This window comes from Dermacentor variabilis, chromosome 9 (assembly GCF_050947875.1).
Source record: "Dermacentor variabilis isolate Ectoservices chromosome 9, ASM5094787v1, whole genome shotgun sequence".
NCBI classification, from domain to species: Eukaryota; Metazoa; Arthropoda; class Arachnida; order Ixodida; family Ixodidae; genus Dermacentor; species Dermacentor variabilis.
Genome location: NC_134576.1, coordinates 143,831,112 through 143,975,290, shown reverse-complemented (window position 1 = coordinate 143,975,290; position 144,179 = coordinate 143,831,112). Strand labels below are relative to the sequence as shown.

The 144,179-nt window shown below is 46.5% G+C and overlaps 5 protein-coding genes, 1 long non-coding RNA gene and 5 other non-coding genes across 11 annotated transcripts in view; 1 reads left to right on the top strand and 10 right to left on the bottom strand.

The window, feature by feature from the left end:
* Nucleotides 1-27,519: 27,519 nt before the first annotated feature.
* LOC142558579 (uncharacterized) lies at nt 27,520-53,383 on the bottom strand. The gene is made up of 3 exons (XM_075670712.1): nt 53,316-53,383; nt 29,680-29,738; nt 27,520-27,791 (listed from the first exon to the last, which is right to left on the bottom strand). Exons 1-3 carry the CDS (start codon nt 53,381-53,383, stop codon nt 27,520-27,522), a joined length of 399 nt encoding a protein of 132 aa, XP_075526827.1.
* Nucleotides 29,918-29,990, bottom strand: TRNAP-CGG (transfer RNA proline (anticodon CGG)). Its single transcript has one exon. It is a non-coding gene; the product is annotated as a tRNA-Pro (tRNA).
* Nucleotides 53,384-54,341: 958 nt separating the features above from the next.
* Nucleotides 54,342-58,014, bottom strand: LOC142558227 (uncharacterized). Its single transcript, XM_075670384.1, has 3 exons — nt 57,979-58,014; nt 56,537-56,595; nt 54,342-54,631 (listed from the first exon to the last, which is right to left on the bottom strand). The coding sequence occupies exons 2-3, from the start codon at nt 56,583-56,585 to the stop codon at nt 54,360-54,362; spliced, it is 321 nt and encodes a 106-aa protein (XP_075526499.1). The 5' UTR covers nt 56,586-56,595; nt 57,979-58,014; the 3' UTR covers nt 54,342-54,359.
* On the bottom strand, nt 56,774-56,846 carry TRNAP-CGG (transfer RNA proline (anticodon CGG)). The gene has a single exon. It is a non-coding gene; the product is annotated as a tRNA-Pro (tRNA).
* Nucleotides 58,015-75,892: 17,878 nt separating the features above from the next.
* LOC142557718 (uncharacterized) lies at nt 75,893-76,876 on the top strand. Its single transcript, XR_012822817.1, has 2 exons — nt 75,893-76,426; nt 76,495-76,876. It is a non-coding gene; the product is annotated as an uncharacterized LOC142557718 (long non-coding RNA).
* Nucleotides 76,877-85,484: 8,608 nt separating this feature from the next.
* Nucleotides 85,485-89,152, bottom strand: LOC142558226 (uncharacterized). The gene is made up of 3 exons (XM_075670383.1): nt 89,117-89,152; nt 87,669-87,727; nt 85,485-85,761 (listed from the first exon to the last, which is right to left on the bottom strand). Exons 2-3 carry the CDS (start codon nt 87,715-87,717, stop codon nt 85,490-85,492), a joined length of 321 nt encoding a protein of 106 aa, XP_075526498.1. The 5' UTR covers nt 87,718-87,727; nt 89,117-89,152; the 3' UTR covers nt 85,485-85,489.
* Nucleotides 87,906-87,978, bottom strand: TRNAP-CGG (transfer RNA proline (anticodon CGG)). Its single transcript has one exon. It is a non-coding gene; the product is annotated as a tRNA-Pro (tRNA).
* Nucleotides 89,153-114,292: 25,140 nt separating the features above from the next.
* On the bottom strand, nt 114,293-117,994 carry LOC142558225 (uncharacterized). Its single transcript, XM_075670382.1, has 3 exons — nt 117,930-117,994; nt 116,487-116,545; nt 114,293-114,579 (listed from the first exon to the last, which is right to left on the bottom strand). The coding sequence occupies exons 2-3, from the start codon at nt 116,533-116,535 to the stop codon at nt 114,308-114,310; spliced, it is 321 nt and encodes a 106-aa protein (XP_075526497.1). The 5' UTR covers nt 116,536-116,545; nt 117,930-117,994; the 3' UTR covers nt 114,293-114,307.
* TRNAP-CGG (transfer RNA proline (anticodon CGG)) lies at nt 116,724-116,796 on the bottom strand. Its single transcript has one exon. It is a non-coding gene; the product is annotated as a tRNA-Pro (tRNA).
* A 22,740-nt stretch (nt 117,995-140,734) lies between the features above and the next one.
* The window catches only part of LOC142558224 (uncharacterized), a 3,693-nt gene continuing 248 nt past the window's right edge, over nt 140,735-144,179 (bottom strand). The window contains exons 2-3 of the mRNA XM_075670380.1: nt 142,930-142,988; nt 140,735-141,024 (exon numbers count right to left, since the gene is read on the bottom strand). Coding sequence (XP_075526495.1) covers nt 140,753-141,024; nt 142,930-142,978 — 321 coding nt within the window. The 5' untranslated portion in view covers nt 142,979-142,988 and the 3' untranslated portion in view covers nt 140,735-140,752. The remainder of the gene's footprint in view (nt 141,025-142,929; nt 142,989-144,179) is intronic.
* TRNAP-CGG (transfer RNA proline (anticodon CGG)) lies at nt 143,167-143,239 on the bottom strand. The gene has a single exon. It is a non-coding gene; the product is annotated as a tRNA-Pro (tRNA).

Here is a 144,179-nt window from a genome sequence, read left to right as displayed (position 1 = left end):
CATTTCCTCTTTTAGTTTAGCTATTTCCTTAGCCATACCTTATCAACACAAAATATGCACTCCACAAAGCAAAGAACAAAGCAAAGAACAAAGCAAAGAAAAGCAAATAAAACAAAACAATGAAACCCGGCAGCAGCGACGGTAAATTGTATGCAATAGTATTAGTACAATAGTACCTTAAAACACCAACCTGCGGTAAAAATGCAGACAGGCGTTCAGCGTTGTAGTAGATGTGTCGTCGCTGCTGCCAAGTGAATCGAACTCCCGCGAAGCACTCGTTTATGAAGCTTTGGCGCTGTGACGTCGCCGCCGATGCCGCAGTTGATTGGCTCAGCTAACAGTCGTGCTTTACCAGGAAAATCGCTGCCTTGTCCGCCACGTCACGTCACGCCACGCTCCGGACACGCTTGCAGAACGAACTGGTGGGGGGCACAACTTGCAGCTTCTGGGACAGGGGAATCTGCGGTAAAAATGCAGACAGGCGTTCAGCGTTGTAGTAGATGTGTCGTCGCTGCTGCCAAGTCACTTCTGGCGTACCGCAGGGAAGTGTGCTGGGACCATTACTCTCCTTAATCTACATAAATGACATTGTTGATATGATTAGAGAACCAGTGCAGATTAGGCTTTTTGCCGACAACTGTTTATTGTTTAATGATATTAGATCTTCTGAAGATGAAGTCATTCTTAATTCTAACCTTCGGAACATTCATTTTTGGTGCAGACGAGGGGGCATGAAGCTTAACAATGATAAAACAGTCTTCATGAATGTTTCGAACAAAAAGAGTAGACTATCATTTTCATATAACCTTCCATCTCACCCGCTAGAACAAGTTAATGAATGCACTTACCTAGGTGTTACTATAACGAATAATCTTAGTTGGAATAAGCATATATCAAACATATGCACGTCAGATTATAAGAAACTTTGCCTCCTCAGGCACAAATTAAAAGCTGCCCCTACTAGCGCAAAGCTCTTAGCCTACACCTCAATCATCAGACCTAAACTCGAATATGCATGCACCGTCTGGAAGCCTTACACAAAACAAAACATATAGGTGTTGGAAATGATCCAGCGTAAATCTGTTCGATTTAGCTTTAGCAAATACCGCTCTACTGACTCCCCCACCACTCTCATGGCACAATATAACATACAGACACTGGAAATACGAAGAAAAATTAAAAGATTGAAGTTACTGTTCTTATTAAAAAATAACAAACTCTCCATGAGTCCTGCTCCATTTTTTAAGTCCACCACAACACGCCTAACAAGAAATCATCACGCGGAATCCCTAGCACCGTACAACGCTAGAGTCAATGTTTTTAAGTATTCTTTCTTTCGGCGCACAATCACTCAATGGCATTCACTCCCGACTGATCTACTAACCAGTATTGATGCCTTGGACAAAATTACTTATTGACAGTTGCAGTTATTGCTTTCTGTTCCTGCTATATGTAATTGTTTATATATTCTCACTACTGCAATGTATTTTGCTGTGCTTTTTGCAGTTGTTATTGTCGTTCTTTTTGTATTGCCCCTCCTGCTAGGACCCGTAGGGTCTGCAGTATGCTGTAAATAAAATAAATAAAGCCTACGTGCAACACGATGCACATAGCGCAACCGAGCCCCGTCTATCTCTGGCGCGCACACCGTACCGGCGAGTGGAGGAAGAAGTCGCCATACCCGTAGCGGCCAGCGAGGGGCACACGGGTGGTGAGCGTGCGTCGGCGACAAACTCTTTGACCTTAGGCGGCCTCGCGTTCAAGGTCTTGGCTCCGACTAGGTAGAATGCTTCGAATTAGAAAAAAAGATGGTTACCTGACTTTTCTCAATATGAGTAGAATATGAGTATGAACTAGGTGGAGCGGTCGTGGTAGATCACCCTATGGTTCGAGAAAACATCGATGTGAATTTTGTGCAGCATAGTAAAATACACGTAATTATTCTCGCATGTGACAAATATGCTTACAAGTATTTGCATATGGTCACAGGTATTTGTATAGATACCCGCATCGATATATGTAAATTATTGCTACGAGAGCATACTATGTGAAAAGCAGACCAATGCTTGATATTATGCATGGACGTAGCACCGCTGCATGTTTAGTGTTTAGCGAGCCCATGTTTAGTCATGGGATTGCAGAGATTCCATCGCATTTATCATGAAATACATCATTCACTCCTTTCCGAAGGAAGTAAGATACTAAAATTTGCAATGTCTAGTGAATATCCTTGACCGGCTTCTTTGCCAGCGTCAGTCACAGGCTCAATGAGTTGCGCCGTGTGCATTCAGCGATGGGCGCCACAGAAGATGCAACAATTTTACCTCACACGCTTGGCAATGTGTGTAATAAAGAGAAGTACGTACATACGTGGAATATTGCTGATGGCTGTAGAGTGTTGCGTTTCGCCTGCGACACGTGGTTTTGCCGGCGCGACTGCGGCGGGGCGGCAGACATTTTGGCCCGATCGTCGTCGCCGCAACACTCATCGCCAGGTGTTTCCAGGCGCGACTGCGGCGATGCGACCGCCTAGGGATCATCCTCGCATTCCAGTCATTGTGCCCGAAACAGGCGATGCCAAAGCAGGGATCTCATTCCAGTCATTGTGCCCGAAACAGGCGATGCCAAAGCAGGGATCTCGTTCCAGTCATTGTGCCCGAAACAGGCGATGCCAAAGCAGGGACCATCCTCTCATTACAGTCATTGTGTCCGACCGGCAGCGCCACGACAGGGTGCTACGAGATCGTGCTCGACATGGTGCTACGGCATCGCTACGACAGTGTGCGTCACCATTAGCCCATTGTACATTCACGTGCTCGTCTTTTGAGGGGTTCCTTCTTGCCCTCAACTGCGAGAGTATAAAGACAGCTGCCCCCGGACGCCAAAAGGAGGGCTCCGATTTCTTCTGTTGAGTGAAGTGCTCTCCCGTCTCTCTACTACGGTCAAACCTGACCGCCAACTCTTTGCGATGTTAAAATAAACAAGTTGTTTCGTTGTTACCAGTCGACTCATGCTTTGCCGGGACCTTCGGATGCTTCCAGTTGTACCCCAGGCCGCCAGGCCAACGCTACCCTTGGGGCTTGCGACCCAGGTACAACCACGGGCGTCAGCGCCGAGTTCCCAACAGATCGTACCAGCGGACCGGATCCCAAAACATCTGGTTGGCAGCGGTGAGATCGCCTCCGACTTCAAACAACTGTCTGCCAGCGGTGAGATCGCGACAACGGAGGCCAGCAGCAAAGAGATGCAGTTGACAGTATGCTGAGCAGCTCAACGACGATCCGGGAGCAGTGCAACGAGCCCTGTGTGACGACTGGTTGCCTGCAGCGGAACGACTGCGCGGAATTCCTGCCTGCGAGGTTTGGTGAGTGCGGGACTTTCTTCTTCTGAGCTTTGCCAGGCTTTTGTTAGTGTCAGAAACAGAGCTGGTAATTGTGGTTGTCGTTGCTGCCGGGTTAGTTTGCGGCAAGACAATAGTAAGCAGTAGAGAAAGCAGCATTCAGAGCAGCCATGGATTTGAAGTCGTTGCGCAAACCGAAATTGTTGGAGCTTGCAAGAGAGTTGGGTCTGGATGTCTCAGACAAACTAAGAAAACCTGAACTGCTAAAGGCTATTCTTGAGTTAGAGGCTGAGGATGACGAGCTGTCGGAATGCCTTGAGACTATTGAGGAGAGGTCAAAAAGACAGGAGCGCGAACTTAAAGAACAGAAAGAAAAAGAAGAGCGTGAACTTAAAGAACAGAAAGAAAAAGAAGAGCGCGAACACGCTTTGGAAATGAAGCGTCTCGAGGTAGAGATGGAACGCGCTCGTAATGGAAGTCAGGCACACGGTGCAGGAGAACGAGTATTGTTCAAAATGACTGACCTGATGCGGCCGTTTAAGCTTGGAGAGGACATTGGTTTGTTCCTGGTTAACTTTGAGCGAACGTGCGAGAAGCAGGGGTTCTCTCGGGAAACGTGGCCACAGCGCTTGCTCACTTTGTTACCCGGCGAGGCGGCCGACGTAGTCGCTCGCTTGGATAGAGAGGAGGCAGAGGATTTCGACAAAGTAAAATCGAGTCTGCTAAAAAAGTACCGGCTGTCTGCGGAGGCGTTCCGTCGGAAGTTTCGGGAAAATGAGAAAGGCAGAAGTGAGTCATATACAGAGTTTGCGTATAGGCTTATGTCGAACATGCAGGAGTGGCTCAAAGAAGAGAAAGCGTTTGGTGACCACGATAAAGTTCTGCAGTGTTTCGGGCTAGAACAGTTTTATAGTCGGTTACCGGAGAACGTGCGATACTGGGTCTTGGATAGGCCAGACGTTTGTACGGTGGCTAAAGCCGCTGAGCTAGCCGAGGAGTTTGTGACGCGTCGGGCTCGCGGAGCTAAGGACGGTCAAAAGGGTGAATTTGGCTCGAAGTTTGAGAGGCCGAAGTTCACGCCCATGAGATTAAAAGGGGACACGCGTAGGGAGGATGCGAGTGAAAGCAGTCCGACCAAACGTAAAGAGACGGCGGCAGCCAAACGCAGGAAGCGGTTCGAGATGAGGCGAGCGCGCGTTTGTTATACGTGCCAGAAGCCGGGTCACTTTTCGGCGCAGTGTCCGGAAACAACACCAAAAGTTGTGTTTTTTTCAATAGGCAGCACTGACGAGAACATGAAGCTTCTCGAGCCTTACATGCGAGACCTCCTCGTAAACGGGAAAGAGTGCCGAGTGCTTCGCGATTCCGCAGCTACGATGGATGTAGTTCACCCGTCTTACGTAGAACCCCATATGTTCACGGGCGAGTGCGCATGGATCAAGCAAGCCGTGGAAGCTCATAGCGTGTGTCTGCCGGTAGCAAAAGTGCTTATTGAAGGACCTTTCGGAGCGCTTGAGACAGAGGCGGCAGTGTCATCTATGCTGCCACCCCAGTACCCGTACCTATTTTCAAACAGGTCCGATCACCTCCTGCGCGAGAAGGGGCTTTTGTTTGGTGAAGCTAGTGTTCAGGCCTTAACCAGATCGAAGGTTCGGGAGCTCGCTGCAAAGGCGGTAGTTGCGGGGCCGACGTTATCAAACAACGAAAAAGGGTCAGAGGCGCAGCAAGCTGATATTCCGAGCACGCCCGAACTGAATAAACTTGAGTCTGTAACGTTAAAGGCGCCAGATTCTGGAGAGGAAACGCCCGACGCGGGAAAGTTAGAAGAGCTATCTACTGATTTGCTCATCGCGCCTACGTCAGACGGACTTGATAGGTTGCTAAAAGTCAGCCGGTCGGCTTTGATAGCCGAGCAAAAAAAGGATGGCAGCCTGGAAAACGTGCGCTGCAATGTCAAAGAAGGTATCGCCAGGAAAACTGCGCGTTTTGTGGAAAGGGGTGGAGTCCTGTACCGGAAGTATCTAGACCGCCGAGGAGTGGAGTTCGATCAGCTGGTCGTGCCTCAATGCTATCGTCAGGATCTGTTGCGCTTGTCACACGGGGGTTCGTGGTCCGGACACCTAGGAGTTAAGAAAACTAAGGACCGTCTCTTGCAAGAGTACTATTGGCCAGGGTGTTTTCGGGACGCAGACCATTTCGTGAGGACATGTGACACTTGTCAGCGGGTGGGCAAACCAGGGGACAAATCAAGGGCGCCGTTGAAATTGGTACCTATCATAACGGAGCCTTTTAGACGGCTCGTTATTGATACAGTGGGACCTCTGCCGGTAACAGCCACGGGGTACAGACACATTTTGACTGTGATCTGCCCAGCGACAAAGTTCCCTGAAGCAGTGCCGCTTAAAGAACTCAGCTCAGTTGAGATAGTTAATGCACTACTGTCCATATTTGCGCGAGTTGGTTTTCCTGCAGAAATTCAATCAGATCAGGGCACAATGTTTACTAGCGCTTTGACGACAACTTTTCTCGAAAGGTGTGGGGTAAAGCTGCTACACAGCTCAGTGTACCACCCACAGTCGAATTCCGTTGAGAAGCTCCACTCCGTCATGAAGCGCGTGTTGAGAGCGTTGTGTTTTGAACATCGAACTGACTGGGAGCTGTGTTTGCCTGGGGTGATGTTTGCGTTAAGAACCGCGCCGCATGCGGCTACGGGGTTTTCGCCAGCTGAACTGGTGTACGGTCGCTCGCTTCGATCTCCGCTTCGCATGCTTCGAGAATCATGGGAAGGTAGGGGCGACGACCCAGTCGTGGTGGAGTACGTGCTTAAGCTCCTCGAACGCTTAAGAAGGGCACAGGAGTTGTCAGGTGAAGCAATGACAAAGGCCCAGCAGAGGGCCAAGGTTTATTATGATCGGACAGCCAGGGCCCGTCGTTTTGAGGTTGGCGATGAGGTCATGATATTGCGCACATCGCTAAACAACAAACTAGACGTGCAGTGGGAGGGCCCAGCACGAATTGTTCAGAAACTGTCGGACGTTAACTACGTGGTAAGTCTGCCAGGAAAGCGGAAAGCACAGCAAGTTTACCACTGTAATCTGCTCAAACCTTATAGACAAAGGGAAGCAGTGGTGTGCATGATGATAAACGTTCCTGAAGAGCTTCCAGTCGAGCTTCCGGGACTAGGCTCAGTGACGAACAGGGAAGACACCGGTCAAGTCATTAGTGACCTTATCAGTAAAGCACCGCTGTCGCCCGAGCAGAAAACCGAACTACACCAGCTATTACAAGAGTTTCAAGGTCTGTTCTCTGAGAGGCCTGGTAGGACTTCTGTACTTACTCATGATATAGAACTGACCTCCACAGAGCCAGTACGATCCAAGGCGTATCGGGTGTCACCCCGCCAGAGCGATATTATGGAGGCTGAGGTAAAGAAAATGCTACAGCTCGGTGTTATTGAGGCAGGTGAGAGTGATTATACCTCCCCTTTGATTTTAGTTGAGGTACCGGGCAAGGAACCTCGTCTTTGCGTCGACTACCGCAGGCTTAATTCCATCACTAAGGATCAAATTTATCCGATCCCTAACATCGAGGAGCGCCTTGAGAAAGTTAGTAGCGCTCAGTTTATTTCCACCCTAGATCTTGTCAGGGGTTATTGGCAGGTTCCACTTACAGAAGAGGCTAGTAGGTATGCGGCGTTCATTTCACCAATGGGAACATTCCGTCCTAAAGTGTTGAGTTTTGGTTTGAAGAACGCGCCATACTGTTTTTCAAGTCTCATGGATAAAGTGTTGCGGGGACAGCAAGAATTCGCTTTACCGTATCTAGACGACGTAGCGATATTCTCCGCATCCTGGTCTGAGCATATGGCACACTTGCGGGCAGTGCTAACCCGCCTGCGCGAAGCGGGCTTGACAGTCAAGGCTCCTAAGTGCCAGATAGCACAGGCCGAGGTTGTCTACCTCGGTCACGTGATTGGTCAGGGTCGTCGCCGCCCCTCTGAAATAAAAGTGGCCGCTGTGCGAGACTTTCCGCAACCGCGCACCAAGACCGATATTCGGTCGTTCTTGGGTGTCGCCGGCTACTATCAGAGGTACATCCCTAGGTACTCTGATATCGCGGCTCCCCTGACGGATGCTCTAAGAAAGACAGAGCCTCAAACAGTCGTCTGGGACGAGACAAAGGAAAGAGCTTTTAGCGCCCTAAAGAGTGCCCTAATAAGCCAGCCTGTGCTACGATCGCCAGACTATACAAAAGGGTTCATTGTTCAGTGCGATGCTAGTGAGCGAGGCATGGGCGTTGTACTGTGCCAACGGGAAAATGGAGAAGTAGAACACCCCGTCCTGTATGCTAGTCGTAAGCTGACCAGTCGTGAGCAGGCGTATAGCGCCACCGAGAAAGAGTGTGCGTGTCTCGTGTGGGCCGTTCAGAAATTGTCATGCTATCTAGCCGGCTCGAGGTTTATCATTGAGACGGATCACTGCCCTCTCCAATGGCTGCAGACCATCTCTCCCAAAAATGGCCGCCTCCTGCGCTGGAGCCTCGCTTTACAACAATATTCCTTTGAGGTGCGTTACAAAAAGGGGAGTCTCAACGGTAACGCCGATGGCTTAAGTCGAAGCCCCTAACGTAGGAATCAGCCTCAAAATTGTTTGTTACTGATGTTTTTCTTCCTGAGGCAGGATTTTTTTTAACATATTGCTTTTGTTTAGTGTTTCAAAGTGATGATATGCTTTCTAGTGCAATTTTTCAATTTGTGGACGCGTTCTGAGTGATGCTAGACTACTGTAAGGAACTAGGCAGTGGTATAAAAAGGGGAAAGAGCCTGGCAGGGCTTAGTGAGGGTTGTGCCGTGCTTGCTGACTGAGCGGTTGAGTTTCAGCGTAGTTCTAACGCTTGCCGGGAACGAGAACAAAAATGTGAACTCTCCCGAAGTCACTTTGCAGTGTCCCGTGCGAACCTGAACAAGAGAACGAGGCCTTCTCTGTGCGCTGCGCTCAAGAAACGTCGAGGGACGCCCGACTTCGGTTATGAGCATCATCGAGCGACATCCCTCCGGACAGCGGATGCAGTCCCCTGTCCATCGGGATCTCCTTCCCCCGGCGGGGCGGTCTGTTGCGTTTCGCCTGCGACACGTGGTTTTGCCGGCGCGACTGCGGCGGGGCGGCAGACATTTTGGCCCGATCGTCGTCGCCGCAACACTCATCGCCAGGTGTTTCCAGGCGCGACTGCGGCGATGCGACCGCCTAGGGATCATCCTCGCATTCCAGTCATTGTGCCCGAAACAGGCGATGCCAAAGCAGGGATCTCATTCCAGTCATTGTGCCCGAAACAGGCGATGCCAAAGCAGGGATCTCGTTCCAGTCATTGTGCCCGAAACAGGCGATGCCAAAGCAGGGACCATCCTCTCATTACAGTCATTGTGTCCGACCGGCAGCGCCACGACAGGGTGCTACGAGATCGTGCTCGACATGGTGCTACGGCATCGCTACGACAGTGTGCGTCACCATTAGCCCATTGTACATTCACGTGCTCGTCTTTTGAGGGGTTCCTTCTTGCCCTCAACTGCGAGAGTATAAAGACAGCTGCCCCCGGACGCCAAAAGGAGGGCTCCGATTTCTTCTGTTGAGTGAAGTGCTCTCCCGTCTCTCTACTACGGTCAAACCTGACCGCCAACTCTTTGCGATGTTAAAATAAACAAGTTGTTTCGTTGTTACCAGTCGACTCATGCTTTGCCGGGACCTTCGGATGCTTCCAGTTGTACCCCAGGCCGCCAGGCCAACGCTACCCTTGGGGCTTGCGACCCAGGTACAACCACGGGCGTCAGCGCCGAGTTCCCAACAGATCGTACCAGCGGACCGGATCCCAAACAAGAGGTACCGAAGGCGTACGATTGTTCATCTTCTTTCTACCGATTCATTGTGAACCGGCCTGGGAGCTTGGACTAATAAGGGTTTTCAGGTAACATAGATGTGATGTCAACGAATTGCAGAGCAGAATATTCGTCTCGGAGATAGTGTATGTTGACTACAGTGATGTAGCCAGAAATTTCGTTCGGGGGGGGGGGGGAGCGGATGGGGCTCACTTTGCGTCTCGGCCTCCTCCTTATAGAATTTGTCGAGGGACCCAATACATGAATAATAACTACATTGTCATTGCAAAAGATGCTGCAAACGAATTCTTGCACGCTACGCACCGTCAAGACAAGTAAAATATGTATTTTTTCATAAAAGCATACAAATCTATGTCTCAAAAATTGTGCTCGAAATAACTTATATCAATGCTTCCATGTTTTCTGTCTATTTATTATGCAAAGAAAATATCACACGAACTTTAGGACTACATCAGTTTGAAATCAGCAAAGCAGTACAGGCCGCTTATATGAACAATGTAAAGGCCATGACATGAACAATTTGAGGGCAAATAATTTAAAGAAATTTTATTAACCTCCCTGCCTTTCTCTCATCTACATCTCTCTCTCTCTCTCTCTCTGTCATTCAAGAAACTTGTTTACATTTTTGTACATATGCAATGACCAGGGGAAATTTCAATGACGCTGTCTTTGTTAGAATGTATTGCGTAGGAGCAGCTGTCATCGGCCGTGTATTGTGAGTAATTGCACCGAAATTATAACCGCATCAGGGAGCACATATAAAAAGCAGAGGTTCTGCAAGATAAGCGAGGGCGAGTGAAATGAAAGTCAGCCAATGCGAATATATGACTAACGGCGTACATTATTTAAAAGCAGTATCCATGAGCATTTAGACATTTGTCCCACTGACTAACGAGTCGCGTGATTCCAGTCTCATAAAACTCCTTGGGTTGCTGCTTCAAAAAGTCTAACTGACTCTTTCACATCATTGTCCGGCACGAATCTGGTTCTCTTGAGCAGTTTTTTTTCTTCTAATGCTCCAAAAAGTGGAAGTCACAAGGTGACAGGTCTGGGCTGTATGATGGATGTTGCAGCGTTTCCCACTTGAACTTTGCCAGTTTTGTGTTAACCACATCAGCGACGTGGGGACGGGCATTGTCGTGGAGCAGGATGACCCCATTCCTCAATTTTCCACATCGTTTGTTCTTGATTGGGATCCGACATTTTACAATATAATAAACGATTGATAGTCTCCCCAGGTTTAGCAAATTCGATCAACAATGGCCGCTAATAACCGGGAAAAAAAGTCAGCAACCCTCTCCGGCGGAAATGACGGCTTTTGCTTTCCTTGGGGGTGGTGAATTCAGATGTTTCCACTGTAAGCTTTGCCGTCGTGTTTCAGGCTCGTAGTAGTGGCACAATCATTCGTCCCCGGTCACAATTGTAGACAAAAAGTCGTCAGCCTCGTTGTGGTACCAGATTAGATGAGTCAAGGTAGCGCCGAACCTCCCCGTCTTCTAGAGATGGTTCAAAATCGTGGGCAACCATTGCGCACACAAGAGCCGATAACCAAGTTGTTTATGAATTACGGTGTGACCCGAACCGTGGCTGATGTTCACACGCCCTGCCAATTCATCTATGCTTATCCTCCGTTCTTGTCTAATTAGCCTTTGCAATTGTGTTAGGGTGATTGCACGATGGCTTTGGCGCGGTCTTGGATTGTATTCGCAACTTTCACGTCCTTCACGGAACCGCTTTCTCCAACGTTTCACAGAGGCTAATGAAATGCGGTGTTCGACGTATATGGCAGTCATACGTCGACTAATTTCTTTTTGGGAAACATCTTCAGCTGTCAAAAAACTCATGATACCACGCTGTTGTACTTTTGGAGTGTCCATTATGCCGTGAAATCAAGTTCAATCTTGTGTATACATATGAGGGCATTATTGAACCCTTATCCTCGCACCTGCGTGTCACTTTTTTAAATAAGAGATGACTCTGTGCCACGAGCATGCCTCGCACATAATGAACCGAACCATTATTGCGCGGGGTGGGTTGGCTCACTTTCATTTGGCTCGCCCTCGTGCATTAGATATGCGAAGATACAATGGAATATACAAATGTGTAGTTACAGCTTGATAAAGGGTAAAAAAGTGTTACTGGCAATAAAGTTCACTGCACGTATACACAAAACATCACAACAAGATATTTAAATATACGTATAAGTCTCCAATAAATCTACCTATCTAAGAAAAAGTCCATATATATGATGCGTCAAACAAGGCAAATAAACATCTTGCGCAACAACAGATTCACAGATCACAGCCCTCCCTCCCTCCACTCCCCCTGATGTATCGTGAAAGAAAAAAAAATGAACAGGCCCAATGTGTCCTCGCGAATAAAAGTCAAAGTAGAAAAATAAGTAGGACCGTAGTTAGCTATGCTGGCTTTAGTGTCTTGACATGGATGCTTTGGCACAAGTGAAAAAAAAAAAGTTTATATTTTTTCTGTGACAGAGGCACAAATGAACCACCACAACACTTCGGCTCATCGGACCTTGCTGCGTGCTTTGTCAACTTGTCTGATAGTGTGTTGATTTGGCTTGTCTCTTTGTATGGTCCGATGTACGACTTCTGAAAAGTCAGTGCGCCTTTGGCGTCAAATGTTTATAACAACATTAAACCCAAAAAATTCCGGAGTTGAAAATATGAAGCACGACTTTGGAAGTGTCAATTCACCTTTCGCATCAAAAGTTTATGAGAACTTTATACCCACAAAGTTTCAGAATTGAAATCCACGCATTCTGTAGATTCCGCGGCCTTCGCGAGATGCCGCGACGAGCCCGCTCGCCATCAAAACGCCCTTCACACTTTATGCTCGGATGGGGCTTCTTGCGCTATGTTACTCGCGGTGAATGGGCGTTCTCGCAAAATCTAGCCCGATTTCGCAATGTTCGCGCTGAAATGCCTTTTCGAGCGTGGACAGGACACTCTAGACAAAATCCAGCATAATTTCCGGCGCCTGGGGTTATTTTGGTCGGCAGCGCACGACAGCAGGAAAAAATTTCGGAAGTGGACGGGGGGGGGGGGGGGGTAGGCTCAAGCCCCATAAGCCCCCTCCCCCGTGGCTACGCCCCTGATTGACTATGTAGAGCAGGAATTATTGATATTGTTACCGGTGAAGCACACAACTCATTGCGGCGCAATTGGCCGCTCCAGGCACGTGGCGTGTATTCGTGTGCTTTTTTCCCGCTCGGAAAAACACTTTTATGTAGCACGTATATATATATATATATATATATATATATATATATATATATATATATATATATAACCCGCCGTGGTGGCTCAGTGGCTATGGTGTTGGGCTGCTGAGCACGAGGTCGCGGGATCGAATCCCGGCCACGGCGGCCGCATTTCGATGGGGGCGAAATGCGAAAACACCCGTGTGCTTAGATTTAGGTGCACGTTAAAGAACCCCAGGTGGTCAAAATTTCCGGAGTCCTCCACTACGGCGTGCCTCATAATCAGAAAGTGGTTTTGGCACGTAAAACCCCAAATATTATTATATATATATATATATATATATATATATATATATACATATATATATATATATATATATATATATATATATATATACATAGCACGCTTATTCATGTCAGTCTGAATACAGTAATAACCAGGCATACCAAACCCTCAAAGGGCCTGAGCCGCAGCGCCTGGCAGACAGCGAACAATGCCAGAAATATACAAGAAAGAAAATACAGACTTTGTAGAGAACATGGCAAAATGACTTAAACAGCACAGAAAGCAACAGCAACAGCAACACACACACACACACACACAAACACACACGCACACACACACACACACACACATACATACATACATACATACATACATACATACGTATATATATATATATATATATATATATATATATATATATATATATATATATATATATATATATATATATATATATATATATATAGATAGCACGCTTATTCATGTCAGTCTGAATACAGTAATAACCAGGCATACCAAACCCTCAAAGGGCCTGAGCCGCAGCGCCTGGCAGACAGCGAACAATGCCAGAAATATACAAGAAAGAAAATACAGACTTTGTAGAGAACGTGGCAAAATGACTTAAACAGCACAGAAAGCAACAGCAACAGCAACACACACACACACACACACACACACAAACACACACGCACACACACACACACACACACACACACATACATACATACATACATACATACATACATACATACATACATACATACATACATACATACATACATACATACGTGTATATATATATATATATGTATATATAATGCACAGCGACGGAAAAGCTACACCCTCAAAAGGAATGACATCGTTTTGGAATGAGGTCAAGAACAGCAGGTGAAAACAGTTATGGGACAGGAAGCGATGTGCAGATGGATCCCAAGATTTTTTTTCAGACTGCATTTAGATTTAATGCAGAACACACTTGGTGGTAGGCAATAGAAACAAAAAGGTGCATGGTAGTTGCGTGTGCGTTTTGCATAACGGGTTGAGGAGCTAGTAGTCTATGGAGTAGTGAACTGACTGTGCCAAAAATATTTTAATATAACAGTTTCTATTAATAAAGCGTTAAAGTTTGGAAGCATTAGTGTTCTAACGAGAATAGTGTTATAAAAATAATGTTTTAAAGTGTTCCAGAAAGTGTTCTAAAAAGAATATAGTGTTCTAAAAATATCACTTATATTGGCAATGGACAGGTTGTAGACGATATGCTTTATAATGGAACGCAGAAGTGAAATAACCCTTTGTTGCAACGAAACGTACAGAGACCGCAAACAGTGATACCATATCTAACCACATTGTACGTTAGGGCATGTGTGACCCATTTGCGGTTGAAAAAAGGCGTAAAATATGTAATGTTATATAGCACACAAGATACGGCACAAAGTTTTTGACATACAAAAGAAAGGTGCGAATTCCAATAAAGATCACAGTCAAAGATTAGGTCAAGATATTTAACCGATTGCGCATCATTCACTGGTTCACTGTTGCATTGAAAACAAGTGGAAGTATGGAAATAAAGAGGGTAACTCAATTCGCTCTAAAGGGTTATGAAAGCATATAAGCTGCGCTTTAGACGTATTCACATTAATAAGGTTAGAATAAAACAAGTCCATGGCTTTAATATCTGCCTTCTGTAATGCTGTAATGCACCTATGTATTTTGTTGCGCGTGAAGCGATAACAGTGTCGTCAGCATATTGGAATAATGAAACAGGCAGAATGTTAGGAAGATCATTAACGTATAAGTTAAATAACAGAGGACTCAATATAGAACCTTGCGGGGCACCATATTTAGTGACTGTGAAATCGCTATGAAATCCTGAAATAAACCCTATATACTGACGCCTATCATGTACAAAGTTACTAAGCAACTGCAAAAATAAACCCCGACACCCCAGTGCTGCAAGTTTATCAAGCAAAAGAATGTTGCAGATGCTATTGAAGGCCTTGCTTACTTCAAGGAAACGTGACCACACGACTTAGTTGTTATCAAAAGCTGAATTTAGCATAATGGAGAATTCTTCAAGAAGGTCTGTTGTTCCTTTTCCTGGTATGAAGCCGTACTGACAAGGTGATAGTACGCTGTGAACATTGAAAAATTTGTCATAGTAAGCAGTAAAGGCTTTTCAAAAATTTCACCAATGCATGACAGAATTGAGATTGGTCTATAATTTAGTCATAACGTTTCTGGAACCTCCCTTGTACAAAGGTATAACTTTAGCTCTTTCTTTTTATGTCGGTATTACAACGCTAGAGATTATACTGTTCAAAATAGCTAGTGCACTTTTAATCGATTCATATTTTCTGCACAGGTCTAAAACCATGACACATCATTACTGGGAGATGTGCTACGTTTAAGATTAAAAGGAAAACCTTTAGATCACTTTCGGTTACACCAGAAAGGAAAGCGGATTGCGTCACACTGGGAGGCATAGGACAGTCGGAAGGCGGAATCCGAGCTACACCAGACACAAGAGAAAACACGTTGTTAAAATACTTTTCTATGCTCTGTCAATCTTTACGAAAATGTGAGGTAAAATAGGTAACATTAAAATGGCAGTACTCATTCCTTTCAGAATATTAAGCAATCATGTTTTCTTGCTGTTAAAATGTGTACAATTAAATTTAGCCCGAAAATGGTTGCGCTTATAGTCAGACGAATCATGGCATTCACCCTATTTTGTTCGTGTTTAAATTTCACTCGTAGTGCAGAACAGTTTGGGGCACGTCTTGATCGAGCTCAAAGCAGACCTTTCTCTTTAATGGCTTCTAGTAATACAGGTGACATCTACTTATTACCTAAATATCGTTGCTTAACTAATACTATGCGTGAAGGCTCAGTTTTGTGTGAACGAAAAACATCGACGCAGCTATCATATAAGTCAGCAAAAGACACATCTTCAACTCAAGAATTCCAATCATGCTTTGCTATTCGCTCATCGAGACGCTTATGATCAAGTACTGATATCTTTTGTTGACTGAGCATAGATGATAAGTAGTTAGATCCGTCCGTTATCGAGCAGCAAACAAAATAGTGATCTGTAAGCTTAACCTCAACCACAGCACAGGAACCGCACAGACAGGTTTTTCTGAATGCACGTTTATGCGATCAATGCAAGGCGCGACTAGATAAGAATTCCTCACGTGTTGGGCAGTGGATTTTGGTCTCTAATCCTCATTTTGATAAAGTATCCAGATAATCTGTGACCATGGCCGCTGTGGGGTGTAGAATATCAATATTCATATCTCCGATTATGCACACATGTTTTTCGCGGTAGAATTATGATATTGTGGAGTCAAGCTCAGCTAAAAAAATTCCTTTGTTACGACACGGAGGGTGGTAAATTGTGAGAACGACAACCAAGGTGAGATCAAGTGCAACTCCGCTACTTCAGCTTGAGTAAAAGGAATACTTATTTCAGAAGTGGTCCAAGTATTTTCATCAAGTGAGATCCCTCTTTTTCTTGTGCACGAGTGTAAAAACTTTGGTAACCAGGTAACAAGAAATGAGATAACGCATCTGATGAAACGTTCACTTCCGTGAGAGCAAATAGTTCAAGAATTAAGTGAAAAGGGAGAGTTAGCGCTAAAGAGTGGTCCCAGTGTTTCCGTATACTGCAAATATTAACAAGAGTAAACTGAACGGAATTGAATTGGTGCTGTTGGAAGTACGTTACGTGTATAGTGCTGCAAGTGCTACTGTGCTGTGCTGTGCTGTGACAGTATGCGGCGACAGTGACAGTCTGTGATTGTATGTCTGTATGTCTGGTCTTCCTTTATCTCTCCTTTGTTATCCCTTTACCTCCCCCTCCCCTCTCTCCCCAGCGTAGGGTAGCAAACCGGACCTTCCCCTTTGGTTAACCTCCCTACCTTCCCCCTTTCGTCTGTCTCTCTCTCTATCTTTTGGGCTACCGACAATCCGAGCATTTTATGAGGTTAGTATCAGACATTATTATGTTAGTTATTTAAAGTCCGAAAACATACTGATGCGAGTGCATCATCAACTTCGCATCGCATACTGATGCGAAGTTGAATCTGGTGCCAATAGAAGGTGCGCTTTCGGAATTCTTTGCTAAGATTTTCCCATTTTTGGTCCAGGCGAACTTGAATCCTTTTTCTTTCCATGAGACCTTGCCAATGGCGATTAACTAGAGAAAGGTTGTCGTTAAAATTAGCCCAAGATCTTTTCATCTTGCACTAAATCAGGAAGCCCTTTCCGAGTCCCGAGCCATTTCTTCTTAACTGCAAGTGTCTGAGTTTGCACTACAATAGGTGCAAATAGCCACCTCTGGATGGTAGTCGATGTGCTGCCGAGATATCTGCCGATTCAAAATCTCTTAGGGTTAGTTTGCCGGCTTGCTCACACAGGAAGGAGGGCAAGTTTACATCAAATCTGAAGGGAAGGTCGTGATTCTCGATGTTGCATCGTCTGCTATATTGTTCGAGATCATTTATTTCCCCGGTCATCCTGTTAATCGCTTGTATCTGCGAAATGGCTGTTGAAGAGAGCTATTCAACCCGCGAACGTAGGTCCGCAAGCTCAGCCTTATTGAAAATCACTGCAGAAAGAACCGAGTCATACCGTGACGCAAGATAGTCAATAGAGGGCTGCATATCCTTGACAACTAAAGCAACCTTTTCACTAGTTTGATAGACCGAAAATAGTTCCTCCGTTTCCACCATCAATGCCGAAACAGTTGTCCTCGGAGAATCCAGTCTGACGTCCGGGGCAGACAGTTGCTGCGAGAGCAAATCTCCAACTGGGCTGGATGCTGCGTCAGATTGCTTAACCGAATGAACCTTGCATGAAGGACACTTCCACGTTTCGCGTTTAACTGTACTCATCTTTTTAAAGGCGCCATCCGTAACTGATAGGCAGTTTGGCCCCATATAAAATCCGCCTCCGCAGGTACAACAAGTCATAAAAATCGCATTTAATGGCACGGATTTTGAGCAAGTAGTACAAAGAGAAGACATGGTGCAGTCAGAGGCAAACCCCGAATAGTATGTTTACAGCCGCGCAGCCTACATTAACCTGCCAAATGCAAAGCGAAGGTTTAGTCCGGGACAAAAGTTTGCCGCTGACTGCAACAGTCCATGAAGTTGACGGCCATTAATTACCCCTGACCGGCGCCTGGGGGAAACTTGTGGCAGGTCCAGAGCCAGTGAAGTCAGAGATGGCTTGATATGACGAAACTGCAGCTCACCCGCGGTCTACATGCGTAGACGAGTCCTCAGAATACTTCCGAAGGTGATAGCCGATGGAGATACGAGCGGCCTCTCCTGTTTAAACTGTCGCACGGCATGCAGGACCTGCCAAATGCGAGGCAAAGGTTTGGTCCGGGATAAAAGGTTGCTGCTGACTGCCAAAAGTGACAGAAAGCTGTATCGGGAGAGATATGAGAGAGAGAGAGAGAGAGACAGAGAGACAGACAGAGAGAGAGAGAGAGAGAGAGAGAGAGAGAGAGATGAAAGGCAAGGAGGTTAACCAGATATTAGTCTCCTGTTTGCTACCCTACACTGGGGTTGGGAGATAGAAGTTAGAAAGAGGACAGAGAGGTAAGGGTTAAATACACGATAAAGCGGAATCTACTATTTGACGTCGTACACAGGTATGGAATAAAAGCCCTTATTATGGGCTGCACCATATCTCTTGCCTCTGGCATCACCATAGGCCCAACAAATGTTCATTAAGTGAAACAGTGCCAGAACATCAGTTGCCTCGCATGGTGTATTTTCTCGTCGGCTCGACGAGACCACTAGCATTGGAGAATCCTGTGTACTTAGCGGCCGTAAGAAGCAGTCCAAAGGAGAGATACGCACATGCAAAGCGCTGTTGTAGTGGAATATACATGTTCAGATTTGTTCTCCTACTAGGATAATTAGGCAATGCGAAAGTCTTAAAAACGCGATGAGGACTCCACTTAATGATTTATTCTTCATTGATTTTCGCTGTTACATAAGGGTTTAAACAGCCAACATTTTAACCTTGGTTCTCTGCTGCAATACGTAGTTCCAAGAGCCAACGAGGGCCGTCCTCGTTAACAATGATACCGGTAGTCTCTCTTGGCCACGAGTATACTGGAACCTAGAAAACCGGTAGAGGAAAAGAGGAGCTCTCCTCATCTGCTCTTCATATGTTGCGTGGCCGGGATGTTGATCTATATGATAAATACCTAATTACGAACAGTTACATCGCTGTTAGAGAATTCGCTGTTCTCGCTTTCTGAAAATTTTTTCCTGTGAAAAAAAAACAAGCGCATTTCCTGATACGACATGTGATGCGTTTTATTGTGCTGAGAACAACGAGTCGTCTCTGAGGAAGCATTCAGCCTTTGTTCATTGCCGCCGCGCCAGCACCAACAGCGCCTGATACAGCGCCGTTTCCAACGGTCGCCACGATAGCCAGAACTATGCCGGCATGGCCTGCTCATCGGTTTCATCTCCCAAGCTGTTAACCGAGCTTTCGAGTGCCTTGAAAGCTTCGACCAAGTCTCCACAATGTTCCATCAGCGAATGGGAAATATTTGCGGTGAGCTGTTTTGTCGCGTCTTTCGGGATTTTTGCCGGCTTGCTTAGTGTGGTAGCTGAAATTTCTGTAATGTTCAGAGACAGACAAAACGTCATGAAACATGCCACGCACACTGGCATTCAAAGTAAGTACATGTGGTTAAACAAGCGAACGAATTTTGCCCGATGAAAAAGCAGGGCAAAGAGATTATTTTGTCATACACTCGCTTTCGTCATCAATATTATACGGTGACGACAATGCGCAAACAGAAATAGTGCACAGTAAAAAAAAAATGCTGTAAGATGTAAATGACAGCATTTTCAGTGCTTTTGAGAGCGAGAGTTAGGTCACTTTGACGTAGGTGTTCATTCAGCGCTCAAACCATTCACTGTGATTATGACGTTGTTCTCGTAAAATCGAGGCGAGATTAATACGGGATACACATCCGTTCTCGCATGTTCTCCAAAGCCTCCCAGCGTACTCGTGTTTTTCCGTACCACACACAGCCGGAATGTTCTTTTAAAGATTGAACTTCACAAGTGTACGCGGCGGAAGTAGATTATATTGTAACGTAGATTGAAGACGGAATCTTTCAAAATAGACGCTTCTCTTTAAGTGGCAGGCGAGAAGCAGAGCGTGCAGCTTATGCGCCTCGTCATCTTTCATGGCGCCGACCTTAGCGCGCGCCGTGCCGCAGTGCGGGAGCCCTACATCATTGTGTCAATAGGCCGACAGGTAAATAACAATTTTTACGCTTCAAGTAATTACAAGTTGCTCAATACACACCCGCGATTCCCGCGCTACATTGAGGCATTTTATAGAGAATCTTCTACACAGGCTCTGCCTTAGCACAATGTGAGAACAAGCGCCTCTAGAGGCTCACCCCGTTACAAACCGCGAATATTTTTGCGAATTGCAGACATAAATGATTTGAAGTAAGGCTCGCATCTGCACCCGGGTGGAGTGCTCCCACTCAAATAGAATAGGGGGATACAGAAAACTTAAGTCGGAGACGACGAGAGTCTCTGTAACACGCATTCTGAACACTTTTGGTACTTAAGGCATTGATGTCCCATGATGATGAGAGCCAAGATTATGTAAACCTTCATGGCGAATGGTCTACGGCAAAGAGCAGTAGGCGAGTTTCTATTGACATTCTTCATGCAAGCGATCTCTGTGGCTAGCCATGAATGAACCATTTATTTTGCGCAACAACGGAGGTTCGTAGACATTCAAATAATACTTAAGCTGTCAAGGTGTTTATTGACAGGGTACGCAAGGAGTGAGAGGTCGAACTCGGTGCGGTAGTCAAAAACACTGGGAGCAGTCAGAACCGGCCCCGTGCGTAAAGCGCTAGTGATGCGCTTGCTTGCCTGGCGCTTCGTTACATTTCATACGCTGGAGATGCGCCGGGCTAACCGGCGCTTCTTCTTCGTTACATTTGTCCCCCGGAAAAATAGGTGCCATCCTGGCGATCGAAGCGTACGGTAGCATAGAGGGATTGTAGAAGGGCTTGAGCTGATCTACGTGAACAGTTTTGCGACCGCGACGGCGCTGATCAGAACATGGCGACACAGGCTCGACTACATAGTTCACGGGGCAAGTATGTGCAGTAACACGGTAAGATCCATGATATCGTGGGAGCAGCTTAGAAAAAAGGCCGGGAGCTAAAGGTGGAACCCACAACCAAAGCAATGATTCGGAAGGGGAGCTTGGGGGGTCAGAGCCACCACGACGAAGCTTCTGGTGTGTCTGATCTGCGGTGGTATAAGACAGTGGGCGAGTTGTCTGCATTCTTCGGCATGCTGCGCAGCTTGAGAGACCAGAACACATTCTGATGAATCAGGCTGGTAGGGTAGAGTGGTATCGATGGTGCAGGAAGGTTCGCGGCCGTACAGTAAAAAAAAGGGAGAAAAACCACTGGTGCCTTGAGTGGCAGGCGAACGTGACGAACGGAAGCACTTGAAATACTCGGACGCGACGTACATGGCGAGCATGTCGCCAAGAGTACGGTTGAAACGATAAGTCAACCCGTTCCTTTGCGGATGATATGCGCTAGTGAACCTGTGAATGATGTGACACTCCTTCAGAAGCGACGTCACGACGTCAGATAGAAAAGCGCGGCCTCAATCACTAAGAAGTGCCCGAGCGGCTCCGTGACGAAGAACAAAATGCCGCAGTATGAATCTTAGGCAGTGGCATCTTGGGCAGTGGCAGATGAAAGTGCAGCGGTTTCTGCATAGCGTGTAAGATGATCCACGCTGCAGTGACCATAGGATGGTAAGAACTCGAATTAACCTAGACCTGGGGAGGGAACCGAAGAAACTGGCACATAACAAGCCGATCAATGAGTTAGCGGTAAGAGGGAAAATAGAGGAGTTCCAGATCAAGCTACAGAACAGGTATTCGGCTTTAACTCAGGAAGAGGACCGTAGTGTTGAAGCAATGAACGACAATCCTGTGGGCATCATTAAGGAGTGCGTGCAATGGAAGTCGGTGGAAACTCCGTTAGGCAGGATACCAGTAAACTAGCGCAGGAGACGAAAGATCTGATCAAGAAACGCCAATGTATGAAAGCCTCTAACCCTACAGCTAGAATAGAACTGGAAGAAATTTCGAAGTTAATCAACAAGCGTAAGACAGCTGACGTAAGGAAGTATAATATGGATAGAATCGAACGTGCTCTCAGGAACGGAGGAAGCCTAAAAGCAGTGAAGAAGAGACTAGGAATTGGCAAGAATCAGATGTATGCATTAAGAGACAAAGCCGGCAATATCATTACTAATATGGATGAGATAGTTCAAGTGGCTGAGGAGTTCTATAGAGATCTATACAGTACCAGTGGGAGCCACGACGATAATAGAAGAGAGAATAGTCTAGAGGAATTCGAAATCCCACAGGTAACGCCGGAAGAAGTAAAGAAAGCCTTGGAAGATATGCAAAGGGGGAAGGCAGCTGGGGAGGATCAGGTAACAGCAGATTTGTTGAAGGATGGTGGGCAGATTGTTCTAGAGAAACTGGCCACACTGTATACGCAATGCCTCATGACCTCGAGCGTACCGGAATCTTGGAAGAACGCTAACATAATCCTAATCCATAAGAAAGGGGACGCCAAGGACTTGAAAAATTATAGACCGATCAGCTTACTGTCAGTTGCCTGCAAACTATTTACTAAGGTAATCGCAAATAGAATCAGAACACCTTAGACTTCTGTCAAGAAAAGGACCAGGCAGGATTACGTAAAGGCTACTCAACAATAGATCATATTCACACTATCAATCAGGTGATAGAGAAATGTGCGGAATATAACCAACCCTTATATCTAGCTTTCATTGATTACGAGAAAGCGTTTGATTCTGTCGAAACCTCAGCAGTCATGGAGGCATTACGGAATCAGGGTGTAGACGAGCCGTATGCAAAAATACTGAAAGATATCTATAGCGGCTCCACAGCCACCATAGTCCTCCATAAGCAAAGCAACAAAATCCCAATAAAGAAAGGCGTCAGGCAGGGAGATACGATCTCTCCAATGCTCCAATGCTATTCACAGCGTGTTTACAGGAGGCATTCAGAGACCTGGATTGGGAAGAATTGGGGATAAAAGTTAATGGAGAATACCTTAGTAACTTGCGATTCGCTGATAATATTGCCTTGCTTAGTAACTCAGGGGACCAATTGCAATGCATGCTCACTGACCTGGAGAGGCAAAGCAGAAGAGTGGGTCTAAAAATTAATCTGCAGAAAACTAAAGTAATGTTTAACAGTCTCGGAAGGGAACATCAATTTACAATAGGTAGCGAGGTACTGGAAGGGGTAAGGGAATACATCTACCTAGGGCAGGTAGTAACGGCAGATCCGGATCATGAGATGGAAATAATGAGAAGAATAAGAATGGGCTGGGGTGCGTTTGGCAAGCATTCTCAGATCATGAACAGCAGGATGCCATTATCCCTCAATAGAAAAGTGTATAATAGCTGTGTCTTACCAGTACTCACCTACGGGGCAGAAACCTGGGGGCTTATGAAAAGGGTTCTACTCAAATTGAGGACGACGCAACGAGCTATGGAAAGAAGAATGGTGGGTGTAACGTTAAGGGATAAGAAAAGAGCAGATTGGGTGAGGGAACAAACGCGAGTTAATGACATCTTAGTTGAAATCAAGAAAAAGAAATGGCGCGGGGGGGGGGGGGGGGGCATGGGCAGGACATGTAATGAGGAGGGAAGATAACCGATGGTCATTAAGAGTTACGGACTGGATTCCAAGGGAAGGGAAGCGTAGCAGGGGGCGGCAGAAAGTTAGGTGGGCGGATGAGATTAGGAAGTTTGCAGGGACGACATGGCAACAATTAGTACATGACCGGGGTTGTTGGAGAAGTATGGGAGAGGCCTTTGCCCTGCAGTGGGCGTAACCAGGATGATGATGATGATGATGGTGGTGATGATGATGATGAACGATAATCCAACGGTTGACAGCTCCGGTACAAGAAAGTGGACCGTAAAGGTCTATTCTGACGCGATCAAAAGGACGGCACGGACAAGGAAGCGGCTGCAAAGGTGCGGCAGTGGTAGTAGGGAATGACTTTCGGCGCAGGCAGTCGAGACAGCAGTGGACGTACTTGCGAACGAACTTGTATGTGCCAGGCCAGTAATACCGGAGCCTAAGGCGCGTGTAGGTCTTGAACACGCCACCGTGTGAACATCGGGGTTCAGTGTGGAACGATGAGCATAAATCAGCCCGAAGATGAATTAGCGGTATTACGAGGAGCCATTGCCGACCTTCGGGGAGATAGTTGCGATGGTAGATGAGTTAATCGCGAACAACAAAGTGATGCGCCTGCCGCCGCAGCGTCCTAGATGCTGTAACAATTGCAGGATCAGCGAGAAACTCCAAAAAGCGAAGAAATCTACGGGTATTTGCTCTGCTCAGAGTGCAGGCCATCGATGGCAAGTACTGACAGGACAAAGTTGAGTGGGCAAAGACTGTGCGCGTCAGGTGAAAAGGACGAGCGGGAGAGAGCGTCGGCATCGGTATGTTTGCGTCCAGAACGGTACACGACTCAGATGTCGTGCTCTTGCAAAGGGAGCGTCCAGCGTGCGAGGCGGCCAAAGGGGTCTTTCGATGAGGAGAGCCATCACACCGCATGGTGGTCCGTTACTACATCAAATTGGCGGCCGTATAAGTAAGGTCGAAATTTCGTAAGGGCCCAGAGTATGGCTAAACACTCCTTTTCTGTTACATAGAAGTTTAGCTCATACTTTGTCAGCGTACGGCTAGCATACGCAACGACGTATTCCTCAAGACCACGTTTGCGTTGGGCAAGAACCGCCCCAAGGCCGACTCCACTAGCATTTGTATGGACCTCAATTGGGGCAGCGGGGTCAAAATGTCGCAAAACAAGGGAAAGGTGAGCAGATGGCGATAGGTCGTGAATGCGTCATCGCATGCTTTCGACCAGGCGGATAGGGCGTTGTCTCCAGGCAGCAGTTGGTTCAAAGGGGCGATTATCATAGCGAAGTTCTTCACAAAGCGGCGAAAATAGGAGCAGAGGCCGTCGAAACTGCGTAGCGTCTTCAGCCTGGTGGGATTGGGGAACTCCGCAACTGCACGTAGTTTTGCAGTATCCGGAAGCACGCCTTCGTTGGATACGACGTCGCCTAAGATGGTAAGCTTATGGGCAGCAAAGCGTTAGCGGCAACTGAAATTTACTCAGCACAAGGTTACACAAGAAAAAAACTATAAAACTTAGCCATTGTTATTGCGCATACAAGCAACTTCTAGTCTGACTCAGCTAATCTATTTCATTTTGTGTGGTAACAGCAATAACGGTGATACTACAGTTATCACATTCATTGTTGAGGCAGGAAACTTGAAAGGTTGATAAGTTAGGTTGGGATTCAAATCTGCGTGAGGATACGTGTGCAAAGTGGTTGACACTGACACTTCACCAGTAATTAGCAAGGTTTCCTTGTCCTGTTGCCGCCACAAGCGCGCGGAGCGAATACAGGATTTGTCACATGAGAGTGTAGCTTTGTAAAACATTTCAGTTTTATGCGTGGCATACAGAAGGCTTTTCTGATCGTACCATTGACGACCGGGCCCATGCGCGTTAGTTCGTCCGGAGCTGAGAATAAAACCTGGACGCCGCATTTGAATGCCACTTTCTTTAGTCAGTGGGAAAGGTTGTGCTTTTACGGCACCACCAACGGTCGTGCACCTGGGTGGTTCTGACAGCTGGATTGTGCTTTACTGTACCTCTTTTCACAGGCATTCTACAACTTCAACAACGAGTTTTAAAGCGACACCTGCTTAATTTAAGGCACTCAACTTATCGTTTTACGTTAGAGGTCACCTGGTGGTCACACAATTTGCTGAGAGCCGCGCGCGTGCCGTGTCCAGCATTGACAAGGTTCACTGTTTTAGAGGGTCAAATCATATAATAGAATTTCTGCATTAGGCTTCAGCTGGCACAGTTTAAACACGTCTCTTAAATCAAAATATAAGTTCACATCGAGAAACTCCAGGCACCCATTCTCTGACATCTCATGCGCGAACTTAAAAGTTGCCGCACAAGACAAATTCATAAAGCGGTTCACATCGCGTCTGTTGTCCACTGAGACATTATGATAAAGAATTCATGCGCCATTCCACTCTGTGACGGCGGATGACCAGCGAAGCTGATCCGATCGGCGTTGAGCTTCGGACGATGCGCCGGCACGTGCGGCTACACCTAACCGTTCGTCTTCAACAAATGTGGAACCGCACTCTTTAGCGCAGCCTGTGTACACGCGTTGTACTGAACCGAGGCACGGTACCCTTTATCAGTGCCTCCTCACACGTGCCGCAGGCTCGAAACTCCCCAAGGTTCTCTCCAGGAAAACACCGCGTCAGCACACCCGTAGGCGATCACATACTCGGCAGCCGAAGTTGTGATCGAGAAAGTCTATTTGGAACCTTGCGTAGGCGCCGTCGAATCCCGGCACCGTGCCCACGTGGCGTCGACGTCTCTTTGCCGCATTCTCGGCGTCGCGATATGCGTCGTTTGCTCTTGCTCGTTGCTTACGTACCACATCGCGGGCACGCTCTTGTTCTGGGGCCGCCGGGTTGCCGCGACGTCGACGGTCTCTCTCCCGCCGCTACTCTCGCTGTCGCTCCTCGTAGGTACGCTGCTCTTCAGGCGTACGGATCACGCGTGACCTTCCCATAGGGATGGTGGAGCCAAATGGTACCAAAAATCCTCCTTGGTCGCCTTACCAGGCGCCCACTACGTGACGCACTACGTCATACATTCACAGAGAGACAGCTACGACAGAGCGCCGTTTTAGACGCAAGTGGCCGTTAAGCGGAGCTCCGACGCGAGCGGCGATATGCGTTGGCATTTGATGTTGGCTCTTTGACGCACAATTTTTAGTGCAGAGTTTTCCCGCGCGTACGCCATAAAATCCCGGATTCTAGCCATAGACAGCTTCGCTGTAGAAGTGCAAGATAGTCATTGACGTTCCTAAGCATCTTGGTCCCTTTGACCGCGTCAACGTTCTCTTCCGTCTGTTTGTCACGTTGGGACAAGGAAATGTCACTAAAAAGTTCTGCTAAACAAGATCCGTTGCTTTTCTCGTCCCTTTGCACAATATCTCCGTAATTACTAATAATGATCATACATGACAGATAAACTCGATATTTGTAAAGAATAGGCAACATGTAAACTTGCACCATTTAGGAAGATGACAAGACAAGAGTCTTCAATAAAAACCCTGAAAGCGCAGAGAAGTTCAGTTTGTGGAATAGTCTCAAACAACTCGACAACGGCCACGAAAATGCAATACTGGATACCTTTTAGCATTGCTCTCGGAAAAAAAAAAATTTATGCCGATCCCAACCACTGTGGGAATCGATGTAAGCTAAGCTTCCTATGCTGTGTACTTTGATTGACGACATTGAGCTGCGATATCGGCGATACTTCGCGAATGACTGCTTCACTATGTACGCTACCAGTCTCCAGTGAAACCCGGTTTCTTTCACGCATCTTTCCGACGCAGAGGGACATGTTTACGTGTCTATACGTTGTCGATGTATGATAACTAGGTGGAGCCGTAAATAATATTTTTCACTGCGTATCACGAGTGGTTGAGTCTAGAAAAACGTTTCATATAAGTTACAGTACATTTCACTGGGAAATAATCAGGTATACGTTCTGATAGAGAAGATGCAATTTATTGTATTCAGCCTTTGTTAACCAAGCTCGCGACGGCAGCCCCGACAGCGCCGGATATGGCGCCGTTTGCGATGGCCCCCGCGACAGCCACAAGTACGGCCGGAATGGCCTGCTCGTCGGTTTCGTCGCCGAAGCTGTCCACAGACTTTTCGAGTGTCTCGAAGGCACCGATGATGTCCTCGCGGTGCTCCATGAGGGAACGGGAAATCCTTTCCGTGAGTTCTTTTGTTGCCTCGTCTACGTTCCTTGCCGGCTTGCTCAGCGTGGCAGCGTGAATTTCTGTAACGTCGAGCGAGTGAAAGACGTGAAGCATGTCACGCAAGCTTGCATTCGAATACATTCAGTGAGGACTGTGAAAAAAATAATGAAGGAGGAAAGAGTTCGGCAGAAAGTATATCGTGATAGATACGTGTTTGAAGCGGTCACGACAGTGCACAAATGGAAGGAATGCACAACACCACGGCAATATTGCTGTAAAACGACGGCATTCTTACGGTACGTGAGAGCCGGGTGAAATGCCTTGGACGTAGTGTTCCGAGATAGTAAAATATTCCCTTCGCGTCGCAACCACCCAGTGTGCTTACGGCGTCCTTCGCGCGATATCGAGGGCAAGTCAAATAGCGGGCACGCATTCTTTTCGCTTATTCACTACAGTCGCCCTGTGGAGTCGTGCACTGCGTGTATTAAATAAACCGAAATGGTGCATGAAAAGTAAGCTTAGGGAATGAAAGGGAGAGAAGTACTTACGTATGCATGAAGGTAAATAAATCTTTCATCCCTTCGATTAACGGCAACATACTTAATTAGACAGCCATTGTCGCCTTTCTAGTAATGTTGTTGTATACTAGGGCCCCTTTAACGTAAAACTATTCCAATGTGTTTTATTCCAATCTCCTGACGTCAAATTTACGTAACCGCCGACGCAAGCAACGGGCGGTCACCCGCCAGGTTCTCTGAACAGACCAATCAAACGCTCTCCTCGTTCATAGGAGGCCACTTTTGTTTGCTTGAAAAACGAATAACATTGCCTACACTGAGCGGCTTGTCTTATCTAACTGGCTCACAAGAGGCGAGGAGCACGCTCAAGTGGAGAGGGATTCGATAGGGCGTAGCCACTACACTGAAAATCGATAACCGGATGAAGAGGGTGGCGGCGGCGCATGCGATTGGTCTGCTTTCCCTGACTAAGCTTGCGGTGGCTCGTCGACGGTTGCGGCGGCATGCAACGGAAGCTTAAGAATGACGCTAAAACGAATCCTCAGCAAAGGAGAGTGGCAGAACGAGGTCGTAAACGGGCCGAAAGTGCTCGAAAATGTTACACGGCCACGTAGAAACTTTTATTACACGCAAATAAACCTATGCTCTTTGACAGGTGCGAGTAGCCAGTGCCTAAGCGATCGGCGGCAGCCAACTTTTATTCCTTTCGGAACGGGGCAGCCTGCGGCTATTCAGAAGAAAATTCAGTTTTGTTCGGCATAATAATGCATCTTTATCGCGTACAAGTCACTTTGACGCGGTGAGTCCTTGCTGTTTTGTGACGTCGCGTGAGAGGCAGGTGAAGTGGGCGGAGCCCGAAATCTTTTAACCAATGGCCGAAGGTAATGGCGAAGAGGCGTCGAATCAGAAATAACGATTTTTCTTTTGTTCGGTCGAATCATGCATAATCCGTATGTACACGTTATATCAGATGGGGAGCTATCGCGGTTTTCGTGACGTCGCCTGACAGACAGGTGAAAGGAGGGTGGCCCAAAAATGTTTGACCAATCGCGAAAGGCTGATTGCAAAATTGGAATAGAAAACTTTGGAATAGTTTTGCGCTATAGCGCCCTAGGCCTTTGCTAAGATGAATATAAAGGAATAATATTTAATCACATGGTATGTGCGACTATTCCTTTTTATGTAATAGTAATAATAAAGAGAGAAATATTGTAAACAAAGAAGCAGTCACAGGCACGAAAACTTTTGTAGAACATGAGAGGAATCACTAGCGGTGTCTAACCGGCTGAGAAATTGCGAATATTATTATGCTTGTAAACATTAAGAAAAAATTTGAACTCAGGTTTTCTATGTCTCCAGGAAGAGAAAATCTAGAGGGAACACTGAATGTATGCATTTGAACGAAGAAGAAAGCACAGATGCGTGCGAGTTGCACAGTGTTGGTACTTACGACACAGGTGCCCCAGAATAACGAGTGCCAAGATAACGTAGGAGTTCATGGCAAATGGCCTGCGGCAAAGAACGAGAAGAGAGGGGGTTAACCGAGGGTCCCGTTTTTTATTAGTCATAACATGAGAAGCCAACAAACACTGACACCAAGGACAACATAGGGGAAATTACTTGTGCTTAATAAATGAGATAAAGAAACGACAAATTAATGGAAATTAAAGTGGATGAAAAAAACAACTTGCCGCAGGTGGGAACCGAACCCACAACCTTCGCATTCCGCGTGCGATGCTGTACCAATTGAGCTACCGCGGCGCTGTTTCCCCATCCACTTTCTTGGGTACTTATGTGTACTAGTAGAACCCTGGGAGTGTTAACCAGCGCCACCACTCACATACCTTGGCTACTAGGTCACATACCTTAGTTCTACTAGGTCACATAAATACCCAAGAAAGTGGATGGGGAAACGCCGCCGGGGTAGCTCAATTGGTAGAGCGTCGCACGCGAAATGCGAAGGTTGTGGGTTCGGTTCCCACGTGCGGCAAGTTGTTATTTCATCCACTTTAATTTCCATTAATTTATCGTTTCTTTATCTCATTTATTAAGCACAATTTATTCTATGTTGTCCTTGGTTTCAGTGTTTGTTGGCTTCTCATGAGGCGGCAAAGAAAAGCACGCAAGTTGATAGAAATTCCTGAGGCCATACCACCTCTAGGAGGCACTGCAAAAAAATGCACTCATGAATGAAGATTTTGGTTGCACCTCAGGAAGCCTATGTGGGCTAACCCTGGAACTCTATTAAAGATAAGGAAGTTGCTTTTGTTGTTTTCTGACGCGCAGCTGACACACACTAACGACAATTGCTACGTAAGCCGTACGCCATGTATCGCGGTACAGCGACCGTTCTTGTGACGGCAGAATTTTTGATTTTCTCTGCTAGTCTCTTTATCTGGTACATTACAGTGGATTGGCGATTGATTTCTCCAACTGAACGACCCCCACCACAAACTATTTTTTCCTTTTTGTTTTAGTCGCTAGACGACAAGTGCGTTTTCTTTTAAATTATCCATCTGTATTCCATATAGTAATATTTTATTCAGTAAGTACCGTCCTTTAAATATTACGTTCGACGGACTTAAAGAGTCCGTATAACACGCGACAAGTTCTTTGAAAAGATAAAATATTTAGGCAAATAATATTACTGATATTGTGCTACGAATGAAGCAGTATTTTACAGAACGACATTAGCAGAGTAAATTGTAGCGCGTTTTAGTGTTGTAAAAAATTTCCTGGGAAAACGAAGTATCTTTCTGCCTTCAGTCTCTTCAGCGACAGTTTGTGTGTCTGAAAAGCATACAGTGCTGAAATTTAAATAGAACAACGATTTGCTAGAACCTGAGGTCAACTTACGATGAATATGCAGGCTTGATTTGGTCTCCGTTTCTGCCTTGATGGCCACTGTGTAAAGCTCTGGAACTGTTCTGAGTTTTTATACTTGGAAGCAAGCTGCAAGTTTCTTGCCATCTGTAATGTTTTAGCGGATGTTACGATAAAAAAGTAGCTTACCTTGTTTTTTATCCGCGAGTACACATTTGTCATGATTGTGAGAGGTCAATCGATATATGAAATAGCACTGATGTAAGCAGATACTTGAAATAGTGTACGCGAGTGTTTCTACTATGCTAGTAGCAGCACAATGAGGCCACACAATGTAATCATCGCGGCGCCGTGACAATGAACTTGATGGACATTGACGCGTGGCCTTGTGATAAGCATGCATACAAGTAAGTGCACCGGTTTCCAACGAATCCTTTGCTGAATAGTATTTAACTAAGTAAGTTAGTTCATAGCTAAGACGAGTTTGAACAGCTGGACTGAAAACGAAATTAAAAAGCTAAGGAAGATAGAAAAGGACGTCGCTGGGTCTGAAACTTGTAACCGCTGCGAGAACTGCAATGAATTATTGCAGATAACTGCAAATAATTCATCTCTTTAGAATATGTTTGTCAGCAGCAGGGACGTACCTAGGATTTTTTTCGAGGGGGGGGGGGGGAGGGGCACCCAAAGTAACTTTTCTACGGAAATGAGGGAGGGGGGTACCTTTACTACTACAACTGTAAATAATGTCCACCATTCGCCATTAAAACGCATCAACCGCAAAAGATAAATCAAATAAGGTGTATCTCACAGGTAAGCCTGTGAGATACACCTCTCATTTACTTGGCAAACAACGAACTACATCAAATGGCCTCAGGAATGGAAGATGCGCAGGAAGAACACTGCCAAGAACAAATACAGAAGCGAAAGTGTAAAATAAAGATTTCTAGTAGCGTTTTATTTTCATTAGCTCTGAAGGAACCATAGAGAAATATTGCGGAAAGATCAGAGTTCTTTTGGATCCCTCGTTTACTGCTCTACCAAGTTCAGTGCCAAAACCGACTCGTGCTGCTATATGGGAAGCTGCGTCACAGTTGCGACGCCCTGAGGCCCGTACAACCGCGTAGAGCGCAGGACTCTGCGGTTCTAGACGTAGTGCGGCCACCGTGAAAACAACAACATTAGCACAACAGAGAAGTGGCTACATCAGACGACTCGACTGATAACTGCAGAAGCGTCATTCAAAACACACGGTATTATTCTGCCCTTCCGGTGGCGTCTTCTCTGGTTCCCTTCTAACTAAAACATCATCATCATCATCATCATCATCATCATCATCATCATCATCATCATCATCATCATCATCATCATCGTCATCATCATTATCATCATATTTTTGTGATCACTGCATGACAAAGGCCTCTCCCTGCGATCTCCAATTACCCCTGTCCTGCGGCAACCGATTCCAACAAGCGCCCGCGAATATCCTAATTTCATCGCCACACCTAGTCTACTGCCGTCTTCTTCTGCGCTTCCCTTCTCTTGGTACCCATTCTGTCACCCTAATGGTCCAACGTTTATCTGGCCTGCGCATTACATCAGCTGCCCAGCTCCATTTTTTCTCTCAATGTGAATTAGAATATCGGCTATACCCGTTTACTTACCGATCCAGACCGCTATTTTCGTCTCAACGTTATGCCTAGCATTCTTCGTTTCATCGCTCTTTGCGCGGTCTTTAACTTGTTCTCGAGCTTCTTTGTCAGTGTCGAAATCTCTGCCCCATATGTTAGCACCGGTAAAATGCACTGATTGCACATCTTCCTTTTCCAAGATAATGGTAAGCTTCCAGTCAGGAGCTGACAATGTCTGCCTTGTGCGATCCAACCCAATTTTATTCTATGTATTTCCTTCTCATGGTCACGGTTGCCTGTGATTAATTGACCTAGGTAAGCGTACTCCATCACAGACTATAGAGGTTGACTGGCCATCCTGAATTCTTCTCTTGCCGGGTGTCAGGATTGGGGGCTCAATCCCATCGCTCGTAACCCGTTGTCAAGATTGGAGTCCGGCATGAATTAGAAGGTAGCTGGACCATGCCGTCGTCCAACTTATCCACGCTGAGGACGTTGATGAAGGGAAGGACTGCTTCTCATCGAGAACGAGGAATATGGGTTTATTTACACTATCTACATGCAGGTCATCAGTCTAACATGATTGCTCAAGAAAGTACATCAGTATAACATGACAGCTTGAGAGAGTACATCAGTCTAACATGACTGCTTGAGATAGTGTACTGAGCAGCCGCACAACAGCGGTTTATAAACACACGGTCCTCCCTTGATACCCAGGTGACGGAAAGGGCCGACCAGCCATCGTAAACAAGCCGCCTCTCTGCGGGACGGTTTACGTACACACACACCCACACACACACTTCCTTGCGTGACGTTCGCGGTCCGGAGCCGACGTCAGACGGACTTTGTAGAACTCTGGACTTGTGTCAGGAAAGGTGCCTTTTCTTCCCCGAGCTGACCCCTGCAGCGCGACCGGGTGCCCATTGTCTTTCGTCTTGGACGGCGCGTGGGAAGAGCCTCTAACTCGGTTCCCGCGAGCACTCCCCCGCTCGCGGCAGACCAGGGCGGCGGTCGCGGCTCAGTAACAATAGTTGGTCCGCTGATCGCATTCAGTCACAACGGCGACGAGGCTAGAGCGTAACGGTGGCGTTCCAACAAAAGGTCCGCCGCCGTCGCAACTGGCTGGCAAAACTTGCACATCAGCTAGGCCGTTCTTAACAGCGCATCCATGGCCGGAAAAATTTCGATTGTCCAGCGCTTATAACCGCTGGGCAGGAAGAGAACGACTGGTCGCCAGGGGGTGATGCCTTGGACCGCCACAACCACTTGTTTAATGATGCCACCGCCCCAAAACATCCAAGGACAGGCAACTTCAAAACGAAGCCCACAACACGGCTCTGCGCCGAGATGACGTACCTTGGCTCCCACTTCAGACCCGCTAGGCTTCAAAGAAAATATAAGTGCAAAAACAAAAATGCTGCATTTCGCTATGCCAATTTTTGAAGCACTTTCGTGCTGACAAATTCAGCAATCTCGGATGGAATCCCGCTAAATGAGAGGGATCTTCTTGGCTTAACAAAATTAACAATAATAATCCTAAAATTTAGGCGGCACCCTTAAACGCAGAATTCAAATTAGCCTGCTCAACCCATCCGCATTGCTATGCAACTTTCCCTTCTTATATTTAACGGACAAGTTGTACTCTTGGAGAGTGCGCCTCCATCGGAGCATGCGGCCATTCTTGTGTGACATTTGATTGAGCCACGTCAGAGGACAGTGGTCGGTCTCGAAGATGAACGTCGCTCCGTACATGCAACACGACAACTTCTGGGCCGCCCAAACTAAACAAGCGCATTCCTTCTCTGAAGCGCTGTGGGCTTCCTCTCTTACATTTAGTTTACGGCTGGTATAGAGGATAGGATGCTCCTCGTTATCGTCGCCGACCTGACTAAACACCAAGCCCGTACCTCTGTTGCTTGCGTCGCATTGAACTATGAATTCCTTTATGTAGTCTGGCGCGCGAAGCACAGGACGAGATACCAATAGCGTTTTCCAACTTTAAGAAGCGTTCTCTTTGTCTTTATCCCAGTGTACGCTACTCGGTGCTCCCTTTCGGAGGGCGTCCGTTAAAGTACTTGCCATTTGCGAGTAATTCGGAATGTACCGTTGATAGTACCCCATAAGTCCCAAAAATGAACGAATGTCTGTTTTCGTGCGCGGCAGAGAAAATTCTCCAATCGTAGCTATTTTCAGCATGGCCGTCCGTCTCGTGTCCTGGCCGACAGCATAGCCCAGATAAGTAACCTGCGAACAACCAAATCTACACTTTTCCGCTTTCATCGTTATGCCGGCTTCCCTCAACCGTGAGAACACCTGTTTGAGGTGCGATACGTGTTGTTCCCAGCTGTCCGAAAAAATTGCTACATCATCAAGATATGGCAAGGCGAACTCCTGCAAGTCTTTTAGGACAATATTCATTAACTTAGAGAAGCGAAACGGCGCGTTCTTCAGCCCAAAACTGAGTGCGAGAGGGCGAAAAGGGCCTACAGGTGAGATGAATGCGGCATATCGGCTGGCACTTTCTGACAGGGGAACTGGCCATTACCCCCGCACGAGATCTATTGTTGAAATGTATTTAGCAGCGCTAACTCTTTCACTTCGTTCCTCAATATTGGGTATCGGGTACAGCTGATCCCTAGTGATGGCATTTAACTTCCTGTAGTCAACACAACGACGAGGGTCTTTGTTAGGGGTTTCTACCAGTATTAGCGGTGACATGTGGTCCCTCTAAGCGGGCTCAATAAATCCCAACTCTAGCATGGGGTGTAACTCTGCCTCCAGAATTTCTCTTTGTCTTGGGGACACCCTGCATGTAAGGTTTTGATCTTACGGGTTCGATTGATGTCAGCTCTATTTCATGCGTTATTAGTTCGGTTCTTCCCTGCCGATCGCTGAATCTGTCGAGATATTCCCCTAACACCTCTTTTAGCTCATCTAGCTGGTCGGGTCTTAGAGCGTGCGAGCTTACCGAATGTTTTACTACTTCTTCTAGGCCGATTTCAGAGTTGGAGGTCGCCCTATGCTCCTCAAACTTGGTACTAGTGCCATCCTGCTCTTTGATGGTATAGTTAACGACTCCGCTCCGCTCTACATACGGCTTCATCAAATTGCAGTGATATATCCCCACCTCATTCCTGCGACCGGGCATTTTCAGAGCATAGTTAATATCTGAAAGTTTGTGCAACGCTTTAACAGGCCCGTGCCAGTGAACTTCAAGCTTGTTCTTTCCTGAAGGTTTGAGGATCATTACCTGGTCTCCGGCGTTAAACGTACGAAGCCTCGCATTCTTGTCGTATTAGAATTCGGCGTTCTTTTGAGCTACTCCCATGTTCTTTCCCACTAGTTCTTGGGTTGCACTTAGCCGTTCCAGCAAATTTAGCGCGTATTCAACCAATGTAGGACTCTCTGCTCTTTCCTCCCACATCTCTCTTAACATCCATATTGGAGAACGGAGTGTCCTCCCATACACTAGTTATGATGGCGAGAACACTGTCGCTTCATGTGGAACCGTTCGCAAAGCAAGCAAAGTTGCCAGCCGACAGTTCTCCCAGACATCCTTGTGCTCGTAACAGAGCGCACGCGAAACTCGCTTAAGCACTGAATGCCACCTCTCTACACTGTTTGACTGAGGGTGATAGACGAAACTGTGTATTAACATTACCCCGCACTTTTGCAAGAATGTGGAAGTCAGTGAGCTGGTGAATACTGATCCTTGATCCGCCTGAATTTCGGCTGGAAACCCAACCCGTGCAAATACTGTCAAAAGCGCGTCTACTACTTTGGTGGGCTGAGATCTTTCAGAGAGATTGCTTCTGGAAACTTTGCAGCCGGAAACAGCATGGTAAACAAGTACCTGTAACCTGATTTTGTTTTCTGTAGAGGCCCTACCGTGTCTATTACAAGTCGTCTGAAAGGCTCGGTTATTAAGGGCACTGTCTTTAGTGGAGGTTCCCATGTCTCTCGTGGTTTACTCGAGCGCTGGCAGGCGTCGCATGATCTTACAAAGTTTTCTACGCCTTTGAAACAGCCAGGTCAGTTGTATTCCATAATCGATCTTTCTTTTGATTTGTTTGTGCCTAGGTGGCCGGACCACCGATTTCCATGACAGAGACTCAAAAGGTCCTCCCTGTACTTAGTAGGTACGACTAACTTATCTAAAATCCTACCATTTTGATCTCTGTAGTGCCGATACAACAATCCTCCTCTCTCATGTATCGTCACGTTGCGCCTAGCAATGCCTTCTTTAGCTGTGTGATGTAATTTGGCTAAGCTCTCATCATTCTTTTGCTCGGCTGCCAGTGACTCTCTATCCGGGCTTTTCCTCCACGTCTACAGGCTCCGGTCGTATAGCCTGCGAACCCTTTTTGAACCGAAATGGTTTCCGCGGTCCATTTCGACCGTCTCAGTTTCCCTCATCGGCGTTCAACTTTCTACGCGTTGCGTACTCTTCGGCTAATTCAGCCGCCCTTTCCATAGTGTTTACATTCCCTCTGTCTAGCACCCACAGTTTCACAGCTTGGGGGATGCTTTTGTAAAACTGCTCTAGACACATGCATTCAATGATCATGTCCCTGCTGTCGTACGCTTCCGCGCTTTTCAGCCACTCGACTAGGTTGGCATTTAAGCCGTACGCAAACTCCGGATACCCCTGGCTATGTTTCTTGCCTGTGCTCCTAAACCTTTGCCGAAAAGCTTCGGCTGAAAGGCGGTACTTCTTGAGGAGACTAGCCTTGCTGTGGGCATGTACTCGGGCCGAAGTTCATCTTCTCGCAAGTCCTTTCAAAATTGCTTAGGAACAAGCCTATGTCGGTCCAGACGTCAAATGGCTTCAATAGCCTGTCCATGAGGTATGATTCTGCCTCACTTGATCGTCCCAGAGCCCCTTCCCTTCCTTGAGACAACTCCAAACGTTTGCTTTCAAGTTCCAGTTGCATTTTTCTTAACTTGCGATCTTTATAGCGTTCCTCTCTCGCTCGTTTTTCTCTTTCCCGTTCTTCTCTTTCCCGTTTCTATGTTTTTTTTAGAAGTTACAATCCCATTTCAATTTCTTCCTCACTGGCTTGTTTGGAAATTAGCTCCAATAATTCCGATTTTAGTATTTCCTTGCGTACATCTAGACCCAGTTCCTCACCAACAATCAACAATTCGTCTCTCAGCAGTGCTCGTAACTCCATGATTGCTGCTTTACTGCCTTGGTCCTGCTCGCTAAATCTAGCTAGGAAAACACAACCTAGCTAACACTCAACAATCTAGCTTCCCTACTGTTCTAAACAGAACAACCACAAAATGAAGCCTAGAGAGTCGAAGCAAGAACCAAGCACTCACCGCAGACACAGCACCACGTCGCAAAGTCTATCTCACCGCTGTCAGCAAGTTTTCAGGATTGGGGGCTCAATCCCATCGCTCGTATTGGAGTCCGGGATGAATTGGACGACGGCATGGGCCAGCTATCTTCTAACTTATTCACGCCGAGGACGTTGATGAAGGGAAGGACTGCTTCACATCGAGAACGAGGAATATGGGTTTATTTACAGTATCTACATGCGGGTCATCAGTCTAACATGGTTGCTTGAAAAAGTACATCAGTCTAACATGACTGCCTGAGAGAGTACAACAGTCTAACATGACAGCTTGGTAGAGTACATCAGTCTAACATGACTGCTTGAGAGAGTGTACTGAGCAGCCGCACAACAGCGGTTTATAAACATGTGGTCCTCCCTTGATACCCAGGTGACGGAAACGGCCAACCAGTTATCGTAAACAAGCCGCCTCTCTGAGGGACGGTTTACACACACACACACCCCCACACACACACTTCCTTGCGCGACGTTCGCGGTCCGGAGCCGACGTCAGACGGACTTCGTAGAACTCGGGGCTTGTGTCAGGAAAGGTGCCTTTCATTCCCCGAGCTGACCCATGCAGCGCGGCCGGGTGCCCATTGTCTTGCGTCTTGGACGGCGCGTGGGAAGGAGCCTTTAACTCGGTTCCCGCGAGCACTCCCCCGCTCGCGGCAGACCAGGGCGGCTGTGGCGGCTCAGTAACAATACTTGGTCCGCTGATCGCATTGAGTCAAAACGGCGACGAGGCTAGAGCTTAACGGTGGCGTTCCAACAAAAGTTGCCGCCGCCGTCGCAACTGGCTGGCAAAACTTGCACCTCAGCTAGGCCGTTCTTAACACGGGCTATTCATTGTTATCTTTGTCTTGTGCATATTAATCTTCAACCCGACTCTTACACACCCTTTGTTAAGGTCCTCAATAATTTGTTGCAACTCGTCTCCAGTGTTGTTGAACGGGACAATGTCATCGGCAAACCGAAGGTTGCTGAGGTATTCGCCGTCGATCCTTACTCCTAAGCCTTCTCAGTTTAATAGCTTGAATACTTCTTCCAAGCACGCAGCGAATAGCATTGGAGAGATGGTGTCTCTTTGTCTGACCCCTTTCTTTATTGGTATCTTCCTATTTTTCTTTTGTAGAATTAAGGTGGCCGTGGAATCTCTGTAGATATTTTCCAAGATGGTTACGTAACCGGTCTGTACTCCTTGATTACTTAATGCCTCAATGACAGCTGGTATCTCTACAGAATCAAATGCCTTTTCGTAATCTATGAAAGCCATATAGAGAGGCTGATTGTACTCTGCTGCTTTCTCGATTACCTGCTTAATGACCTGGATGTGATCCATTGTAGAGTATCCCTTCGTGAAGCCAGCCTGTTCGCTTGGTTAGCTGAAGTCAAGTGTTGCCCTTATTCTAATGCAAATTATCTTGGTGAATATTTTATATAATACTGGGAGTGAGCTAATGGACCTATAATTTTTCAATTCTTGATCCATAAATATTTTCACAAACAACGGTTAAACTTGTTAATTTTCGCTTTTCCTTCCAGTTTGGCTGTTGCCCTGGCTCTCTCCCTCAGTACATTGCTTAATTTCTCATCTTGCGAGTCTTGTTTCCAGTTGCCAATGTTGCAGGAAAAGTGCTGTACAATTAAAGAAAAACCAGACGTAACGGGTGACAGTCATATTGGTTATGGGTTTAACCATTATTGCAGAGTTTTATGATAGATGCTGTTTCGCATTATATTATTTCCCACCTTATCTAACCCATATCAAATCAAATCAGTTTATTATTATCACATCATATGTTAATTACAGCATATAAGATGTACAGATGGGGGTATATGGTTCCAGGGGATCTGCAACCATCGCGGCGAGCCGTTACTCAAGTAAATGATGAAGCAAAATAAAAAATTAAACGCAGTTGGCGTTTTCTCCGGCCGCAACACGTTCTAGAAGCATACAGACCAGCTGACTACGAACCAAATCGCTTTCTTCATCCCTGGATCAGTCTAAACAAAAAAAGTTGAACTTATGAAGCAAGAGCGATGCTCATGATCGTTGAATAGATGGGGACAATTCAACGCATCGAGAATTAATCGCGCGGGCACCGTATCGGTGAGAAAACTGCCCTTCACACCCCAGGAGATGCCGATAACTACCGCCCTCCTAAAGGATTGAAAAAGGCAGCAAAATCTTGACCACCGAATACCTGCCAAGCCTCAAGATTGATTTGGCGGCGCTTTAGGAATGTGTGTGATAATTAGTGGCATGAGCGGAGACGGGGGAGGGGGGGAGGTACGCCGCTGTATTTCGAGGGGGGCCCGGGCCCCCCCGGGCCCCCCCTTGGGTACGTGCCTGGTCCGCAGTCAAGATCAAGTAAGCGTGCCAAATCGAGTTTTAAATTGCATAACCATTAACGACTGTCAAGGGAATCCCCGTTATCGCGTATATGATTTCTATCTGAAGACTAAACGTTTCAAGCGAATTTGCAAAGTTTAACATGACTTGCCATGGATGGATACACGACAGTATCAACTTGCCCCTTAATGCGCACGACGGTGCCTCTATATTGAACGGCCACCTCACTGGCACTGTCACGTGAACAGAGCGAGAATGCTGTCTCGGCTATTTATGTTTCGAACGCGAGCCCCCTGGGCATCGTCAGAATTCCGTCTGGGCTGCTGTAATTACGCATGAAATGCCCAGAACATCACCACAGAAGCTGGAGCGCGTGCCTTTCTGCTCGCGCGTTCAGAGAAGACCTCTGATCTATACAGTATGGACTTTTCCCGATGGAAAGGTCTACATAGCCGTGACCTCATTTGAGGTTTACCGACAACAGTTACCTTGCCCTCGCGCTACCAGCGATCACCACGTAGCCATGATACCAGAATAATTACTCTTAAACTTTTTCTGTTCCCGAAAACTGGATACACAGGATTATTTAAGGAAGTTTATGAACTTTCGCCTAGCTTAGGTTGGCCGCTTTACAGAAATGTTGGGAGCTGAATGTAGCGCATACAATAATATTTGTAATATTTAGCAGCCTAAAACGCTGCTAAATATTTTTTTCTGCCAGTCGTGATGACCGAGTGTTCGTTGCTTGATTTTCTTTCATTTCTTTATTATTCTTTTTCACTACTGTAGCTGTAATGGCTGCCTTCGGCTCTCGATGCGGCTGTCTATCAAATAAGGGATGCCAAAAGGCTATCGTTATTATCTCGTAACGACAATAACGTCGTGGCAAGAAGAAAATAAAGTGAATATCAAATGAAGATAAGATGCCTCATAGATTCAGGGGAATTCTCACTGAAATAGTCGCTGCCTTCCGGTCAACTGAAGTGTTTCTGGTGGCAGTGCAGTGGCCATCAGCTGTTTTTTCACTTACACATTGTCCACACAAAGCACGTTAACGGGAACATTCGAATGGACCACAACCGGAGACCCAAGTAGATCCAATAGGGACGATTTGGAGTCGTTTGAAAATAAAGTGTATATTTATTTCCTTGAGAATTGGGCTGTATATTGCTTTTTTTTCTTGCCAAATAATATTCTCGAGAATTGGCATACAACTTATTTGTCTGAGCTGGAGTAAATGCCAGATTGCAAAGCTTCTGTGCTGTCGGTAACATCAAAGGGCTGACTTCGTTGTATGGCAGACGTTGCTATAAACCTCCCAGTAATTCAGCACGAGTCAGCGACGTCTGAGCCTTCAAAGCCATCGTCACCGTTGTCTTTTTTTTTTTTCTCTCTCAAGTACCGACTCCGCGAGACAACTTCGCATTCTAGCACGTATGGTCTCCTAAGCAGAGTGGAATACAGCACATACAAGGCGCACGAGACTGCCCAGACTAAACCCGTCACTGCAACTCAGACCTCCGGCCGGTCTGCACCGACGCGAGGCGTCTCTTCTGTGCCGGTTGTGGCTTGGAGTTGCCTTCACGAAAGCCTACTTAGCACTAATTGGAATGGCTGATAGTCCTGCATGTGATATTTGCGGATGCGAGGAGAACATTGACCACTTATTGTGCCATTGTCCTCAATTTCAAGCACAGATGCAATCTTTGTCCAACACATTGAGGAAATTCGATGATCGTCCTCTGAATGAACAGATAGTACTAGGGCCCCGTCCCCACCGATCATCGGCTCAGAAGGCAGTGAAGGCACTTTCGTGCTTTCTCAGAACACCTGGTTTATGCGAGCGACTTTAACTCAAGTACTGTCACCGTTGTCATCGTTGCGGTGCCGTCATCGTCGTCATAATCGTCACCTTGTCGTCGGCCATCATTTGTCGACGTCGTGTCGTCGTTGTTATCGTCGCGGTGCCGACGTCGTTGTCGGAATAACGTCGTCCCTGTTGCCAGGTGCTGTTCTGGGTAGCACTAAAGCAATTCCTCATGAAGTGGCCCTTCGCATTTTTTTTTCTTGTAGTCAATATTCCTTTCCTCATTTGCCTCTACGCCGCTCGCCTGCAGCCTCGTTAGGATGACTTGCGTATGAGGCTTCCAGCAGAGCTTAGGCACTAATGATGGGCCGCAAAGGTTCGTGTTGAGGAGCTGGAAATACGGCAAACGAACCGCATTTCGATACCTACAAGAAGCTTCGAAGAAAAGTCAGCGGCCTCGGGCTTGCAGCCCTCGTTAAGGTGAGAGCCTCCACAACCGTCTTTTGATCCGTTCTTTCACTGCGCTATCTGCAGCCTTGCGAGAGCCGTACTTTCTCTTCGTGTGCCTTTACTTGCGCTAGGGCCCACTTTTACCGTGCGTCTAAAGGAGGTCTGTATGATGTCGCTTCCGTGCGGCTTTTCGCACTCGCCTTAATGCACTCGGTGGGCTACCAAAGTAAAACGTGCACATGAAGGGGAACGGTACTACAACAATTAACACTGTGCTTAAGTTTTTTTTTAATTCTCAGCCTGGACACTTCGTCCCAGTAGCTACGCTTGCCGTCACACCTTATGTATAGATCCGACTATGAGCTGTGAGAAGTTTGTATGTGCATATTGATGAGGCGGCTGTGATCTTTCGGTGAAGCAGATGGTGGTTTATGTAAGAATGAGCACGGGTTAGCGTGCGTGTTTTTTTTCTTTTTGCATTTTGCTGGGAGGGATAGCAGGTAAACCCATCGTCACACGATGAACGAAAGAAATCAGCTTAACACTGACGTCATTTCACTGTCAGGCGAGAAGCCTGCGAAAGAAAACCAGCCAGGAAACCACGAAACTAACGCTGAGTTGCAGACGACGCGGTGGGTCTGTAGCAAAGGCATTCTGCTGATGAGCACTCGATCGAGTGCTCGACTCCCGGCTTCAGCCCTCGTTCAAATTGGCGCGCGATGAAACATTACCGCATATCGGGAACTTGATGCATGTCACACAACCATAGAAGGCAAGCCCTTAAAGTAAAGTGAAAGCCATAAGTCATTGCAGAAACCGCGCTTGGAACTCGTCCTCAGAGCTCCTGTATGGCTGCCAAATGTCGCTGGCGTTGGTGGACGTGTCAAATACTTGGCATTTAAGAGGATCGGACGCCAGCGGTATGATTCAAAATTTCCCTTGCACAAAGTTGTGCAATCGTGGGTGAGCTGAACCGTTTCACCAGGACACCTCTGGCGACTCCTCGTACTCTTTCAAAGCATCCGGGTAAATGTTTAACTCTAATGCAACAGAGGACCTGTCAACAGCGACGGCGGCTCGGGCAAGGAGTTGTTTGTAAAATAAGCTTAACCCCTATCTGCTAAGAGACGCACCTTCTTATCCAATGGCGTAGCCATATATTTCGTTCGGGAGATGGGGGGGGGGGGGGGCTCACACTGCAACTCGGTCTCCTCCTTAAGAGGAAGCTTTAGCTCAGGTGCTCGTATCTAAATACATGTAGAACGAGAATTCGGTTTTCTCCTCAACCAATGCACCAAATTTGACGAGATTTGTTGCATTTAAAAGAAAAAACTTAAATTCTAGTCACTGTTGGTTTCGAATTTTCCATTTAGGTTGTCAATTCTTCATAAAAAATTCACCATAACCGCAAATTTTCAGAAATCTAAACTGTCGAGTTTAAAACTATACAACTTAGCAATGAACAATGATATCACAATTCTGTGAATTTCACCTAATAGTACATCTACAGCGGACAGAATTTCTATGTTACACGTGAATCTCAAGAAATTTAGTATTATGGAAATACGGCTTTCGCAGAATCCTTGTACACAACGTAACCAATTCACGTAAGATACGAATTGACACACCAAATTTGTCCGCTTTGACTGTTATAATAGATGCCGTTTACTGAACAGCGACATGTGTGTTTGGTGCAGAGCTATTAGATTGTAGACGTCGTGCTTCTATATTCTTTTTCAACTTTCGAGGTTTTCAAAATATTTAAACAATGTTCAGGCCCTAAATCAAAATTTCGCTTCCAACAGACACTAGAATTTAACTTCCTCTCTCAAATGCAACAAATTTCATTAAAAGCGATCCGGGGGTTATCACAGAAAAGCGTTTCTGCGTTTTACATGTATTTGAATAGGCCGCGTAGGAGTTGGGCGCGAGCTAAAGCTTCCTCTCAAACAATTTGTCTGGCGATCAAATGCATGAATAATAACTGCATTGTCATTGCTGAAGATGCTGCAAACGAATTCTTGAACGCTACGCACTGTCAAAACAAGTAAAATATGTATTTTTTTCATAAAAGAATATACTTATATGTGCCAAAAATTGTGCCCAAAATAAACGATATGAATGCTTCCATGTTTTTTCTCTATTTAATAAGTAAATAAAATATCACAGGAACTTTAGAACTATATCAGTTCGAAACCAGCAAGGCAGTGCATGCCGCCGATATGAAAAATGTAAAGGCCATGAAATTAACAAGCTGAGGTCAAATATTGTGATGAAACTTTGTCATTCAAGAACCTTGTTTAGATTCTTGTACATAAGCAACGGCCAGTGAAATATCTCAATAACGCTGTCATTTGCTCCAATGTATTACGGAGGAGCAGCTGTCACCGGTCGTGTATCGTGAGTAATTGCACCGAAATTATATCCGCAACCAACAGAGAGCACGTGTAAAGAGCAGGAGTTCTGCAAAATAAACGAGGGCGAGTCAAATGAAAGTCAGCCAATGCGGATATACGACAAACTGGGTGCCTTATTTAGAAGTAGTCTCCATGAGCATTTAGACATTTGTCCCGTTGTCTAACGAGTCGCGTGACTGCCGTCTCATTAAATTCCTTGGGTTGCTGCTTCAGAAAGTCTGAAACTGCCTCTTTCACGCCATCGTCCGACACGAATCTGGTTCGCTTGACCTGTTTTTTTTCAAATGCTCCAAAACGTAGAAGTCGCAAGGCGACAGGTCTGGGCTGTATGGCGGATGTTGCAGCGTCTTCCACTTGAACATTTCCAGTTCTGTATTAAACACATCAGCGACATGGGGACGGCATTGTCGTGGAACAAGATGACCCAATTCGTAAATTCTCCACGTAGTTTGTTCTTGATTGCGACACGCAGCCGATCTGGCGTTTTACAATAACAAAACAAATTGATAGTCTCTCAAGATTTAGCAAATTCTATCAGTAATGGCCCCTGAAGACCGAAAAAAAATAAAGTGATCAACACCTTTCCGGCGAAAATGACGGCCTTTTCTTTCTTAGGGGTGGTGAATTCGAATGTTTCCACTGTAAGCTTTGCTGTGGTGTTTCAGGCTCGTAGAAGTGGCGCCATGGTTCGACCCCGATCACAATCGGAGAGAAGAAGTCGTCACCCTTAATGTGATACCGGATCAGATGAGTCAAGGCAGCGCTGAACTTCTTAGTCTTCTGGTAATAGTTCAAAATCTTGGGCAACCATTGCGCATACAAGAGCGCATAACCGAGATGTTCTTGAATTATGGCGTGAACCGAACCGTGACTGATGTTCACACGCTCTGCCACTTCATCGATGCTTATCCTCCGTTCTTGTCTCATCAGCTCATCAACCTTTGCAATTTTGTTAGGGGTGATTGCACGATGGCTTTGGCCCGGCCTTGGATCATCTTTGCAACTTTCACGTCATTCTTTTAATAGCTGGCTCGAACGCTTCACAGTGGCCAATAAAATAAAATTTTCAACGTACAAGGCGGCCATATGGCGACTAATTTCTTTTTGGGAAAAAACCTTCAGCCGTCACAAACCTCAGGGCACCACGCTGCTCAACTTCTAGAGCGTCCACTGTGTCGCGCAACCATGTTCAACCCAGTGTATGAGAGCATTAAACAACCTTGATACTCACACCTCCGTGTCACTTTGCCTCTGTGTCACGTGCAAGCCTCGCAGATAATGGACCTAAAAATTATGGCGCGGGGTGGGTTGGCTCACTTTCATTTTACTCGCCTCGTACATTAGAAATGCGAAGATACAATGAAATATACAAATGCGAAGATACAGCTTGATAAAAGGCAAAAAAGTGTCACTGGATACACAGGTCACTGCACGTATGCACGAAACCCCGCAACAAGATATTTAAGTATACATATAAGTCTCCAATAAATCTACGTATCTAAAGAAAGTCATTGTATACAATGCGTCAAACAAGGCAAATAAACATGTTGCGCAATAAGAGATTCACAGAATCGTAGATACCATCCCCATTCCATCTACTCCCTCCGATGTATCGCGCGCGACGGGAGGCGGCGCGCTTGCTCCCCGCTTTTCTCTTTTGCACACACAAGACTGAGCCACCATCGTCGTCTCACCCATTCCAGCCCCCCATCCCCCTCTCTACGCTTTCACTCGAACATACAGCATGCGGTGTGCGGTCAGGGTGTTATCACCCTTGGACTTTATACGAAACATGAGCGCAACGGCAACGGCCGGAATGCGCCTGGAGTGTCCATATAATTGCTATCGCAATACTATATAATTAGACTATCCGGCAACTGAAGCCTCCCGTGGCCCATTACTGTCCGCAAAAGAAGTCACAAAATTGAACTTTCACCATACGACAATTCGCTGCGGCACAGCAACGTCTATTCTTTTCCTTTGTGGGGCCGGAGAACCGGAATGAAAAATCGCAAAGTATGTTGGCCACAATCGAATGCCTACTTTGGGCAACTAATCTACCTACCGAAAGAATATGGAAGAAAACGTGAGATGCTTGGTCCACCGAGAACCATGGGCGTCTTTCGCTGGAGTTTGAGGTATAGTAGCGGCGCCTGGGGCGACGCGCGAAACGTTATCTGGGTAGTACCGGCTTGGGTAGTATTGAGCCCTGGCTGTGGCGAAGCACGTTTTTAGCCCGAGTTCTGCGTCGATTCGCGCTTTTTTTGCCCTGTTGCAAGTGCGAAAAAGCTCGTTACTTCTCACAGACCCCGCCGACCACGTTGCGAGCTCGCCGCAGGCTTTAGTTTAACGAAAACGGACTCTCCGTGAGACGTAATGCTGGAAGCAGTAGGAATCGGCGACGCCGATGCGGAGAGACCTAGCTCAGCCTCGAAAAACCGTCACCGTCGTTACTTCTGCGTTGTGGGCTGCCATAAACAAGAAGGCCTGGATCCCAACACCAGATTCTACCGTTTTCCTTCAAGGCCTCACGAAGCGAAGCGTCAGGCGCGCTGGATAGCTGCAGTTTGTCGCGCTGGGTAACCGAAACCTTGCACCATGCTGACTGCTGCACCTGTCTTGAAGCTTGCTTGACTATCTGCATTCTAAAATTCGGTCTTTTGCACCCACACTCCCGACGGCAGACCGACATAGCAGCAGGCATGGCTGGTGATTCACGATTCGAGACCCGGCTACAGCGACAATTAACAATTCGACCGGTGCGAAGTGGTGAAGTGACCAGGTGTGTGCAAATGAGCACAAATGGTCGGGCTCATTCGATGACAATTCACTAGTCCACTACGAGCAGCACAGGTTAAGATAGTTAAATGCGCTCATCCTTGATCTCAAGCGAGCACGTTGAGGCAGCGCAGCAAGGCAGTATTGATTGCAGCACATCGATGTTCGAGCGCTGTCATTAAAAGCTACATCAAGCGAGCAGCGCTCGAGCTCGCGCTGCAGCGCGATTCGCACGTACGTTACTGGAAGCTCATATGCATAACACCACTTAATTCTCAGTTGCTAAAGGGACAGATGGCCGCTACTACAGTGCAGGCATAACTACTTGTCTAGCGGCATGCAGTCAACAAAGATTGCAGGAGGCCCGTCGTTTCGCGGCATGTCGAAAGACCGCTCGAGCAGTTCCGTACACATGATGTCTGCTTATCGCTGCTGTGAATTCATTTATAGCAAGTATTTCCTCGCGTTTGTGCGCCTGAATCTAGCAGCGTGCAAACCTTACCTGAAGTTCAACTTCGTACGCGACTCGCTTCACTTGCGATTGACACCACGCTAAAACTTCGCCGCTTATTTCTTGAATGGCATACACGTATTCGGCGTTGCATAATTTATTGCCTTTACGCAGCGGGCCACTCCTGAAAAAATCTTCTGCGCCCGAAGTTCTCTGCAAACCGTGGTACAACAAAACCGAAAGCGGCGGCGCCATGTTGTAGACGTGCTTTCCGAAGCAGACGACCGAGCTTGGTACTACTCAGTGCAGGACAGGGGCCGCTTTTTAGCACCATTTTCGCAGCGCCTCCTGAGCAATGCAAGAGCGCCATACGCATACTGCTCGGTATCCTACTCTGGCGAGACAAGACTTTCCGGAGAGGTTGCGCTCAAGCAAACGCGGTGCAATTCGTCGAGTCCCCACAGTGATGGCGGCGAGCGACGATAGTTTCTGTTTCTCGTCTGCTAGCCAGAAAGCGCCCAAAACTTTGCCAGGCGAAAATCCACTCGGCCAGAGAAAAGCGGACGCACACCGAAGTGCGCCGCGCGGTGGTCGGAGCAACACGAGAAAAACGCATGGGCTCTGGCTGCCTCTGGCAGCCCGCGGGTAGGGTAGCGAGGACAAAAAAATTGAAGAGGCTCAATGTGTCCTCGCCAATAAGAGTCGAAGCAGAAAAAATAAATGAGAACGTAGTTACCTTGGCTGACTTTAGTGTCTTGACATGGATGCTTTTACGTAGGTGAAAAAAAAGTGTTCATATTTTTTTATGTGTCATGACGGCACAAATGAACCACCAGAACGCTTCATCTGATCGGACCTCGCTACTGGCTTTGTCAACTTGTCTGATAGTGTGTTGATTTGGCTTGTCTCGTTGTATGGTCCGATGTAAGACTTTAGAAAAGTCAATGCACCTTTGGCGTGCAGTATTCATAATAACACCAAACCGACATAGTTCCACAATTGAAAATCTAAAGCACGACTTTGGAAATGTGCAATGCACCTTTCACATCAAAATTTTATGAGAACTTTATGCCCATAAATTTCGGAATTGACATCCATGTGCTGCGTAGATTCCACGGCCTCCGCAAGATGCCGTGGCGAGCCCGTTCGCCATCAAAACGCCCTTGAAACTGTGCTCGGATGGGGCTGCTTGGCGTTACGTGACTCCCGGTGCATGGGCGCTGCCGGAAAATCCAGCCCGAGTTCGCAAGGTTCGCGCTGAAACGTCTTTTCGGGCGTGAAAAAGACATTATAGAGAAAATTCAGAATGATTTCCGGCACCGGGGATTGCTTGGGTGGGCGGTGCATGGACAGCACAAAAAAATTTCGGGGAGGGGGCTGTAGCCCATAAGCCCCCCCCCTCCCCCTGGCTACGCCCCTGTTCTTAGCATTAATGCGCTTACAGCAGGTTACGCGGCGAATGAGTGCGTGTTGTACGACTTCGTTAAATGAAAGTGAAACACTAATTTAATTTAGACTGGTTCGCAAAAGCAGGAAACCTTGGAAGTTACTTCTGTGGAAACTACATCTAGTTGGTCTTTCAAGAAGGATCGGTGAATAATAGCAAAAACAAATAAATAGTAATGAACAGAACATACTCAGTTTTTGAATCTTTTTGTCGATGTAAAAATACATATCAGGAGTTCTCCGAAGTTGCCGGCCTGAGTGTCTTGAATACTTGAGAACAAAGTGTACGCAATTTATTTATAACCAACCAACTAGCGCCGAGCACCCGCTGCGAACACATATGATGTCACGGGAAGATGGTGTGCGCTAGTTGGTGTCGCCACGCACCTGTCGCCTTTGCGCATTTCCTGGCTCAGGAACCCTCGGAACACGATAACACCGTCATATTAGCGGCTTCAGTGCAATCTATCAAAACTAGTTAGTTAGTTAATTCGGGTTTAATGGCGCAAAAGCGACCAAGGCTATGCTGCGCCATATCAAAACTAGCTGCATTTTCCTCTTTGTGTCCTTTTAAATGACATTCGCGTGAAGTGCTATATCAATAACTTCTGATGCATGAAATGCGTAGAGGAAACGCTCAAGCTTTGTGTTGACAAATGCATTTAAAATGCTAAATGAAGAACGACCACATGACTATTGATTGTGGGAGTTCCCGAAGGAAAGGCAAGAAAGCGCAATCAGCGTGTCTGGCACTTCTTTGCGGTGCGCCAACAGCTAACCGAAAACGCTGTTTGCACTGACGTCCACCTTAGAAACCTTAATGAACCGACTTAGACTATTCAATGATGTTGGGTGCTGGGGGGGTTGATGCAAGCCCGATGCGACAGCTGGCGTTTGCATGAGTCCGACACGCTGAATGCAGGCCAACAGCTTGGCTCGGCCTGCTTTCGTCGGATAGATGTAAACGTCGTGTACATAGGGTTACCAATATAAAGCCACCGCGCGCCTTTATATGATTTCAGAGTGTTGTTTTCATAGCAGCCAAATTGTGGTAGGCAATCAATGACGGCATGCTATAGCCCATGTACTCTGATTTCTGTTTGTCTTGAAAAAAAAAAAAAGAATCGTTTGTTTATTTCGCAAAAGTGTTTTTCGAGGGAGAGATGGCGCTCGGGAAAATTGGATTCCGTGTCGCCAATTTTCACGTACCGCTTCTGCACGAAGGCAACTTTATTTCGAGCTGAGGCTCCAGCAGAAGCAATACATGAAGCGGCAATTGAGTGTATTATGTATTATTCACCATTCTGTGCACGGTTATTGGGAGTTTATCCCACTGCTTGCATGTTACTTCAGTCATCGCAGTCGAAAACAAGCTAGAATTGACGCATGGAGGATGAAGTTCCACCTGTTTATTGGGAGTTTATCCCACTGCTTGCATGTTACTTCAGTCATCGCAGTCGAAAACAAGCTAGAATTGACGCATGGACGATGAAGTTCCACCTGTGATTTTATGTTTCCTCAATCTTCACGCATGATTGAATGAATATGGCCTGGTTGCCCACACCTATTCCGTTTTTGGGGCCCGAGAAAGCGAAGAGCGGTCCTGTTCACGGAACTACCGTTCGAAATCTCGTTCTTTCTTGCTTACATCTGGCGCAGGAAGGGATCGCGTCATCGTAGAAGCATGAAAACATCACTGGGTTGGCAGAAGTTGTTTTCTAAATGCATAATATAGTAAAGAACTCAGGAAATAAAAGAACATACGTGGTTCTCTCTGCTGAGCGAAGTTGCGCTTGACAAAGTATGTCTGTCAATGTAAATGACACGAACAAAATTCGATGGGATCCATCTTACGATTGCTATCGACAGAAATGCGTTTAGCATTGAATCACTATAACCACACAAGAAATTTCTGCCGTCCTTTATCGCGGACCGACGCATCCCAACACCTAAGCAAGGTAGCACACCGTATGACTTTAGAGAAGTGGCACACAGGAATTCACCCAAGAACGATTGCATTCCCTCGACCCCTCTATGCAACTGCGGATGTTACCAGGGCTTCTGCGAAATGAGGAAACAATGCTGTGCCGCTTACGCCTGGGCGTCGCATTCACCAATGCATATACGTTTTTGGTTGGAATGACTGATAGCGCCAACTATAATGTCTGCGGTGTCGAGGAAACTATAGAACATCTAGTGTGCTACTGCCCATCTTTTCAAAACGAAAGACATAACCACTGCAGAGCTCTCAATGAGCTAGATAGAACACCGTTCACCTTGAAGAAGATCTTGGGACCATGGCCTCGTATATTGCAGCTACAAAAGGCCACCAAAGCTCTGCTGCGATATTTGAAAGCTACTGGATTGAGTGAGCGTCTGTGATCCTGACTGAGAGACCGAACGATATACCGAGTAGACTTTCTCTTCTTCTTTTAATCTTTCCGTCCCCTTTCCCCTGTGTAGGGTAGCCAACCGGGCTCAGTCCTGGTTAACCTCCCAACCTTTCCTTTATCATTTGCTGTGTCTCTCTCTGCCCACAAAATGAGATATGCATGAGGCGTGTACTGCAACGGGATTCCTCTTTCGCTCTTCCCTAAGAATACTTGGGGCCATCTAGCGCCGCCGTCGCGAAGCCTGCACGTGGCCTCCGAAGTGCACGGCGCCTGCGAAGGCTGAGGCCCAAACAGTGAAAGGTTCCTTTCCTTCGAGCGCTTCCTAGCCTTACGTGAGGCCTCCTCACAGCGAAGGACCGATGGAGGAAGCAAGCGTACTGTGAAAGCTCCCTTCACCCGTCCTCACGTAAGGAGCGGTTGCCGCATGCCTGGGTTAGAGATTATCTCTTAAAAGCTTTACGCGAACACCATTATTCAATAAAAAATGTATCATCGCACAATCTTTAAATTGAAGAGCTAATATAGAGAAGCGTGGACGCTTTCTTCTATTTTTTGTTTACTAAACTTTAAAAAAAGTTGCGCTTTACAGTGCAAAACTTATGTGCTTCAGCAACGCTGGCACGCCGGCGTTGTGCAACGCCTAGCAACGCCTAGCAACATAGAGTTTCCTGCAAAAATTACTAGAGGGAACTCTGGCGCTAGTGTCTACGGGAGCTGCAATGGGCGCGGTTGTCCCAGCATGGGAATTATGGGAAGTACATGGATTTGCCTAAACTTCGTCTTTTTGGCTTCAAACCGGCTTCGTGACTTTGTAAACTCGTCATTTTCAACAGTGTATTACGTCATAAATAATTAAATAAACATCATTAAAATTGCCAGACTTCAGGATTCGAACACAGGGACTCTAGCGAAGACGCCTCATATTGAAACCATTAAGCCGCGGATGCATGCATCGACAAGCGAATGAAACGCCCTTGCGAATTTATCGCGGGCATGCCAGTGCCTTGAGACGCTTGGCGCGTTTCGATTTGACCACCTGGACAAGTTCAATCCTTTGCAATTAATAGCAATGGTACGCGTTCCCGGCCGCTAAGCTCCTCGTCTGGGGCCGCCGGGTTGGCACGACGTCGACGGTCTCTCTCCCGCCGCTGATCTCGCTGTCGCTCCTCGTAGGTACGCTGCTCTTCAGGCGTACAGATCACGCGTGGCCTTCCCATAGCGACGGTGGAGCGAGATGGTACCAAAATTCTCCTTGGTCGCCATACCAGGCGCACACTATGTGGCGCACTACGTCATACATTCACAGAGAGACAGCTGCGACGGAGCGCCGTTTTAAACGCAGGTGGCCGTTAAGCTGAGCTCCGACGCGAGCGGCGAAATGCGTTTGCTTTTGTTGTTGGCTCTTTCTTCTAGGGCCACCTTTCCAGGGCAGAGTTTTTCCGCGCGTACGCCATAAAATCCTGGATTCTAGCCATAGACAGCGTCATTGTAAAAATTCAAGAGAGTCATTGACGTGCCTAAGCATCTTGATCACTTTGACCAGGTCAACGTTCTCTTCCGTGTATTTGTCACGTTGGGACAAAAAAATGTCGCTTAAAAGTTTAGCTAAACAACACCCAGTGCATTTCTCGTCCCTTTGCACGAAATCTCCGTAATTATTAATAGTGATCATAGATGACAGACAAGCTTGATATTTGTAAAGAATAGGCAGCATGTAAAGCTGCACCATTCAGGGACATCGCAAGACTAGAGTCTTCAATAAAAACCCTGAAAGCGTAAAGTTCAGTTTGCGGAATAGAATTAAACAACTCGGCAACGGCCACGAAAAGGCAATACTGGATACATTTAGGCATTGCTCTCGGGGAAAAAAATTAATATAAAATTATACGGATCCCACCACTGTGAGCATCGGTGTAAGCTAAGCTTTCTATGCTGTGTGCTTTGATTGACGACAATTATTAGCGATATCGGCGATACTTCGCGAACGACTGCTTCATCATGTCCGCTACCAGTCTCCAGTGAAACCCGGCTACCTTCACGCATCTTTTCGACGCAGAGGGACATGTTTACGCATGTACACATTGTGGATGTGTGGTAACTAAATGGAGCCCTAAATAATACTTTTCACTGCGAATCACGAGCGGTTGAGTCTCGCAAAACGTTTCATGTAAGTTACAGTTCATTTCACTGGGAAATAATCAGGCATACGTTCTTATAGAGAAGATGCAATTTATTGTATTCAGCCTTTTGTAAGCAAGCTCCCGACAGCAGCCCCGACAGCGCCGGATATGGCGCCGTTTGCGATGATCCCCGCGACAGCCGCAACTACGGCCGGAATGGCGTGCTCATCGGTTTCATCGCCGACGCTGTCGACAGACTTTTCGAGTGTCTTGAAGGCACCGATGATGTCCTCACGGTGCTCCATGAGGGAACGGGAAATCCTTTCCGTGAGTTCTTTTGTTGCCTCGTCTACGTTCCTTGCCGGCTTGCTCAGCGTGGCTGCGTGAATTTCTGTAACGTCGAGCGAGTGAAATACATTAAGCATGTCACGTAAGCTGGCATTCAAATACATGCAGTGAGGACGGCGAAAAAAATAATGAAGGAGGAAAGAGTTCGGCAGAAAGTATATCGTGATAGATACGTGTTTGAAGCGGTCACGACAGTGCACAAATGGAAGGAATGCACAACACCACGGCAATATTGCTGTAAAACGACGGCATTCTTACGGTACATGAGAGCCGGGTGAAATGCCTTGGACGTAGTGTTCTGAGATAGTAAAATATTCCCTTCGCGTCGCAACCACCCAGTGTGCTTAAGGCGTCCTTCGCGCGATATCGAGGGCAAGTCAAATAGCGGGCACGCATTCTATTCGCTTATTCACTACAGTCGCCCTGTGGAGTCGTGCACTGCGTGTATTAAATAAACCGAAATGGTGCATGAAAAGTAAGCTTAGGGAATGAAAGGGAGAGAAGTACTTACGTATGCATGAAGGTAAATAAATCTTTCATCCCTTCGATTAACGGCAACATACTTAATTAGACAGCCATTGTCGCCTTTCTAGTAATGTTGTTGTATACTAGGGCCCCTTTAACGTAAAACTATTCCAATGTGTTTTATTCCAATCTCCTGACGTCAAATTTACGTAACCGCCGACGCAAGCATCGGGCGGTCACCCGCCAGGTTCTCTGAACAGACCAATCAAACGCTCTCCTCGTTCATAGGGGGTCACTTTTGTTTGCTTGAAAAACTAATAACATTGCCTACACTGAGCGGCTTGTCTTATCTAACTGGCTCACAAGAGGCGAGGAGCACGCTCAAGTGGAGAGGGATTCGATAGGGCATAGCCACTACACTGAAAATCGATAACCGGATGAAGAGGGTGGCGGCGGCGTATGCGATTGGTCTGCTTTCCCTGACTAAGCTTGCGGTGGCTCGTCGACGGTCGCGGCGGCATGCAACGGAAGCTTAAGAATGACGCTAAAACGAATCCTCAGCAAAGGAGAGTTGGCAGAACGAGGTCGTAAACGGGCCGAAAGTGCTCGAAAATGTTACACGACCACGTATAAACTTTTATTACACGCAAATAAACCTATGCTCTTTGACAGGTGCGAGTAGCCAGTGCCTAAGCGATCGGCGGCAGCCAACTTTTATTCCTTTCGGAACGGGGCAGCCTGCGGTTATTCAGAAGAAAATTCAGTTTTGTTCGGCATATTAATGCCTCTTTATCGCGTACAAGTCACTTTGACGCGATGAGTTCATGCGGTTTTGTGACGTCGCGTGAGAGGAAGGTGAAGTGGGCGGAGCCCGAAAACATTTAACCAATGGCCGAAGGTAATGGCGAAGAAGCGTCGAATCAGAAAGAACTATTTTTCTTTTGTTCGGTCAAATCATGCATAATCCGTATGTACACGTTATATCAGATGGGGATCTATCGCGATTTTCGTGACGTCGCCTGACAGACAGGTGAAAGGAGGGTGGTCCAAAAATGTTCCACCAATCGCGAAAGGCTGATTGCAAAATTGGAATAGAAAAGTTTGGAATAGTTTTGCGCTATAGCGCCCTAGGCCTTTGTTAAGATGAATATAAAGGAATAATATTTAATCACCTGGAATGTGCGACTATTCCTTTTTATGTAATAGTAATAATAAAGAGAGAAATATTGTAAACAAAGAAGCAGTCACAGGCACGAAAACTTTTGTAGAACATGAGAGGAATCACTCGCGGTGTCTCACCGGCTGAGAAATTGCGAATATTATTATGCTTGTAAACATAAAGAAAAAATTTGAACTCAGGTTTCCTATGTCTCCAGGAAGAGAAAATATCCGCTATACTAAATCTAGAGGGAACACTGAATGTATGCATTTGAACGAAGAAGAAAGCACAGATGCGTGCGAGTTGCACAGTGTTGGTACTTACGACACAGGTGCCCCAGAATAACGAGTGCCAAGATAACGTAGGAGTTCATGGCGAATGGCCTGCGGCAAAGAACGAGAAGAGAGGGGGTTAACCGAGGGTCCCGATTTTTATTAGTCATATCATGAGAAGCCAACAAACACTGACACCAAGGACAACATAGGGGAAATTACTTGTGCTTAATAAATGAGATAAAGAAACGACAAATTAATGGAAATTAAAGTGGATGAAAAAACAACTTGCCGCAGGTGGGAACCGAACCCACAACCTTCGCATTCCGCGTGCGATGCTCTACCAATTGAGCTACCGCGGCGCTGTTTCCCCATCCATTTTCTTGGGTACTTATGTGTACTAGTAGAACGCTGGGAGAGTTAAACAGCGCCACCACTCACATACCTTGGCTACTACGTCACATACCTTGGTTCTACTAGGTCACATAAATACCCAAGAAAGTGGATGGGGAAACGCCGCCGGGGTAGCTCAATTGGTAGAGCGTCGCACGCGAAATGCGAAGGTTGTGGGTTCGGTTCCCACGTGCGGCAAGTTGTTATTTCATCCACTTTAATTTCCATTAATTTATCGTTTCTTTATCTCATTTATTAAGCACAATTTATTCTATGTTGTCCTTGGTTTCAGTGTTTGTTGGCTTCTCATGCGGCGGCAAAGAAAAGCACGCAAGTTGATAGAAATTCCTGAGGCCATACCACCTCTAGGAGGCACTGCAAAAAAATGCACTTATGAATGAAGATTTTGGTTGCACCTCAGGAAGCCTGTGTGGGCTAACCCTGGAACTCTATTAAAGATAAGGAAGTTGCTGTTGTTGTTTTCTGACGCGCAGCTGACACACACTAACGACAATTGCTACGTAAGCCGTACGCCATGTATCGCGGTACAGCGACCGTTCTTGTGATGGCAGAATTTTTGATTTTCTCTGCTAGTCTCCAGGATTTCTATTCTTTCGAAAAATTCGCTGTTATCTCTTTATCTGGTACATTACAGTGGATTGGCGATTGATTTCTCCAACTGAACGACCCCCTCCACAAAGTATTTTTTCTTTTTGTTTTAGTCGCTAGACGACAAGTGCCTTTTCTTTTAAATTATCCATCTGTATTCCATATAGTAATATTTTATTCAGTAAGTACCGTCCTTTAAATATTACGTTCGACGGACATAAAGAGTCCGTATAACACGCGACAAGTTCTTTGAAAAGATAAAATATTTAGGCAAATAATATTACTGATATTGTGCTACGAATGAAACAGTATTTTACAGAACGACATTAGCAGGGTAAATTGTAGCGCGTTTTAGTGTTGTAAAAAATTTCCTGGGAAAACGAAGTATCTTTTTGCCTTCAGTCTCTTCAGCGACAGTTTGTGTGTCTGAAAAGCATACAGGGCTGAAATTTAAACAGAACAACAATTTGCTAGAACCTGAGGTCAACTTACGATGAAGATGCAGGCTTGATTTGGTCTCCGTTTCTGCCTTGACGGCCACTGTGTAAAGCTCTGGAACTGTTCTGAGTTTTTATACTTGGAAGCAAGCTGCAAGTTTCTTGCCCTCTGTAATGTTTTAGCGGATGTTACGATAAAAAAAGTAGCTTACCTTCTTTTTCATCCGCGAGTACACATTTACTATGATTGTGAGAGGTCAATCGATGTATGAAATAGCACTGATGTAAGCATATACTTGAGATAGGGTACGCTTGTGTTTCTAATATGTTAGTAGCAGCACAATGAGGCCACACAATGTAATCATCGCGGCGCCGTGACAATGAACTTGATGGACATTGACGCGTGGCCTTGTGATAAGCATGCATACAAGTAAGTGCACCGGTTTCCAACGAATCCTTTGCTGAATAGTATTTAACTAAGTAAGTTAGTTCATAGCTAAGACGAGTTTGAACAGCTGGACTGAAAATCAAATTAAAAAGCTAAGGAAGATAGAAAAGGACGTCGCTGGGTCTGAAACTTGTAACCGCTGCCATTTATGAATAAGTTTTAAGAGAACTGCAATAATTCATCTCTTTAGAATATGTTTGTCAGCAGCAGGGACGTACCTAGGATTTTTTTCGGGGGGGGGGGCACCCAAAGTAACTTTTCTCCGGAAATGAGGGAGGGGGGTACCTTTACTACTACAACTGTGAATAATGTCCACCATTCGCCATTAAAACGCATCAACCGCAAAAGATAAATCAAATACGATGTATCTCACAGGTAAGCCTGTGAGATACACCTTTCATTTACTTGGCAAACAACGAACTACATCAAATGGCCTCACGAATGAAAGAAACGCAGGGAGAACACTGCCAAGAACAAATACAGAAGCGAAAGTGTAAAATAAAGATTTCTGGTAGCGTTTTATTTTCATTAGCTCTGAAGGAACTATAGAAAAATATTGCGGAAAGATCACAGTTCTTTTGGATCCCTCGTTTACTGCTCTACCAAGTTCAGTGCCAAAACCGACTCGTGCTGCTATATGGGAAGCTGCGTCACAGTTGCGACGCCCTGAGGCTCGTACAACGGCGTAGAGCGCAGGACTCTGCGGTTCTAGACGTAGTGCGGGCACCGTGAAAACAACAACATTAGCACAACAGAGAAGTGGCTACATCAGACGACTCGACTGATGACTGCAGAAGCGTCATTCAAAACACACGGTATTACTCTGCCCTTCCGGTGGCGTCTTCTCTGGTTCCCTTCTAACTAAAATATCATCATCATCATCATCATCATCATCATCATCATTATCATCATATTTTTGTGATCACTGCATGACAAAGGCCTCTCCCTGCGATCTCCAATTACCCCTGTCCTGCGGCAACCGATTCCAACAAGCGCCCGCGAATATCCTAATTTCATCGCCACACCTAGTCTACTGCCGTCTTCTTCTGCGCTTCCCTTCTCTTGGTACCCATTCTGTCACCCTAATGGTCCAACGTTTATCTGGCCTGCGCATTACATCACCTGCCCAGCTCCATTTTTTCTCTCAATGTGAATTAGAATATCGGCTATACCCGTTTACTCACCGATCCAGACCGCTATTTTCGTCTCAACGTTATGCCTAGCGTTCTTCGTTTCATCGCTCTTTGCGCGGTCTTTAACTTGTTCTCGAGCTTCTTTGTCAGTGTCGAAATCTGTGCCCCATATGTTAGCACCGGTAAAATGCACTGATTGCACATCTTCCTTTTCCAAGATAATGGTAAGCTTCCAGTCAGGAGCTGACAATGTCTGCCGTGTGCGATCCAACCCAATTTTATTCTATGTATTTCCTTCTCATGGTCACGGTTGCCTGTGATTAATTGACCTAGGTAAGCGTACTCCTTCACAGACTATAGAGGTTGACTGGCGATCCTGAATTCTTCTCTTGCCGGGTGTCGGGATTGGGGGCTCAATCCCATCGCTCGTAACCCGTTGTCAAGATTGGAGTCCGGCATGAATTAGAAGGTAGCTGGACCATGCCGTCGTCCAACTTATCCACGCTGAGGACGTTGATGAAGGGAAGGACTGCTTCTCATCGAGAACGAGGAATATGGGTTTATTTACACTATCTACATGCAGGTCATCAGTCTAACATGATTGCTCAAGAAAGTACATCAGTATAACATGACAGCTTGAGAGAGTACATCAGTCTAACATGACTGCTTGAGATAGTGTACTGAGCAGCCGCACAACAGCGGTTTATAAACACACGGTCCTCCCTTGATACCCAGGTGACGGAAAGGGCCGACCAGCCATCGTAAACAAGCCGCCTCTCTGCGGGACGGTTTACGTACACACACACCCACACACACACTTCCTTGCGTGACGTTCGCGGTCCGGAGCCGACGTCAGACGGACTTTGTAGAACTCTGGACTTGTGTCAGGAAAGGTGCCTTTTCTTCCCCGAGCTGACCCCTGCAGCGCGACCGGGTGCCCATTGTCTTTCGTCTTGGACGGCGCGTGGGAAGAGCCTCTAACTCGGTTCCCGCGAGCACTCCCCCGCTCGCGGCAGACCAGGGCGGCGGTCGCGGCTCAGTAACAATAGTTGGTCCGCTGATCGCATTCAGTCACAACGGCGACGAGGCTAGAGCGTAACGGTGGCGTTCCAACAAAAGGTCCGCCGCCGTCGCAACTGGCTGGCAAAACTTGCACATCAGCTAGGCCGTTCTTAACAGCGCATCCATGGCCCGAAAAATTTCGATTGTCCAGCGCTTATAACCGCTGGGCAGGAAGAGAACGACTGGTCGCCAGGGGGTGATGCCTTGGACCGCCACAACCACTTGTTTAATGATGCCACCGCCCCAAGACATCCAAGGACAGGCAACTTCAAAACGAAGCCCACAACACGGCTCTGCGCCGAGATGACGTACCTTGGCTCCCACTTCAGACCCGCTAGGCTTCAAAGAAAATATAAGTGCAGAAACAAAAATGCTGCATTTCGCTATGCCAATTTTTGAAACACTTTCGTGCTGACAAATTCAGCAATCTTGGATGGAATCCCGCTAAATGAGAGGGATCTTCTTGGCTTAACAAAATTAACAATAATAATCCTAAAATTTAGGCGGGACCCTTAAACGCAGAATTCAAATTAGCCTGCTCAACCCATCCGCATGGCTATGCAACTTTCCCTTCTTATTTTTAACTGACAAGTTGTACTCTTGGAGAGTGCGCCTCCATCGGAGCAAGCGGCCATTCTTGTGTGACATTTGATTGAGCCACGTCAGAGGACAGTGGTCGGTCTCGAAGATGAACGTCGCTCCGTACAAGCAACACGACAACTTCTGGGCCGCCCAAACTAAACAGGCGCATTCCTTCTCTGAAGCGCTGTGGGCTTCCTCTCTTACATTTAGTTTACGGCTGGTATAGAGGATAGGATGCTCCTCGTTATCGTCGCCGACCTGGCTAAACACCAAGCCCGTACCTCTGTTGCTTGCGTCGCATTGGACTATGAATTCCTTTGTGTAGTCTGGCGCGCGAAGCACAGGACGAGATACCAATAGCGTTTTCCAACTTTAAGAAGCGTTCCCTTTGTCTTTATCCCAGTGTACGCTACTCGGTGCTCCCTTTCGGAGGGCGTCCGTTAAAGTACTTGCCATTTGCGAGTAATTCGGAATGTACCGTTGATAGTACCCCATAAGTCCCAAAAATGAACGAATGTCTGTTTTCGTGCGCGGCTGAGAAAATTCTCCAATCGTAGCTATTTTCAGCATGGCCGTCCGTCTCGTGTCCTGGCCGACAACATAGCCCAGATAAGTAACCTGCGAACAACCAAATCTACACTTTTCCGCTTTCATCGTTAAGCCGGCTTCCCTCAACCGTGAGAACACCTGTTTGAGGTGCGATACGTGTTGTTCCCAGCTGTCCGAAAAAATTGCTACATCATCAAGATATGGCTAGGCGAACTCCTGCAAGTCTTTTAGGACAATATTCATTAACTTAGAGACGCGAAACGGCGCGTTCTTCAGCCCAAAGCTGAGTGCGAGAGGGCGAAAAGAGCCTACAGGTGAGATGAATGCGGCATATCGGCTGGCACTTTCTGAAAAGGGAACTTGCCATTACCCCCGCACGAGATCTATTGTTGAAATGTATTATCAGCGCTAACTCTTTCACTTCGTTCCTCAATATTGGGTATCGGGTACAGCTGATCCCTAGTGATGGCATTTACCTTCCTGTAGTCAACACAACGACGAGGGTCTTTGTTAGGGGTTTCTACCAGTATTAGCGGTTACATGTGGTCCCTCTCAGCGGGCTAGCATGCGCTGTAACTCTGCCTCCAGAATTTCTCTTTGTCTTGGGGACACCCTGCATGTAAGGTTTTGATCTTACGGGTTCGGTTGATGTCAGCTCTATTTTATGCGTTATTAGTTCGGTTCTACCCTGCCGATCGCTGAATCTGTCGAGATATTCCCCTAACACCTCTTTTAGCTCATCTAGCTCGTCGGGTCTTAGAGCGTGCGAGCTTACCGAATGTTTTACTACTTCTTCTAGGCCGATTTCAGAGTTGGAGGTCGCCCTATGCTCCTCAAACTTGGTACTAGTGCCATCCTGCTCTTTGATGGTATAGTTAACGACTCCGCTCCGCTCTACATACGGCTTCATCAAATTGCAGTGATATATCCCCACCTCCTTCCTGCGACCGGGCATTTTCAGAGCATAGTTAGTATCTGAAAGTTTGTGCAACGCTTTAACAGGCCCGTCCCAGTGAACTTCAAGCTTGTTCTTTCTTGAAGGTTTGAGGATCATTACCTGGTCTCCAGCGTTAAACGTACGAAGCCTCGCATTCTTGTCGTAATAGAATTCGGCGTTCTTTTGAGCTACTCCCATGTTCTTTCCCACTAGTTCTTGGGTTGCACTTAGCCCTTCCAGCAAATTTAGCACGTATTCAACCAAAGTAGGACTCTCTCCTCTTTCCTCCCACATCTCTCTTGACATCCATAGTGGAGAACGGAGTGTCCTCCCATACACCAGTTCTGATGGCGAGAACACTGTCGCTTCATGTGGAACCGTTCGCAAAGCAAGCAAAGTTGCCGGCCGACAGTTCTCCCAGACATCCTTGTGCTCGTAAGAGAGCGCACGCGAAACTCGCTTAATCACTGAATGCCACCTCTCTACACCGTTTGACTGAGGATGATAGACGAAACTGTGTATTAACATTACCTCGCACTTTTGCAAGAATGTGGAAGTCAGTGAGGTGGTGAATTCTGATCCTTGATCCGCCTGAATTTCGGCTGGAAACCCAACCCGTGCACATACTGTCAAAAGCGCGTCTACTACTTTGGTGGGCTGAGATCTTTCAGAGGGATTGTTTCTGGAAACTTTGCAGCCGGACACAGCATGGTAAACAAGTACCTGTAACCTGATTTTGTTTTTGGTAGAGGCCCTACCGTGTCTATTACAAGTCGTCTGAAAGGCTCTGTTATTAAGGGCACTGTCTTTAGTGGAGCTTCCCACGTCTCTCCTGGTTTACTCGAGCGCTGGCAGGCGTCGCATGATCTTACAAAGTTTTCTACGCCTTTGAAACAGCCAGGTCAGTAGTATTCCATAATCGATCTTTCTTTTGATTTGTTTGTGCCTAGGTGGCCGGACCACCGATTTCCATGACAGAGACTCAAAAGGTCCTCCCTGTACTTAGTAGGTACGACTAACTTATCTAAAATCCTACCCTTTCGATGTCTGTAGTGCCGATACAACAATCCTCCTCTCTCATGTATCGTCACGTTGCGCCTAGCAATGCCTTCTTTAGCTGTGTGCTGTAATTTAGCTAAGCTCTCATCATTCTTTTGCTCGGCTGCCAGTGACTCTCTATCCGGGCTTTTCCTCCACGTCTACAGGCTCCGGTCGTCTAGTCTGCGAACCCTTTTTGAACCGAAATGGTTTCCGTGGTCCATTTCGACCGTCTCAGTTTCCCTCATCGGCGTTCAACTTTCTACGCGTTGCGTACTCTTCGGCTAATTCAGCCGCCCTTTCCATAGTGTTTACATTCCCTCTGTCTAGCACCCACAGTTTCACAGCTTGGGGGATGCTTTTGTAAAACTGCTCTAGACACATGCATTCAATGATCATGTCTCTGCTGTCGTACGCTTCCGCGCTTTTCAGCCACTCGACTAGGTTGGCATTTAAGCCGTACGCAAACTCCGGATACCCCTGGCTATCTTTCTTGCCTGTGCTCCTAAACCTTTGCCGAAAAGCTTCGGCTGAAAGGCGGTACTTCTTCAGGAGACTAGCCTTAACTTTTGCATAATCATATGCATCCTGTGCACTCAGTCTGGCGATTAATTCCGCCGTCTCACACGGCAACATAGACAGCAACCGCTGTGGCCATGTACTCGGGCCGAAGTTAACTTCTCGCAAGTCCTTTCAAAATTGCTTAGGAAGAAGCCTATGTCGGTCCAGACGTCAAATGGCTTCAATAGCCTGTCCATGCGGTATGATTCTGCCTCACTTGATCGTCCCAGAGCCCCTTCACTTCCTTGAGACAACTCCAAACGTTTGCTTTCAAGTTCCAGTTGCATTTTTCTTAACTTGCGATCTTTATCGCGTTCCTCTCTCGCTCGTTTTTCTCTTTCCCGTTCTTCTCTTTCCCGTTTCTATGTTTTTTTTTTAGAAGTTACAATCCCATTTCAATTTCTTCCTCACTGGCTTGTTTGGAAATTAGCTCCAATAATTCCGATTTTAGTATTTCCTTGCGTACATCTAGACCCAGTTCCTCACCAACAATCAACAATTCGTCTCTCAGCAGTACTCGTAACTCCATGATTGCTGCTTTACTGCCTTGGTCCTGCTCGCTAAATCTAGCTAGGAAAACACAACCTAGCTAACACTCAACAATCTAGCTTCCCTACTGTTCTAAACAGAACAACCACAAAATGAAGCCTAGGGAGTCGAAGCAAGAACCAAGCACTCACCGCAGACACAGCACCACGTCGCAAAGTCTATCTCACCGCTGTCAGCAAGTTGTCAGGATTGGGGGCTCAATCCCATCGCTCGTATTGGAGTCCGGCATGAATTGGACGACGGCATGGGCCAGCTATCTTCTAACTTATTCACGCCGAGGACGTTGATGAAGGGAAGGACTGCTTCACATCGAGAACGAGGAATATGGGTTTATTTACAGTATCTACATGCGGGTCATCAGTCTAACATGGTTGCTTGAAAAAGTACATCAGTCTAACATGACTGCCTGAGAGAGTACATCAGTCTAACATGACTGCTTGAGAGAGTGTACTGAGCAGCCGCACAACAGCGGTTTATAAACATGCGGTCCTCCCTTGATACCCAGGTGACGGAAACGGCCGACCAGTTATCGTAAACAAGCCGCCTCTCTGCGGGACGGTTTACACACACACACACACCCACACACACACTTCCTTGCGCGACGTTCGCGGTCCGGAGCCGACGTCAGACGGACTTCGTAGAACTCGGGGCTTGTGTCAGGAAAGGTGCCTTTCATTCCCCGAGCTGACCCATGCAATGCGGCCGGGTGCCCATTGTCTTGCGTCTTGAATGGTGCGTGGGAAGGAGCCTTTAACTCGGTTCCCGCGAGCACTCCCCCGCTCGCGGCAGACCAGGGCGGCTGTGGCAGCTCAGTAACAATACTTGGTCCGCTGATCGCATTGAGTCACAACGGCGACGAGGCTAGAGCGTAACGGTGGCGTTCCAACAAATGTTGCCGCCGCCGTCGCAACTGGCTGGCAAAACTTGCACCTCAGCTAGGCCGTTCTTAACACGGGCTATTCATTGTTATCTTTGTCTTGTGCATATTAATCTTCAACCCGACTCTTACACACCCTTTGTTAAGGTCCTCAATAATTTGTTGCAACTCGTCTCCAGTGTTGTTGAACGGTACAATGTCATCGGCAAACCGAAGGTTGCTGAGGTATTCGCCGTCGATCCTTACTCCTAAGCCTTCTCAGTTTAATAGCTTGAATACTTCTTCCAAGCACGCAGCGAATAGCATTGGAGAGATGGTGTCTCTTTGTCTGACCCCTTTCTTTATAGGTATCTTCCTATTTTTCTTTTGTAGAATTAAGGTGGCCGTGGAATCTCTGTAGATATTTTCCAAGATGGTTACGTAACCGGTCTGTACTCCTTGATTACTTAATGCCTCTATGACAGCTGGTATCTCTAATGAATCAAATGCCTTTTCGTAATCTATGAAAGCCATATAGAGAGGCTGATTGTACCCTGCAGAATTCTCGATTACCTACTTGATGACCTGGATGCGATCCATTGTAGAGTATCCCTTCGTGAAGCCAGCCTGTTCCCTTGGTTAGCTGAAGTCAAGTGTTGCCCTTATTCTAATGCAAATTATCTTGGTGAATATTTTATATAATACTGGGAGTGAGCTAATGGACCTATAATTTTTCAATTCTTGATCCATAAATATTTTCACAAACAACGGTTAAATTTGTTAATTTTCGCTTTTCCTTCCAGTTTGGCTGTTGCCCTGGCTCTCTCCCTCAGTTGATTGCTTAATTTCTCATCTTGCGAGTCTTGTTTCCAGTTGCCAATGTTGCAGGAAAAGTGCTGTACAATTAAAGAAAAACCAGACGTAACGGGTGACAGTCATATTGGTTATGGGTTTAACCATTATTGCAGAGTTTTATGAACCCGCCGTGGTTGCTCAGTGGCTATGGTGTTGGGCTGCTGAGCACGAGGTCGCGGGATCGAATCCCGGCCACGGCGGCCGCATTTCGATGGGGGCGAAATGCGAAAACACCCGTGTGCTTAGATTTAGGTGCACGTTAAAGAACCCCAGGTGGTCAAAATTTCCGGAGTCCTCCACTACGGCGTGCCTCATAATCAGAAAGTGGTTTTGGCACGTAAAACCCCAAATATTATTATTAGAGTTTTATGATAGATGCTGTTTCGCATTATATTATTTCCCACCTTATCTAACCCATATCAAATCAAATCAGTTTATTATTATCACATCATATGTTAATTACAGCATATAAGATGTACAGATGGGGGTATATGGTTCCAGGGGATCTGCAACCATCGCGGCGAGCCGTTACTCAAGTAAATGATGAAGCAAAATAAAAAATTAAACGCAGTTGGCGTTTTCTCCGGCCGCAACACGTTCTAGAAGCATACAGACCAGCTGACTACGAACCAAATCGCTTTCTTCATCCCTGGATCAGTCTAAACAAAAAAAGTTGAACTTATGAAGCAAGAGCGATGCTCATGATCGTTGAATAGATGGGGACAATTCAACGCATCGAGAATTAATCGCGCGGGCACCGTATCGGTGAGAAAACTGCCCTTCACACCCCAGGAGATGCCGATAACTACCGCCCTCCTAAAGGATTGAAAAAGGCAGCAAAATCTTGACCACCGAATACCTGCCAAGCCTCAAGATTGATTTGGCGGCGCTTTAGGAATGTGTGTGATAATTAGTGGCATGAGCGGAGACGGGGGAGGGGGGGAGGTACGCCGCTGTATTTCGAGGGGGGCCCGGGCCCCCCCGGGCCCCCCCTTGGGTACGTGCCTGGTCCGCAGTCAAGATCAAGTAAGCGTGCCAAATCGAGTTTTAAATTGCATAACCATTAACGACTGTCAAGGGAATCCCCGTTATCGCGTATATGATTTCTATCTGAAGACTAAACGTTTCAAGCGAATTTGCAAAGTTTAACATGACTTGCCATGGATGGATACACGACAGTATCAACTTGCCCCTTAATGCGCACGACGGTGCCTCTATATTGAACGGCCACCTCACTGGCACTGTCACGTGAACAGAGCGAGAATGCTGTCTCGGCTATTTACGTTTCGAACGCGAGCCCCCTGGGCATCGTCAGAATTCCGTCTGGGCTGCTGTAATTACGCATGAAATGCCCAGAACATCACCACAGAAGCTGGAGCGCGTGCCTTTCTGCTCGCGCGTTCAGAGAAGACCTCTGATCTATACAGTATGGACTTTTCCCGATGGAAAGGTCTACATAGCCGTGACCTCATTTGAGGTTTACCGACAACAGTTACCTTGCCCTCGCGCTACCAGCGATCACCACGTAGCCATGATACCAGAATAATTACTCTTAAACTTTTTCTGTTCCCGAAAACTGGATACACAGGATTATTTAAGGAAGTTTATGAACTTTCGCCTAGCTTAGGTTGGCCGCTTTACAGAAATGTTGGGAGCTGAATGTAGCGCATACAATAATATTTGTAATATTTAGCAGCCTAAAACGCTGCTAAATATTTTTTTCTGCCAGTTGTGATGACCGAGTGTTCGTTGCTTGATTTTGGACCACAACCGGAGACCCAAGTAGATCCAATAGGGACGATTTGGAGTCGTTTGAAAATAAAGTGTATATTTATTTCCTTGGGAATTGGGCTGTATATTGCTTTTTTTTCTTGCCAAATAATATTCTCGATAATTGGCATACAACTTATTTGTCTGAGCTGGAGTAAATGCCAGATTGCAAAGCTTCTGTGCTGTCTGTAACATCAAAGGGCTGACTTCGTTGTATGGCAGACGTTGCTATAAACCTCCCAGTAATTCAGCACGAGTCAGCGACGTCTGAGCCTTCAAAGCCATCGTCACCGTTGTCTTTTTTTTTTCTCTCTCAAGTACCGACTCCGCGAGACAACTTCGCATTCTAGCACGTATGGTCTCCTAAGCAGAGTGGAATACAGCACATACAAGGCGCACGAGACTGCCCAGACTAAACCCGTCACTGCAACTCAGACCTCCGGCCGGTCTGCACCGACGCGAGGCGTCTCTTCTGTGTCGGTTGTGGCGTCGGTTGTGGCTTGGAGTTGCATTCACGAAAGCCTACTTAGCACTAATTGGAATGGCTGATAGTCCTGCATGTGATATTTGCGGATGCGAGGAGAACATTGACCACTTATTGTGCCATTGTCCTCAATTTCAAGCACAAATGTAATCTTTGTCCAACACATTGAGGAAATTCGATGATCGTCCTCTGAATGAACAGATAGTACTAGGGCCCCGTCCCCACCGATCATTGGCTCAGAAGGCAGTGAAGGCACTTTTGTGCTTTCTCAGAACACCTGGTTTATGCGAGCGACTTTAACTCAAGTACTGTCACCGTGGTCATCGTTGCGGTGCCGTCATCGTCGTAATAATCGTCACCTTGTCGTCGGCCATCATTTGTCGACGTCGTGTCGTCGTTGTTATCGTCGCGGTGCCGACGTCGTTGTCGGAATAACGTCGTCACTGTTGCCAGGTGCTGTTCTGAGTAGCACTAAAGCAATTCCTCATGGAGTGGCCCTTCGCATTTTTTTTTTCTTGTAGTGAATATTCCTTTCTTCATTTGCCTCTACGCCGCTCGCCTGCCGCCTCGTTAGGATGACTTGCGTATGAGGCTTCCAGCAGAGGTTAGGCACTAATGATGGGCAGCAAAGGTTCGTGTTGAGGAGCTCGAAATACGGCAAACGAACCACATTTCGATACCTACAAGAAGCTTCGAAGAAAAGTCAGCGGCCTCGGGCTTGCAGCCCTCGTTAAGGTGAGAGCCTCCACAACCGTCTTTTGATCCGTTCTTTCACTGCGCCATCTGCAGCCTTGCGAGAGCCGTACTTTCTCTTCGTGTGCCTTTACTTGCGCTAGGGCCCACTTTTACCGTGCGTCTAAAGGAGGTCTGTATGATGTCGCTTCCGTGCGGCTTTTCGCACTCGCCTTAATGCACTCGGTGGGCTACCAAAGTAAAACGTGCACATGAAGGGGAACGGTACTACAACAATTAACACTGTGCTTAAGTTTTTTTTTAATTCTCAGCCTGGACACTTCGTCCCAGTAGCTACGCTTGCCGTCACACCTTATGTATAGATCCGACTATGAGCTGTGAGAAGTTTGTATGTGCATATTGATGAGGCGGCTGTGATCTTTCGGTGAAGCAGATGGTGGTTTATGTAAGAATGAGCACGGGTTAGCGTGCGTGTTTTTTTTCTTTTTGCATTTTGCTGGGAGGGATAGCAGGTAAACCCATCGTCACACGATGAACGAAAGAAATCAGCTTAACACTGACGTCATTTCACTGTCAGGCGAGAAGCCTGCGAAAGAAAACCAGCCAGGAAACCACGAAACTAACGCTGAGTTGCAGACGACGCGGTGGGTCTGTAGCAAAGGCATTCTGCTGATGAGCACTCGATCGAGTGCTCGACTCCCGGCTTCAGCCCTCGTTCAAATTGGCGCGCGATGAAACATTACCGCATATCGGGAACTTGATGCATGTCACACAACCATAGAAGGCAAGCCCTTAAAGTAAAGTGAAAGCCATAAGTCATTGCAGAAACCGCGCTTGGAACTCGTCCTCAGAGCTCCTGTATGGCTGCCAAATGTCGCTGGCGTTGGTGGACGTGTCAAATACTTGGCATTTAAGAGGATCGGACGCCAGCGGTATGATTCAAAATTTCCCTTGCACAAAGTTGTGCAATCGTGGGTGAGCTGAACCGTTTCACCAGGACACCTCTGGCGACTCCTCGTACTCTTCCAAAGCATCCGGGTAAATGTTTAACTCATATGCAACAGAGGACCTGTCAACAGCGACGGCGGCTCGGGCAAGGAGTTGTTTGTAAAATAAGCTTAACCCCTATCTGCTAAGAGACGCACCTTCTTATCCAATGGCGTAGCCATATATTTCGTTCGGGAGATGGGGGGGGGGGGGGGGCTCACACTGCAACTCGGTCTCCTCCTTAAGAGGAAGCTTTAGCTCAGGTGCTCGTATCTAAATACATGTAGAACGAGAATTCGGTTTTCTCCTCAACCAATGCACCAAATTTGGCGAGGTTTGTTGCATTTAAAAGAAGGAACTCAAATTCTAGTGACTGTTGGTTTCGAATTTTCCATTTAGGTTGTCAATTCCTTATAAAAATTCCCCAAAACCACAAATTTTCAGAAATCTAAACTGTCGAGTTTAAAACTATGCAACTTAGCAATGAACAATGATATCACAATTCTGTGAATTTCACCTAATAGTACATCTACAGCGGACAGAATTTCTATGTTCCACATGAATCTCAAGAAATTAAGTATTATGGAAATACGGCTTTCGCAGAATCCTTGTACTCAACGTAACCAATTCACGTAAGATACGAATTGACACACCAAATTTGTCCGCTTTGACTGTTATAATAGATGCCGTTTAGTGAACAGCGACATGTGTGTTTGGTGCAGAGCTATTAGTTTGTAGACGTCGTGCTTCTATATTTTTTTTCAACTTTCGAGGTTTTCAAAATATTTAAACAATGTTCAGGCCCTAAATCAAAATTTCGCTTCCAACAGACACTAGAATTTAACTTCCTCTCTCAAATGCAACAAATTTCATTAAAAGCGATCCGGGGGTTATCACAGAAAAGCGTTTCTGCGTTTTACATGTATTTGAATAGGCCGCGTAGGAGTTGGGCGCGAGCTAAAGCTTCCTCTCAAACAATTTGTCTGGCGATCAAATGCATGAATAATAACTGCATTGTCATTGCTGAAGATGCTGCAAAAGAATTCTTGAACGCTACGCACTGTCAAAACAAGTAAAATATGTATTTTTTTCATAAAAGAATATACTTATATGTGCCAAAAATTGTGCCCAAAATAAACGATATGAATGCTTCCATGTTTTTTCTCTATTTAATAAGTAAATAAAATATCACAGGAACTTTAGAACTATATCAGTTCGAAACCAGCAAGGCAGTGCATGCCGCCGATATGAAAAATGTAAAGGCCATGAAATTAACAAGCTGAGGACAAATATTGTGATGAAACTTTGTCATTCAAGAACCTTGTTTAGATTCTTGTACATATGCAACGGCCAGTGAAATATCTCAATGACGCTGTCATTTGTTCCAATGTATTACGCAGGAGCAGCTGTCACCGGTCGTGTATCGTGAGTAATTGCACCGAAATTATATCCGCAACCAACAGAGAGCACGTGTAAAGAGCAGGAGTTCTGCAATATAAACGAGGGCGAGTCAAATGAAAGTCAGCCAATGCGGATATACGACAAACTGGGTGCCTTATTTAGAAGTAGTCTCCATGAGCATTTAGACATTTGTCCCGTTGTCTAACGAGTCGCGTGACTGCCGTCTCATTAAATTCCTTGGGTTGCTGCTTCAGAAAGTCTGAAACTGCCTCTTTCACGCCATCGTCCGACACGAATCTGGTTCGCTTGACCTGTTTTTTTTTTCAAATGCTCCAAAACGTAGAAGTCGCAAGGCGACAGGTCTGGGCTGTATGGCGGATGTTGAAGCGTCTTCCACTTGAACATTTCCAGTTTTGTATTAAACACATCAGCGACATGGGGACGGCATTGTCGTGGAACAAGATGACCCCATTCGTCAATTCTCCACGTAGTTTGTTCTTGATTGCGACACGCAGCCGATCTGGCGTTTTACAATAACAAAACAAATTGATAGTCTCTCAAGATTTAGCAAATTCCATCAGTAATGGCCCCTGAAGATCGAAAAATAATAAAGTGATCAACACCTTCCCGGCGAAAATGACGGCCTTTTCTTTCTTAGGGGTGGTGAATCCGAATGTTTCCACTGTAAGCTTTGCTGTGGTGTTTCAGGCTCGTAGAAGTGGCACCATGGTTCGTCCCCGATCACAATTGGAGAGAAGAAGTCGTCACCCTTAATGTGATACCGGATCAGATGAGTCAAGGCAGCGCTGAACTTCTTAGTCTTCTGGTAGTAGTTCAAAATCTTGGGCAACCATTGCGCATACAAGAGCGCATAACCGAGATGTTCTTGAATTATGGCGTGAACCGAACCGTGACTGATGTTCACACGCTCTGCCACTTCATCGATGCTTATCCTCCGTTTTTGTCTCATCAGCTCGTAAACCTTTGCAATTTTGTTAGGGGTGATTGCACGATGGCTTTGGCCCGGCCTTGGATCATCTTTGCAACTTTCACGTCATTCTTTTAATAGCTTGCTCGAACGCTTCACAGTGGCCAATGAAATAAAATTTTGAACGTACACGGCGGCCATATGGCGACTAATTTCTTTTTGGGAAAAAACCTTCAGCTCTCACAAACCTCAGGGCACCACGCTGCTCAACTTCTAGAGCGTCCATTGTGTCACGCAACCATGTTCAACCCAGTGTATGAGAGCATTAAACAACCTTGATACTCGCCCCTCCGTGTCACTTTGCCTCTGTGTCACGTGCAAGCCTCGCAGATAATGGACCTAAAAATTATGGCGCGGGGTGGGTTGGCTCACTTTCATTTTACTCGCCTCGTACATTAGAAATGCGAAGATACAATGAAATATACAAATGCGAAGATACAGCTTGATAAAAGGCAAAAAAGTGTCACTGGATACTCAGGTCATTGCACGTATACACGAAACCCCGCAACAAGATATTTAAATATACGTATAAGTCTCCAATAAATCTACGTATCTAAAAAAAAGTCATTGTATACAATGCGTCAAACAAGGCAAATAAACATGTTGCGCAATCAGAGATTCACAGAATCGTAGATACCATCCCCATTCCATCTACTCCCTCCCATGTATCGCGCGCGACGGGAGGCGGCGCGCTTGCACCCCGCTTTTCTCTTTTGCTCACACAAGACTGAGCCACCATCGTCGTCTCAACCATTCCAGCCCCCATCCCCCTCCCTACGCTTTCACTCGAACATACAGCATGCGGTGCGCGGTCAGGATGTTATCGCCCTTGGACTTTATACGAAACATGAGCGCAACGGCAACGGCCGGAATGCGCCTGGAGTGTCCATATATTTGCTATCGCAATACTATATAATCAGACTATCCGGCAACTGAAGCCTCCCGTGGCCCATTACTGTCCGCAAAAGAAGTAACAAAATTGAACTTTCACCATACGACAATTCGCTGCGGCACAGCAACGTCTATTCTTTTCCTTTGTGGGGCCGGAGCACCGGAATGAAAAATCGCAAAGTATGTTGGCCACAATCGAATGCCTACTTTGGGCACCTAATTTACCATAGAGTTAGTAGAACAACTCTAGAGGAAAAGCTGGGCCGGAAAAGTGGGAACCTCTAGGGCGCCGCCCTGTTGCTACTGGTCAATGTGGCCAGCGCAATTACTATTGAAAGAGCTGAAAAGGAGTACAGGTCACCTTATGCTTTGTCATCTAAAAACGCATACCTGATGGCTTTATGAAGGTGGTACATTAATATTAAGTTTACAGAAAGTGATCGTTAACTCCGTGACTTATGTAAATCACAATGTACGCATTCATGCAATAAAGGATGACGCAAATTTCGGTTTCGAATCTGTTTTTTGGATGCGCAGTAGTTTCGTACAGTTTAGGTTTGACATGCGATCGCGCATCGACATTGGACGCTATGGCAAACTCGTGCCTTATGTGGCACCGAAGCCCCGAAGTGCTCTGGCATATACCTTCACATGTAAGTAAACCAATGTATCTCCTTGTTGAGAACATCACGCGAGTAGGCAGCTCTTGTGGTGCATCACAATCGTTTGAGAAGCGTCACAGTAGAGCATTTTTCTGCATGCGGAGCGGTGTTTTTATTTGCATGCAGGTTTCCCTTCAGTAGGAAATTGCTGGACAGGCGGACTAGCGCACCGAAATTGTACTGGCGAAGCCACAAGCAACTCAAAGAATCTGTTTAATTGTTGCACTTTGAACAATCATGCTTGAACAAAGGCCACAGCAGAAAAACATCCTGATGCCGAGTATTTCTGTGCCACGAATTAATCAAGAGGCAAGTGCCTAATGCGGACGAAATCTAGTGCATCGAGACTTAGAATGACAGAAAGCTGAGCTAGTTGGTAACGATTCCTTATGCAAAACAGAGGTGAGGCGTGCAGACAGGACACAAGAGTAGAGAAGTGGCCGGCGCTCGTGTTGTTTGCTTGTAAATACTCTACTCTTGTGTCCTGTCTGCACGCCTCACCTCCGTTTAGCATAACGAGTGCATCAACCCTATATTAATAGCGTAGGCGTTTTATTAACTGTGCAATATTTTCAACACTTCCTTGCATGCCATTTCACGTGGAATGTCTTTTCTGGTCACAAATTTGTGCAGCGAATCTATTTGCATGATCGAGCCGGGCTTGTGGGACCGTTCACTTGCACTTGATGCTGAGTATTTTACATGTATCCATAAACTGCAGATATGCACATCAGATCCCTGCGAGCATTTTCAAAATTCAATTATTTTAGACAACAGGCACATATGCAATACTGGCATAATCCCGAATACCACTAAGCGGCTGGGACACATTTTTGTTGATCATACTCGCAGGTAAAATAAGTACATCATGTGGACAGCTCCAGCTCATTTTCCTTAAATCGGTGTGTACAAGGGGTATGCTAAAATAATTTTTTTCTCGCGCACCGATTATTTTGCTGTATAAGCAAGAGAACCCACCACGTTAGTGTAACGTATCTTGTACGTCACACTAATATGTGCTTTAATTTACCAAGTGAGATGAGTTACTTTTATGACTCATTGAGTCAAATCACACTGCAAGCTGCTTTCATCAATCTTCAATTGGATTTTGCAAATGTTTAATGAAACATGTTTCCCTTTTATGCAGATATGCAATGGCAAGCCCTTCCGTGTGTTCCAAAGATAAAATTTAAGCTCTAAATTAAAGAAGATATTTCTAGTCAGAAACAAGCAAAAATGGTGAATGCAGAGTATCAGAAGCCCAAGGTACAGAAATTATGAAAAGTGTCGAATGATATTAAGGAAAGGTCGTATTTGAATATGTAAGACTCTTTAGTAGAGGTTAAGCAAGTCAATATAGGTAGAATACTCTGCAGTATTATGCGAGTGAGGGGATGTCAAACAATGGGTCAGGAAATGCGTTGTTTATCTGCAAAACAAAAGCTGATTGCCATTACATAAGTCACTTTAGCATCGTGAGACTGCTGCTTGATAAATTCAGAAATAAAGCAAAAAACAAGACACGCAAAAATAAAAAACAATTTAATGATGCTCTCTCCACAGTGGGATAAATAAAAACAAACACATCACATCTAATGTGGACATATCAGATGCCTCGTGAAACACTAAAGGAAAAATTCAGTTTCGAGCTATGGCACTTGCCGCATAGATGAGGGGCGTCTTGCACTAATAGTGATAGTTACCACTTCATTTAATAATTGAAAGCATTCGTGCAGACAAGGATGATTCTTTATATTTTTGGCTACCACTTCAAATGCCTCCACCAAGTGTTACAATGCTGCACGCAGCCATACTAAGGATCTCGCAGCAACACCTGCAGGTAAAAAGCAGAAGCAGTCAAAGTGCTGGTGCATACTGGACACTATGTTTGAAAACATTTAGGCAAGAAGAGTGCAAGAAGCAGACATAACTGCATTTATTTCCATAATTCCCCATTTGAATGGCCTTTTCTTTTTGCTTAGACAATGCCTACGCCTAGCAACAGCATCTCCCTCATACAGAATCCGCAAGCCAAGAGGCCGTGAAGGCAAATGCAGGTAAGAGGCAAGAAGCAATAGCACTGGTATCAACATTCATCTAATTTCTTGCTTTTTCTTTCGTTTAGGCAGCCAGCACACCTCGAACAGCCACCTTGACTGCGGGTGTGTCACCCTAGTCGCCAAGGAAACATTTGAGGGAAAGCGACAGGCACCGTGAACAGCCACTTCTCCATGTAAACGAGACTCTTTCTCTCGGATGACTCCTACGCCTCGCCACGCCAGCACACTTGTGCACAAAGATGCCGCGGAGGCACGTGCAGGTCAGAGGCAAGAAGCAGTGGCACTGGTGTCGACATTCACCCAATTTCTTTTTCTTACACTGAGGCAGCCAGCACACCTCGAACAGCCACCTTGACTGCAGGTGTGTCAGTAGATTCCTGTTGTACATATGTTCATAATAAACTTCAGTAAACTTGAACTTGATAATAAACTTGAAGGCAAATGGGACATTGATGCATTGTATTTTTGAACATTTATTGTACACATACAATATATGTTATACTTTGCAGTGCTACAGAGCGTATTTTGAAGCTTCCCCCTATATTTTGCACCTTTAATTACGTATGTGTTGTGTGGCCCTCGATGCAGTTCATGTTGTAGCAGCTGCTTTGTCTGTGTATCGCACATTGGCTTAAGCTCGTGATATCCACATACTTCTCTCACATATACAAAATAAAGTTCTATGTAGTTCTCAGTGTTACAACAAAAAAATGAAAGTAAACAATTCGATCGTGGAATTGTGTTTATTACAGTGATTCCTATGTCGGTTACTGACAAGTTGACAACTTGAACTGGTCAATCGGTCCATAGACTCCTCTATTTTTCAAAAATAGAAGAGGCTATGATCCGTCATGGCAAGTAATTGTATGCATACATAAAAAAAGGGGATATGTGTGTGTGTTTGTAGTGGGGGGCATAGGATTAGGGCGGATACGAAAAAATGCACCAACACCGTCCTCTAGACCCATTCCATTAAGGTACCGTAACAAAGCGTATTATGCATAAAGTTCATACAACCAACTCTGATATTACTACACACGCCAGGCGACGCGAGCTACATTTGTCATGACGCATTCGCGACTGCACCGGATGCCCTCCATATTATTCTCGTTAATCGTGCTCACTGCACCGAGGCAAAAGAAAGATCATGGGCGCAGGTACCTTTAAAGTATCTCGACCTTGCGAGGCACTGCTGCGCGTGCCAGGGGAGCTGTCCGTGCAAACACTCCCTGGCACACACCTGCCTCGGCGGCCCCAACCTACGTACCGTTTTGCCTCGAGCTTTGATCCCCCCACTGTCCCTTGGGTGCCCTGTGGAGTTCCTGCGCCGCCTGCTTTAATATAATCTCAGGTGCTCTCCTGAGACTTCCGTTTGTCGGTTACATGTGCCCTACAGCTAGCTGGATCAGTACTTATAATAATAAAAAAACCCGATCTAGCGTCACGACGATATATCGCGAAAGCGGCTTTTGCAACATACCGCGCCCGTGCGAAGAGAATAACGGAACGCCAGCGAGGAATCTGACCACAGCTTCCGAGCTCGTAACCTCGTCGAGTGACACTCCTGCAACAGGCGTGACCGCTGAAAACCGCATACCGCCGGAAACTTCAACAGGATCATCCCTCGGTTGCATAACTGCCACCTGTACGGCCAACATGGACCACACCCACACCGTCCCGCAACATAGAATAAAAAACCAACTTATAAAGCCCAAACACACGGCTGCACGCACACATCACGACACTACAAGCGAGACGCCGAGCTGCTACGCTGCTACTGTTGCCGGATTAAAACTGACTACTGTCACCAAGTCTAGCACGCGTCTCAGGAGCTGGCAACCTCGGCGCGTAGCAACATGGCGGCGCTCTTGCGGTTCCCGATTTCAAAGCATGGGCCCTATGGGTAGCTTGTCCTCTGGAGTCAGTGTAGTAACTCTATGTAATTTACCTACCGAAAGAATATCGAAGAAAACGGGAGACGCTTGGTCCACCGAGAACCATGGGCGTCTTTCGCTGGAGTTTGAGGTATAGTAGCGGCGCCTGGTGGCGGCGCGCGAAACGTTATCTGGGTAGTACCGGCTTGGGTAGTATTGAGCCCTGGCTGTGGCGAAGCACGTTTCTAGCGCGAGTTCTGCGTCGATTCGCGCTTTTTCTTGCCCTGTTGCAAGTGCGAAAAAGCTCGTCACTTCTCACAGACCCCGCCGACCACGTTGCGAGCTCGCCGCAGGCTTTAGTTTAACGAAAACGGACTCTCCGTGAGACGTAATGCTGGAAGCAGTAGGAATCTGCGACGCCGATCCGGAGAGACCTAGCTCAGCCTCGAAAAACCGTCACCGTCGTTACTTCTGCGTTGTGGGCTGCCATAAACAAGAAGGCCTGGATCCCAACACCAGATTCTACCGTTTTCCTTCAAGGCCTCACGAAGCGAAGCGTCAGGCGCGCTGGATAGCTGCAGTTTGTCGCGCTGGGTAACCGAAACCTTGCACCATGCTGACTGCTGCACCTGTCTTGAAGCTTGCTTGACTATCTGCATTCTAAAATTCGGTCTTTTGCACCCACACTCCCGACGGCAGACCGACATAGCAGCAGGCATGGCTGGTGATTCACGATTCGAGACCCGGCTACAGCGACAATTAACAATTCGACCGGTGCGAAGTGGTGAAGTGACCAGGTGTGTGCAAATGAGCACAAATGGTCGGGCTCATTCGATGACAATTCACTAGTCCACTACGAGCAGCACAGGTTAAGATAGTTAAATGCGCTCATCCTTGATCTCAAGCGAGCACGTTGAGGCAGCGCAGCAAGGCAGTATTGATTGCAGCACATCGATGTTCGAGCGCTGTCATTAAAAGCTACATCAAGCGAGCAGCGCTCGAGCTCGCGCTGCCGCGCGATTCGCACGTACGTTACTGGAAGCTCATATGCATAACACCACTTAATTATCAGTTGCTAAAGGGACAGATGGCCGCTACTACAGTGCAGGCATAACTACTTGTCTAGCGGCATGCAGTCAACAAAGATTGCAGGAGGCCCGTCGTTTCGCGGCATGTCGAAAGACCGCTCGAGCAGTTCCGTACACATGATGTCTGCTTATCGCTGCTGTGAATTCATTTATAGCAAGTATTTCCTCCCGTTTGTGCGCCTGAATCTAGCAGCGTGCAAACCTTACCTGAAGTTCAACTTCGTACGCGACTCGCTTCACTTGCGATTGACACCACGCTAAAACTTCGCCGCTTAGTTCTTGAATGGCATACACGTATTCGGCGTTGCATAATTTATTGCCTTTACGCAGCGTGCCACCCTGAAAAAATCTTCTGCGCCCGATGTTCTCTGCAAACCGTGGTACAACAAAACCGAAAGCGGCGGCGCCATGTTGTAGACGTGCTTTCCGAAGCAGACGACCGAGCTTGGTACTACTCAGTGCAGGACAGGGGGCGCTTTTTAGCACCATTTTCGCAGCGCCTCCTGAGCAATGCAAGAGCGCCATACGCATACTGCTCGGTATCCTACTCTGGCGAGACAAGACTTTCCGGAGAGGTTGCGCTCAAGCAAACGCGGTGCAATTCGTCGAGTCCCCACAGTGATGGCGGCGAGCGACGATAGTTTCTGTTTCTCGTCTGCTAGCCAGAAAGCGCCCCAAACTTTGCCAGGCGAAAATCCACTCGGCCAGAGAAAAGCGAACGCACACCGAAGTGCGCCGCGCGGTGGTCGGAGCAACACGAGAAAAACGCATGCGCTCTGGCTGCCTCTGGTAGCCCGCGGGTAGGGCAGCGAGGACAAAAAAATTGAAGAGGCTCAATGTGTCCTCGCGAATAAGAGTCAAAGTAGAAAAAATAAATGAGAACGTAGTTACCTTGGCTGACTTTAGTGTCTTGACATGGATGCTTTTGCGTAGGTGAAAAAAAAGTGTTCATATTTTTTTATGTGTCATGACGGCACAAATGAACCACCAGAACGCTTCATCTGATCGGACCTCGCTGCTGGCTTTGTCAACTTGTCTGATAGTGTGTTGATTTGGCTTGTCTCGTTGTATGGTCCGATGTAAGACTTTAGAAAAGTCAATGCACCTTTGGCGTCCAATATTTATAACAACATCAAACCGACATAGTTTAACAATTGAAAATCTAAAGCACGACTTTGGAAATGTCCAATGCACCTTTCACATCAAAATTTTATGAGAACTTTATACCCATAAATTTCGGAATTGACATCCATGCGCTGCGTAGATTCCACGGCCTCCGCAAGATGCCGTGGCGAGCCCGTTCGCCATCAAAACGCCCTTGAAACTGTGCTCGGATGGGGCTGCTTGGCGTTACGTGACTCCCGGTGCATGGGCGCTGCCGGAAAATCCAGCCCGAGTTCGCAAGGTTCGCGCTGAAACGTCTTTTCGGGCGTGAAAAAGACATTATAGAGAAAATTCAGAATGATTTCCGGCACCGGGGATTGCTTGGGTGGGCGGTGCATGGACAGCACAAAAAAATTTCGGGGAGGGGGCTGTAGCCCCATAAGCCCCCCCCTCCCCCAACTAGCGCCGAGCACCCGCTGCGAACACATATGATGTCACGGGAAGATGGTGCGCGCTAGTTGGTGTCGCCACGCACCTGTCGCCTTTGCGCATTTCCTGGTTCAGGAACCCTCGGAACACGATAACACCGTCATATTAGCGGCTTCAGTGCAATCTATCAAAACTAGTTAGTTAGTTAATTCGGGTTTAATGGCGCAAAAGCGACTAAGGCTATCCTGCGCCATATCAAAACTAGCTGCATTTTCCTCTTTGTGTCCTTTTAAATGACATTCGCGTGAAGGGCTATATCAATAACTTCTGATGCATGAAATACGTAGAAGAAACGCTCAAGCTTTATGTTGACAAATGCATTTAAAATGCTAAATGAAGAACGACCACATGACTATTGATTGTGGGAGTTCCCGAAGGAAAGGCAAGAAAGCGCAATCAGCGTGTCTGGCACTTCTTTGCGGTGCGCCAACAGCTAACCGAAAACGCTGTTTGCATTGACATCCACCTTAGAAACCTTATTGAACCGACTTAGACTATTCAATGCTGTTGGGTGCTGGGGGCGTTGATGCAAGCCCGATGCGACAGCTGGCGTTTGCATGAGTCCGACACGCTGAATGCAGGCCAACAGGTTGGCTCGGCCTGCTTTCGCCGGATAGATGTAAACGTCGTGTACATAGGGTTACCAACATAAAGCCACCGCGCGCCTTTATATGATTTCAGAGTGTTGTTTTCATAGCAGCCAAAGTGTGGTAGGCAATCAATGACGGCATGCTATAGCCCATGTACTCTGATTTCTGTTTGTCTCGGAAAAAAAAAGCGAATCGTTTGTTTATTTCGCAAAAGTGTTTTTCGAGGGAGAGGTGGCGCTCGGGAAAATTGGATTCCGTGTCGCCAATTTTCACGTACCGCTCCTGCACGAAGACAACTTTATTTCGAGCTAAGGCTCCAGCAGAAGCAATACATGAAGCGGCAATTGAGTGTATTATGTATTATTCACCATTCTGTGCACGGCTATTGGGAGTTTATCCCACTGCTTGCATGTTACTTCAGTCATCGCAGTCGAAAACAAGCTAGAATTGACGCATGGAGGATGAAGTTCCACCTGTGATTTTATGTTTCCTCAATCTTCACGCATGATTGAATGAATATGGCCTGGTTGCCCACACCTATTCCGTTTTTGGGGCCCGAGAAAGCGAAGAGAGGTCCTGTTCACGGAACTACCGTTCGAAATCTCGTTCTTTCTTGCTTACTTCTGGCGCAGGAAGGGATCGCGTCATCGTAGAAGCATGAAAACATCACTGAGTTGGCAGAAGTTGTTTTCTAAATGCATAATATAGTAAAGAACTCAGGAAATAAAAGAGCATACGTGGTTATCTCTGCTGAGCGAAGTTGCGCTTGACAAAGTATGTCTGTCAATGTAAATAACACGAACAAAATTCGATGGGATCCACCTTACGATTGCTATCGACAGTAATGCGTTTAGCATTAAATCACTATAACCACACAAGAAATTTCTACCGTCCTTTATCGCGGACCGACGCATCCCAACACCTAAGCAAGGTAGCACACCGTATGACATTAGAGAAGTGGCACACACGAATTCACCCAAGAACGATTGCATTCCCTCGACCACTCTATGCAACTGCGGATGTTACCAGGGCTTCTGCGAAATGAGGAAACAATGCTGTGCCGCTTACGCTTGGGCGTCGCATTCACCAATGCATATACGTTTTTGGTTGGAATGACTGATAGCGCCAACTATAATGTCCGCGGTGTCGAGGAAACTATAGAACATCTACTGTGCTACTGCCCATCTTTTCAAAACGAAAGACATAACCACTGCAGAGCTCTCAATCAGCTAGATAGAACACCGTTCACCTTGAAGAAGATCTTGGGACGATAGCCTCGTATATCGCAGCTACAAAAGGCCACCAAAGCTCTGCTGCGATATTTGAAAGCTACTGGATTGAGTGAGCGTCTGTGATCCTGACTGAGAGACCGAACGATATACCGAGTAGACTTTCTCTTCTTCTTTTAATCTTTCCGTCCCCTTTCCCCTGTGTAGGGTAGCCAACCGGGCTCAGTCCTGGTTAACCTCCCAACCTTTCCTTTATCATTTGCTGTCTCTCTCTCTGCCTAGAAAATGAGATATGCATGAGGCGTGTACTGCAACGGGATTCCTCTTTCGCTCTTCCCTAAGGATACTTGGGGCCATCTAGCGCCGCCGTCGCGAAGCCTGCACGTGGCCTCCGAAGTGCACGGCGCCTGCGAAGGCTGAGGCCCAAACAGTGAAAGGTTCCTTTCCTTCGGGCGCTTCCTAGCCTTACGTGAGGCCTCCTCACAGCGAAGGACCGATGGAGGAAGCAAGCGTACTCTGAAAGCTGCCTTCACCCGTCCTCACGTAAGGAGCGGTTGCCGCATGCCTGGGTTAGAGATTATCTCTTAAAAGCTTTACGCGAACACCATTATTCAATAAAAAATGTAACACCGCACAATCTTTAAATTGAAGAGCTAATCTAGAGAAGCGTGGACGCTTTCTTCTATTTTTGTTTACTAAATTTTAAAAAAAGTTGCGCATTACAGTGCAAAACTTATGTGCTTCAGCAACGCTGGCACGCCGGCGTCGTGCAACGCCTAGCAACGCCTAGCAACATAGAGTTTCCTGCAAAAATTACTAGAGGGAACTCTGGCGCTAGTGTCTACGGGAGCTGCAATGGGCGCGGTTGTCCCAGCATGGGAATTCTGGGAAGTACATGGATTTGCCTAAACTTCGTCTTTTTGGCTTCAAACCGGCTTCGTGACTTTGTAAACTCGTCATTTTCAACAGTGTATTACGTCATAAATAATTAAATAAACATCATTAAAATTGCCAGACTTCAGGATTCGAACACAGGGACTCTAGCGAAGACGCCTGATATTGAAACCATTAAGCCGCGGATGCATGCATCGACAAGCGAATGAAACGCCCTTGCGAATTTATCGCGGGCATGCCAGTGCCTCGAGACGCTTGGCGCGTTTCGATTTGACCACCTGGACAAGTTCAATCCTTGCAATTAAAATTACCGATATACACCGCAGTATAACTTTCTACGGCTCGTTTCTAAGGCAACACCGCATTCACTAGACGCGCTTTTGTACCGCTTTCAAGCATCGAACTCGTGGCTGAGTGGTAGCGTCTCCGTCTCACACTCCAGAGACTCTGGTTCGATTCCCACCCAGCCCATCTTGGAAGTTGCTTTTTATTTATGAAGTGCCTGCCATGATTTATCGCTCACGGCCAACGCCGCGGACGCCGACGCCGACACCCGACACCGACGCCGACGACACCGGCTTTTCTGCGACACGAGCTCCTTAACGCTATCGCGTTAATAGCAATGGTACGCGTTCCCGGCCGGTAAGCTCCTCGTCTGGGGCCGCCGGGTTGGCACGACGTCGACGGTCTCTCTCCCGCCGCTGATCTCGCTGTCGCTCCTCGTAGGTACGCTGCTCTTCAGGCGTACGGATCACGCGTGGCCTTCCCATAGCGACGGTGGAGCGAGATGGTACCAAAATTCTCCTTGGTCGCCATACCAGGCGCACACTATGTGGCGCACTACGTCATACATTCACAGAGAGACAGCTGCGACGGAGCGCCGTTTTAAACGCAGGTGGCCGTTAAGCTGAGCTCCGACGCGAGCGGCGATATGCGTTTGCTTTTGTTGTTGGCTCTTTCTTCTAGGGCCAGCTTTCCAGGGCAGAGTTTTTCCGCGCGTACGCCATAAAATCCTGGATTCCAGCCATAGACAGCGTCATTGTAAAAATTCAAGAGAGTCATTGACGTGCCTAAGCATCTTGATCACTTTGACCAGGTCAACGTTCTCTTCCGTGTATTTGTCACGTTGGGACAAGAAAATGTCGCTTAAAAGTTTAGCTAAACAAGACCCAGTGCATTTCTCGTCCCTTTGCACGAAATCTCCGTAATTATTAACAGTGATCATAGATGAGAGACAAGCTTGATATTTGTAAAGAATAGGCAGCATGTAAACCTGCACCATTCAGGAACATCGCAAGACAAGAGTCTTCAATAAAAACCCTGAAAGCGTAAAGTTCAGTTTGCGGAATAGAATTAAACAACACGGCAACGGCCACGAAAAGGCAATACTGGATATATTTAGGCATTGCTCTCGGGAAAAAAAATTAAAATAAGATTATACGGATCCCACCACTGTGAGCATCGATGTAAGCTAAGCTTCCTATGCTGTGTACTTTGATTGACGACATTGAGCTGCGATATCGGCGATACTTCGCGAATGACTGCTTCACTATGTGCGCTACCAGTCTCCAGTGAAACCCGGTTTCTTTCACGCATCTTTCCTACGCAGAGGGACATGTTTACGTGTCTATACGTTGTCGATGTATGATAACTAGGTGGAGCCGTAAATGATATTTTTCACTGCGTATCACGAGTGGTTGAGTCTAGAAAAACGTTTCATATAAGTTACAGTTCATTTCACTGGGAAATAATCAGGTATACGTTCTGATAGAGAAGATGCAATTTATTGTATTCAGCCTTTGTTAATCAAGCTCCCGACAGCAGCCCCGACAGCGCCGGATATGGCGCCGTTTGCGATGATCCCCGCGACAGCCGCAACTACGGCCGGAATGGCGTGCTCATCGGTTTCATCGCCGACACTGTCGACAGACTTTTCGAGTGTCTTGAAGGCACCGATGATGTCCTCACGGTGCTCCATGAGGGAACGGGAAATCCTTTCCGTGAGTTCTTTTGTTGCCTCGTCTACGTTCCTTGCCGGCTTGCTCAGCGTGGCTGCGTGAATTTCTGTAACGTCGAGCGAGTGAAATACATTAAGCATGTCACGTAAGCTGGCATTCAAATACATGCAGTGAGGACGGCGAAAAAAATAATGAAGGAGGAAAGAGTTCGGCAGAAAGTATATCGTGATAGATACGTGTTTGAAGCGGTCACGACAGTGCACAAATGGAAGGAATGCACAACACCACGGCAATATTGCTGTAAAACGACGGCATTCTTACGGTACATGAGAGCCGGGAGAAATGCCTTGGACGTAGTGTTCTGAGATAGTAAAATATTCCCTTCGCGTCGCAACCACCCAGTGTGCTTAAGGCGTCCTTCGCGCGATATCGAGGGCAAGTCAAATAGCGGGCACGCATTCTTTTCGCTTATTCACTACAGTCGCCCTGTGGAGTCGTGCAGTGCGTGTATTAAATAAACCGAAATGGTGCATGAAAAGTAAGCTTAGGGAATGAAAGGGAGAGAAGTACTTACGTATGCATGAAGGTAAATAAATCTTTCATTCCTTCGATTAACGGCAACATACTTAATTAGACAGCCATTGTCGCCTTTCTAGTAAGGTTGTTGTATACTAGGGCCCCTTTAACGTAAAACTATTCCAATGTGTTTTATTCCAATCTCCTGACGTCAAATTTACGTAGCCGCCGACGCAAGCATCGGGCGGTCACCCGCCAGGTTCTCTGTACAGACCAATCAAACGCTCTCCTCGTTCATAGGAGGTCACTTTTGTTTGCTTGAAAAACGAATAACATTGCCTACACTGAGCGGCTTGTCTTATCTAACTGGCTCACAAGAGGCGAGGAGCACGCTCAAGTGGAGAGGGATTCGATAGGGCGGAGCCACTACACTGAAAATCGATAACCGGATGAAGAGGGTGGCGGCGGCGTCTGCGATTGGTCTGCTTTCCCTTACTAAGTTTGCGGTGGCTCGTCGACGGTTGCGGCGGCATGCAACGGAAGCTTAAGAATGACGCTAAAACGAATCCTCAGCAAAGGAGAGTTGGCAGAACGAGGTCGTAAACGGGCCGAAAGTGCTCGAAAATGTTACACGGCCACATAGAAACTTTTATTACACGCAAATAAACCTATGCTCTTCGACAGGTGCGAGTAGCCAGTGCCTAAGCGATCGGCGGCAGCCAACTTTTATTCCTTTCGGAACGGGGCAGCCTGCGGCTATTCAGAAAAAAAAAATCAGTTTTGTTCGGCATATTAATGCATCTTTATCGCGTACAAGTCACTTTGACGCGGTGAGTTCTTGCGGTTTTGTGACGTCGCGTGAGAGGCAGGTGAAGTGGGCGGAGCCCTAAAACTTTTAACCAATGGCCGAAGGTAATGGCGAAGAGGCGTCGAATCAGAAATAACGATTTTTCTTTTGTTCGGTCGAATCATGCATAATCCGTATGTACACGTTATATCAGATGGGGAGCTATCGCGGTTTTCGTGACGTCGCCTGACAGACAGGTGAAAGGGGGGTGGTCCAAAAATGTTTGACCAATCGCGAAAGGCTGATTGCAAAATTGGAATAGAAAAGTTTGGAATAGTTTTGCGCTATAGCGCCCTAGGCCTTTGTTAAGATGAATATAAAGGAATAATATTTAATCACCTGGAATGTGCGACTATTCCTTTTTATGTAATAGTAATAATAAAGAGAGAAATATTGTAAACACAGAAGCAGCCACAGGCACGAAAACTTTTGTAGAACATGAGAGGAATCACTTGCGGTGTCTCACCGGCTGAGAAATTGCCAATATTATTATGCTTGTAAACATAAAGAAAAAATTTGAACTCAGGTTTTCTATGTCTCCAGGAAGAGAAAATATCCGCTATACTAAATCTAGAGGGAACACTGAATGTATGCATTTGAACGAAGAAGAAAGCACAGATGCGTGCCAGTTGCACAGTGTTGGTACTTACGACACAGGTGCCCCAGAATAACGAGTGCCAAGATAACGTAGGAGTTCATGGCGAATGGCCTGCGGCAAAGAACGAGAAGAGAGGGGGTTAACCGAGGGTCCCGATTTTTATTAGTCATATCATGAGAAGCCAACAAACAGTGACACCAAGGACAACGTAAGGGAAAGTACTTGTGCTAAATAAATGAGATAAAGAAACGACAAATTAATGGAAATTAAAGTGGATGAAAAAACAACTTGCCGCAGGTGGGAACCGAACCCACAACCTTCGCATTCCGCGTGCGATGCTCTACCAATTGAGCTACCGCGGCGCTGTTTCCCCATCCATTTTCTTGGGTACTTATGTGTACTAGTAGAACGCTGGGAGAGTTAACCAGCGCCACCACTCACATACCTTGGCTACTACGTCACATACCTTGGTTCTACTAGGTCACATAAATACTCAAGAAAGTGGATGGGGAAACGTCGCCGGGGTAGCTCAATTGGTAGAGCATCGCACGCGAAATGCGAAGGTTGTGGGTTCGGTTCCCACGTGCGGCAAGTTGTTATTTCATCCACTTTAATTTCCATTAATTTATCGTTTCTTTATCTCATTTATTAAGCACAAGTAATTTAATCTATGTTGTCCTTGGTTTCAGTGTTTGTTGGCTTCTCATGCGGCGGCAAAGAAAAGCACGCAAGTTGATAGAAATTCCTGAGGCCATACCACCTCTAGGAGGCACTGCAAAAAAATGCACTCATGAATGAAGATTTTGGTTGCACCTCAGGAAGCCTGTGTGGGCTAACCCTGGAACTCTATTAAAGATAAGGAAGTTGCTTTTGTTGTTTTCTGACGCGCAGCTGACACACACTAACGACAATTGCTACGTAAGCCGTACGCCATGTATCGCGGTACAGCGACCGTTCTTGTGACGGCAGAATTTTTGATTTTCTCTGCTAGTCTCCAGGATTTCTATTCTTTCGAAAAATTCGCTGTTATCTCTTTATCTGGTACATTACAGTGGATTGGCGATTGATTTCTCCAACTAAACGACCCCCGCCACAAACAATTTTTTTTCTTTTTGTTGTAGTCGCTAGACGACAAGTGCGTTTTCTTTTAAATTATCCATCTGTATTCCATATAGTAATATTTTATTCAGTAAGTACCGTCCTTTAAATATTACGTTCGACGGACATAAAGAGTCCGTATAACACGCGACAAGTTCTTTGAAAAGATAAAATATTTAGGCAAATAATATTACTGATATTGTGCTACGAATGAAACAGTATTTTACAGAACGACATTAGCAGGGTAAATTGTAGCGCGTTTTAGTGTTGTAAAAAATTTCCTGGGAAAACGAAGTATCTTTTTGCCTTCAGTCTCTTCAGCGACAGTTTGTGTGTCTGAAAAGCATACAGTGCTGAAATTTAAACAGAACAACAATTTGCTAGAACCTGAGGTCAACTTACGATGAAGATGCAGGCTTGATTTGGTCTCCGTTTCTGCCTTGACGGCCACTGTGTAAAGCTCTGGAACTGTTCTGAGTTTTTATACTTGGAAGCAAGCTGCAAGTTTCTTGCCCTCTGTAATGTTTTAGCGGATGTTACGATAAAAAAAGTAGCTTACCTTCTTTTTCATCCGCGAGTACACATTTACTATGATTGTGAGAGGTCAATCGATGTATGAAATAGCACTGATGTAAGCAGATACTTGAGATAGGGTATGTGAGTGTTTCTACTATGCTAGTAGCAGCACAATGAGGCCACACAATGTAATCATCGCGGCGCCGTGACAATGAACTTGATGGACATTGACGCGTGGCCTTGTGATAAGCATGCATACAAGTAAGTGCACCGGTTTCCAACGAATCCTTTGCTGAAGAGTATTTAACTAAGTAAGTTAGTTCATAGCTAAGACGAGTTTGAACAGCTGGACTGAAAATGAAATTAAAAAGCTAAGGAAGATAGAAAAGGACGTCGCTGGGTCTGAAACTTGTAACCGCTGCCATTTGTGAATAAGTTTTAAGAGAACTGCAATAATTCATCTCTTTAGAATATGTTTGTCAGCAGCAGGGACGTACCTAGGATTTTTTCGGGGGGGTGGGGGGGGGGGATCCAAAGTAACTTTTCTACGGAAATGAGGGAGGGGGTTACCTTTACTACTACAACTGTGAATAATGTCCACCATTCGCCATTAAAACGCATAAACCGCAAAAGATAAATCAAATAAGGTGTATCTCACAGGTAAGCCTGTGAGATACACCTCTCATTTACTTGGCAAACAACGAACTACATCAAATGGCCTCACGAATGAAAGAAGCGCAGGAAGAACACTGCCAAGAACAAATACAGAAGCGAAAGTGTAAAATAAAGATTTCTAGTAGCGTTTTATTTTCATTAGCTATGAAGGAACTATAGAGAAATATTGCGGGAAGATCACAGTTCTTTTGGATTCCTCGTTTACTGCTCTACCAAGTTCAGTGCCAAAACCGACTCGTGCTGCTTTATGGGAAGCTGCGTCACAGTTGCGACGCCCTGAGTCCCGTACAACCGCGTAGAGCGCAGGACTCTGCGGTTCTAGACGTAGTGTGGCCACCGTGAAAACAACAACATTAGCACAACAGAGAAGTGGCTACATCAGACGACTCGACTGATAACTGCAGAAGCGTCATTCAAAACACACGGTATTATTCTGCCCTTCCGGTGGCGTCTTCTCTGGTTCCCTTCTAACTAAAATATCATCATCATCATCATCATCATCATCATCATCATCATCATCATCATCATCATATTTTTGTTATCACTGCATGACAAAGGCCTCTCCCTGCGATCTCCAAGTGCCCCTGTCCTGCGCCAACCGATTCCAACAAGCGCCCGCGAATAACCTAATTTCATCGCCACACCTAGTCTACTGCCGTCTTCTTCTGCGCTTCCCTTCTCTTGGTACCCATTCTGTCACCCTAATGGTCCAACGGTTATCTAGCCTGCGCATTGCATCACCTGCCCAGCTCCATTTTTTCTCTCAATGTGAATTAGAATATCGGCTATACCCGTTTACTCACCGATCCAGACCGCTATTTTCGTCTCAACGTTATGCCTAGCATTCTTAGTTTCATCGCTCTTTGCGCGGTCCTTAACTTGTTCTCGAGCTTCTTTGTCAGTGTCCAAATCTCTGCCCCAAATGTTAGCACCGGTAAAATGCACTGATTGTACATCTTCCTTTTCCAAGATAATGGTAAGCTTCCAGTCAGGAGCTGACAATGTCTGCCGTGTGCGATCCAACCCAATTTTATTCTATGTATTTCCTTCTCATGGTCACGGTTGCCTGTGATTAATTGACCAAGGTAAGCGTACTCCTTCACAGACTATAGAGGTTGACTGGCGATCCTGAATTCTTCTCTTGCCGGGTGTCGGGATTGGGGGCTCAATCCCATCGCTCGTAACCCGTTGTCAAGATTGGAGTACGCCATGAATTAGAAGGTAGCTGGACCATGCCGTCGTCCAACTTATCCACGCTGAGGACGTTGATGAAAGGAAGGACTGCTTCTCATCGAGAACGAGGAATATGGGTTTATTTACGCTATCTACATGCAGGTCATCAGTCTAACATGATTGCTTGAGAAAGTACATCAGTCTAACATGACAGCTTGAGAGAGTACACCAGTCTAACATGACTGCTTGAGAGAGTGTACTGAGCAGCCGCACAACAGCGGTTTATAAACACACGGTCCTCCCTTGATACCCAGGTGACGGAAACGGCCGACCAGCCATCGTAAACAAGCTGCCTCTCTACGGGACAGTTTACGTACACACACACCCACACACACACTTCCTTGCGTGACGTTCACGGTCCGGAGCCGACGTCAGACGGACTTCGTAGAACTCTGGGCTTGTGTCAGGAAAGGTGCCTTTTATTCCCCGAGCTGACCCCTGCAGCGCGACCGGGTGCCCATTGTCTTTCGTCTTGGACTGTGCGTGGAAAGAGCCTCTAACTCGGTTCCCGCGAGCACTCCCCCGCTCGCGGCAGACCAGGGCGGCGGTCGCGGCTCAGTAACAATAGTTGGTCCGCTGATCGCATTCAGTCACAACGGCAACGAGGCTAGAGCGTAACGGTGGCGTTCCAACAAAAGGTGCCGCCGCCGTCGCAACTGGCTGGCAAAACTTGCACCTCAGCTAGGCCGTTCTTAACAGCGCATCCATGGCCCGAAAAATTTCGACTGTCCAGCGCTGATAACCGCTGGGCAGGAAGAGAACGACTGGTGGCCAGGGGGTGATGCCTTGGACCGCAGCAACCACTTGTGTAATGATGTCACCGCCCCAAAACATCCAACAAGGACAGGCAACTTGAAAACGAAGCCCACAACACGGCTCTGCGCGGAGATGACGTACCTTGGCTCCCACATTAGACCCGCTAGGCTTCAAAGAAAATATAAGTGCAGAAACAAAAATGCTGCATTTCGCTATGCCAATTTTTGAAGCACTTTCGTGCTGACAAATTCAGCAATCTTGGATGGAATCCCGCTAAATGAGAGGGATCTTCTTGGCTTAACAAAATTAACAATAATAATCCTAAAATTTAGGCGGGACCCTTAAACGCAGATTTCAAATTAGCCTGCTCAACCCATCCGCATTGCTATGCAACTTTCCCTTCTTATATTTAACGGACAAGTTGTACTCTTGGAGAGTGCGCCTCCATCGGAGCAAGCGGCCATTTTTGTGTGACATTTGATTGAGCCACGTCAGAGGACAGTGGTCGGTCTCGAAGATGAACGTCGCTCCGTACAAGGAACACGACAACTTCTGGGCCGCCCAAACTAAACAAGCGCGTTCCTTCTCTGAAGCGCTGTGGGCTTCCTCTCTTACATTTAGTTTACGGTTGGTAAAGAGGATAGGATGCTCCTCGTTATCGTCGCCGACCTGACTAAACACCAAGCCCATACCTCTGTTGCTTGCGTCGCATTGAACTATGAATTCCTTTGTGTAGTCTGGCGCGCGAAGCACAGGACGAGATACCAATAGCGTTTTCCAACTTTAAAAAGTGTTCTCTTGGTCTTTATCCCAGTGTACGCTACTCGGTGCTCCCTTTCGGAGGGCGTCCGTTAAAGTACTTGCCATTTGCGAGTAATTCGGAATGTACCGTTGATAGTACCCCATAAGTCCCAAAAATGAACGAATGTCTGTTTTCGTGCGCGGCTGAGAAAATTCTGCAATCGTAACTATTTTCAGCTTGGCCGTCCGTCTCGTGTCCTGGCCGACAACATAGCCCAGATAAGTAACCTGCGAACAACCAAATCTACACTTTTCCGCTTTCTTCGTTAAGCCGGCTTCCCTCAACCGTGAGAACACCTGTTTGAGGTGCGATACGTGTTGTTCCCAGCTGTCCGAAAAAATTGCTACATCATCAAGATATGGCAAGGCGAACTCCTGCAAGTCTTTTAGGACAATATTCATTAACTTAGAGAAGCTAAACGGCGCGTTCTTCAGCCCGAAGCTAAGTGCGAGAGGGCGAAAAGGGCCTACAGGTGAGATGAATGCGGCATATCGGCTGGCACTTTCTGAAAGGGGAACTTGCCATTACCCCCGCACGAGATCTATTGTTGAAATGTATTTAGCAGCGCTAACTCTTTCACTTCGTTCCTGAATATTGGGTATCGGGTACAGCTGATCCCTAGTGATGGCATTTAACTTCCTGTAGTCAACACAACGAAGAGGGTCTTTGTTAGGGGTTTCTACCAGTATTAGCGGTGACATGTGGTCCCTCTCAGCGGGCTCAATAACTCCCAACTCTAGCATGCGCTGTAACTCTGCCTCCAGAATTTCTCTCTGTCTTGGGGACACCCTGCATGTAAGGTTTTGATCTTACGGGTTCGGTTGATGTCTGCTCTATTTCATGCGTTATTAGTTCGGTTCTACCCTGCCGATCGCTGAATATGTCGAGATATTCCCCTAACACCTCTTTTAGCTCATCTAGCTGGTCGGGTCTTAGAGCGTGCGAGCTTACCGAATGTTTTACTACTTCTTCTAGGCCGATTTCAGAGTTGGAGGTCGCCCTATACTCCTCAAACTTGGTACTTGTGCCATCCTGCTCTTTGATGGTATAGTTAACGACTCCGTTCCGCTCTACATACGGCTTCATCAAGTTGCAGTGATATATCCCCACCTCCTTCCTGCGACCGGGCATTTTCAGAGCATAGTTAGTATCTGAACGTTTGTGCAACGCTTTAACGGGCCCGTCCCAGTGAACTTCAAGCTTGTTCTTTCTTGAAGGTTTGAGGATCATTACCTGGTCTCCGGCGTTAAACGTACGAAGCCTCGCATTCTTGTCGTAATAGAATTCGGCGTTCTTTTGAGCTACTCCCATGTTCTTTCCCACTAGTTCTTGGGTTGCACTTAGCCGTTCCAGCAAATTTAGCACGTATTCAACCAATGTAGGACTCTCTCCTCTTTCCTCCCACATTTCTCTTAACATCCATAGTGGAGAACGGAGTGTCCTCCCATACACTAGTTCTGATGGCGAGAACACTGTCGCTTCATGTGGAACCGTTCGCAAAGCAACCAAAGTTGCCGGCCGAGAGTTCTCCCAGACATCCTTGTGCTCGTAAGAGAGCGCACGCGAAACTCGCTTAAACACTGAATGCCACCTCTCTACATTGTTTGACTGAGGGTGATAGACGAAACTGTGTATTAACATTACCCCGCACTTTTGCAAGAATGTGGAAGTCAGTGAGCTGGTGAATACTGATCCTTGATCCGCCTGAATTTCGGCTGGAAACCCAACCCGTGCAAATACTGTCAAAAGCGCGTCTACTACTTTGGTGGGCTGAGTTCTTTCAGAGGGATTGCTTCTGGAAACTTTGCAGCCGGACACAGCATGGTAAACAAGTACCAGTAACCTGATTTTGTTTTTGGTAGAGGCCCTACCGTGTCTATTACAAGTCGTCTGAAAGGCTCGGTTATTAAGGGCACTGTCTTTAGTGGAGCTTCCCATGTCTCTCCTGGTTTACTCGAGCGCTGGCAGGCGTCGCATGATCTTACAAAGTTTTCTACGCCTTTGAAACAGCCAGGTCAGTAGTATTCCATAATCGATCTTTCTTTTGATTTGTTTGTACCTAGGTGGCCGGACCACCGATTTCCATGACGGAGATTCAAAAGGTCCTCCCTGTACTTAGTAGGTACGACTAACTTATCTAAAATCCTACCATTTCGATCTCTGTAGTGCCGATACAACAATCCTCCTCTCTCATGTATCGTCACGTTGCGCCTAGCAATGCCTTCTTTAGCTGTGTGATGTAATTTAGCTAAGCTCTCATCATTCTTTTCCTCGGCTGCCAGTGACTCTCTATCCGGGCTTTTCCTCCACGTCTACAGGCTCCGGTCGTCTAGTCTGCGAACCCTTTTTGAACCGAAATGGTTTCCGCGGTCCATTTCGACCGTCTCAGTTTCCCTCATCGGCGTTCAACTTTCCACGCGTTGCGTACTCTTCGGCTAATTCATCCGCCCTTTCCATAGTGTTTAGATTCCCTCTGTCTAGCACCCACAGTTTCACAGCTTGGGGGATGCTTTTGTAAAACTGCTCTAGACACATGCATTCAATGATCATGTCTCTGCTGTCGTACGCTTCCGCGCTTTTCAGCCACTCGACTAGGTTGGCATTTAAGCCGTACGCAAACTCCGTATACCCCTGGCTATCTTTATTGCCTGTGCTCCTAAACCTTTGCCGAAAAGCTTCGGCTGAAAGGCGGTACTTCTTCAGGAGACTAGCCTTAACTTTTGCATAATCATATGCATCCTGTGCACTCAGTCTGGCGATTAATTCCGCCGTCTCACACGGCAACATAGACAGCAACCGCTGTGGCCATGCACTCGGGCCGAAGTTCATCTTCTCGCAAGTCCTTTCAAAATTGCTTAGGAACAAGCCTATGTCGGTCCAGACGTCAAATGGCTTCAATAGCCTGTCCATGCGGTATGATTCTGCCTCACTTGATCGTCGCAGAGCCCCTTCACTTCCTTGAGACAACTCCAAACGTTTGCTTTCAAGTTCCAGTTGCATTTTTCTTAACTTGCGATCTTTATCGCTTTCCTCTCTCTCTCTGTCCCGTTCTTCTCTTTCCCGTTCTTCTCTCTCCCGTTCTTCTCTCTTTTTTTCAGAAGTTGCAACCCCATTTCAATTTCTTCCTCACTGGCCTGTTCGGAAATTAGCTCCAATAATTCCGATTTTAGCATTTCCTTGCGTACATCTAGACCCAGTTCCTCACCAACAATCAACAATTCGTCTCTCAGCAGTGCTCGTAACTCCATGATTGCTGCTTTACTGCCTTGGTCCTGCTCGCTAAATCTAGCTAGGAAAACACAACCTAGCTAACACTCAACAATCTAGCTTCCCTACTGTTCTAAACAGAACAACCACAAAATGAAGCCTAGAGAGTCGAAGCAAGAACCAAGCACTCACAGCAGACACAGCACCACGTCGCAAAGTCTATCTCACCGCTGTCAGCAAGTTGTCAGGATTGGGGGCTCAATCCCATCGCTCGTATTGGAGTCCGGCATGAATTAGAAGGTAGCTGGCCCATGCCGTCGTCCAACTTATTCACGCTGAGGACGTTGATGAAGGGAAGGACTGCTTCACATCGAGAACGAGGAATATGGGTTTATTTACAGTATCTACATGCGGGTCATCAATCTAACATGATTGCTTGAGAAAGTACATCAGTCTAACATGACTGCCTGAGAGAGTACATCAGTCTAACATGACAGCTTGATCGAGTACATCAGTCTAACATGACTGCTTGAGAGAGTGTACTGAGCAGCCGCACAACAGCGGTTTATAAACACACGGTCCTCCCTTGATACCCAGGTGACGGAAACGGCCGACCAGTTATCGTAAACAAGCCGCCTCTCTGCGGCACGGTTTACACCCACACACACACTTCCTTGCGCGACGTTCGCGGTCCGGAGCCGACGTCAGACGGACTTCGTAGAACTCGGGGCTTGTGTCAGGAAAGGTGCCTTTCATTCCCCGAGCTGACCCATGCAGCGCGGCCGGGTGCCCATTGTCTTGCGTCTTGGACGGCGCGTGGGAAGGAGCCTTTAACTCGTTTCCCGCGAGCACTCCCCCGCTCGCGGCAGACCAGGGCGGCTGTGGCGGCTCAGTAACAATACTTGGTCCGCTGATCGCATTCAGTCACAACGGCGACGAGGCTAGAGCGTAACGGTGGCGTTCTAACAAAAGTTGCCGCCGCCGTCGCAACTGGGTGGCAAAACTTGCACGTCAGCTGGGCCGTTCTTAACACGGGCTATTCATTGTTATCTTTGTCTTCTGCATATTAATCTTCAACCCGACTCTTACACACCCTTTGTTAAGGTCCTCAATAATTTGTTGCAACTCGTCTCCAGTGTTGTTGAACGGGACAATGTCATCGGCAAACCGAAGGTTGCTGAGGTATTCGCCGTCGATCCTTACTCCTAAGCCTTCTCAGTTTAATAGCTTGAATACTTCTTCCAAGCACGCAGCGAATAGCATTGGAGAGATGGTGTCTCTTTGTCAGACCCCTTTCTTTATAGGTATCTTCCTATTTTTCTTTTGTAGAATTAAGGTGGCCGTGGAATCTCTGTAGATATTTTCCAAGATGGTTACGTAACCGGTCTGTACTCCTTGATTACTTAATGCCTCTATGACAGCTGGTATATCTACTGAATCAAATGCCTTTTCGTAATCTATGAAAGCCATATAGAGAGGCTGATTGTACTCTGCAGATTTCTCGATTACCTGCTTGATGACCTGGATGTGATCCATTGTAGAGTATCCCTTCGTGAAGCCAGCCTGTTCCCTTGGTTGGCTGAAGTCAAGTGTTGCCCTTATTCTAATGCAAATTATCTTGGTGAATATTTTATATAATACTGGGAGTGAGCTAATGGACCTATAATTTTTCAATTCTTGATCCATAAATATTTTCACAAACAACGGTTAAATTTGTTAATTTTCGCTTTTCCTTCCAGTTTGGCTGTTGGCCTGGCTCTCTCCCTCAGTAGATTGCTTAATTTCTCATCTTGCGAGTCTTGTTTCCAGTTGCCAATGTTGCACGAAAAGTGCTGTACAATTAAGGAAAAACAAGACGTAACGGGTGACAGTCATATTGGTTATGGGTTTAACCATTATTGCAGAGTTTTATGATAGATGCTGTTTCGCATTATTTTATTTCCCACCTTATCTAACCCATATCAAATCAAATCAGTTTATTATTATTACATCATATGTTAATTACAGCATATAAGATGTACAGATGGGGGTATATGGTTCCAGGGGATCTGCAACCATCGCGGCGAGCCGTTACTCAAGTAAATAATGAAGCAAAATAAAAAATTAAACGCAGTTGGCGTTTTCTCCGGCCGCAACACGTTCTAGAAGCATACATACCAGCTGACTACGAACCAAATCGCTTTCTTCCATCCCTGGATCAGTCTAAACAAAAAAAGTTGAACTTATGAAGCAAGAGCGATGCTCATGATCGTTGAATAGATGGGGACAATTCAACGCATCGAGAATTAATCGCGCGGGCACCGAATCGGTGAGAAAACTGCCCTTCACACCCCAGGAGATGCCGATAACTACCGCCCTCCTAAAGGATTGAAAAAGGCAGCAAAATCTTGACCACCGAATAGCTGCCAAGTCTCAAGGTTGATTTGGCGGCGCTTTAGGAATGTGTGTGATAATTAGTGGCATGAGCGGAGACGGGGGAGGGGGGGAGGTACGCCGCTGTATTTCGAGGGGGGCCCGGGCCCCCCCGGGCCCCCCCTTGGGTACGTGCCTGGTCCGCAGTCAAGATCAAGTAAGCGTGCCAAATCGAGTTTTAAATTGCATAACCATTAACGACTGTCAAGGGAATCCCCGTTATCGCGTATATGATTTCTATCTGAAGACTAAACGTTTCAAGCGAATTTGCAAAGTTTAACATGACTTGCCATGGATGGATACACGACAGTATCAACTTGCCCCTTAATGCGCACGACGGTGCCTCTATATTGAACGGCCACCTCACTGGCACTGTCACGTGAACAGAGCGAGAATGCTGTCTCGGCTATTTACGTTTCGAACGCGAGCCCCCTGGGCATCGTCAGAATTCCGTCTGGGCTGCTGTAATTACGCATGAAATGCCCAGAACATCACCACAGAAGCTGGAGCGCGTGCCTTTCTGCTCGCGCGTTCAGAGAAGACCTCTGATCTATACAGTATGGACTTTTCCCGATGGAAACGTCTACATAGCCGTGACCTCATTTGAGGTTTACCGACAACAGTTACCTTGCCCTCGCGCTACCAGCGATCACCACGTAGCCATGATACCAGAATAATTACTCTTAAACTTTTTCTGTTCCCGAAAACTAGATACACAGGATTATTTAAGGAAGTTTATGAACTTTCGCCTAGCTTAGGTTGGCCGCTTTACAGAAATGTTGGGAGCTGAATGTAGCGCATACAATAATATTTGTAATATTTAGCAGCCTAAGACGCTGCTAAATACTTTTTTCTGCCAGTTGTGATGACCGAGTGTTCGTTGCTTGATTTTCTTTCATTTCTTTATTATTCTTTTTCACTACTGTAGCTGTAATGGCTGCCTTCGGCTCTCGATGCGGCTGTCTATCACATAAGGGATGCCAAAAGGCTATCGTTATTATGTCGTAACGACAATAACGTCGTGGCAAGAAGAAAATAAAGTGAATACCAAATGAAGATAAGAAGATGCCTCATAGATTCAGGGGAATTCTCACTGAAATAGTCGCTGCCTTCCGGTCAACTGAAGTGTTTCTGGTGGCTGTGCAGTGGCCATCAGCTGTTTTTTCACTTACACATTGTCCACACAAAGCACGTTAACGGGAACATTCGAATGGACCACAACCGGAGACCCAAGTAGATCCAATAGGGACGATTTGGAGTCGTTTGAAAATAAAGTGTATATTTATTTCCTTGAGAATTGGGCTGTATATTCCTTTTTCTACTTGCCAAATAATATTCTCGAGAATTGGCATACAACTTATTTGTCTGAGCTGGAGTAAATGCCAGATTGCAAAGCTTCTGTGCTGTCTGTAACATCAAAGGGCTGACTTCGTTGTATGGCAGACGGTGCTATAAACCTCCCAGTAATTCAGCATGAGTCAGCGACGTCTGAGCCTTCAAAGCCATCGTCACCGTTGTCTTTTTTTTTCTCTCTCAAGTACCGACTCCGCGAGACAACTTCGCATTCTAGCACGTATGGTCTCCTAAGCAGAGTGGAATACAGCACATACAAGGCGCACAAGACTGCCCAGACTAAACCCGTCACTGCAACTCAGACCTCCGGCCGCTCTGCACCGACGCGAGGCGTCTCGTCTGTGTCGGTTGTGGCTTGGAGTTACCTTCACGAAAGCCTACTTAGCACTAATCGGAATGGCTGATAGTCTTGCATGTGATATTTGCGGATGCGAGGAGAACATTGACCACTTATTGTGCCATTGTCCTCAATTTTAAGCACAAATACAATCTTTGTCCAACACATTGAGGAAATTCGATGATCGTCCTCTGAATGAACAGATAGTACTAGGGCCCCGTCCCCACCGATCATCGGCTCAGAAGGCAGTGAAGGCACTTTTGTGCTTTCTCAGAACACCTGGTTTATGCGAGCGACTTTAACTCAAGTACTGTCACCGTTGTCATCGTTGCGGTGCCGTCATCGTCGTCATAATCGTCACCTTGTCGTCGGCCGTCATTTGTCGACGTCGTGCCGTCGTTGTTATCGTCGCGGTGCCGACGTCGTTGTCGGAATAACGTCGTCCCTATTGCCAGGTGCTGTTCTGGGTAGCACTAAAGCAATTCCTCATGGAGTGGCCCTTCGCATTCTTTTTTCTTGTAGTCAATATTCCTTTCCTCATTTGCCTCTACGCCGCTCGCCTGCAGCCTCGTTAGGATGACTCGCGTATGAGGCTTCCAGCAGAGCTTAGGCACTAATGATGTGCCGCAAAGGTTCGTGTTGAGGAGCTCGAAATACGGCAAACGAACCACACTTCGATACCTACAAGAAGCTTCGAAGAAAAGTCAGCGGCCTCGGGCTTGCAGCCCTTGTTAAGGTGAGAGCCTCCACAACCGTCTTTTGATCCGTTCTTTCACTGCGCCATCTGCAGCCTTGCGAGAGCCGTACTTTCTCTTCGTGTGCCTTTACTTGCGCTAGGGCCCACTTTTACCGTGCGTCTAAAGGAGGTCTGTATGATGTCGCTTCCGTGCGGCTTTTCGCACTCGCCTTAATGCACTCGGTGGGCTACCAAAGTAAAACGTGCACAAGAAGGGGAACGGTACTACAACAATTAACACTGTGCTTAAGTTTTTTTTTAATTCTCAGCCTGGACACTTCGTCCCAGCAGCTACGCTTGCCGCCACACCTTATGTATACATTGTTTGAATCGCACCGCTGGTACGAGTTGTTGTGGTCGTACCCGCTGGTACGATTTGTTGGGAACTCGGCGCTGACGCCCGTGGTTGTACCTGGGTCGCAAGCCCCAAGGGTAGCGTTGGCCTGGCGGCCTGGGGTACAACTGGAAGCATCCGAAGGTCCCGGCAAAGCATGAGTCGACTGGTAACAACAAAACAACTTGTTTATTTTAACATCGCAAAGAGTTGGCGGTCAGGTTGACCGAAGTAGAGAGACGGGAGAGCACTTTACTCAACAGAAGAAATCGGAGCCCTCCTTTTGGCGTCCGGGGGCAGCTGTTTTTATACTCTCGCAGTTGAGGGCAAGAAGGAACCCCTCAATAGACGAGCACGTGATTGTACAATGGGTTAGGTGACGCATACTGTCGTAGCGCCGCTGGTCGGGCACAAAGACTGGGAGGAGAAGTTAACTTCTGCTCTCGTAGCGCCTCTGGTCGGGCACAATGGCACATACACTCACACACGCACATGAAGACACGTGGCATCGGAACATGCCTGGAAACGCCTGGAAACGCCTGGAAACGCCTGGAAACGCCTGGCGGGGAGCGTAGCGGCGACACCGAACGGGCCAAAATGTCTGCCGCTTTGTTGCAATCGCGCCGGCTAAACCGCGCGTCGTAGGCGAAACGTAACAACATCCGGCTATGAGCTGTGAGAAGTTTGTATGTGCATATTGATGAGGCGGCTGTGATCTTTCGGTGAAGCAGATGGTGGTTTATGTAAGAATGAGCACGGGTTAGCGTGCGTGTTTTTTTTTTGCATATTGCCGGGAGGGACAGCAGGCAAACCCATCCTCACACGATGAACGAAAGAAATCAGCTTAACACTGACGTCATTTCGCTGTCAGGCGAGAAGCCTGCGAAAGAAAACCAGCCAGGAAACCACGAAACTAACGCTGAGTTGCAGATGACGCGGTGGGTCTGTAGCAAAGGCATTCTGCTGATGAGCACTCGATCGAGTGCTCGACTCCCGGCTTCAGCCCTCGTTCAAATTGGCGCGCGATGAAACATTACCGCATATCGGGAACTTGATGCATGTCACACAACCATAGAGGGCAAGCCCTTAAAGTAAAGTGAAAGCCATAAGTCATTGCAGAAACCGCGCTTGGAACTCGTCCTCAGAGCTCCTGTATGGCTGCCAAATGTCGCTGGCGTTGGTGGACGTGTCAAATACTTGGCATTTAAGAGGATCGGACGCCAGCGGTATTTATTTATTTTTTATTTATTTCACAATAACCCTAAAGGCCCTCTAGGGAGGGTATTACATAGGGTAAATGTTACATAGGAGAGGTGAACAGTGCGTAATGTAAATACAATGGAAAAACAAAACTGGGAAAAGATTACAGTGCATCAACGTACAAACACAAAAAATAATGATAGTTATCAGTACAGGAACTCTAAATGGTTTGTACAAAATGTGACACTGTCGTGGAAGCTTGGTTAACGGCGCATTAACAAACAAAAAAATAAAAAATACATATGTTTACAAATCAGAGAGTCAGACGTGATATATTAGGTATTCATGGTACTGCGTAGAGCGTCTGTAAATTTTACGGCATTTGTTTCGGTGACAATGTGCGATGGCAGATTATTCCATTCTTTCGAGGTACGAGGTATGAATGACTGACCAAATGCGAGGGAATGACACATTATGCATTGAACTTTGCAAGAATGATCCCGACGCGGAAAAATGACTGAGGGTTTACGCATGAACTCGTTATGAAGGGATACGTGATAGTAGAGCTTATGGAATAGTGTTAAACGAGATATATTACGGCGAAGTGACAAGGCTTCAAGTTCGGCGCGATTTTTTAATGCTGTTATACTTGTTTCTCGTGAATAATCTGAAAAGATGAAGCGTACAGCACGGTTCTGCAGGGCTTCTAAGTCAGTTATTAGGTATGCTTGATGGGGATCCCATATGGCTGACGCGTACTCTATTTTAGGGCGTATTAGTGTTGTGTATGCCAATTTGCGTAAGTGTACGGGAGCTTGTTTGAGGTTATGTTTAAGGAAACCAAGCGAACGGTTTGCAGAAGCAAGGATATGGTTAATGTGATTATTCCACGTCAAGTTAGGGGTTAAGTGTACGCCAAGATATTTGTAGCTGGAAACTTGTTCAACAAGGCTGTTGTTTAAGATGTAAGATGTTGATGTTCGGGGCGCCTGATTAGTAAAAGACATGAATTTAGTTTTAGTAAGATTTAGAGGCATTAGCCAAGTTGAACACCATACGTTTATTGCGTTTAGGTCAGATTGAAGAATGTCGTGATCATAGTTAGAGTGAACATTACGATATATTACGCAATCATCAGCAAATAGTCTGATATTGGATTTGATGCCGTCCGGTAGATCATTAATATAAATTAGAAAAGGTAGGGGCCCAAGCACACTTCCCTGTGGTACACCAGATGTTACGGGGACTAGAGATGAGTTGTGATTGTTAACCGATGTAAATTGCATTCTGTTAGAAAGGAAGTCTTTTATCCATGTTACAACAGTAGAGTCAATGTTCAGCTGTGTAAGTTTGTGAATAAGTCGACGATGAGGGACACGGTCGAATGCTTTTGAATAATCTAGGAATACGGCATCTACTTGAATTCCGGTGTCTATTGATGAATGTATGTCGTGAATAAAGCCAGCGAGCTGAGTGTCACATGAATAGCCTCTGCGAAAACCGTGATGTTGCTTAAATATGAGGTTATGTTCTTCAAGATAGTTAATGACCTGGGAATGTATGATATGTTCGATTAATTTACAAATGTTACTTGTTAAAGAAATTGGTCGATAGTTAAGTGGTGAAGAGCGATCCCCAGACTAAATTGTTCTTGACTAAATGACTAAATTGACTAAATGATTCAAAATTTCCCTTGCACAAAGTTGTGCAATCGTGGGTGAGCTGAACCGTTGCACCAGGACACCTCTGGCGAATCCTCGTACTCTTCCAAAGCATCCGGGTAAATGTTTAACTCTAATGCAACAGAGGACCTGTCAACAGCGACGGCGGCTCGGGCAAGGAGTTGTTTGTAAAATAAGCTTAACCCCTATATGCTAAGGGACGCACCTTCTTATCCAGTGGCGTAGCCATATCTTTCGTTCGGGGGAGGGGGTGGGGGCTCACACTGCAGCTCGGTCTCCTCCTTAAGAGGAAGCTTTAGCTCAGGTGCTTGTATCTAAATACATGTAGAACGAGAATTCGGTTTTCTCCTCAACCAATGCACCAAATTTGACGAGATTTGTTGCATTTAAAAGAAAAAACTTAAATTCTAGTCACTGTTGGTTTCGAATTTTCCATTTAGGTTGTCAATTCTTCATAAAAAATTCACCAGAACCGCAAATTTTCAGAAATCTAAACTGTCGAGTTTAAAGCTATACAACTTAGGAATGAACAATGATATCACAATTCTGTGAATTTCACCTAATAGTACATCTACAGCGGACAGAATTTCTATGTTACACGTGAATCTCAAGAAATTTAGTATTATGGAAATACGGCTTTCGCAGAATCCTTGTACACAACGTAACCTATTCACGTAAGATACGAATTGACACACCAAATTTGTCCGCTTTGACTGTTATAATAGATGCCGTTTACTGAACAGCGACATGTGTGTTTGGTGCAGAGCTATTAGTTTGTAGACGTCGTGCTTCTATATTTTTTTTCAACTTTCGAAGTTTTCAAAATATTTAAACAATGTTCAGGCCCTAAATCAAAATTCCGCTTCCAACAGACACTAGAATTTAACTTTCTCTCTCAAATGCAACAAATTTCATTAAAAGCGATCCGGGGGTTATCACAGAACATGTATTTTACATGTTCTGTGTTTTACATGTATTTTAATAGGCCGCGTCGGAGTTGGGCGCGAGCTAAAGCGTCCTCTCAAACAATTTGTCTGGGGATCAAATGCATGAATACTAACTGCATTGTCATTGCTGAAGATGCGGCAAACGAATTCTTGAACGCTACGCACTGTCAAAACAAGTAAAATATGTATTTTTTTCATAAAAGAATATACTTATATGTGCCAAAAATTGTGCCCCAAATAAATGATATGAATACTTCCATGTTCTTTCTCTATTTAATAAGTAAATAAAATATCACACGAACTTTAGAACTATATCAGTTCGAAACCAGCAAGGCAGTGCATGCCGCCGATATGAAAAATGTAAAGGCCATGAAATTAACAAGCTGAGGACAAATATTGTGATGAAACTTTGTCATTCAAGAACCTTGTTTAGATTCTTGTACATATGCAACGGCCAGTGAAATATCTCAATGACGCTGTCATTTGTTCCAATGTATTACGCAGGAGCAGCTGTCACCGGTCGTGTATCGTGAGTAATTGCACCGAAATTATATCCGCAACCAACAGAGAGCACGTGTAAAGAGCAGGAGTTCTGCAAAATAAACGAGGGCGAGTCAAATGAAAGTCAGCCAATGCGGATATACGACAAACTGGGTGCCTTATTTAGAAATAGTCTCCACGATTATTTAGACATTTGTCCCGTTGTCTAACGAGTCGCGTGACTGCCGTCTCATTAAATTCCTTGGGTTGCGGCTGCAGAAAGTCTGAAACTGCCTCTTTCACGCCATCGTCCGACACGAATCTGGTTCGCTTGACCTGTTTTTTTCAAATGCTCCAAAACGTAGAAGTCGCAAGGCGACAGCTCTGGGCTGTATGGCGGATGTTGAAGCGTCTTCCACTTGAACATTTCTAGTTTTGTATTAAACACATCAGCGACATGGGGACAGCATTGTCGTGGAACAAGATGACCCCATTCGTCAATTCTCCACGTAGTTTGTTCTTGATTGCGACACGCAGCCGATCTGGCGTTTTACAATAACAAAACAAATTGATAGTCTCTCAAGATTTAGCAAATTCTATCAGTAATGGCCCCTGAAGATCGAAAAAAAATAAAGTGATCAACACCTTTCCGGCGGAAATGACGGCCTTTTCTTTCTTAGGGGTGGTGAATCCGAATGTTTCCACTGTAAGCTTTAATGGGGTGTTTCAGGCTCGTAGAAGTGGCACCATGGTTCGTCCCCGATCACAATTGGAGAGAAGAAGTCGTCACCCTTAATGTGATACTGGATCAGATGAGTCAAGGCAGCGCTGAACTTCTTAGTCTTCTGGTAGTAGTTCAAAATCTTGGGCAACCATTGCGCATACAAGAGCGCATAACCGAGATGTTCTTGAATTATGGCGTGAACCGAACCGTGACTGATGTTCACACGCTCTGCCACTTCATCGATGCTTATCCTCCGTTCTTGTCTCATCACCTCATAAACCTTTGCAATTTTGTTAGGGGTGATTGCACGATGGCTTTGGCCCGGCCTTGGATCATCTTTGCAACTTTCACGTCATTCTTTAATAGCTTGCTCGAACGCTTCACAGTGGCCAATGAAATAAAATTTTCAACGTACACGGCGGCCATATGGCGACTAATTTCTTTTTGGGAAAAAACCTTCAGCTGCCACAAGCCTCACGGCACCACGCTGCTCAACTTCTAGAGCGTCCATTGTGTCGCGCAACCGTGTTCAACCCAGTGTATGAGAGCATTAAACAACCTTGTTACTCACCCCTCCGTGTCACTTTGCCTCTGTGTCACGTGCAAGCCTCGCAGATAATGGACCTAAAAATTATGGCGCGGGGTAGGTTGGCTCACATTCATTTTACTCGCCTCGTACATTACAAATGCGAAGATACAATGAAATATACAAATGCGAAGATACAGCTTGATAAAAGGCAAAAAAGTGTCACTGGATACACAGGTCACTGCACGTATACACGAAACCCCGCAACAAGATATTTAAATATACGTATAAGTCTCCAATAAATCTACGTATCTAAAAAAAGTCATTGTATACAATGCGTCAAACAAGGCAAATAAACATGTTGCGCAATCAGAGATTCACAGAATCGTAGACACCATCCCCATTCCATCTACTCCCTCCGATGTATCGCACGCGACCGGAGGCGGCGCGCTTGCTCCCCGCTTTTCTCTTTTGCACACACAAGACTGAGCCACCATCGTCGTCTCACCCATTCCAGCCCCCCATCCCCCTCCCTACGCTTTCACTCGAACATACAGCATGCGGTGCGCGGTCAGGATGTTATCGCCCTTGGACTTTATACGAAACATGAGCGCAACGGCAACGGCCGGAATACGCCTGGAGTGTCCATATAATTGCTATCGCAATACTATATAATTAGACTATCCGGCAACTGAAACCTCCCGTGGCCCATTACTGTCCGCAAAAGAAGTAACAAAATTGAATTTTAACCATACGACAATTCGCTGCGGCACAGCAACGTGTATTCTTTTCCTTTGTGGGGCCGGAGCACCGGAATGAAAAATCGCAAAGTATGTTGGCCACAATCGAATGCCTACTTTGGGCACCTAATCTACCTACCGAAAGAATATTGAAGAAAACGTGAGACGCTTGGTCCACCGAGAACCATGGGCGTCTTTCGCTGGAGTTTGAGGTATAGTAGCGGCGCCTGGTGGCGGCGCGCGAAACGTTATCTGGGTAGTACCGGCTTGGGTAGTATTGAGACCTGGCTGTGGCGAAGCACGTTTCTAGCCCGAGTTTTGCGTCGATTCGCGCTTTTTCTTGCCCTGTTGCAAGTGCGAAAAAGCTCGTCACTTCTCACAGACCCCGCCGACCACGTTGCGAGCTCGCCGCAGGCTTTAGTTTAACGAAAATGGACTTTCCGTGAGACGTAATGCTGGAAGCAGTAGGAATCGGCGACGCCGATGCGGAGAGACCTAGCTCAGCCTCGAAAAACCGTCACCGTCGTTACTTCTGCGTTGTGGGCTGCCATAAACAAGAAGGCCTGGATCCCAACACCAGATTCTACCGTTTTCCTTCAAGGCCTCACGAAGCGAAGCGTCAGGCGCGCTGGATAGCTGCAGTTTGTCGCGCTGGGTAACCGAAACCTTGCACCATGCTGACTGCTGCACTTGTCTTGAAGCTTGCTTGACTATCTGCATTCTAAAATTCGGTCTTTTGCACCCACACTCCCGACGGCAGACCGACATAGCAGCAGGCATGGCTGGTGATTCACGATTCGAGACCCGGCTACAGCGACAATTAACAATTCGACCGGTGCGAAGTGGTGAAGTGACCAGGTGTGTGCAAATGAGCACAAATGGTCGGGCTCATTCGATGACAATTCACTAGTCCACTACGAGCAGCACAGGTTAAGATAGTTAAATGCGCTCATCCTTGATCTCAAGCGAGCACGTTGAGGCAGCGCAGCAAGGCAGTATTGATTGCAGCACATCGATGTTCGAGCGCTGTCATTAAAAGCTACACCAAGCCAGCAGCGCTCGAGCTCGCGCTGCAGCGCGATTCGCACGTACGTTGCTGGAAGCTCATATGCATAACACCACTTAATTATCAGTTGCTAAAGGGACAGATGGCCGCTACTACAGTGCAGGCATAACTACTTGTCTAGCGGCATGCAGTCAACAAAGATTGCAGGAGGCCCGTCGTTTCGCGGCATGTCGAAAGACCGCAGTTCCGTACACATGATGTCTGCTTATCGCTGCTGTGAATTCATTTATAGCAAGTATTTCCTCCGGTTTGTGTGCCTGAATCTAGCAGCGTACAAACCTTACCTGAAGTTCAACTTCGTACGCGACTCGCTTCACTTGCGATTGACACCACGCTAAAACTTCGCCGCTTAGTTCTTGAATGGCATACACGTATTCGGCGTTGCATAATTTATTGCCTTTACGCAGCGTGCCACCCCTGAAAAAATCTTCTGCGCCCGATGTTCTCTGCAAACCGTGGTACAACAAAACCGAAAGCGGCGGCGCCATGTTGTAGACGTGCTTTCCGAAGCAGACGACCGAGCTTGGTACTACTCAGTGCAGGACAGGGGGCGCTTTTTAGCACCATTTTCGCAGCGCCTCCTGAGCAATGCAAGAGCGCCATACGCTTACTGCTCGGTATCCTACTCTGGCGAGACAGGACTTTCCGGAGAGGTTGCGCTCAAGCAAACGCGGTGCAATTCGTCGACTCCCCACAGTGATGGCGGCGAGCGACGATAGTTTCTGTTTCTCGTCTGCTAGCCAGAAAGCGCCCAAAACTTTGCCAGGCGAAAATCCACTCGGCCAGAGAAAAGCGAACGCACACCGAAGTGCGCCGCGTGGTGGTCGGAGCAACACGAGAAAAACGCATGCGCTCTGGCTGCCTCTGGCAGCCCGCGGGTAGGGTAGCGAGGACAAAAAAATTGAAGAGGCTCAATGTGTCCTCGCGAATAAGAGTCAAAGTAGAAAAAATAAATGAGAACGTAGTTACCTTGGCTGACTTTAGTGTCTTGACATGGATGCTTTTGCGTAGGTGAAAAAAAAGTGTTCATATTTTTTTATGTGTCATGACGGCACAAATGAACCACCAGAACGCTTCATCTGATCGGACCTCGCTGCTGGCTTTGTCAACTTGTCTGATAGTGTGTTGATTTGGCTTTTCTCGTTGCATGGTCCGATGTAAGACTTTAGAAAAGTCAATGCACCTTTGGCGTCCAATATTTATAATAACATCAAACCGACATAGTTCCACAATTGAAAATCTTAAGCACGACTTTGGAAATGTCCAATGCACCTTTCACATCAAAATTTTATGAGAACTTTATACCCATAAATTTCGGAATTGACATCCATGCGCTGCGTAGATTCCACGGCCTCCGCAAGATGCCGTGGCGAGCCCGTTCGCCATCAAAACGCCCTTGAAACTGTGCTCGGATGGGGCTGCTTGGCGTTACGTGACTCCCGGTGCATGGGCGCTGCCGGAAAATCCAGCCCGAGTTCGCAAGGTTCGCGCTGAAACGTCTTTTCGGGCGTGAAAAAGACATTATAGAGAAAATTCAGAATGATTTCCGGCACCGGGGATTGCTTGGGTGGGCGGTGCATGGACAGCACAAAAAAATTTCGGGGAGGGGGATGTAGCCCCATAAGCCCCCCCCTCCCCCAACTAGCGCCGAGCACCCGCTGCGAACACATATGATGTCACGGGAAGATGGTGCGCGCTAGTTGGTGTCGCCACGCACCTGTCGCCTTTGCGCATTTCCTGGCTCAGGAACCCTCGGAACACGATAACACCGTCATATTAGCGGCTTCAGTGCAATCTATCAAAACTAGTTAGTTAGTTAATTCGGGTTTAATGGCGCAAAAGCGACCAAGGCTATGCTGCGCCATATCAAAACTAGCTGCATTTTCCTCTTTGTGTCCTTTTAAATGACATTCGCGTTAAGTGCTATATCAATAACTTCTGATGCATGAAATACGTAGAAGAAACGCTCAAGCTTTATGATGACAAATGCATTTAAAATGCTAAATGAAGGACGACCACATGACTATTGATTGTGGGAGTTCCCGAAGGAAAGGCAAGAAAGCGCAATCAGCGTGTCTGGCACTTCTTTGCGGTGCGCCAACAGCTAACCGAAAACGCTGCTTGCACTGACATCCACCTTAGAAACCTTATTGAACCGACTTAGACTATTCAATGCTGTTGGGTGCTGGGGGGCTTGATGCAAGCCCGATGCGACAGCTGGCGTTTGCATGAGTCCGACACGCTGAATGCAGGCCAACAGGTTGGCTCGGCCTGCTTTCGCCGGATAGATGTAAACGTCGTGTACAGGGGGTTACCAATATAAAGCCACCGCGCGCCTTTATATGATTTCAGAGTGTTGTTTTCATAGCAGCCAAAGTGTGGTAGGCAATCAATGACGGCATGCTATAGCCCATGTACTCTGATTTCTGTTTGTCTCGGAAAAAAAAAAGGGAATCGTTTGTTTATTTCGCAAAAGTGTTTTTCGAGGGAGAGGTGGCGCTCGGGAAAATTGGATTCCGTGTCGCCAATTTTCACGTACCGCTTCTGCACGAGGACAACTTTATTTCGAGCTAAGGCTCCAGCAGAAGCAATACATGAAGCGGCAATTGAGTGTATTATGTATTATTCACCGTTCTGTGCACGGCTATTGGGAGTTTATCCCACTGCTTGCATGTTACTTCAGTCATCGCAGTCGAAAACAAGCTAGAATTGACGCATGGAGGATGAAGTTCCACCTGTGATTTTATGTTTCCTCAATCTTCACGCATGATTGAATGAATATGGCCTGGTTGCCCACACCTATTCCGTTTTTGGTGCCCGAGAAAACGAAGAGAGGTCCTGTTCACGGAACTACCGTTCGAAATCTCGTTCTTTCTTGCTTACTTCTGGCGCAGGAAGGGATCGCGTCATCGTAGAAGCATGAAAACATCACTGAGTTGGCAGAAGTTGTTTTCTAAATGCATAATATAGTAAAGAACTCAGGAAATAAAACAGTATACGTGGTTCTCTCTGCTGAGCGAAGTTGCGCTTGACAAAGTATGTCTGTCAATGTAAATAACACGAACAAAATTCGATGGGATCCATCTTACGATTGCTATCGACAGTAATGCGTTTAGCATTGAATCACTATAACCACACAAGAAATTTCTACCGTCCTTTATCGCGGACCGACGCATCCCAACACCTAAGCAAGGTAGCACACCGTATGACATTAGAGAAGTGGCACAAACGAATTCACCCAAGAACGATTCCATTACCTCGACCCCTCTATGCAACTGCGGATGTTACCAGGGCTTCTGCGAAATGAGGAAACAATGCTGTGCCGCTTACGCTTGGGCGTCGCATTCACCAACGCATATACGTTTTTGGTTGGAATGACTGATAGCGCCAACTATAATGTCTGCGGTGTCGAGGAAACTATAGAACATCTACTGTGCTACTGCCCATCTTTTCAAAACGAAAGACATAACCACTGCAGAGCTCTCAATCAGCTAGATAGAACACCGTTCACCTTGAAGAAGATCTTGGGACCATGGCCTGGTATATCGCAGCTACAAAAGGCCACCAAAGCTCTGCTGCGATATTTGAAAGCTACTGGATTGAGTGAGCGTCTGTGATCCTGACTGAGAGACCGAACGATATACCGAGTAGACTTTCTCTTCTTCTTTTAATCTTTCCGTCCCCTTTCCCCTGTGTAGGGTAGCCAACCGGGCACAGTCCTGGTTAACCTCCCAACCTTTCCTTTATGATTTGCTATCTCTCTCTCTGCCTACAAAATGAGATATGCATGAGGCGTGTACTGCAACGGGATTCCTCTTTCGCTCTTCCCTAAGAATACTTGGGGCCATCTAGCGCCGCCGTCGCGAAGCCTGCACGTGGCCTCCGAAGTGCACGGCGCCTGCGAAGGCTGAGGCCCAAACAGTGAAAGGTTCCTTTCCTTCGAGCGCTTCCTAGCCTTACGTGAGGCCTCCTCACAGCGAAGGACCGATGGAGGAAGCAAGCGAACTCTGAAAGCTCCCTTCACCCGTCCTCACGTAAGGAGCGGTTGCCGCATGCCTGGGTTAGACATTATCTCCTAAAAGCTTTACGCGAACACCATTATTCAATGAAAAATGTATCATCGCACAATCTTTAAATTGAAGAGCTAATATAGAGAAGCGTGGAGGCTTTCTTCTATTTTTGTTTACTAAACTTTAAATAAAGTTGCGCATTATAGTGCAAAACTTATGTGCTTCAGCAACGCTGGCACGCCGGCGTCGTGCAACGCCTAGCAACGCCTAGCAACATAGAGTTTCCTGCAAAAATTACTAGAGGGAACTCTGGCGCTAGTGTCTACGGGAGCTGCAATGGGCGCGGTTGTCCCAGCATGCGAATTATGGGAAGTACATGGATTTGCCTAAACTTCGTCTTTTTGGCTTCAAGCCGGCTTCGTGACTTTGTAAACTCGTCATTTTCAACAGTGTATTACGCCTTAAATAATTAAATAAACATCATTAAAATTGCCAGACTTCAGGATTCGAACACAGGGACTCTAGCGAAGACGCCTGATAATGAAACCATTAAGCCGCGGATGCATGCATCGACAAGCGAATGAAACGCCCTTGCGAATTTATCGCGGGCATGCCAGTGCCTCGAGACGCTTGGCGCGTTTCGATTTGACCACCTGGACAAGTTCAATCCTTGCAATTAATAGCAATGGTACGCGTTCCCGGCTGGTAAGCTCCTCGTCTGGGGCCGCCGGGTTGGCACGACGTCGACGGTCTCTCTCCCGCCGCTGATCTCGCTGTCGCTCCTCGTAGGTACGCTGCTCTTCAGGCGTACGGATCACGCGTGGCCTTCCCATAGCGACGGTGGAGCGAGATGGTACCAAAATTCTCCTTGGTCGCCATACCAGGCGCACACTATGTGGCGCACTACGTCATACATTCACAGAGAGACAGCTGCGACGGAGCGCCGTTTTAAACGCAGGTGGCCGTTAAGCTGAGCTCCGACGCGAGCGGCGATGTGCGTTTGCTTTTGTTGTTGGCTCTTTCTTCTAGGGCCAGCTTTCCAGGGCAGAGTTTTTCCGCGCGTACGCCATAAAATCCTGGATTCTAGCCATAGACAGCGTCATTGTAAAAATTCAAGAGAGTCATTGACGTGCCTAAGCATCTTGATCACTTTGACCAGGTCAACGTTCTCTTCCGTGTATTTGTCACGTTGGGACAAGAAAATGTCGCTTAAAAGTTTAGCTAAACAAGACCCAGTGCATTTCTCGTCCCTTTGCACGAAATCTCCGTAATTATTAACAGTGATCATAGATGAGAGACAAGCTTGATATTTGTAAAGAATAGGCAGCATGTAAACCTGCACCATTCAGGAACATCGCAAGACAAGAGTCTTCAATAAAAACCCTGAAAGCGTAACGTTCAGTTTGCGGAATAGAATTAAACAACTCGGCAACGGCCACGAAAAGGCAATACTGGATACATTTAGGCATTGCTCTCGGGGAAAAAAATTAAAATTAAATTATACGGATCCCACCACTGTGAGCATCGATGTAAGCTAAGCTTTCTATGCTGTGTGCTTTGATTGACGACAATTATTAGCGATATCGCGGCGATACTTCGCGAACGACTGCTTCATCATGTACGCTACCAGTCTCCAGTGAAACCCGGCTTCCTTCACGCATCTTTTCGACGCAGAGGGACATGTTTACGTATGTACACGTTGTGGATGTGTGGTAACTAAATGGAGCCCTAAATAATACTTTTCACTGCGAATCACGAGCGGTTGAGTCTCGCAAAACGTTTCATGTAAGTTACAGTTCATTTCACTGGGAAATAATCAGGTATACGTTCTGATAGAGAAGATGCAATTTATTGTATTCAGCCTTTGTTAATCAAGCTCCCGACAGCAGCCCCGACAGCGCCGGATATGGCGCCGTTTGCGATGATCCCCGCGACAGCCGCAACTAAGGCCGGAATGGCGTGCTCATCGGTTTCATCGCCGACGCTGTCGACAGACTTTTCGAGTGTATTGAAGGCACCGATGATGTCCTCACGGTGCTCCATGAGGGAACGGGAAATCCTTTCCGTGAGTTCTTTTGTTGCCTCGTCTACGTTCCTTGCCGGCTTGCTCAGCGTGGCTGCGTGAATTTCTGTAACGTCGAGCGAGTGAAATACGTTAAGCATGTCACGTAAGCTGGCATTCAAATACATGCAGTGAGGACGGCGAAAAAAATAATGAATGAAGAAAGAGTTCGGCAGAAAGTATATCGTGATAGATACGTGTTTGAAGCGGTCACGACAGTGCACAAATGGAAGGAATGCACAACACCACGGCAATATTGCTGTAAAACGACGGCATTCTTACGGTACGTGAGAGCCGGGTGAAATGCTTTGGACGTAGTGTTCTGTGATAGTAAAATATTCCCTTCGCGTCGCAACCACCCAGTGTGCTTAAGGCGTCCTTCGCGCGATATCGAGGGCAAGTCAAATAGCGGGCACGCATTCTTTTCGCTTATTCACTACAGTCGCCCTGTGGAGTCGTGCAGTGCGTGTATTAAATAAACCGAAATGGTGCATGAAAAGTAAGCTTAGGGAATGAAAGGGAGAGAAGTACTTACGTATGCATGAAGGTAAATAAATCTTTCATCCCTTCGATTAACGGCAAGATACTTAATTAGACAGCCATTGTCGCCTTTCTAGTAAGGTTGTTGTATACTAGGGCCCCTTTAACGTAAAACTATTCCAATGTGTTTTATTCCAATCTCCTGACGTCAAATTTACGTAACCGCCGACGCAAGCATCGGGCGGTCACCCGCCAGGTTCTCTGAACAGACCAATCAAACGCTCTCCTCGTTCATAGGAGGTCACTTTTGTTTGCTTGAAAAACGAATAACATTGCCTACACTGAGCGGCTTGTCTTATCTAACTGGCTCACAAGAGGCGAGGAGCACGCTCAAGTGGAGAGGGATTCGATAGGGCGGAGCCACTACACTGAAAATCGATAACCGGATGAAGAGGGTGGCGGCGGCGTCTGCGATTGGTCTGCCTTCCCTGACTAAGCTTGCGGTGGCTCGTCGACAGTCGCGGCGGCATACAACGGAAGCTTAAGAATGACGCTAAAACGAATCCTCTGCAAAGGAGAGTTGGCAGAACGAGGTCGTAAACGGGCCGAAAGTGCTCGAAAATGTTACACGGCCACGTAGAAACTTTTATTACACGCAAATAAACCTATGCTCTTCGACAGGTGCGAGTAGCCAGTGCCTAAGCGATCGGCGGCAGCCAACTTTTATTCCTTTCGGAACGGGGCAGCCTGCGGCTATTCAGAAAAAAAAAATCAGTTTTGTTCGGCATATTAATGCATCTTTATCGCGTACAAGTCACTTTGACGCGGTGAGTTCTTGCGGTTTTGTGACGTCGCGTGAGAGGCAGGTGAAGTGGGCGGAGCCCTAAAACTTTTAACCAATGGCCGAAGGTAATGGCGAAGAGGCGTCGAATCAGAAATAACGATTTTTCTTTTGTTCGGTCAAATCATGCATAATCCGTATGTACACGTTTTATCAGATGGGGAGCTATCGCGGTTTTCGTGACGTCGCCTGACAGACAGGTGAAAGGGGGGTGGTCCAAAAATGTTTGACCATTCGCGAAAGGCTGATTGCAAAATTGGAATAGAAAAGTTTGGAATAGTTTTGCGCTATAGCGCCCTAGGCCTTTGTTAAGATGAATATAAAGGAATAATATTTAATCACCTGGAATGTGCGACTATTCCTTTTTATGTAATAGTAATAATAAAGAGAGAAACATTGTAAACAAAGAAGTAGTGACAGGCACGAAAACTTTTGTAGAACATGAGAGGAATCACTTGCGGTGTCTCACCGGCTGAGAAATTGCCAATATTATTATGCTTGTAAACATAAAGAAAAAATTTGAACTCAGGTTTTCTATGTCTCCAAGAAGAGAAAATATCCGCTATACTAAATCTAGAGGGAACACTGAATGTATGCATTTGAACGAAGAAGAAAGCACAGATGCGTGCCAGTTGCACAGTGTTGGTACTTACGACACAGGTGCCCCAGAATAACGAGTGCCAAGATAGCGTAGGAGTTCATGGCGAATGGCCTGCGGCAAAGAACGAGAAGAGAGGGGGTTAACCGAGGGTCCCGATTTTTATTAGTCATATCATGAGAAGCCAACAAACACTGACACCAAGGACAACATAAGGGAAATTACTTGTGCTTAATAAATGAGATAAAGAAACGACAAATTAATGGAAATTAAAGTGGATGAAAAAACAACTTTCCGCAGGTGGGAACCGAACCCACAACCTTCGCATTCCGCGCGCGATGCTCTACCAATTGAGCTACCGCGGCGCTGTTTCCCCATCCACTTTCTTGGGTACCTATGTGTACTAGTAGAACGCTGGGAGTGTTAACCAGCGCCACCACTCACATACCTTGGCTACTAGGTCACATACCTTGGTTCTACTAGGTCACATAAAAACCCAAGAAAGTGGATGGGGAAACGCCGCCGGGGTAGCTCAATTGGTAGAGCATCGCACGCGAAATGCGAAGGTTGTGGGTTCGGTTCCCACGTGCGGCAAGTTGTTATTTCATCCACTTTAATTTCCATTAATTTATCGTTTCTTTATCTCATTTATTAAGCACAATTTACTCTATGTTGTCCTTGGTTTCAGTGTTTGTTGGCTTCCCATGCGGCGGCAAAGAAAAGCACGCAAGTTGATAGAAATTCCTGAGGCCATACCACCTCTAGGAGGCACTGCAAAAAAATGCACTCATGAATGAAGATTTTGGTTGCACCTCAGGAAGCCTGTGTGGGCTAATCCTGGAACTCTATTAAAGATAAGGAAGTTGCTTTTGTTGTTTTCTGACGCGCAGCTGACACACACTAACGACAATTGCTACGTAAGCCGTACGCCATGTATCGCGGTACAGCGACCGTTCTTGTGACGGCAGAATTTTTGATTTTCTCTGCTAGTCTCCAGGATTTCTATTCTTTCGAAATATTCGCTGTTATCTCTTTATCTGGTACATTACAGTGAATTGGCGATTGATTTCTCCAACTGAACGACCCCCGCCACAAACTATTTTTTTCTAGTTGTTTTAGTCGCTAGACGACAAGTGCGTTTTCTTTTAAATTATCAATCTGTATTCCATATAGTAATATTTCATTCAGTAAGTACCGTCCTTTAAATATTATGTTCGACGGATATAAAGAGTCCGTATAACACGCGACAAGTTCTTTGAAAAGATAAAATATTTAGGCAAATAATATTACTGATATTGTGCTACGAATGAAACAGTATTTTACAGAACGACATTAGCAGGGTAAATTGTAGCGCGTTTTAGTGTTGTAAAAAATTTCCTGGGAAAACGAAGTATCTTTTTGCCTTCAGTCTCTTCAGCGACAGTTTGTGTGTCTGAAAAGCATACAGTGCTGAAATTTAAACAGAACAACAATTTGCTAGAACCTGAGGTCAACTTACGATGAAGATGCAGGCTTGATTTGGTCTCCGTTTCTGCCTTGATGGCCACTGTGTAAAGCTCTGGAACTGTTCTGAGTTTTTATAATTGGAAGCAAGCTGCAAGTTTCTTGCCCTCTGTAATGTTTTAGCGGATGTTACGATAAAAAAAGTAGCTTACCTTCTTTTTTATCCGCGAGTACACATTTACCATGATTGTGAGAGGTCAATCGATATATGAAATAGCACTGATGTAAGCAGATACTTGAGATAGGGTACGTGAGTGTTTCTACTATGCTAGTAGCAGCACAATGAGACCACACAATGTAATCATCGTGGCGCCATGACAATGAACTTGATGGACATTGACGCGTGGCCTTGTGATAAGCATGCATACAAGTAAGTGCACCGGTTTCCAACGAATCCTTTGCTGAATAGTATTTAACTAAGTAAGTTAGTTCATAGCTAAGACGAGTTTGAACAGCTGGACTGAAACAGAAATTAAAAAGCTAAGGAAGATAGAAAAGGACGTCGCTGGGTCTGAAACTTGTAACCGCTGCCATTTGTGAATAAGTTTTAAGAGAACTGCAATAATTCATCTCTTTAGAATATGTTTGTCAGCAGCAGGGACGTACCTAGGATTTCTTTCGGGGGGGGGGGGGGGGCACCCAAAGTAACTTTTCTACGGAAATGAGGGAGGGGGGTACCTTTACTACTACAACTGTGAATAATGTCCACCATTCGCCATTAAAACGCATAAACCGCAAAAGATAAATCAAATAAGGTGTATCTCACAGGTAAGCCTGTGAGATACACCTCTCATTTACTTGGCAAACAACGAACTGCATCAAATGGCCTCACGAATGAAAGAAGCGCAGGAAGAACACTGCCAAGAACAAATACAGAAGCGAAAGCGTAAAATAAAGATTTCTAGTAGCATTTTATTTTCATTAGCTCTGAAGGAACTATAGAGAAATATTGCGGAAAGATCACAGTTCTTTTGGATCCCTCGTTTACTGCTCTACCAAGTTCAGTGCCAAAACCGACTCGTGCTGCTTTATGGGAAGCTGCGTCACAGTTGCGACGCCCTGAGTCCCGTACAACCGCGTAGAGCGCAGGACTCTGCGGTTCTAGACGTAGTGTGGCCACCGTGAAAACAACAACATTAGCACAACAGAGAAGTGGCTACATCAGACGACTCGACTGATAACTGCAGAAGCGTCATTCAAAACACACGGTATTATTCTGCCCTTCCGGTGGCGTCTTCTCTGGTTCCCTTCTAACTAAAATATCATCATCATCATATTTTTGTGATCACTGCATGACAAAGGCCTCTCCCTGCGATCTCCAATTACCCCTGTCCTGCGCCAACCGATTCCAACAAGCGCCCGCGAATAACCTAATTTCATCGCCACACCTAGTCTACTGCCGTCTTCTTCTGCGCTTCCCTTCTCTTGGTACCCATTCTGTCACCCTAATGGTCCAACGGTTATCTAGCCTGCGCATTACATCACCTGCCCAGCTCCATTTTTTCTCTCAATGTGAATTAGAATATCGGCTATACCCGTTTACTCACCGATCCAGACCGCTATTTTCGTCTCAACGTTATGCCTAGCATTCTTCGTTTCATCGCTCTTTGCGCGGTCCTTAACTTGTTCTCGAGCTTCTTTGTCAGTGTCCAAATCTCTGCCCCATATGTTAGCACCGGTAAAATGCACTGATTGTACATCTTCCTTTTCCAAGATAATGGTAAGCTTCCAGTCAGGAGCTGACAATGTCTGCCGTGTGCGATCCAACCCAATTTTATTCTATTTATTTCCTTCTCATGGTCACGGTTGCCTGTGATTAATTGAGCAAGGTAAGTGTAATCCTTCACAGACTATAGAGGTTGACTGGCGATCCTGAATTCTTCTCTTGCCGGGTGTCAGGATTGGGGGCTCAATCCCATCGCTCGTAACCCGTTGTCAAGATTGGAGTCCGGCATGAATTAGAAGGTAGCTGGACCATGCCGTCGTCCAACTTATCCACGCTGAGGACGTTGATGAAAGGAAGGACTGCTTCTCATCGAGAACGAGGAATATGGGTTTATTTACGCTATCTACATGCAGGTCATCAGTCTAACATGATTGCTTGAGAAAGTACATCAGTCTAACATGACAGCTTGAGAGAGTACATCAGTCTAACATGACTGCTTGAGAGAGTGTACTGAGCAGCCGCACAACAGCGGTTTATAAACACACGGTCCTCACTTGATACCCAGGTGACGGAAACGGCCGACCAGCCATCGTAAACAAGCCGCCTCTCTGCGGGACGTTTTACGTACACACACACCCACACATACACTTCCTTGCGTGACGTTCGCAGTCCGGAGCCGACGTCAGACGGACTTTGTAGAACTCTGGACTTGTGTCAGGAAAGGTGCCTTTTATTCCCCGAGCTGACCCCTGCAGCGCGACCGGGTGCCCATTGTCTTTCGTCTTGGACGGTGCGTGGAAAGAGCCTCTAACTCGGTTCCCGCGAGCACTCCCCCGCTCGCGGCAGACCAGGGCGGCGGTCGCGGCTCAGTAACAATAGTTGGTCCGCTGATCGCATTCAGTCACAACGGCAACGAGGCTAGAGCGTAACGGTGGCGTTCCAACAAAAGTTGCCACCGCCGTCGCAACTGTCTGGCAAAACTTGCACCTCAGCTAGGCCGTTCTTAACAGCGCATCCATGGCCCGAAAAATTTCGACTGTCCAGCGCTGATAACCGCTGGGCAGGAAGAGAACGACTGGTGGCCAGGGGGTGATGCCTTGGACCGCAGCAACCACTTGTGTAATGATGTCGCCGCCCCAAAACATCCAACAAGGATAGGCAACTTCAAAACGAACCCCACAATACGGCTCTGCGCCGAGATGACGTACCTTGGCTCCCACTTTAGACCCGCTAGGCTTCAAAGAAAATATAAGTGCAGAAACAAAAATGCGTCATTTCGCTATGCCAATTTTTGAAACACTTTCGTGCTGACAAATTCAGCAATCATGGATGGAATCCCGCTAAATGAGAGGGATCTTCTTGGCTTAACAAAATTAACAATAATAATCCTAAAATTTAGGCGGGACCCTTAAACCTCTGTTGCTTGCGTCGCATTGAACTATGAATTCCTTTATGTAGTCTGGCGCGCGAAGCACAGGACGAGATACCAATAGCGTTTTCCAACTTTAAGAAGCGTTCTCTTTGTCTTTATCCCAGTGTACGCTACTCGGTGCTCCCTTTCGGAGGGCGTCCGTTAAAGTACTTGCCATTTGCGAGTAATTCGGAATGTACCGTTGATAGTACCCCATAAGTCCCAAAAATGAACGAATGTCTGTTTTCGTGCGCGGCTGAGAAAATTCTCCAATCGTAGCTATTTTCAGCTTGGCCGTGCGTCTCGTGTCCTGGCCGACAACATAGCCCAGATAAGTAACCTGCGAACAACCAAATCTACACTTTTCCGCTTTCATCGTTAAGCCGGCTTCCCTCAACCATGAGAACACCTGTTTGAGGTGCGATACGTGTTGTTCCCAGCTGTCCGAAAAAATTGCTACATCATCAAGATATGGCAAGGCGAACTCCTGCAAGTCTTTTAGGACAATATTCATTAACTTAGAGAAGCTAAACGGCGCGTTCTTCAGCCCAAAGCTAAGTGCGAGAGGGCGAAAAGGGCCTACAGGTGAGATGAATGCGGCATATCGGCTGGCACTTTCTGAAAGGGGAACTTGCCATTACTCCCGCACGAGATCTATAGTTGAAATGTATTTAGCAGCGCTAACTCTTTCACTTCGTTCCTGAATATTGGGTATCGGGTACAGCTGATCCCTAGTGATGGCATTTAACTTCCTGTAGTCAACACAACGACGAGGGTCTTTGTTAGGGGTTTCTACCAGTATTAGCGGTGACATGTGGTCCCTCTCAGCGGGCTCAATAACTCCCAACTCTAGCATGCGCTGTAACTCTGCCTCCAGAATTTCTCTCTGTCTTGGGGACACCCTGCATGTAAGGTTTTGATCTTACGGGTTCGGTTGATGTCAGCTCTATTTCATGCGTTATCAGTTCGGTTCTACCCTGCCGATCGCTGAATCTGTCGAGATATTCCCCTAACACCTCTTTTAGCTCATCTAGCTGGTCGGGTCTTAGAGCGTGCGAGCTTACCGAATGTTTTACTACTTCTTCTAGGCCGATTTCAGAGTTGGAGGTCGCCCTATACTCCTCAAACTTGGTACTAGTGCCATCCTGCTCTTTGATGGTATAGTTAACGACTCCGCTCCGCCCTACATACGGCTTCATCAAATTGCAGTGATATATCCCCACCTCCTTCCTGCGACCGGGCATTTTCAGAGCATAGTTAGTATCTGAAAGTTTGTGCAACGCTTTAACGGGCCCGTCCCAGTGAACTTCAAGCTTGTTCTTTCTTGAAGGTTTGAGGATCATTACCTGGTCTCCGGCATTAAACGTACGAAGCCTCGCATTCTTGTCTTAATAGAACTCGGCGTTCTTTTGAGCTACTCCCATGTTCTTTCCCACTAGTTCTTGAGTTGCACATAGCCGTTCCAGCAAATTTAGCACGTATTCAACCAATGTAGGACTCTCTCCTTTTTCCTCCCACATCTCTCTTAACATCCATCGTGGAGAACGGAGTGTCCTCCCATACACTAGTTCTGATGGCGAGAACACTGTCGCTTCATGTGGAGCCGTTCGCAAAGCAACCAAAGTTGCCGGCCGACAGTTCTCCCAGACATCCTTGTGCTCGTAACAGAGCGCACGCGAAACTCGCTTAAGCACTGAATGCCACCTCTCTACACTGTTTGACTGAGGGTGATAGACGAAACTGTGTATTAACATTACCCCGCACTTTTGCAAGAATGTGGAAGTCAGTGAGCTGGTGAATACTGATCCTTGATCCGCCTGAATTTCGGCTGGAAACCCAACCCAAGCAAATACTGTCAAAAGCGCGACTACTACTTTGGTGGGCTGAGATCTTTCAGAGGGATTGCTTCTGGAAACTTTGCAGCCGGACACAGCATGGTAAACAAGTACCTGTAACCTGATTTTGTTTTTGGTAGAGGCCCTACCGTGTCTATTACAAGTCGTCTGAAAGGCTTTGTTATTAAGGGCACTGTCTTTAGTGGAGCTTCCCATGTCTCTCCTGGTTTACACGAGCGCTGGCAGGCGTCGCATGATCTTACAAAGTTTTCTACGCCTTTGAAACAGCCAGGTCAGTAGTATTCCATAATCGATCTTTCTTTTGATTTGTTTGTGCCTAGGTGGCCGGACCACCGATTTCCATGACAGAGACTCAAAAGGTTCTCCCTGTACTTAGTAGGTACGGCTAACTGATCGAAAATCCTACCCTTTCGATCTCTGTAGTGCCGATACAACAATCCTCCTCTCTCATGTATCGTCACGTCGCGCCTAGCAATGCCTTCTTTAGCTGTGTGATGTAATTTAGCTAAGCTCTCATCATTCTTTTGCTTGGCTGCCAGTGACTCTCTATCCGGGCTTTTCCTCCACGTCTACAGGCTCCGGTCGTCTAGTCTGCGAACCCTTTTTGAACCCAAATGGTTTCCGCGGTCCATTTCGACCGTCTCAGTTTCCCTCATCGGCGTTCAACTTTCTACGCGTTGCGTACTCTTCGGCTAATTCATCCGCCCTTTCCATAGTGTTTACATTCCCTCTGTCTAGCGCCCACAGTTTCACAGCTTGGGGGATGCTTTTGTAAAACTGCTCTAGACACATGCATTCAATGATCATGTCTCTGCTGTCGTACGCTTCCGCGCTTTTCAGCCACTCGACTAGGTTGGCATTTAAGCCGTACGCATACTCCGGATACCCCTGGCTATCTTTCTTGCCTGTGCTCCTAAACCTTTGCCGAAAAGCTTCGGCTGAAAGGCGGTACTTCTTCAGGAGACTAGCCTTAACTTTTGCATAATCATATGCATCCTGTGCACTCAGTCTGGCAATTAATTCCGCCGTCTCACACGGCAACATAGACAGCAAGCGCTGTGGCCATGCACTCGGGCCGAAGTTCATCTCCTCGCAAGTCCTTTCAAAATTGCTTAGGAACAAGCCTATGTCGGTCCAGACGTCAAATGGCTTCAATAGCCTGTCCATGCGGTATGATTGTGCCTCACTTGATCGTCCCAGAGCCCCTTCACTTCCTTGAGACAACTCCAAACGTTTGCTTTCAAGTTCCAGTTGCATTTTTCTTAACTTGCGATCTTTATCGCTTTCCTCTCTCTCTCTGTCCCGTTCTTCTCTTTCCCGTTCTTCTCTCTCCCGTTCTTCTCTCTTTTTTTCAGAAGTTCCAACCCCATTTCAATTTCTTCCTCACTGGCCTGTTCGGAAATTAGCTCCAATAATTCCGATTTTAGCATTTCCTTGCGTACATCTAGACCCAGTTCCTCACCAACAATCAACAATTCGTCTCTCAGCAGTGCTCGTAACTCCATGATTGCTGCTTTACTGCCTTGGTCCTGCTCGCTAAATCTAGCTAGGAAAACACAACCTAGCTAACACTCAACAATCTAGCTTCCCTACTGTTCTAAACAGAACAACCACAAAATGAAGCCTAGAGAGTCGAAGCAAGAACCAAGCACTCACCGCAGACACAGCACCACGTCGCAAAGTCTATCTCACCGCTGTCAGCAAGTTGTCAGGATTGGGGGCTCAATCCCATCGCTCGTATTGGAGTCCGGCATGAATTAGAAGGTAGCTGGCCCATGCCGTCGTCCAACTTATTCACGCTGAGGACGTTGATGAAGGGAAGGACTGCTTCACATCGAGAACGAGGAATATGGGTTTATTTACAGTATCTACATGCGGGTCATCAGTCTAACATGATTGCTTGAGAAAGTACATCAGTCTAACATGACTGCCTGAGAGAGTACATCAGTCTAACATGACAGCTTGATCGAGTACATCAGTCTAAGATGACTGCTTGAGAGAGTGTACTGAAAAGCCGCACAACAGCGGTTTATAAACACACGGTCCTCCCTTGATACCCAGGTGATGGAAACGGCCGACCAGTTATCGTAAACAAGCCGCCTCTCTGCGGCACGGTTTACACCCACACACACACCCACACACACACTTCCTTGCGCGACGTTCGCGGTCCGGAGCCGACGTCAGACGGACTTCGTAGAACTCGGGGCTTGTGTCAGGAAAGGTGCCTTTCATTCCCCGAGCTGACCCATGCAGCGCGGCCGGGTGCCCATTGTCTTGCGTCTTGGACGGCGCGTGGGAAGGAGCCTTTAACTCGGTTCCCGCGAGCACTCTCCTGCTCGCGGCAGACCAGGGCGGCTGTGGCGGCTCAGTAACAATACTTGGTCCGCTGATCGCATTCAGTCACAACGGCGACGAGGCTAGAGCGTAACGGTGGCGTTCTAACATAAGTTGCCGCCGCCGTCGCAACTGGCTGGCAAAACTTGCACCTCAGCTGGGCCGTTCTTAACACGGGCTATTCATTGTTATCTTCGTCTTCTGCATATTAATCTTCAACCCGACTCTTACACACCCTTTGTTAAGGTCCTCAATAATTTGTTGCAACTCGTCTCCAGTGTTGTTGAACGGGACAATGTCATCGGCAAACCGAAGGTTGCTGAGGTATTTGCCGTCGATCCTTACTCCTAAGCCTTCTCAGTTTAATAGCTTGAATACTTCTTCCAAGCACGCAGCGAATAGCATTGGAGAGATGGTGTCTCTTTGTCTGACCCCTTTCTTTATAGGTATCTTCCTATTTTTCTTTTGTAGAATTAAGGTGGCCGTGGAATCTCTGTAGATATTTTCCAAGATGGTTACGTAACCGGTCTGTACTCCTTGATTACTTAATGCCTCTATGACAGCTGGTATATCTACTGAATCAAATGCCTTTTCGTAATCTATGAAAGCCATATAGAGAGGCTGATTGTACTCTGCAGATTTCTCGATTACCTGCTTGATGACCTGGATGTGATCCATTGTAGAGTATCCCTTCGTGAAGCCAGCCTGTTCCCTTGGTTGGCTGAAGTCAAGTGTTGCCCTTATTCTAATGCAAATTATCTTGGTGAATATTTTATATAATACTGGGAGTGAGCTAATGGACCTATAATTTTTCAATTCTTGATCCATAAATATTTTCACAAACAACGGTTGAATTTGTTAATTTTCGCTTTTCCTTCCAGTTTGGCTGTTGCCCTGGCTCTCTCCCTCAGTAGATTGCTTAATTTCTCATCTTGCGAGTCTTGTTTCCAGTTGCCAATGTTGCACGAAAAGTGCTGTACAATTAAGGAAAAACCAGACGTAACGGGTGACAGTCATATTGGTTATGGGTTTAACCATTATTGCAGAGTTTTATGATAGATGCTGTTTCGCATTATATTATTTCCCACCTTATCTAACCCATATCAAATCAAATCAGTTTATTATTATCACATCATATGTTAATTACAGCATATAAGATGTACAGATGGGGGTATATGGTTCCAGGGGATCTGCAACCATCGCGGCGAGCCGTTACTCAAGTAAATAATGAAGCAAAATAAAAAATTAAACGCAGTTGGCGTTTTCTCCGGCCGCAACACGTTCTAGAAGCATACAGACCAGCTGACTACGAACCAAATCGCTTTCTTCATCCCTGGATCAGTCTAAACAAAAAAAGTTGAACTTATGAAGCAAGAGCGATGCTCATGATCGTTGAATAGATGGGGACAATTCAACGCATCGAGAATTAATCGCGCGGGCACCGAATCGGTGAGAAAACTGCCCTTCACACCCCAGGAGATGCCGATAACTACCGCCCTCCTAAAGGATTGAAAAAGGCAGCAAAATCTTGACCACCGAATAGCTGCCAAGTCTCAAGAATGATTAGGCGGCGCTTTAGGAATGTGTGTGATAATTAGTGGCATGGGCGGAGACGGGCGGGTGGGGGGGAGGTACGCCGCTGTATTTCGAGGGGGGCCCGGGCCCCCCCGGGCCCCCCCTTGGGTACGTGCCTGGTCCGCAGTCAAGATCAAGGAAGCGTGCCAAATCGAGTTTTGAATTGCATAACCATTAAAGACTGTCAAGGGAATCCCCGTTATCGCGTATATAATTTCTATCTGATGACGAAACGTGTCAAGCGAATTTGCAAAGTTTAACATGACTTGCCATGGATGGATACACGACAGTATCAACTTGCCCCTTAAGGCGCACGACGGTGCCTCTATATTGAACGGCGACCTCACTGGCACTGTCACGTGAACAGAGCGAGAATGCTGTCTCGGCTATTTATGTTTCGAACGCGAGCCCCCTGGGCATCGTCAGAATTCCGTCTGGGCTGCTGTAATTACGCATGAAATGCCCAGAACATCACCACAGAAGCTGGAGCGCGTGCCTTTCTACTCGCGCGTTCAGAGAGGACCTCTGATCTATACAGTCTGGACTTTTCCCGATGGAAAGGTCTACATAGCCTTGACCTCATTTGAGGTTTACCGACAACAGTTACCTTGCCCTCGCGCTACCAGCGATCACCACGTAGCCATGATACCAGAATAATTACTCTTAAACTTTTTCTGTTCGCGAAAACTGGATACACAGGATTATTTAAGGAAGTTTATGAACTTTCGCCTAGCTTAGGTTGGCCGCTTTACAGAAATGTTGGGAGCTGAATGTAGCGCATACAATAATATTTGTAATATTTAGCAGCCTAAGCCGCTGCTAAATATTTTTTTCTGCCAGTTGTGATGACCGAGTGTTCGTTGCTTGATTTTCTTTCATTTCTTTATTATTCTTTTTCACTACTGTAGCTGTAATGGCTGCCTTCGGCTCTCGATGCGGCTGTCTATCACATAAGGGATGCCAAAAGGCTATCGTTATTATCTCGTAACGACAATAACGTCGTGGCAAGAAGAAAATAAAATGAATATCAAATCAAGATAAGAAGATGCCTCATAGATTCAGGGGAATTCTCACTGAAATAGTCGCTGCCTTCCGGTCCACTGAAGTGTTTCTGGTGGCAGTGCAGTGGCCATCAGCTGTTTTTTCACTTACACATTGTCCACACAAAGCACGTTAACGGGAACATTCGAATGGACCACAACCGGAGACCCAAGTAGATCCAATAGGGACGATTTGGAGTCGTTTGAAAATAAAGTGTATATTTATTTCCTTGAGAATTGGGCTGTATATTGCTTTTTTTTCTTGCCAAATAATATTCTCGAGAATTGGCATACAACTTATTTGTCTGAGCTGGAGTAAATGCCAGATTGCAAAGCTTCTGTGCTGTCTGTAACATCAAAGGGCTGACTTCGTTGTATGGCAGACGTTGCTATAAACCTCCCAGTAATTCAGCACGAGTCAGCGAGGTCTGAGACTTCAAAGCCATCGTCACCGTTGTCTTTTTTTTTCTCTCTCAAGTACCGACTCCGCGAGACAACTTCGCATTCTAGCACGTATGGTCTCCTAAGCAGAGTGGAATACCGCACATACAAGGCGCACAAGACTGCCCAGACTAAACCCGTCACTGCAACTCAGACCTCCAGCCGGTCTGCACCGACGCGAGGCGTCTCGTCTGTGTCGGTTGTGGCTTGGAGTTGCCTTCACGAAAGCCTACTTAGCACTAATTGGAATGGCTGATAGTCCTGCATGTGATATTTGCGGATGCGAGGAGAACATTGACCACTTATTGTGCCATTGTCCTCAATTTCAAGCACAAATACAATCTTTGTCCAACACATTGAGGAAATTCGATGATCGTCCTCTGAATGAACAGATAGTACTAGGGCCCCGTCCCCACCGATCATCGGCTCAGAAGGCAGTGAAGGCACTTTTGTGCTTTCTCAGAACACCTGGTTTATGCGAGCGACTTTAACTCAAGTACTGTCACCGTTGTCATCGTTGCGGTGCCGTCATCGTCGTCATAATCGTCACCTTGTCGTCGGCCATCATTTGTCGACGTCGTGTCGTCGTTGTTATCGTCGCGGTGCCGACGTCGTTGTCGGAATAACGTCGTCCCTATTGCCAGGTGCTGTTCTGGGTAGCACTAAAGCAATTCCTCATGGAGTGGCCCTTCGCATTCTTTTTTCTTGTAGTCAATATTCCTTTCCTCATTTGCCTCTACGCCGCTCGCCTGCAGCCTCGTTAGGATGACTCGCGTATGAGGCTTCCAGCAGAGCTTAGGCACTAATGATGGGCCGCAAAGGTTCGTGTTGAGGAGCTCGAAATACGGCAAACGAACCACACTTCAATACCTACAAGAAGCTTCGAAGAAAAGTCAGCGGCCTCGGGCTAGGAGCCCTTGTTAAGGTGAGAGCCTCCACAACCGTCTTTTGATCCGTTCTTTCACTGCGCCATCTGCACCCTTGCGAGAGCCGTACTTTCTCTTCGTGTGCCTTTACTTGCGCTAGGGCCCACTTTTACCGTGCGTCTAAAGGAGGTCTGTATGATGTCGCTTCCATGCGGCTTTTCGCACTCGCCTTAATGCACTCCTTGGGCTACCAAAGTAAAACGTGCACAAGAAGGGAAACGGTACTACAACAATTAACACTGTGCTTAAGTTTTTTTTAATTCTCAGCCTGGACACTTCGTCCCAGTAGCTACGCTTGCCGTCACACCTTATGTATAGATCCGACTATGAGCTGTGAGAAGTTTGTATGTGCATATTGATGAGGCGGCTGTGATCTTTCGGTGAAGCAGATGGTGGTTTATGTAAGAATGAGCACGGGTTAGCGTGCGTGTTTTTTTTTTCTTTTTGCATATTGCTGGGAGGGACAGCAGGCAAACCCATCCTCACACGATGAACGAAAGAAATCAGCTTAACACTGACGTCATTTCGCTGTCAGGCGAGAAGCCTGCGAAAGAAAACCAGCCAGGAAACCACGAAACTAACGCTGAGTTGCAGACGACGCGGTGGGTCTGTAGCAAAGGCATTCTGCTGATGAGCACTCGATCGAGTGCTCGACTCCCGGCTTCAGCCCTCGTTCAAATTGGCGCGCGATGAAACATTACCGCATATCGGGAACTTGATGCATGTCACACAACCATAGAGGGCAAGCTCTTAAAGTAAAGTGAAAGCCATAAGTCATTGCAGAAACCTCGCTTGGAACTCGTCCTCAGAGCTCCTGCATGGCTGCCAAATGTCGCTGGCGTTGGTGGACGTGTCAAATACTTGGCATTTAAGAGCATCGGACGCCAGCGGTATGGTTCAAAATTTCCCTTGCGCAAAGTTGTGCAATCGTGGGTAAGCTGAACCGTTGCACCAGGACACCTCTGGCGACTCCTCGTACTCTTCCAAAGCATCCGGGTAAATGTTTAACTCTAATGCAACAGAGGACCTGTCAACAGCGACGGCGGCTCGGGCAAGGAGTTGTTTGTAAAATAAGCTTAACCCCTATATTCTAAGAGACGCACCTTCTTATCCAATGGCGTAGCCATATATTTCGTTCGGGGGAGGGGGGGGGGGGCTCACACTGCAGCTCGGTCTCCTCCTTAAGAGGAAGCTTTAGCTCAGGTGCTCGTATCTAAGTACATGTAGAACGAGAATTCGGCTTTCTCCTCAACCAATGCACCAAATTTGACGAGATTTGTTGCATTTAAAAGAAAAAACTTAAATTCTAGTTACTGTTGGTTTCGAATTTTCCATTTAGGTTGGCAATTCTTCATAAAAAATTCACCAAAACCGCAAATTTTCATAAATCTAAACTGTCGAGTTTAAAACTATGCAACTTAGCAATGAACAATGATATCACAATTCTGTGAACTTCACCTAATAGTACATCTACAGCGGACAGAATTTCTATGTTACACGTGAATCTCAAGAAATTTAGTATTATGGAAATACGGCTTTCGCAGAATCCTTGTACACAACGTAACCAATTCACGTAAGATACGAATTGACACACCAAATTTGTCCGCTTTGACTTTTATAATAGATGCCGTTTACTGAACAGCGACATGTGTGTTTGGTGCAGAGCTATTAGGTTGTAGACGTCGTGCTTCTATATTTCTTTCAACTTTCGAGGTTTTCAATATATTTAAACAATGTTCAGGCCCTAAATCAAAATTCCGCTTGCAACAGACACTAGAATTTAACTTTCTCTCTCAAATGCAACAAATTTCATAACAAGCGATCCGGGGGTTATCACAGAAAAGCGTTTCTGCGTTTTACATGTATTTGAATAGACCGCGTCGGAGTTGGGCGCGAGCTAAAGCTTCCTCTCAAACAATTTGTCTGGGGATCAAATGCATGAATACTAACTGCATTGTCATTGCTGAAGATGCGGCAAACGAATTCTTGAACGCTACGCACTGTCAAAACAAGTAAAATATGTATTTTTTTCATAAAAGAATATACTTATATGTGCCAAAAATTGTGCCCAAAATAAATGATATGAATACTTCCATGTTTTTTCTCTATTTAATAAGTAAATAAAATATCACACGAACTTTAGAACTATATCAGTTCGAAACCAGCAAGGCAGTGCATGCCGCCGATATGAAAAATGTAAAGGCCATGAAATTAACAAGCTGAGGACAAATATTGTGATGAAACTTTGTCATTCAAGAACCTTGTTTAGATTCTTGTACATAAGCAACGGCCAGTGAAATATCTCAATGACGCTGTCATTTGTTCCAATGTATTACGCAGGAGCAGCTGTCACCGGTCGTGTATCGTGAGTAATTGCACCGAAATTATATCCGCAACCAACAGAGAGCACGTGTAAAGAGCAGGAGTTCTGCAAAATAAACGAGGGCGAGTCAAATGAAAGTCAGCCAATGCGGATATACGACAAACTGGGTGCCTTATTTAGAAATAGTCTCCACGATTATTTAGACATTTGTCCCGTTGTCTAACGAGTCGCGTGACTGCCGTCTCATTAAATTCCTTGGGTTGCGGCTGCAGAAAGTCTGAAACTGCCTCTTTCACGCCATCGTCCGACACGAATCTGGTTCGCTTGACCTGTTTTTTTCAAATGCTCCAAAACGTAGAAGTCGCAAGGCGACAGCTCTGGGCTGTATGGCGGATGTTGAAGCGTCTTCCACTTGAACATTTCCAGTTTTGTATTAAACACATCAGCGACATGGGGACGGCATTGTCGTGGAACAAGCTGACCCAATTCGTCAATTCTCCACGTAGTTTGTTCTTGATTTCGACACGCAGCCGATCTGGCGTTTTACAATAACAAAACAAATTGATAGTCTCTCAAGATTTAGCAAATTCTATCAGTAATGGCCCCTGAAGATCGAAAAAAAATAAAGTGATCAACACCTTTCCGGCGAAAATGACGGCCTTTTCTTTCTTAGGGGTGGTGAATTCGAATGTTTCCACTGTAAGCTTTGCTGTGGTGTTTCAGGCTCGTAGAAGTGGCACCATGGTTCGTCCCCGATCACAATTGGATAGAAGAAGTTGTCACCCTTAATGTGATACTGGATCAGATGAGTCAAGGCAGCGCTCAACTTCTTAGTCTTCTGGTAGTAGTTCAAACTCTTGGGCAACCATTGCGCATACAAGAGCGCATAACCGAGATGTTCTGTAATTATGGCGTGAACCGAACCGTGACTGATGTTCAAACGCTCCGCCACTTCATCGATGCTTATACTCCGTTCTTGTCTCATCACCTCATAAACTTTTGCAATTTTGTTAGGGGTGATTGCACGATGGCTTTGGCCCGGCCTTGGCTCATCTTTGCAACTTTCACGTCATTCTTTTAATATGCTTGCTCGAACGCTTCACAGTGGCCAATGAAATAAAATTTTCAACGCACACGGCGGCCATATGGCGGACTAATTTCTTTTTGGGAAAAAACCTTCAGCTGTCAGAAACCTCAGGGCACCACGCTGCTCAACTTCTAGAGCGTCCATTGTGTCGCGCAACCATGTTCAACCCACTGTATGAGAGCATTAAACAACCTTGATACTCACCCCTCCGTGTCACTTTGCCTCTGTGTCACGTGCAAGCCTCGCAGATAATCGACCTAAAATTATGGCGCGGGGTAGGTTGGCTCACATGAATTTTACTCGCCTCGTACATTACAAATGCGAAGATACAATGAAATATACAAATGCGAAGATACAGCTTGATAAAAGGCAAAAAAGTGTCACTGGATACACAGGTCACTGCACGTATACACGAAACCCCGCAACAAGATATTTAAATATACGTATAAGTCTCCAATAAATCTACGTATCTAAAAAAAGTCATTGTATACAATGCGTCAAACAAGGCAAATAAACATGTTGCGCAATCAGAGATTCACAGAATCATAGACACCATCCCCATTCCATCTACTCCCTCCGATGTATCGCACGCGACCGGAGGCGGCGCGCTTGCTCCCCGCTTTTCTCTTTTGCACACACAAGACTGAGCCACCATCGTCGTCTCACCCATTCCAGCCCCCCATCCCCCTCCCTACGCTTTCACTCGAACATACAGCATGCGGTGCGCGGTCAGGATGTTATCGCCCTTGGACTTTATACGAAACATGAGCGCAACGGCAACGGCCGGAATACGCCTGGAGTGTCCATATAATTGCTATCGCAATACTATATAATTAGACTATCCGGCAACTGAAGCCTCCCGTGGCCCATTACTGTCCGCAAAAGAAGTAACAAAATTGAATTTTCACCATACGACAATTCGCTGCGGCACAGCAACGTCTATTCTTTTCCTTTGTGGGGCCGGAGCACCGGAATGAAAAATCGCAAAGTATGTTGGCCACAATCGAATGCCTACTTTGGGCACCTAATCTACCTACCGAAAGAATATCGAAGAAAACGTGAGACGCTTGGTCCACCGAGAACCATGGGCGTCTTTCGCTGGAGGTTGAGGTATAGTAGCGGCGCCTGATGGCGGCGCGCGAAACGTTATCTGGGTAGTACCGGCTTGGGTAGTATTGAGACCTGGCTGTGGCGAAGCACGTTTCTAGCCCGAGTTTTGCGTCGATTCGCGCTTTTTCTTGCCCTGTTGCAAGTGCGAAAAAGCTCGTCACTTCTCACAGACCCCGCCGACCACGTTGCGAGCTCGCCGCAGCCTTTAGTTTAACGAAAACGGACTCTCCGTGAGACGTAATGCTGGAAGCAGTAGGAATCGGCGACGCCGATCCGGAGAGACCTAGCTCAGCCTCGAAAAACCGTCACCGTCGTTACTTCTGCGTTGTGGGCTGCCATAAACAAGAAGGCCTGGATCCCAACACCAGATTCTACCGTTTTCCTTCAAGGCCTCACGAAGCGAAGCGTCAGGCGCGCTGGATAGCTGCAGTTTGTCGCGCTGGGTAACCGAAACCTTGCACCATGCTGACTGCTGCACCTGTCTTGAAGCTTGCTTGACTATCTGCATTCTAAAATTCGGTCTTTTGCACCCACACTCCCGACGGCAGACCGACATAGCAGCAGGCATGGCTGGTGATTCACGATTCGAGACCCGGCTACAGCGACAATTAACAATTCGACCGGTGCGAAGTGGTGAAGTGACCAGGTGTGTGCAAATGAGCACAAATGGTCGGGCTCATTCGATGACAATTCACTAGTCCACTACGAGCAGCACAGGTTAAGATAGTTAAATGCGCTCATCCTTGATCTCAAGCGAGCACGTTGAGGCAGCGCAGCAAGGCAGTATTGATTGCAGCACATCGATGTTCGAGCGCTGTCATTAAAAGCTACACCAAGCGAGCAGCGCTCGAGCTCGCGCTGCAGCGCGATTTGCACGTACGGAACTGGAAGCTCATATGCATAACACCACTTAATTATCAGTTGCTAAAGGGACAGATGGCCGCTACTACAGTGCAGGCTTAACTAATTGTCTAGCGGCATGCAGTCAACAAAGATTGCAGGAGGCCCGTCGTTTCGCGGTATGTCGATAGACCGCAGTTCCGTACACATGATGTCTGCTTATCGCTGCTGTGAATTCATTTATAGCAAGTATTTCCTTGCCTTTGTGCGCCTGAATCTAGCAGCGTACACACCTTACCTGAAGTTCAACTTCGTACGCGACTCGCTTCACCTGCGATTGACACCACGCTAAAACTTCGCCGCTTATTTCTTGAATGGCATACACGTATTCGGCGTTGCATAATTTATTGCCTTTACGCAGCGTGCCACCCCTGAAAAAATCTTCTGCGCCCGATGTTCTCTGCAAACCGTGGTACAACAAAACCGAAAGCGGCGGCGCCATGTTGTAGACGTGCTTTCCGAAGCAGACGACCGAGCTTGGTACTACTCAGTGCAGGACAGGGGGCGCTTTTTAGCACCATTTTCGCAGCGCCTCATACGCATACTGCTCGGTATCCTACTCTGGCGAGACAAGACTTTCCGGTGAGTTTGCGCTCAAGCAAACGCGTTGCAATTCGTCGAGTGCCCACAGTGATGGCGGCGAGCGACGATAGTTTCTGTTTCTCGTCTGCTAGCCAGAAAGCGCCCAAAACATTGCCAGGCGAAAATCCACTCGGCCAGAGAAAAGCGAACGCACACCGAAGTGCGCCGCGCGGTGGTCGGAGCAACACGAGAAAAACGCATGCGCTCTGGCTGCCTCTGGCAGCCCGCGGGTAGGGTAGCGAGGACAAAAAAATTGAAGAGGCTCAATGTGTCCTCGCGAATAAGAGTCAAAGCAGAAAAAATAAATGAGAACGTAGTTACCTTGGCTGACTTTAGTGTCTTGACATGGATGCTTTTGCGTAGGTGAAAAAAAAGTGTTCATATTTTTTTATGTGTCATGACGGCACAAATGGACCACCAGAACGCTTCATCTGATCGGACCTCGCTACTGGCTTTGTCAACTTGTCTGATAGTGTGTTGATTTGGCTTGTCTCGTTGTATGGTCCGATGTAAGACTTTAGAAAAGTCAATGCACCTTTGGCGTCCAATATTTATAATAACATCAAACCGACATAGTTCCACAATTGAAAATGTAAAGCACGACTTTGGAAATGTCCAATGCACCTTTCACATCAAAATTTTATGAGAACTTTATACCCATAAATTTCGGAATTGACATCCATGCGCTGCGTAGATTCCACGGCCTCCGCAAGATGCCGTGGTGAGCCCGTTCGCCATCAAAACGCCCTTGAAACTGTGCTCGGATGGGGCTGCTTGGCGTTACGTGACTCCCGGTGCATGGGCGCTGCCGGAAAATCCAGCCCGAGTTCGCAAGGTTCGCGCTGAAACGTCTTTTCGGGCGTGAAAAAGACATTATAGAGAAAATTCAGAATGATTTCCGGCACCGGGGATTGCTTGGGTGGGCGGTGTATGGACTGCACAAAAAAATTTCGGGGGGGGGGGGCTGTAGCCCCATAAGCCCCCCCCTCCCCATGGATACGCCCCTGTTCTTAGCATTAATGCGCTTGCAGCAGGTTACGCGGCGAATGAGTGCGTGTTGTACGACTTCGTTAAATGAAAGTGAAACACTAATTTAATTTAGACTGGTTCGCAAAAGGAGGAAACCTTGGAAGTTACTTCTGTGGAAACTACATCTAGTTGGTCTTTGAAGAAGGATCGGTGAATAATAGCAAAAACAAATAAATAATAATGAACAGAACATACTCAGTTTTTGAATCTTTTTGTCAATGTAAACATACATATCAGGAGTTCTCCGAAGTTGCCGGCCTGAGTGTCTTGAATACTTGAGAACAAAGTGTACGCAATTTATTTATAACCAACCAACTAGCGCCGAGCACCCGCTGCGAACACATATGATGTCACGGGAAGATGGTGCGCGCTAGTTGGTGGCGCCACGCACCTGTCGCCTTTGCGCATTTCCTGGTTCAGGAACCCTCGGAACACGATAACACCGTCATATTAGCGGCTTCAGTGCAATCTATCAAAACTAGTTAGTTAGTTAATTCGGGTTTAATGGCGCAAAAGCGACCAAGGCTATCCTGCGCCATATCAAAACTAGCTGCATTTTCCTCTTTGTGTCCTTTTAAATGACATTCGCGTGAAGGGCTATATCAATAACTTCTGATGCATGAAATACGTAGAAGAAACGCTCAAGCTTTATGTTGACAAATGCATTTAATATGCTAAATGAAGAACGACCACATGACTATTGGTTGTGGGAGTTCCCGAAGGAAAGGCAAGAAAGCGCAATCAGCGTCTCTGGCACTTCTTTGCGGTGCGCCAACAGCTAACCGAAAACGCTGTTTGCACTGACATCCACATTAGAAACCTTAATGAACCGACTTAGACTATTCAATGATGTTGGGTGCTGGTGGGGTTGATGCAAGCCCGATGCGACAGCTGGCGTTTGCATGAGTCCGACACGCTGAATGCAGGCCAACAGGTTGGCTCGGCCTGCTTTCGCCGGATAGATGTAAACGTCGTGTACATAGGGTTACCAATATAAAGCCACCGCGCGCCTTTATATGATTTCAGAGTGTTGTTTTCATAGCAGCCAAAGTGTGGTAGGCAATCAATGACGGCATGCTATAGCCCATGTACTCTGATTTCTGTTTGTCTCGGAAAAAAAAAGCGAATCGTTTGTTTATTTCGCAAAAGTGTTTTTCGAGGGAGAGGTGGCGCTCGGGAAAATTGGATTCCGTGTCGCCAATTTTCACGTACCGCTTCTGCACGAAGACAACTTTATTTCGAGCTAAGGCTCCAGCAGAAGCAATACATGAAGCGGCAATTGAGTGTATTATGTATTATTCACCATTCTGTGCACGGTTATTGGGAGTTTATCCCACTGCTTGCATGTTACTTCAGTCATCGCAGTCGAAAACAACCTAGAATTGACGCATGGAGGATGCAGTTCCACCTGTGATTTTATGTTTCCTCAATCTTCACGCATGATTGAATGAATATGGCCTGGTTGCCCACACCTATTCTGTTTTTGGGGCCCGAGAAAACGAAGAGAGGTCCTGTTCACGGAACTACCGTTCGAAATCTCGTTCTTTCTTGCTTACTTCTGGCGCAGGAAGGGATCGCGTCATCGTAGAAGCATGAAAACATCACTGGGTTGGCAGAAGTTGTTTTCTAAATGCATAATATAGTAAAGAACTCAGGAAATAAAAGAGCATACGTGGTTCTCTCTGCTGAGCGAAGTTGCACTTGACAAAGTATGTCTGTCAATGTAAATAACACGAACAAAATTCGATGGGATCCATCTTACGATTGCTATCGGCAGTAATGCGTTTAGCATTGAATCACTATAACCACACAAGAAATTTCTGCCGTCCTTTATCGCGGACCGACGCATCCCAACACCTAAGCAAGGTAGCACACCGTATGACATTAGAGAAGTGGCACACACGAATTCACCCAAGAACGATTGCATTTCCTCGACCCCTCTATGCAACTGCGGATGTTACCAGGGCTTCTGCGAAATGAGGAAACAATGCTGTGCCGCTTACGCTTGGGCGTCGCATTCACCAATGCATATATGTTTTTGGTTGGAATGACTGATAGCGCCAACTATAATGTCGGCGGTGTCGAGGAAACTATAGAACATCTACTGTGCTACTGCCCATCTTTTCAAAACGAAAGACATAACCACTGCAGAGCTCTCAATCAGCTAGATAGAACACCGTTCACCTTGAAGAAGATCTTGGAACCATGGCCTCGTATATCGCAGCTACAAAAGGCCACCAAAGCTCTGCTGCGATATTTGAAAGCTACTGGATTGAGTGAGCATCTGTGATCCTGACTGATAGACCGAACGATATACCGAGTAGACTTTCTCTTCTTCTTTTAATCTTTCCGTCCCCTTTCCCCTGTGTAGGGTAGCCAGCCGGGCTCAGTCCTGGTTAACCTCCCAACCTCTCCTTTATCATTTGCTGTCTCTCTCTCTGCCTACAAAATGAGATATGCATGAGGCGTGTACTGCAACGGGATTCCTCTTTCGCTCTTCCCTAAGAATACTTGGGGCCATCTAGCGCCGCCGTCGCGAAGCCTGCACGTGGCCTCCGAAGTGCACGGCGCCTGCGAAGGCTGAGGCCCAAACAGTGAAAGGTTCCTTTCCTTCGGGCGCTTCCTAGCCTTACGTGAGGCCTCCTCACAGCGAAGGACCGATGGAGGAAGCAAGCGTACTCTGAAAGCTCCCTTCACCCGTCCTCACGTAAGGAGCGGTTGCCGCATGCCTGGGTTAGAGATTATCTCTTAAAAACTTTACGCGAACACCATTATTCAATAAAAAATGTAACACCGCACAATCTTTAAATTGAAGAGCTAACCTAGAGAAGCGTGGACGCTTTCTTCTATTTTTGTTTACTAAATTTTAAAAAAAGTTGCGCATTACAGTGCAAAACTTATGTGCTTCAGCAACGCTGGCACGCCGGCGTCCTGCAACGCCTAGCAACGCCTAGCAACATAGAGTTTCCTGCAAAAATTACTACAGGGAACTCTGGCGCTAGTGTCTACGGGAACTGCAATGGGCGCGGTTGTCCCAGCATGGGAATTATGGGAAGTACATGGATTTCACTAACCTTCGTCTTTTTGGCTTCAAACCGGCTGCGTGATTTTGTGAACTCGTCATTTTCAACAGTGTATTACGTCATAAATAATTAAATAAACATCATTAAAATTGCCAGACTTCAGGATTCGAACACAGGGACTCTAGCGAAGACGCCTCATATTGAAACCATTAAGCCGCGGATGCATGCATCGACAAGCGAATGAAGCGCCCTTGCGAATTTATCGCGGGCATGCCAGTGCCTTGAGACGCTTGGCGCGTTTCGATTTGACCACCTGGACAAGCTCAATCCTTGCAATTAATAGCAATGGTACGCGTTCCCGGCTGGTAAGCTCCTCGTCTGGGGCCGCCGGGTTGGCACGACGTCGACGGTCTCTCTCCCGCCGCTGATCTCGCTGTCGCTCCTCGTAGGTACGCTGCTCTTCAGGCGTACGGATCACGCATGGCCTTCCCATAGCGACGGTGGAGCGAGATGGTACCAAAATTCTCCTTAGTCGCCATACCAGGCGCACACTATGTGGCGCACTACGTCATACATTCACAGAGAGACAGCTGCGACGGAGCGCCGTTTTAAACGCAGGTGGCCGTTAAGCTGAGCTCCGACGCGAGCGGCGATATGCGTTTGCTTTTGTTGTTGGCTCTTTCTTCTAGGATCAGCTTTCCAGGGCAGAGTTTTTCCGCGCGTACGCCATAAAATCCTGGATTCTAGCCATAGACAGCGTCATTGTAAAAATTCAAGAGAGTCATTGACGTGCCTAAGCATCTTGATCACTTTGACCAGGTCAACGTTCTCTTCCGTGTATTTGTCACGTTGGGACAAAAAAATGTCGCTTAAAAGTTTAGCTAAACAAGACCCAGTGCATTTCTCGTCCCTTTGCACGAAATCTCCGTAATTATTAACAGTGATCATAGATGAGAGAAAAGCTTGATATTTGTAAAGAATAGGCAGCATGTAAACCTGCACCATTCAGGAACATCGCAAGACAAGAGTCTTCAATAAAAACCCTGAAAGCGTAAAGTTCAGTTTGCGGAATAGAATTAAACAACTCGGCAACGGCCACGAAAAGGCAATACTGGATACATTTAGGCATTGCTCTCGGGGAAAAAAATTTATATAAAATTATACGGATCGCACCACTGTGAGCATCGATGTAAGCTAAGCTTTCTATGCTGTGTGCTTTGATTGACGACAATTATTAGCGATATCGGCGATACTTCGCGAACGACTGCTTCATCATGTGCGCTACCAGTCTCCAGTGAAACCCGGCTTCCTTCACGCATCTTTTCGACGCAGAGGGACATGTTTACGCATGTACACGTTGTGGATGTGTGGTAACTAAATGGAGCCCTAAATAATACTTTTCACTGCGAATCACGAGCGGTTGAGTCTCGCAAAACGTTTCATGTAAGTTACAGTTCATTTCACTGGGAAATAATCAGGCATACGTTCGGATAGAGAAGATGCAATTTATTGTATTCAGCCTTTTGTAAGCAAGCTCCCGACAGCAGCCCCGACAGCGCCGGATATGGCGCCGTTTGCGATGATCCCCGCGACAGCCGCAACTACGGCCGGAATGGCGTGCTCATCGGTTTCATCGCCGACGCTGTCGACAGACTTTTCGAGTGTCTTGAAGGCACCGATGATGTCCTCACGGTGCTCCATGAGGGAACGGGAAATCCTTTCCGTGAGTTCTTTTGTTGCCTCGTCTACGTTCCTTGCCGGCTTGCTCAGCGTGGCTGCGTGAATTTCTGTAACGTCGAGCGAGTGAAATACACTAAGCATGTCACGTAAGCTGGCATTCAAATACATGCAGTGAGGACGGCGAAAAAAATAATGAAGGAGGAAAGAGTTCGGCAGAAAGTATATCGTGATAGATACGTGTTTGAAGCGGTCACGACAGTGCACAAATGGAAGGAATGCACAACACCACGGCAATATTGCTGTAAAACGACGGCATTCTTACGGTACGTGAGAGCCGGGTGAAATGCCTTGGACGTAGTGTTCTGAGATAGTAAAATATTCCCTTCGCGTCGCAACCACCCAGTGTGCTTAAGGCGTCCTTCGCGCGATATCGAGGGCAAGTCAAATAGCGGGCACGCATTCTTTTCGCTTATTCACTACAGTCGCCCTGTGGAGTCGTGCAGTGCGTGTATTAAATAAACCGAAATGGTGCATGAAAAGTAAGCTTAGGGAATGAAAGGGAGAGAAGTACTTACGTATGCATGAAGGTAAATAAATCTTTCATCCCTTCGATTAACGGCAACATACTTAATTAGACAGCCATTGTCGCCTTTCTAGTAAGGTTGTTGTATACTAGGGCCCCTTTAACGTAAAACTATTCCAATGTGTTTTATTCCAATCTCCTGACGTCAAATTTACGTAACCGCCGACGCAAGCATCGGGCGGTCACCCGCCAGGTTCTCTGAACAGACCAATCAAACGCTCTCCTCGTTCATAGGAGGTCACTTTTGTTTGCTTGAAAAACGAATAACATTGCCTACACTGAGCGGCTTGCCTTATCTAACTGGCTCACAAGAGGCGAGGAGCACGCTCAAGTGGAGAGGGATTCGATAGGGCGGAGCCACTACACTGAAAATCGATAACCGGATGAAGAGGGTGGCGGCGGCGCATGCGATTGGTCTGCCTTCCCTGACTAAGCTTGCGGTGGCTCGTCGACGGTCGCGGCGGCATGCAACGGAAGCTTAAGAATGACGCTAAAACGAATCCTCAGCAAAGGAGAGTTGGCAGAACGAGGTCGTAAACGGGCCGAAAGTGCTCGAAAATGTTACACGGCCACGTAGAAACTTTTATTACACGCAAATAAACCTATGCTCTTCGACAGGTGCGAGTAGCCAGTGCCTAAGCGATCGGCGGCAGCCAACTTTTATTCCTTTCGGAAAGGGGCAGCCTGCGGCTATTCAGAAGAAAATTCAGTTTTGTTCGGCATAATAATGCATTTTTATCGCGTACAAGTCACTTTGATGCGGTGAGTTCTTGCGGTTTTGTGACGTCGCGTGAGAGGCAGGTGAAGTGGGCGGAGCCCGAAAACATTTAACCAATGGCCGAAGGTAATGGCGAAGAGGCGTCGAATCGGAAATAACTATTTTTCTTTTGTTCGGTCAAATCATGCATAATCCGTATGTACACGTTATATCAGATGGCGAGCTATCGCGGTTTTCGTGACGTCGCCTTACAGACAGGTGAAAGGAGGATGGTCCAAAAATGTTCGACCAATCGCGAAAGGCTGATTGCAAAATTGGAATAGAAAAGTTTGGAATAGTTTTGCGCTATAGCGCCCTAGGCCTTTGTTAAGATGAATATAAAGGAATAATATTTAATCACCTGGAATGTGCGACTATTCCTTTTTATGTAATAGTAATAATAAAGAGAGAAATATTGTAAACAAAGAAGCAGTCACAGGCACGAAAACTTTTGTAGAACATGAGAGGAATCACTTGCGGTGTCTCACCGGCTGAGAAATTGCGAATATTATTATGCTTGTAAACATAAAGAAAAAATTTGAACTCAGGTTTCCTATGTCTCCAGGAAGAGAAAATATCCGCTATACTAAATCTAGAGGGAACACTGAATGTATGCATTTGAACGAAGAAGAAAGCACAGATGCGTGCGAGTTGCACAGTGTTGGTACTTACGACACAGGTGCCCCAGAATAACGAGTGCCAAGATAACGTAGGAGTTCATGGCGAATGGCCTGCGGCAAAGAACGAGAAGAGAGGGGGTTAACCGAGGGTCCCGATTTTTATTAGTCATATCATGAGAAGCCAACAAACACTGACACCAAGGACAACATAGGGGAAATTACTTGTGCTTAATAAATGAGATAAAGAAACGACAAATTAATGGAATATAAAGTGGATGAAAAGACAACTTGCCGCAGGTGGGAACCGAACCCACAACCTTCGCATTCCGCGTGCGATGCTTTACCAATTGAGCTACCGCGGCGCTGTTTCCCCATCCACTTTCTTGGGTACTTATGTGTACTAGTAGAACCCTGGGAGTGTTAACCAGCGCCACCACTCACATACCTTGGCTACTAGGTCACATACCTTGGTTCTACTAGGTAACATAAATACCCAAGAAAGTGGATGGGGAAACGCCGCCGAGGTAGCTCAATTGGTAGAGCGTCGCACGCGAAATGCGAAGGTTGTGGGTTCGGTTCCCACGTGCGGCAAGTTGTTATTTCATCCACTTTAATTTCCATTAATTTATCGTTTCTTTATCTCATTTATTAAGCACAATTTATTCTATGTTGTCCTTGGTTTCAGTGTTTGTTGGCTTCTCATGCGGCGGCAAAGAAAAGCACGCAAGTTGATAGAAATTCCTGAGGCCATACCACCTCTAGGAGGCACTGAAAAAAAATGCACTCATGAATGAAGATTTTGGGTGCACCTCAGGAAGCCTGTGTGGGCTATCCCTGGAACTCTATTAAAGATAAGGAAGTTGCTTTTGTTGTTTTCTGACGCGTAGCTGACACACACTAACAACAATTGCTACGTAAGCCGTACGCCATGTATCGCGGTACAGCGACCGTTCTTGTGACGGCAGAATTTTTGATTTTCTCTGCTAGTCTCCAGGATTTCTATTCTTTCGAAAAATTCGCTGTTATCTCTTTATCTGGTACATTACAGTGGATTGGCGATTGATTTCTCCGACTGAACGACCCCCGCCACAAACTATTTTTTTCTTTTTGTTTTAGTCGCTAGACGACAAGTGCCTTTTCTTTTAAATTATCCATCTGTATTCCATATAGTAATATTTTATTCAGTAAGTACCGTCCTTTAAATATTACGTTCGACGGACATAAAGAGTCCGTATAACACGCGACAAGTTCTTTGAAAAGATAAAATATTTAGGCAAATAATATTACTGATATTGTGCTACG

Bases quoted from the DNA above. Each gene is read 5' to 3' on its own strand.
- LOC142558225 (XM_075670382.1), bottom strand. From the start codon at position 116,535: ATGAACTCCTACGCTATCTTGGCACTCGTTATTCTGGGGCACCTGTGT. The intron at 114,580-116,486 runs GTAAGTACCAAC...TCGACGTTACAG, and splicing joins TATTCTGGGGCACCTGTGTC to AAATTCACGCAGCCACGCTG.
- LOC142558226 (XM_075670383.1), bottom strand. From the start codon at position 87,717: ATGAACTCCTACGTTATCTTGGCACTCGTTATTCTGGGGCACCTGTGT. The intron at 85,762-87,668 runs GTAAGTACCAAC...TCGACGTTACAG, and splicing joins TATTCTGGGGCACCTGTGTC to AAATTCACGCAGCCACGCTG.
- LOC142558579 (XM_075670712.1), bottom strand. From the start codon at position 53,383: ATGGCGACCAAGGAGAATTTTGGTACCATCTCGCTCCACCGTCGCTAT. The intron at 29,739-53,315 runs GTACGCCTGAAG...TCTTTGCCGCAG, and splicing joins GGGAAGGCCACGCGTGATCT to GCCATTTGCCATGAACTCCT. The intron at 27,792-29,679 runs GTAAGTACCAAC...TCGACGTTACAG, and splicing joins TATTCTGGGGCACCTGTGTC to AAATTCACGCTGCCACGCTG.
- LOC142558227 (XM_075670384.1), bottom strand. From the start codon at position 56,585: ATGAACTCCTACGTTATCTTGGCACTCGTTATTCTGGGGCACCTGTGT. The intron at 54,632-56,536 runs GTAAGTACCAAC...TCGACGTTACAG, and splicing joins TATTCTGGGGCACCTGTGTC to AAATTCACGCAGCCACGCTG.